Source organism: Podarcis muralis, chromosome 2 (assembly GCF_964188315.1).
Source record: "Podarcis muralis chromosome 2, rPodMur119.hap1.1, whole genome shotgun sequence".
NCBI lineage: Eukaryota > Metazoa > Chordata > Lepidosauria > Squamata > Lacertidae > Podarcis > Podarcis muralis.
Genome location: NC_135656.1, coordinates 55,764,070 through 55,895,823, shown reverse-complemented (window position 1 = coordinate 55,895,823; position 131,754 = coordinate 55,764,070). Strand labels below are relative to the sequence as shown.

At 42.5% G+C, this 131,754-nt stretch overlaps 2 protein-coding genes and 2 long non-coding RNA genes across 5 annotated transcripts; 2 read left to right on the top strand and 2 right to left on the bottom strand.

The window, feature by feature from the left end:
- Positions 1-11,609: 11,609 nt before the first annotated feature.
- Positions 11,610-15,634, bottom strand: LOC114591254 (uncharacterized). The gene is made up of 2 exons (XR_003705223.2): positions 13,139-15,634; positions 11,610-11,937 (listed from the first exon to the last, which is right to left on the bottom strand). It is a non-coding gene; the product is annotated as an uncharacterized LOC114591254 (long non-coding RNA).
- A 513-nt stretch (positions 15,635-16,147) lies between these two features.
- Positions 16,148-76,006, top strand: SLC22A4 (solute carrier family 22 member 4). The gene is made up of 10 exons (XM_077924515.1): positions 16,148-16,814; positions 41,661-41,764; positions 44,117-44,271; positions 49,872-50,043; positions 57,334-57,460; positions 58,758-58,855; positions 60,540-60,754; positions 61,876-62,058; positions 62,917-63,052; positions 71,776-76,006. Exons 1-10 carry the CDS (start codon positions 16,422-16,424, stop codon positions 71,858-71,860), a joined length of 1,668 nt encoding a protein of 555 aa, XP_077780641.1. The 5' UTR covers positions 16,148-16,421; the 3' UTR covers positions 71,861-76,006.
- A 6,944-nt stretch (positions 76,007-82,950) lies between these two features.
- LOC114591250 (organic cation/carnitine transporter 2) lies at positions 82,951-108,891 on the top strand. Of its 2 annotated transcripts, none has more exons than XM_028717988.2 (10): positions 82,951-84,026; positions 94,987-95,090; positions 97,136-97,290; positions 98,923-99,094; positions 99,971-100,145; positions 102,555-102,655; positions 104,384-104,598; positions 105,951-106,133; positions 106,413-106,548; positions 107,564-108,891. In XM_028717988.2, exons 1-10 carry the CDS (start codon positions 83,634-83,636, stop codon positions 107,649-107,651), a joined length of 1,722 nt encoding a protein of 573 aa, XP_028573821.2. In that variant the 5' UTR covers positions 82,951-83,633; the 3' UTR covers positions 107,652-108,891. The 2 variants fall into 2 exon arrangements, with proteins under 2 accessions (XP_028573821.2, XP_028573822.2); XM_028717989.2 differs by having other exon boundaries at positions 82,968-84,026; positions 100,019-100,145.
- Positions 108,158-111,157, bottom strand: LOC144326969 (uncharacterized). Its single transcript, XR_013391911.1, has 2 exons — positions 109,629-111,157; positions 108,158-109,258 (listed from the first exon to the last, which is right to left on the bottom strand). It is a non-coding gene; the product is annotated as an uncharacterized LOC144326969 (long non-coding RNA).
- Between the last annotated feature and the right edge of the window lie 20,597 nt (positions 111,158-131,754).

Below are 131,754 nucleotides of genomic sequence, written 5' to 3'. Positions count from 1 at the left end.
GACAGGAGTGCCTGGCGTGCTCTGGTCCACGGGGTCACGAAGAGTCGGACACGACTAATTAACAACAAACTCTAAAAAATAGGGGATGGCCCACCATCCCCTTACTAGTCAGGGCATGATGACTAGTTCCTGCTCCAGCAGCATCACATGTCACAATTTTGAAGTTACACCCTTCACTGAAAACTGGATGCTTGGCAGGAGATAGGGTTGATAAACAACAAAGGCCTTTGCTTCCTTACTTTTTTTGGCCTGGATATAAATCAGTTCTATGCAGATCCCCCCCTCTGCAGGCTCAGCCTTGGTGTTAGGGTCACAACATAGGGCAAGCACTGGGTGATGGGAGTACTGTGGCTTCAGCGATATCAGGGGGTCATGCCTTTTGTGCAATTATATTCCAGTCAGCACTCCAAAAGGCTTGCTGAGCAAAGAATTCTATTTTCTCAGCAGAAACATATAGCTGTTTGCTGGGGAAATGAGATATTCCTAGAACAAAAATTCTGCCATGAATGGAAGATGTTTTGATCCTGTGCAATAAATGGACTTTTGTTGCTGGGCCAAGTGGTGGGAGCGTTCTGCGTTTCAGTTTCAGTCTCACATGAAATAGGTTTCCTAAAATCAGATGTTTGCGGTTTTCAAATTACTCCCTCAACAGTGAAAGCCTATGCATACGTACTCCGAAGTAAGTCCCACTGTATTCAATAGAGCTTACTTCCAGGATCATGGGTTTGTGATTGCAGCCTAAAGTGAACATTTCAATTAAGAGAGTCTTAGCCTGGGGCAAATAAAGTTACGGAGGTATACTTTTAGTCATGATCCAAGGAACAAACTATGTCCTGTGTTCTATAGTCCTGTGTGTGTAATTTTCTACTGACTTTTTAAAGAAGAGGCTATGATTGAGGGGTGGCATGAAGAGATAGTGGAATACCAAATGGGTTTCATGGCTGTGCAGGAATTTGAACCTGGGTTTCCTCAGGTCTACAGGCCAAACTAGATGTTACACAAGAGATAAGCTGAACAGGCTCCTGATTTTTTGTTTTAAATGTGAAGCAGTCATGGGAGTATATCAGTTGGACTGGAGGAAGGGCTGGAAACTTGCAAACCTCCAGATCAGACCAGCCCAACTTTTCATACCAAGTGGGCTGCAAGAGTCTTTCAACATGGAACCCGCAGGCTGCACACTATGTTATTACATTGGGGGTGGGGAGTGAGGTCAAAAATTCACACACACACACACCAGCCCTCACACTGCCTTCCAAAATCCAGCTAAGTGAGGTGCTGGGCTTTGGGAATGAGGCACAAGGCTCTGGCTCTAAAGCCCTCCCACCACCTCCCTAAAGCTGGGAATGTGCTAACTAGGAGGATGGAGGACTCCAGGTCCCTGTCAAAGCCTTCACGCTCCAAAGCCCAGTGCCTCACTTATCCAGCTTGGAAAGGCAGCGCCAACAGCCACCAAAAAGGTCCTTGAGGGCTACATGTGGCCCTCAGACCATGTATTGGACTACCCTGCTCCAGATGTTGCTGGACTACAGTTCCCATCATCCCTCACCACTGACTATGCTGGTTGTGGCTTATGGGAGTTGTAGCCCAGGGCTAGCCCAGGACATCTCGCCACTTTTGGATTTGTTATGCTGGCCAGGGAGTTTTAGTCCAACAAAATCTGGAGGGCACCACATTGGCAAAACCTGCTATAGGTTTCGGTATGAATTGCTTCCTGCAGTAGTTGGCGTATTCACACAATCAGCAATAGTACAGTTACAGTAATTGCTTCAAATAAGCTGGACCAGCTCAGTTAGCACAGAGCAGGAACAGGCGAGACCCAGGAAAGAACTGGGATTTGCAAGCTGGCAATACATCCGTACCAAGCAGAAAAAAGATATGAGCCCCAACAGTCTATGAGGCAGTGAGGTCTAGAGCAGGGTGAGGAGCCTGTGGCCCTCCAGATGTTGCTGAATTCCACCTCCCATCAGCCCCAAGCAGCATAGCAGGTGTTCAGGGATAATGGAAGTTGTAGTCTAATAACATATATGGGGGCCACAGGTTCCCCATCCTTGTTCTCTAGAGCAGGGGTGGTTGTTATCTTTTTTTAGGGAGGAGTAAAGCACCGTTTTTGGGGGGTGCAGGGCTAAAATGTTGAGCTTCTTTGGGGGGAGCCAGTGATCTACCAGTGATCTACCAAAGACTTCCAGTAATCTACCGGTAGATCATGATCTACCTGTTGGATGTGCCTGCTCTAAAGCATCTAGCAGGACAAACAGATTTCTTGTTCTGTTGGGGCTGTTTCTTCCTACTTTATGCTCACACTGTAATGCAGGGGAAACAGTCAGCTGTTAATTTTTTTTTTAAAGTAACTCAGATAAATATTGTTACACGAGAACTTTTTGGTGGTCTGCTTGAGAGTGTATTTGTTATGCTGACAAGCCTGCTTTTTTCTGTAGATCTAGTGGGGACTGGGCGCCCTCTGGTGGTTCTCCATTGCTTGATACCTACACGGCTTTTACTCATCAGCAAGTTGCAACACAAGCGTATTCTGTGTTAATTGTATTGCCGTCTTTTCCCCTTGGTGCAAAAAATGAATCACTATAATAAACGAATGCTTTGCTATGGGGGGGGGGGGAGTGCGTGCACATATTTCTTATTGGTTGGAAAGCCAAGTTTAGGAGACACGTCAGTTGTTAGGTAAGCTGCAAGTAGAGAGGCCCCCAGGTCTAGATGATAGTCAGAGGCATATCAATACTCAACCTGTAAATTTATAAACTAAAATATAACAACACACCATAAGCCTCCAATAACCTCCTTCCATAGGAAACCCAATCAGGGTAAGTGTTCTACCTCTGGAACTTCTATGATTCTATCATTCTGTTTCTTCCCAAAGTAGGTCATGCAGAGTTGCAAGGTCTGTTCTGTTTGCACAATCTGCTGTTGTATACGGAGGATATCAGCATAGGCATATGAACATGTACACCAGTGGTGTGTGGTGATTTTTTTTCATAGGGGAACAGTTAGGGTGAAGGGCATGCGGGGGTCGTTGACGTAATCCATGTGACATCCTAACGTTGTGCACGTGAGCATCACACCTCCCTCCCTAAGCTGGACAGAAGCTTCCCAGGCTTTGTGAAGGAGGTGCCAGGGCTCTGACAGAATGCTGGAATTCTCCTGCCTCCTTCCAGGAGGGCTTTGTGAAGATGGCGGGACAGATCTTGGACCCATCTAAGCCTTGCCCTTCCCTCCCTAAGCCAGGCAGAAGCTTCCTGGGCTTTGGGAAGGAGGCACCAGGGGAACATTTAGGGGACTAGCCTAGTCCCCTTAGTCCAATGACCGCACACCCCTGACATACACACATATTGTGAGTGAACCAACTCTCAGATAAACTCCTTCATGTAGCACTCTTAGTATGAGTACTATGTGAAGCACAGCTTTCTGCTTGGGTGTACCATCTGATATACCTTGCTGGACTTCTCTGAACAAGTTGTTGTGCTTCTCCAACTTATGGTCTCAGGATGAAATAGGGTGGCCAGGAGAACAGTAGGGCAGGGCTTTGGCCTCTTTAACTGTTGTACAAAAGAAGGAATTTCATCAACTGCTGAAATTTCTTCTCCTATACAGCGATCAGAGGTGTAGGTGCCCTGCCCTCCTTTTCCATCTGGGCTCCTTGGCATGAAACCAACAGATTTGTGAATTCCAGGACACTCCTATAATTCAACAGGACCATAGTGATAATCACTTTTGCAAGATTTAATATGGATAATCTCTGCCTACATCAATCAGTATTGCACACTAAAATATCAGTTTATGTTGGCTGAAATGAATGGCCCACACTGTTAAAAAAAAATTGTCATTAAACACAGCTTTTGGTTTACACCAGTGGAGGGGAACCTCCAGGTGTGTCCCAATCAGCCCCAACCTTCCATCAGCCCCAACAACCAGGGAAGGTGGGAGCTGCAGTCTAGCAACATTGCCCACCTCTGAATTACAGGTACAATTTTGATTCATCTATAGAATATCTCCATAAATATACAGTGGTATCTTGGGTTAAGAACTTAATTCGTTCCGGAGGTCTGTTCTTAACCTGAAGCACCACTTTAGCTAATGGGGCCTCCTGCTGCTGCCCCACCGCCGGAGCACGATTTCTGTTCTCATCCTGAAGCAAAGTTCTTAACCCGAGGTAGTATTTCTGGGTTAGCGGAGTCTGTAACCTGAAGCGTATGTAACCTGAAGCGTATGTAACCCGAGGTACCACTGTACCTAAGCCCCATTGCTGCACGCCCTGACCTTCCTCGAAGAAGCCATAAGCAGAACATAGAAACAAATAAATGGAACATTTATAAAATATTAATCTTCTAGAAACTAATAATGAGTTGAGGGAGTGGAGGACCTAATGGATCTGTCCCAGATGATACTGTCTTTGGCCTCCTGAGCTCTCCCCATTTCTGAGTTTCACTCAGAAGCTCTGCCTTCAGGATCTGTGATTCAACAATCTGTGATTCAACAATCCAAGTTTTTCTGACTTAATTTATTTAAATAGGCAAATGACAACTCCGTTCCCTAGAGTGAGAGTATATTTAGAAAGGCAAACATTACACTAGCAATTTCCACTCATCCAAGGATCAGATTTTCCACTAGTGAATGAGGAATTTATAAGAGTAGGCCTCCCTTTTAATGTCAATAAAAACTGTAAGCAAGGAAGGCCCCTGGACATTTGTGAAGCTGACAGGAGAACTTGCATTTGGGCTTCCCTCCAGTTTTTCCTGGGTATACAGCTCGCTCTAGCTTGCTCCAAAGATAAAGGGCCCCAGGTGGGATATTTAGAAATCTCTTAGGACAGTGTAATCCTATAGAAGGTAAAAGGTTAAAAAAAATCCCATATATGCCTACTCAGACATAACCTCTATTTGTTCCAGGAAGTAGAATCTAAATATTGATGTCAGTAAATAGATTTTCTGGGAATAGGAGTATTACTGTCGGTTTGCCTTAAGGTAATTCCTGCCCAGACTTGGGCTTGACAAAGGAAAAACGAATCAAGGAGAAATTGTTTGGAGAAGGGAAGTGGAGGACGCATGATTCCATGCTTAAACTCTTTCATTATTCACACTTTCCTTGATGTAGGCCCCACTGAATCCAATGGCTCTGGCTTCTACTAGGGTGTTCATAGGACTGAATAGTTAATCAGCAAACATTTTCATTCATTGATAGCATATGCATATCTATAAGTCTGTGAAGCTTCTGTACCAGAAACAGTCTATATTTTTCCCTGAGATTTTTTTTCAATAAATGCCATTTTAGAAGTCATCTGTCTTCTCTTGAAAATGAACTCACAGTGGAGAACTTTGCATAGATAAAACACAAGTTAAATACTGGCCCCTGCCAGTCATGTATGGTTGCTCAATATACTCTAAGTGTCCATGTTTACCAGGAATGACCCTTATTTTCCATTCTTCGTAAATCCACTTTCTTGGTAAACCCCAGCCCCATTTTTGCCTTTTGGGAATGCCAAGTTAATTTTTGTTTTCGGTGACATTTCCCAGTGCTGACATCCTGGAGGGTTCAGCTCCTTTCCCCAGAGTCCCTAAAACTTTGCCTGGAGGTTGGATGCCTCACATTTGCAGTACACATATAAATGCAAGCATATGAAATAGTGTGGAGCCACTCTGAAGCAGCTGATCTCCCTCTTAACATATGCCACTGAAGGCCATATGGTTGAAACATGTTTGGCAACGTAGTGTTGTTTTATTGACATCAGGTTATATTCTCTACTATCTATCAGTCTACCTTGTATATAATCACAGTTATTTCAAATGATACATGCGTGGCACTATATTGAGTAAAATTTGTGGAGAGTGAATTCCAACCAGCACTCAATGCCCCTTTCTCATTCTCATCTATGTGCAATCACATTCGCACTCCTTGGCAAGACACCACCTCTACCTCCCCTCACCATATACACATACCCTAAGTTGAATCCTGGGTAAAACTCACAAATTGCAAGAGCTCGTTTAGAAGTACAAGCAGCCAAGCTAAGGTTCTGTGGCCATCTGCCAAGAATGCTATAGCTGCATCTTGCATTCAAGATCTTGAATAGAACAGGGCGTTGAAGTAGATGACCTCTGATATGCTTTTTAAACTCTTAAAATCCTATGGTATATATAGGGGAAGGGTGAACATGGCTCAGGCAAGATATTTTTGCAACATTTTCTGAAGGAGAACCTTCCAGGGTCAATGGTAGAAAACTGTTAGTATGGCAGCTCCATTACCAATTAACATCCTGAGAGTAAGAAAGAAACAACACGCCAGAAGAATCCATAGCACCACCTTAATAAACCATGTCCCTTCATGCTACTCCCTCCAGCAGAAAACATATTTGCATAGTGTGAGCATATGTTGCAAGTGAAGATTAAAAAACTGCTGCTTGTTCTTTTGGTTACGGCTTTTCCCACACAGCGCTGCAAGCAATAAATACATTCCCAAAAGGAGATGTAAAGCCTTGGGTGGAGGCAGGTGGTCTACTGTTACAAAACTAGGATTCCACCATGATTCATCTCTTGTGAAAGTGTCCTTTATGTATAGAGCTGCCTTAGGACTTGGCTATAAAGTTGGAATATTTCCTTGAGAAAAAGCCTTAGATGGAAAAGGCTACTACACTGCACATCCTGTAAATACAGCAAAGGGACAGCGACCCAGACTGTGACTCTCTATACCCTGACTGATTCAAGGAGGATAGGCTTTCTTAAACTCCTCCAGGATTCTTTATGCAGCTTTGCAAGGAATCTGAGATGCTAGGCTTTACTTCTTAGAAAAGATCCCTGTATTTATTGCACAGGTATGTGTGAGAGTTGTGAATTATGAGATTGCAACATGTTCTTAATTGGGGAGAAAAGCCATCTGTTTGGGCCTCTTCAACAGCTGATTCTTCTTCTGCAAACAAATGAAGCACATGTTTTAGGAGTGACAAAGGACTGTAATCCAGAAAGGGAAGGACGAATCCCCTAGATGAACTACACCCCCTTTTTCATAAGTACATCATCCTGTTTGCTGGAAGGGGAAAAAACCAGAGGGGAGTCGATATAAACCTTGCTCTGAGCTTTAACAGGCCCTACCTGCTTTTTCAGACATTGAATCATGTAGTCAGGCACAAAGGTTTGCCACAATTAACTTGAGCTATGCTTCTCGGTACATTTTAAGATGCATGCATTCATAGGTGCCAACTTCCTGGGGCTGTGGGTGCCCAAGCACCCATAAAATTCCCCTGAAGTGGCTAGGCACCCACAAATTTTAGTGCCAGGGCCTGCATGCTGCTGGGCACCCACAGCCCTGGGCACCCACAATCACGAGGCCAAGCTGGCACTCATGCATGTTTTCCTATGGTCTTGTATAATGGTCTTGTGTATGTTCTTCCTTTATAAGGGACCTTTTAATGCATCCAATGAACCTTCTAAGGATAAATTCTGTATCCTTTCTTCATAAACTGCCTTTACATTTCTACAGTCTTGTTCCTCAGTGTAATATGAATCCACCGTGATTAATGCCAGTGACAATGAAGGTTTTAGCTTAGATAAGCAACAGGCAATGTTAGCTTCATCACAAAGCTTGGTATGTCAACACTGCCAGAGAAAATGGGTCAGGGATGCATGTCAAAGCCCGGAATGCCTAAGCTCTTCAGAACTACAAGGAACAAAATCCAGCCAGGCCCTTGTGAATGTGACCTCAGTCCAGAAGAACACCCCAAGATCAACACATACCCAATCACTGGTGCTAGAGGACTAACATCTCTCTGACCATGTGCTGCAGTAAGAATATGAAAGAAGGCTTGAGCAGCTGATTGCCAGATGGATGGAGAGAAAACAGTACAAAACCTAGGCAGAAAACAGCATCTTTGGGGCAAGAATTTTGCATCCACTTGGAGTATGGTGCATCTGGTGCCACAGCCCTGCTCCTTACTCCTCGCAGGTAGAAAACCAATCTTGATATCCCTGCAGTGTGTGAATAAGAGCTCTTTTGATTTTCTGAACTGTATTCAGTAAACATGCTGTTCTGAACTCCCAGCCCACCCCTCCACAGAAGAAAGGCAATGTGGCAGAATAGTGGTTAGAGTGTCAGACTAGTACCTAGGAAAGACCAGGGTTCAAAACCCCATGAAGCTCACTGGATGACCTTGGGCCTGTCACTGCCTCACAGCCTAACCTACCACAAAGGGTTGTTGTGGGGGTTAACTGATGAGAGGGAGAGCCACGTACGCCGCCCTGACCTCCTTGGTGAAAAAGGTGGGATGTAAATGCAACAACAACATTTTAGCCGTTTGTTTAAGGCTGGACTTTACACTCACTAGGGGTAGCCTTCCTCCCAGCTCTCACCACCATCTCTTCTTCTCTCAGTTCATTCCCATAAGGGAGGTAAAGGTTGTTATTCTTCCTTCAACTCTTAATATTCATTTACTGTTTTGATAGTCAGCCTCTCTCCATCAAATGCCCCTTTGTGCCCTCCAGCAGCAGGCTTCAGGCAGGTTGTGGGGCGAGGTAAGTAGACATGTTTAGTCCCATTGGTGCTAGTCTCTCCAACAAGCATCCCTTCATATGTTTCGCCCTAACATGCAACCACAAACAGAGATCTCACATCTTCAACCCAGTCCCATGCCAGTATTTACCTGCAGGGAGGCGAGGGCAGATAACTCAGCAGGCTCTGCAATCCCCAGCTCTTCACCCCCATCACATCCTCAACACAATGTAGGAGCCTGAATAGAAGTCTCCACGGGGAAGTGTTTATCAGGCATAACAACAAACTGAACCAGGTCCCATTTCATGATATGAGCTTCATTCTGATAGGCTGCTGGATAACAATTATTTTGCTTGTTTATTACATTTATACCCTGCCTAGAGCCAGGGAGACCCATTCAGCCATGATGCTCAGTAGGTGACCATTTTGAGTCACCATCTTTCAGCCTAGTTTACCCAATAGGTTTAATTTTAAGGCAAAACATGGAGAAAAGGGTGAGTTTTTTTAATAATAAAAAATACCCAAGACAGAACTCTTTCATGCACTTAGGCCTTTAATTTTTTTACCCACAGCTCTCAGACTTAGGAATGCTCAGCTAATCCTCCTCCCCCCTGAACCGGCTTATAGGCTCAGAATATTTTAATGCCAAAGTACATACCTAATTCCACATACATAATTAGCTTTCTCCTGAAAATCCTGATTAAATGATTTGCCCACAAATTCTACAAATTCTGATTTGCACTAATCAGCATTGATGACAGGCTCATTCCTCTTTGAAATGTCAGCAAATAATATGGAATCAATCTGTATTCTGCCTGTTCTTTGAAAATGGCTTAATTGAAAGAACAAAGCCATTGGAAGCCATACATAGAAGTATTATAGTATTTCATTATATTCATATTAAAGATTTAAGACATTAAATATTTAAGAGTCAATAATTGTCAATGTTCTTCTAATCTAAAGCACTTTGTTTTGATGCACTGCTCGCAATAATGGAACATGGGTAATAAATAATTTCAGGAATATACCGGTATTCCTAATCTAGAGATTAGGTTCACCTGTCTAGTATCCTGTTTCTGACAGTGGCCAGCCAAATGCTTTCAAGGACATGAAGAAATAAAAAAATCACTTTTCCTCAGATGTGTGCCAGCATATGACCAAAAACAAAACATCTGCCATTGGAGAGGATGAGAGTTATATTCACCTTATGTTTACCCATAGTCACATTGAAATTAATTGACCTATGTTAGTTATGGCAATTTCAATGGGTCTACCCTGAGTAAAAGTTGGTTGAATACAATCCATACATTTTAAGCTTTTGCAGCACTGACCTGGAGGCTTCTCAAGTATAGTTTGATCATGATATGCTGTTGGCTATCTCAAGGGAGTGGAAAGTTACATTTTCAGCTCTTCGTGATGTGGCCGATCTACTACATGGGGGGAAAGATAACATCTTTGATGGCTACTACTAGAACTGGCAAAGCTGATTTTAAAAGGCCTTTCTATACCTTCATGGAGGATAAGGCTATCAATGGCTACTAGCTACGATGACTATGCTCTGCCTTTGCAGTTGGAGGCAGTAATGCATCTCAATACTAGTTGCTGGAAGCCATAGGAGGGGAGGTTGCTAGTGCGCTTGGGTCCTGCTTGCTAGTTTTCCACAGGCAAATGGCTGGCCACTGTGAGATGAGGATGTGGACGAGATGGGCCAGTGGCCTATTCCTGCAGGATCTTCTTGCAGTGTTTTGTTCTTACCTGTTTCATTTTGTACATCAGAAAAATCATTTTTGCACACTCACAAAACGATCAGGCAAGGGGCAAGCCAGGCTCAGTCAACTTATGAGTCAATCTCCTTCTCATTGCTCCGGTGATGGTATTCTCCATTATTTTGTACCAGTTTTTGTATTTAAAACTGCTTTAATTTTCCCATTGTTGTTCTATTAGCAACTGATCAAGTCTTATAATCTATTATCAGGCATTGATATTCTGTCTAGACCTGTTGAGGTGTGGGGCATCGCCTCCACTTGGCCTTTTCTTTGCTCCTCTTGAATTGCAGCCAGGTGGGTCTGGCCCATGGGCGTAGTCAAGGGGGGAGAGGGAGGGGCAGCTTTCCCCAAAAAATCAATAAAAATAAATGGCTAACTGAGGTTTTGCCTCCCCTAAGGAAAAGCCTTTCCCCCCATGGTCTGGCCTTACATTACCTTTTCACCTCCTCCATACCATCCCTTTTATCTCAAGTCACATTCAATCTGCTGTCAATTTTTCTTTCACAGCAAAGTATTTTATCTTTACAAGTTGTTTACAGGTTATTTAAGGGCAACAGTGATTTACATTAAAGGAAATCAGTTTAGCTGACTAGAAAGAGACACAGCCTGTGCTGAGGTTAGGAACTGCATCCTACTTGTACATATTTTTCTGTTGCCAACAGTGTACCTTGATTAACATTTGTTAGTCGCACCAAGGGCAACATAAACATTGCTTTGGTTATGTCAACGCGTGGAAACAAGTCATGCAGTTGCTGTGTACTCATTGCACTTTTAAAACACATCTGAAACACACACGTGAATTCTGGGTGCTGTAGTTTGTTAAGGGTTGCTGGGAATTATAATTCTGTGAGGGGTAAAGTGCAGGGCTCTTGGGGGAAAGAATGTGCTTCAATTGTGCTTTAAAGGTATAGTGATTAGGCAGCACAATATGAAAGGCTTTGGTTCCTGTTCTAAATAACTTGGGAGGTCTCCCTATTGATCATGTTTATGTCTGCTTCTTCATGGGCACTTTTTTCCAGGTTTGACCCAGCACTCCTTCCTGGAAATGGGAATGTCTACATGTCTAGATTTGCTTTTTTAAAAAAGACATTAGTGCTAAACATATTTGTGCATGATATGCAATTAGCTCCTTTACAGTTTTTAAGTGTACACTTAAGATCTTTTATGCGTAAAGTGCCCTTAGGATAACTTTGTTCACATGAAGGGAGTCTCCTTTTGAAAAGGGTGGAGTGCTGCTGTTGAAACCTGCACTGATATAGAAAAAATAGGGGTGGTTGGCTTTTGCTGCCCAATTCCCCAAGGGACTGAGTCTCCGAAGTCCATGATCAGTGAGAGATGAATGGATGGATCGAGGCAGGATAAAGTGAAAGCAAGACAGATCTTTATTTTTCTGTTGCAACAGAGTTCCCTCCACTCCTTGCAAGGAGGCAAGAGAGACCCAGAAACAAGAAGAAACGTTCACTTTTAAAGGTTTGCATTTTGTCGTAGAGAAGAAGCACATCCCCTCTACAAACATTCAGAAATTATATCACACACAAGGTGAGGTTACTGTGGCTCAGACAGGCCAAGCTGTGATATTCCTGAGGATTTAGCAAGTTTTACATAGTTCCAGACACAGTTTACACAAAACATTAGCATTTGATAAGATGATCAGGATGCCGGTCAGACATCCCTCAATGCAGAGCATCTGGGAAAATAATGACAATTAATACAAAGGAGGTTCATAGATAGAGGAGAGGATTGCTGTCTACCTACCTGTTTGCAGGCAAGGGGGATTTAGGAGGCAGAGGAAATATTTAGAGTCTTCAGGAGATCCAAGATGGCTTTTGGATTGCTCTCCTGTACAATTTTAGACGTGTGGTTTATATACTTATGTATGTGTATTTTTGTTGTGCAATTATCAACATTTATTCTATATCTGAGACCTTAGAATTCCTATAACACACCTTATACTCTCTCTCTCTAGAATCATTCTACTTTCATTGAATACAGTCATACCTCAGGTTGAAGTAGCTACAGGTTGAGTGTTTTCAGGTTGCGCTCCGCAGCAACCCGGAAGTAACAGAATGTTATTTCTGGGTTTCGCCACTCGCGCATGCAGACGCTCAAAATGACGCCACACACATGCGAAGAAGCAGTGAATCATGACCCACGCAAACATGGGTTGTGTTCGCTTCAGAATGCGAACGAGGCTCCGGAACGGATCCCGTTTGCATCCAGAGGTACCACAGTAAATATATACAGTATGTACACAGAAAGGCAAGCTGTCTAGTAGAGCTTAAAATCTTTGGTCTTCATTTGTAAGCAGACTGCTGTCCTGAGGATTTTGTCCTCTCTTTGTAATTAAGTGAAGTCACTCATCTAAGACCATCTGCCAAATCCAGCTGTTCAGAAACAGCAGAATGCATATTACATGCAAATGCACGTAACAGTATATTTCTTGGAGAAAGGCCATAGCCCACTAAGGTACTTATGTAGACCTACTGGCCTCCATTTTCATAATTAAAGCAAGGTCTGGAAAACCTTGCTTAAATTCACTTTTTTGTAAGTGAAAATGGAAGGCCAGTGAGTCTACACAAGTACCTTAGTGTACTATGACCTTTCTCCAAGAAATATACTGTTATGTGTTTAAACAAGTTGTGTTCAACTTCTTGTATATGCTACCCGTAGAAATTATAGGATATTGTATAGAGTGCATTAACTTGCTTGACATGTTACAATCTCAAAAGTGTGGTTCCTGTTAACATTTGCACCTCCTCCCTGCTTGCTGGAATCCTGGCCGTCCTTACAAGTGAGGCAGCAAAAGCTTCTGTCTGCTTGAACCCTCATCTCTCCTTCTGCTCTTGGCAAGCACACACACAACAGGACTTCTGAAGACCATTACATACCCACTCATTAACAAGAGCAGTTTCTTGCCAGAGGAAAGAAAGAATTGCTGGCCTGGCCTTTAAAGAAAGAAAGAAAAATCTTGTTATCTTTAGTTCAGAGAGTTCCATTCCTTCTCTATTACACAGCATTTCCAGCAAAGGTTACAGGGGCTGGGACAGCAATAACCCTATCTCCCAACGCAAGCCTATAATTGCTTGATGTAAGTCAGCTGATAGGTGAAAGACCCAGGAAAAGGCAGATAAAAGTTAAAGGTAATGGGAGAAATTCAGCATCACCGTCTTCTAATCATTTGGCGCAAGCAGTTCTGTTTGCCAAGAGGAACAACCTCCTCTCTCCTCCCCTGCATGCTGTGCTGAGGGTTCTCCTGACTCTCCCAGGTGAATTTGGGGAAATGCGTGGACAGGAGGAGGAGAAGAAAAGCCCTGTTGCATTAGCAGGAGCCCTTGGACTGACCTCTGCTAAAATGCAGAGTTAGCTGAATCTAGGCCAAAGTCTTATTTTTATTAAAACAACTGTATTTTTAAACAAAGGTGTAGAGTGAGGTCTTAAATTTTAATAATAATAAATATACTCAATAGTAAGAATATTTCATGGCTGCCTGACCCATTTTATCTGGTATATAGCCAGTGGGATTGCTCAGTTATTAAGAGCATGAGACTCATAATTTCAAGGTCATGGGTTCGAGCCCCACATTGGGCAAAAAGATTCCTGCATTGCAGGGGGTTGGACTTTGGCACGAAGTAACATAAAAACTACAAGATTAAGGGAGGAACAACTGGGAATACAAGACCCAGTGTGGTATTCGGAAATAATCTATTTTGGTGACATGATTCAAGAGCAATGTGGCTTAAATGGGGAGGCAGTTTAATATGGGCAGAGATTATTCCTGTGCCATAAAGATAAAAAACAGCACCTTAAATTAAGTCTGAAAACCAGAGCAGATGTTATAATTCTCTCTCTTTTTTTTAGGAGAGTTATAATTGTGACCTTCCGGCTTCACTTAATATTATGGTGGTGGCAGTCTGAACCCATTTAATTTTCTTAACTGTCTTCCTAAACATCCCCAGATGTATTGCAATAATGCAACCTGGAAGTGACTAGAACAGGAGAATGAATGAAGTTAGGCCAGGCTTTTCACAAAAAGGGAACCAACTGGAACTAGCAAAGACGGCACTCCACTACTGCATGATCACTCAGGAGCATGGCTGGTTCCAGAATCACCTTCAAACGGCAAACCTGATTCTAAGGTTATGCTCTTCTAAACCAAATGTCTTTCTTTGAGATAATTACTTTACCTGTGATGTCTTGCTTTAAGATAATCATCTTGGTGCTTGGGAGAATAATATGTCATACATTTGTGCCCCAGGCAAACATGTGTGCAGAAGGACAGCACACTTTATAATGTCATAGCCTACCATAACACTTCAGTCTTGGGATCCATTTATCGCTGTGAGGTCCCAGCATTGTATCGGAATTATGGGCATCAAAAGCAGTCAGTGCAAAGAAAAGCTATAGTGCTTGCTTGATGATAAATAAAAAGGAAAACATTAATACATTATTCTTAGCCTTTACATGAAAGTGCTGGGGAAGGCAGATCTAGCTGTATACTCTTGGAGGGGACTGATTCCAGTGAACTGTTCACAAATTCCCAATGTATTTGCATCTTCAGGCTGTCTTCTGTAACTTGTTTAAATATTTGTTTGTGCACTCTTGCTCATTAGTTCACAAGTAGGCAGAGAAGTTAAAGAAAGTTCTCATTCTTTTATTCTGTTGGTCTATATGTGAAAAGACTCCTTTATCTTAGGCCTCTTTAACCAGGCCTTGGGCTGATTGACATCCAAGGCCCTTTTAAAATGTGATGTGGAAGAGAGGATTTTTGGGTTTTCTTTGTTTCTGTTTTTCTTATGTATTTTGTGTTTTTTATATTATAATTTTTATGTTGTGAACCATCCTGAGATCTGTGGGTATAGGCGGTATACAAATTTAAATAATAATAATAGTATCATCTTAGGCAAGCCAGCCACCACCAGTGTTTTCAGATTCCATGTTGTGCTCTCCATGAGTCCAGAAATAACTACCGATATAGTATCTGTCATAAACTCAGGGAAACCCCAAGCTAGCGAGCCCCACCTGGTCTGTTGGTCCTTGCCTGCCTTCCATCAGAACTGACAGCTGTAAATTCTTGAATCCTGAGGTCAGGGGTATTACATTTCATTTCACCACTTGAGGCAAAACAGGAAGTGCCACCCTGCTCTGCCACACCACCACCCATGGGACACTCACCACCACTGTGCCACCTGCCAGTGGCACTGGTAGCTGCACCATACCCTCCAACATTTCTCTGATGAAAATAGGGAAGTCCCATTCTATCATGCTAATTTTACTAAGGATAAGGATACCACATTTCATAGTACAGTGGTACCTCCGGTTGCGAATGGGATCCGTTCCGGAGGTCTGGCCACGTCCCAAGGAATCCGCAACTGGAGGTGCTGCTTCTGTGCATGCGCACGATTTAGCACTTCTGCGCATGTGCGTGGGGCGGAACCTGGAAAAATACTTCCAGGTTTGCCGCATTCACATCCTGAAGTTTACGTTACCAGAGCGATACGTAAGCGGAGGTACGACTGTATGTGAATGTGGTGAAGTGGTTAGAGTGTTGAACTAGGAGCTGGAAGACCAGGGTTCAAATCCTGATTTAACCATGAAGCTTTTTGAAAATGAACATTAGATTAGCATCTTTAGAGCGACACCCCTTTCAAGGAAGTGTTTTAAAGTTCTTTGCACGGTGCTTGGCCACCTTTCTCTTAATAAATTCCTCACAGAAGTTATTTTTGCTTCTGGAAACAGCGCGACCGGCAGCCCACTGGGCAGCGAAAACCAGGGCCTTAGTTCTCGTGCTGCGCTCTCTGCCTCAGTCCATCCCACGCGCCCCTGGGTGGCAGCCTCCTCCAGATTGCTTTTCCCGCCCAAAGGCCCGGGCGCCGCGAGGCAGGCGGAACGCCTTGGGGCGGGCTCGTCGCCGGCGCCTCCCTCCAGCAGCGGGAACCCGCTCGCAGCCCCAGCGAAGGTTATCTCGGTCAGGACCGGTTAGCGCCGGTCGCCCAGGCGAAGGGGGTGTGCGCGGGAAAGGCGGAGTCCGCCGGGGGAAGACCCCACCTCCGGAGAGATGACAGAGCCAGTCAAGAGAGCGCAGCGCGGCTGCCGCTGCCTCATACCCACTCGGCGGTGTGCGCTCCGCTGCTGCGTCTCCCTCAGCCTCCCGCCGCCGCCGCCGCCGCCGCCATGCGAGATTACGACGACATCATCGCCTTCCTGGGCGAGTGGGGCCCCTTCCAGCGCCTCATCTTCTTCCTGCTCAGCGCCAGCATCATCCCCAACGGCTTCAACGGCATGTCCGCCGTCTTCTTGGCCGGCACCCCCGAGCACCGGTGCCGGGTGCCGGCCAGCGCCAACCTGAGCCGCGAGTGGCTCAACGCCAGCATCCCGCTGGAGGAGCGCGGCGGGCGGCAGGTCCCGCAGCGCTGCCGCCGCTACAGCCTGGAGGCCCTGGCCAACTTCTCCGCCCGCAACCTGGTGCCCGGGCGGGACGTCAACCTCAGCCAGGTGGAGCAGGAGAAGTGCCTGGACGGCTGGGAGTACAGCCGAGAGCCCTACCTCTCCACCATCGTCAGCGAGGTAGGGAGGGGCGGCGGGCAGGCGCCGCAGCAGCTGCTCCGGGAGGCTGATTATTATGACTGGGCTGTGGCGCGCGTGTGTGTTTGTGTGCGGAAGCGTCAGCTGTGGGTGGAAGGGAGAATGAACGGCGTGTGTTGCCGGCGTGAGGGAAAGGAGGCGCGCGTGTCTGGAGCCTCGGAGTCAGAAAATGGAGGAGCGGGTCGGGGCTCAGGAGGGGCCTGGTCGGCTGCAGCACGCGCAGAAGATGCGCTCCGGGGCCGACGCGCCGCCGAGCTCCCCTTCGTAAGAGCGGAGGCCGGCTCCGGCTCCGGCGCCTGTCCTGGGGGCACGTGTCGCCCGCGCGGTTGTATTCGTTTCTGCTGCCGCCTGGCTCCCCGGAGGAAGGGTTGCATATAGGCTGCGCGGGGTCTTCTTCGCATGCTTTCCTGCTTCTCTGGCATTGTCTCGTGCATCGCGCGGCACCTCGGTCCGTTTGCCTCTCTGAAGTCGTGGCACAAGCCTCTGCTCCTCGCCCTTCCATGCGTAGGGACAATGCTGCTTTGTTCGTGATCTCTTGGGTGTATGAGGAAGGGACCGAGAAAGGCCCTCAGGCAACGTGCATGCATACATTGGGGCCCACGTAACAGATCCCGTTCAATGCATTTAGCTTCGTATGGCTAAGATTCAGCAGTACCATAAGGGACCAGTTTACCCATCCAACCCAGGAAACATTTAGGGCCCCTACTCTTATAGCCGCTTGATGCCACGTCGCTATACGTCACCATTAGACCACTGACTGTTGAACGTGTGGACTGGCTCCATTGCAAAGTGTTGTATGTGCTGTGTGTAGGTGGATGGTTTGGTTCACACGTGTAAATAAACTGAATGCACCCATAACATTTTGTGTTAATGGATTCTGCTCTCAAGGGAATCATATTAGAGAGAGAAAAATCTGACAGCAAAACACAACACCAGAGTGAGGCTCTAAGTTATCTGATGGATCAGGCTCTTCTGGGTAAGAGAGCCATGATGCTGGGAAAGATTTGTTGTTTTGTACCCTTCTCCCTGCCTGTTGTTCTCCAGCTGTCACTCCCTTCCCAAGCTTCTTCTTACCATATGGAGGAAAACATATAGGCACCCTTATGATCAGCAACCAGACTACTGCATAAGTACCTCCCATTGCCATCTGTATCCTGGACTGGTAGGCTACTGTAAATAAATAAAAAACACAGCTAATGCTAGCATGCTAATTATGTCAGGTCAGATTAGATCAACTCCTTAGAGTTCTGTTGAACTGTGTAAGTGTGGGCACTGGTGTGGAATAACATCAATGTGGTAGCTAAGGGTGTGTCATATAAAGGGTGTTGTCATAATACAATTTTAAAAACATGTTATTTCACCTCCTTAAGGGGAAGAAGAAAGGAGCACAGTCCAAAACAAATTAGATTACCGTAACTAATCTAGGATAAATCTGGTGGTAATAATTACCCAATCTCTACAACTAATCTAGAGATCACATCAGATTTCTCTTTTTTCATTTTTTTTAAAAAAAATCTTTTATTTCATTGGAATAGACTGTTTTGTAGATGAGAGTTGAAACTCTGACTCATTTCTGAAACATTCATGCTTAATATTTGGAGGGTTATGGATTAGGTTAACCCAACACGTACCTTTTGTATATACTCGAGTGGTAACAATAACAGTCCAATCCTATACCTGCTGACTCAAAAGTAAGCCCCATTGAGCTCAATGGAATTTACTCCCAGTAAACTGGTCAGGCCACTGTTCAGACTTGCTTGTTTGGGAACTGCTACATTGCCTCATGTTATGGATGCTATCCGGGAGACTGCTTGAAAGACTTATCAATTTAAACTCTATCCTTTCTGTAGTTTAGACATACTGTTTAGACATTTAAATAAAGACTTGACTATTCTTAACTGACTCTTGTTGGTCCTGAAAATGGGGTCAGTGAAACGGAACATATAGTTATGAATAAGACGCACAAGCCCATTATTTTTATTGTGATCTTCCGAAATATCTGAAAAAGCACCACATCTTACCAGTAGTCAGTGAACTGCAGTTTTAAGTTGATGTGGGGTCTTTCAACAAGGTTGACTGTGCATTAAGTCACTGGATGCTATAATGTTTCCTAAGACCAGTTGCTGGAGGCCACAGAGGAGAGAGTGCTCCTGTGCTCATATCCTGCTTGCGGGTTTCTCACAGGTTTCTGGGTGGCCACTGTGAAAACAGAATGTTGGACTAGATGGGCCATTGGCTTGCTCTTGCTCTTATTATGTGTGCGGTTGTTTCCCAGTCTTAAATACTTCCTGAAAGTCTTCACTTTGCAGAAAGACAGAGAGAGCATTTCCTAGCCACTCACAAAATAGTTATTCTCCTAGCATTTGTTTCTGTTGTGGTTGCTCTGTTGAATAGAGTTGTACAGGGACACCTACAATGATAAGCAACAATATTGTCCCTTCTTCCCTGCCCTAGCAGCATTTTGGAAACCTTGTGTTGAGGTGTATGTTGTGGTTGTTGTTATTAAAAAATGTTTAGATGCCTCTTTTCAGTTTAAAACTGTATACTGAAGACAATCAGCTCTACACTGCCACATCTGAAATCAATTGAGACGATGCAAGTTCTGTACCAACATGGCTCGAGTCAGTGATGGGCTGGATGAGGGCCAGTAATCTGAAGCTGAATCTTGTTAAGATGGAAGCTTTATGGATAAGCGGTTCCTAAGTTTGAGAAATTCGCAGGTTGCCTATTCTTGATAGGTTTGCACTCTTCCTTGGGAGTACTCTTAAATCCATCATTGTCAGTGCTTTTTCCGGCACATATACTATCTACACCTGTTCCTTGACAGGGATAGCTTGGTCTTAGTGATGGAGGCTTTGGTAACCTCTACACGGTACTATTGGAATGCGCTCAATGTGAGGCTACATTTGGGGTGGTTTGGAAATTTCAGCTAATGTAGAATGCTGTGGTCCACATTAGCGTATTGCACAGATGCTAAAAGCTCTACACTGGCTTCCGGTACATTTACAAAGTTCAAGATATTAGTGTATAAAGTTCTAATGGCCTATAATGCATTATACACCTACCAGAGCACTACCGTCATGTGGCTGAATCATCCTAACTGTCCCACAGCTAACTCATATTCATTCAGTTTCTGTGCAAACCAAGGTTTTTCACATTATGGCACCAGTAATTTGGAACACTGTTATAAATAACATACAAATAAGGTGTTAAAACCAATAAAACCCAAAAAGCAAGGCAGAGCTGGTAGGCCTGGGCAAATAAAAAGGTATGGAAGAAATCCCTTAAATAAGTAAATGAAATGTTTTCATTTACAGTGTAGCCACATGCACTGGCTGCTTAAGTGTTATGCACACTTTTAAAGGTGCGCCTTATCAGAGGCATAGCTAGGGGGCAGTGGGCACTTGGGCCTGCAGTGAACCCGAGCCACATGTCTCCTGGGAGTGACGTGGTGGCTTGGGTCTCTGCAGGCTCCACGCTGTCTGAAAGGGCAGTGTGCGGTTTGCACCTGCCTGCTGCCTCCTAAGGATGCCACTCTACAGCTGAGGGGGAGGCAGCAGGCAGACTGCATGCAAGCTCCACGTTGTGCGAAACTACTGTAAACTACAATGTGTTTCAGTGATGATGGTTTATACCTTAGCCTGGGGCTTCCGTGCTCCCTCTCCATCCTTCTTTCATGTACTCTGATTCCACCCCCCCACCCCCCCGCTGACGTCCTGGTTTGCTGTAAGCATAGCTTCCCCCACTGCATCCAGTCCAGGTGAAGCATGTTTTTTCTGCAGACCATAGTTGGAAACCATAGGCCACATTTCTGTGTGCTCCTAAAGGACTATAGCATTAAAATATATATGTGAACATGTGGAACAGATGCTCTTCCCTCCCTGTTTTCTTCCCTAGCCACAATTCTTTTTGCCACCATTTTAGCTACATTTACCCTAGTCTAGAGATAATAGCTGTCTAGGCTTACCGGTCGGGCCATCTGTTGTCCATTGTCAATTTTGACAGAAATTAGCATGATACAAATCTTTTCATCTGCATTGTTTCAACATTTGATGGTACTTGGGGACTAGGTTCTTGGAAATGGGGGCAAAACTACTTCATTGTACTGCTTTCCCCACATATACTTTGTCCAGCTTCTACTTTGATTTAAAGGTCTTTGTTAATTGTAAAAATAATAATAATAATGAGTAATTAGAAATGAAGCTAAGGAAGGGCACCCTGTTGAAAGGACTTAGTACTTAGCCAATGTACGTATTCGGGGCTGTTTTAAATCAAATTGGCCTTATTTCTACAATTTCCGTAAGTGAGATCTGCATATTTTTCTCCGTGTGTTTTGAGTTTCTAGGCTAAATTGAACACAAAATACTTGGCTTAGTTGGGAATGAGTGGTCCTGTGTGCTTCCCCAATCCCGATCTCCTAGCTTCTTCCCCGTGCAAGCCAGCTTCTGTACTTTGATTCTGGTCTCTTTAAAGTAGTTCCCCATTATTATGCCTAAAACAGAAAACTACGGTAGTTTAATTTCACGTTTTCTATCAGACAGGATCAGGAGCCACAATCAAACTGTGGTTTCAGATCCTGACGAATCAACCAACATTGAAGTACAATTCAGGTTATGATTTAATGGAATAGTAGATCAGATTCAGTCTGGTGCATGGATACGTGCTGGACGTCTAAGGAAAAAGAGGATACCTTTTACTATATGTGGTGGTTATGTCAGATCGTGAAAGCTTTTTGGGAAATGTATAATGAACTGGGGGAAATGTCTAAGGCATCTTTTATTTTAAAAAGCTTTACTTTTGGGAATAATAGGTCAAGCGATACCCAAATGTCAGGAAAAAAAGTTTATTATGTATGCAACAATGCCTTATGATGATTTACGCGCAGAAATGGAAAGAATCTGGTGTATGGGGGTAGAGCAAAGGTAGCACAGTGGACCTGACACATGTTCCTGGCACACAAAAACTATGGTTTGTTAAGCCAGGAACATTATGTCAGAAACATCTCTTGATCTTGTTAGCTTTTTCAGCCTGCTTCCTTGATTTTATCCCTTTGTTTCATTTTTACTTTCCCACAGGTTTCCAAAGATTGGTACCAGCTTTTTATTTTGTCAGGATTTGCCCTGAAGGCAGGCTTGTTGAGTTTTAGGCTCATGGACATTTGCTTCTTAGGCTAATACAGGTGCTCTATTGTGCTTGAACTATATGATATTTCAGTTCATTGCAAGACTTGGTTTATTATCAATTCACCATGAGTTACAATTTATTTCTATAACTGTATTTGCCTATATATTGACTGTCTTTGTGTTCAGTGGTTACAAACAACAGAGCAAGGTATTTATGTCAACAATGTTCTGTTCTCACCCCACTATTTTGATTACTGGTGAAGGCTCAGGAATGTTCACAATTATTATTGCACAAGAAAGTATTAACCTGTTTCAGAATGTTGTTGTTCCTTCTGAACATGAGAAAGCTTGCAGGAATTTGCACCACTTCCTGTTCCCTTTATGGTTATTATTCCTACAGTTGAAGACCCACTGATATTTCTTTGACTTTGGTCCTGCAAACTACCTATATAGTACATTTGCCTCCTCCGTTAGCTGGACCAATTTTTTTAATTCACAGGTGGCATTGTTGAGCCAGTCAGTCCCCTAGCTAGGATAAAGCTCAGGGGCTTCAGCAGGTGTGGGCAACCCTTGGCCCTCCAGATGTCACTGAACTACAACTCCCATCAGTCTTAGCAAGCATGCCCAATGTCTAGGAATGATGTGAGCTGTAATTCAGCAACTTCCGAAAGGCCAGACATTCCGCACACTTGGGCTAGGAGATGCAGCAAGCAGGGTGATATTGAAAGGAGATGGGGGCTGTGAGAAAGCAGCCTTTCCACAAAGTGTGTATTGTGAATGTGGCAGGAACAACATGATTGCTTTCCTTATATGTGATGGAGGGCTGGGTAATTGTGAAGTGAAAAGCTGGAAAGAGCAGAACCATGCCACAAATGCTACTTCGGAAGTATGGTATCTATTGTGTGGTTTACTGTGAACATTTCCAAACTGGTGTTGGTTATGGGAAAATATGACTTCTTTTTCCTTTGGGGAGTAGTAAAATCTCTGACGTTTTGAGATTTTAAAAAGTTACATTCTTGGCCCGCAGTTACAGAAGATTTGTAAACGCAGAGAGAAGAGCAGAAATGCACAATCACAGGGGTTAGACTGGAGAAAATAAAGTTCTCTCCTTTACTTCTGTTTTTCCTTTGAGATAGAAGAACCGAAAGCATATTACAGGAAATTAACTCATATTGGCCAGCACTGTGCACATTATGAGGTAGAAATCAGAAGAAAGTGTGAAAATCCTGTCTAGCCTATGATTTAAAAGTTGTTGCAGGATCATTTGGTTTTCAGGAGCAAACTAGATAGATGCAAATTATATAGATTAAATTCATCTATGCATTTAATGCATAGGCTCTTAAAAATGCAGGTTGCATTAGTTGAGAAGGGTTGATAATGAACTGTATCAGGACAGGCATGGAGAAGAATTCAAACACTTTCCTCCCCTGCAGTGTCCTGAGGAGAACCCCTTTTCTCAGACTACCATAATATCTGCTGTGGGGAGGGATTTCCCAGTGACTCAATGCATGGCCAGAAGGAGCCAGAATGGAAAACTGCAATTTATAGTGAGCCCGGAGATATAAAATATCTAGATTTTTTTTTTAAAAAAACAAAAGCTAACTTAAACCCAACTTTTATTTATATCCCACTCCATCTTATTAAATTATTCAGCATTGAAAATAATTCCAGCATTATTCATGTTTATTTACCGGTTAGTGTCTGAAAGATCCATAGCTTCCTATTCAGAACTTTCACTTGGAGTTTCACAGCTTCAAAAAATAAAAGACACTTGAATCAAAATAATACTTTCAGTTCTTTCATGTCTTAGTTTGTTCCTTAATTAAATGTGGGCATCAATATTCATTTGATGAGACAAATGAAATCTGAGACAAATGAGAGCTCAAAGGATTCATTGTTCAAGGCCTTGCCACCATGTTACAGGAGCAATATGCTTGTGCAGACACCCAGATTATAAACATCTAAACATGGCACTGTATTCTTCAATATGTAAAAGTGCTTAGGGTAATGGCCGTAGGGAAGCACACACCCCCCCCCCCCCCGGTATCTAGGTGAGCGTGCATACATTGCACTAACAAATTTAAGCTGGGCCAACAAACAGCTGTTTCCCATTCATGTCTCTCCCTTCCTTTGCACTTCAGTAGTATTTCTTTTCTCTAGTTTGGTTTCATCTATAAGGCAGCAATTTCACGTTCTGGTCATCTTTAGTTTGTACACCAATATGATCTGGGTTTATTGTTGCTGTCTTTTTTTAATGCAGTGGCCGGACATTGCTCTGATTATTTTTAATACAACCTAACTGAAATGATTTCATTAATATGATTCCATGTCATTTTTATGGGTGATGACAGTTGCTGTTGAAAATAAATAAATGCCACAGTCTCTTGTAATGGAGAGCAGAAACACTAAAGCTGTGGTTCTCTGTCTTTGCTTCACTAAGTCTTCTATTTTTATTTTTATTTATTAGATTTATATGTGTTTCTATGCTTTCTTATAAAGTCTGTGGCCAACACTCTGGTAACCTCTAGGTTGGATTACTTCAATGCATCATGCGAGGGGCTGCCTCTGAAGGTGGTTCAGAAACTTCAGCTGGTGCAAAATTTGATGGCCAGAACAAGATTTGAGCTGATCCTGGCCAGACTGCGCTGGCTGCCAGTTAGTTTTCAGGCCCAATTCAAAGTGCTGGTGTTGACGTCTAAAGCCTTACATGGCTCAGGACCTCAATACCTTAGAGACTGGCTCTCCATGTTTGAACTGACCAGGACCCTGCACTTCTCATCTCAAGCCCTTCTCTATGTTTCCCCTACCCAAGAAGTTCGGAGGGTGACTACATGAGAACAGGCATTTTCTGTGGTGGCTCCCTGTCTGTGGTATGGTCTCAGAGAGGGTTGCCTAGCGCCATCATTATATGTCTTTAGGTACTCAGGTATTTGGCCATTAAATAATCTATGACAGGCATCCCCAACCTTTGGCCCTCCAGATGTTTCGGACTACAGTTCCCATCATCCCTGACCATTGGTCCTGTTAGCTAGGGAATATGAGAGTTGTAGGCCAAAACATTTAAAGGGCTGCAGGTTGGGGATGCCTGATCTATGACCTGTTAAATGTGTGTGGGAGCGACAGTTATTATGATTATTTTATTATGTCATTGTTATGATCCATAAATTATGTTCTTAATAGTGTACACCATCCTGTGATCTTTGAATAAAGCGTGGTTTAGAAATCAAATAAACAAAAATGCCAGACTGCTATGTTGATTTTGCCAAAACAAAATTTTCCATAGAAGGCGGGGGCGAGGGACATTTGCCATTGTTTCAGTATGTTCCAGACTGCAAAGTATGTTTTGGAAAAGGGCTGGATGTTATGGGAAGTAGTCCTAATCCACTTTAAGTCATGGGATCTGTGACACTTACTTTAATAGAATTAGGATAACAGCTAGTTTTCTTTTTGGGGGAAAACCTAAATATGTTTCATAAGACTTCAAACACACAGCTTTCCCATGGAAAAAAAGTCAGCCTGATATCAATTTAATAATGCAGTCTAAGCATATAAAACAGTACATTTTTGTTGCCTCTCCCTTTTTAAGCTTGTTCCTGCAGTATTTGAATTACTTGTGTAGCCTTACCCACACCAGCATGCTGTGTCTGATGCAGGCTTGTGCTTCTTTACTACCGAATCTCCATACCAGATGGCAAATACATTTCAAAAGTGAGGGAAATTTTGAAAGCTGAGTGTGATATAACATTACATAGCATTTCATTTTTAAAAAGTTTATTTATTTATTTATAATTTTAGATTATAACCAAAAAGAAAACATTTCAACAATAACTCTTAACATTTTAAGCCTCAACTTCCCTCCCCCTTCCTGTGGTTCCTTAAAGTTGTTTTCATCTTTCCCTGCATATCCTAAATTATCTTGTCTTATTCTTTTTATTCCTCTATTATTATATATGTTTTGAAAACTGCAGGTTTTTACAATAATCCGGCTAACGTCTTAATCCGTTTACAGCTTGTATTTCAATAAACCATTTCCTATCCTTAATAAAGAGTTTGTTATCTTGATTTCTAATTCTTCCGGTAAGTTTTGCCATTTCTGCATATTCCATTGATTTCTGTAACCATTCTTCTCTTGTCAGAACTTCTTCTTTCCATTTTTGGACAAATAACATTCTTGCAGCTGTAGTTCTACACATAAATAAGTTTCTATACTGCTTAGGTAGCTCTGACCCCATTATTCCCAAAAGAAAAGCTTCTGGGTTGGTTTTTTTTACAAATATTATCTTAAAAATACTTTTTCAATTCATTATACAGTTGTACCTTGGAAGTCAAACAGAATCCATTCTGGAAATATTCCAAATTGTTCAAAAACCAAATCGCAGATTCTGATTGGCTGCAGGAAGCTCCTCCAGCCAATCAGAAGCCACGGAAGCCCTGTCGGACATTCGGGTTCCAAAAGACTGTAGAGACCAATATGGGAGAGGCATGTTTTACTTCAGGTGAGGCAAATGAATACATCTGGGGTTTTGCTATTATAGGTGCATCACAGCTTTTCTTCTCTGTGATCCTCCCAGTTCTTATTCCTCCTATGGTCACTGCTGTGGATACACGACCTGTGTCTCCAGGCACTATAGTGGTGCCCCGCAAGACGAATGCCTCGCAAGACGAAAAACTTGCTAGACGAAAGGGTTTTCCGTTTTTTGAGTCGTTCCGTAAGACGAATTTCCCTATGGGCTTGCTTCGCAAGACGAAATGTCTTGCGAGTTCTTGCGAGTTTGTTTCCTTTTTCTTAAAGCCGCTAAGCCGTTAATAGCCGTTAATAGCCGCTAAGCCGCTAATAGCCGTGCTTCGCAAGACGAAAAAAACGCAAGACGAAGAGACTCACGGAACGGATTAATTTCGTCTTGCAAGGCACCACTGTACAATAATCTGCAATGGATTCTCATACAGCGGCGTTAATGTTGCCAGCCTTCATGTCATGATTGCAGACATCTTTGTAATGCAGAGATGGTCTGCCATAACAGCAGCCATAACAGATGGCCACCTTCTTTTCATAGACCCAAATAAATATGTGCTAGTTAGATACTTAGAACTGCTTCAGGACCACTGGGTTGAGTGGTTTTAGAAGCTCCATGCCAGCTGTTTTAATAAGGCAAAGACCAACAAGGCATTGGCAGTATCTGAAGCCATGTGTATTAATTCACTTGACTAAAAAGGGAAGGCATGTTTGGGAATCCCAAGATGTGAACCAAGCTGGAACTCCGTCTGGCAGAAGCAGCCCATGTCATCAAGGATAGTAATGTAGGTTTATTCCGTAATGGACTAGTTGAGCATTTTTCCATGGAAAGCAGTGGTATGTAAACTACTTTCACCATGCTCTTTAAAAAAAAAAGACAATCATTTAAAAAAGTATTGCGCTGGTATTTCTGACTGTTGTGTGCTGTGTATTTACAAGAGATTTACAGCCGGGTGCATTTCAGCTCAGAGGTTCTGTTGAGTTCATTGAAACTTACTTTGTATGTAGGTGTATGCACATGCAAGAGAGAGAGGGACCATGCCCAGGACCAGGTTGTGTATATTGGTTCCTGAAGATGGCCCACCTCAGATGCTCCAGCCAAACCACGGTTTTAGCTATTGGGTATGTGCTGTGGACTTGTATGTCTGTGGCATTTATTATTTCCCTCCTGTACTTCTTGGTTTGAGATACAGTAACTATAAGTACAGTCTTTGACTGAACTGTCATAGACTATTGTCTTGAGGTACATTCTTTTTCCTTCGTTCTGTCTCTGAACATGTGCTTGTGAAAGGCGGGGGTGGTTCTTGTTTGATCCTTAGGTTGGGAGTGTATGGTTAGAATTATCACAAGTATGCGCCCTACCCCTGCTGGGTAGAGAACTACATAAAATATTTTTTTTATTTTTGATTGCCAAGAGATTTCCTAATAATAACTCTGTTTGATTGCCAAATGATTTCCTAATAATAAATCTAAATAAAGTTCCAGCACAAACTGCTGTTTCTGTGTATAATCCACTCTGCATAATCCACTGATGTGATTTTAATGCCAGCTTTTGTTTTGGTAAACACATGTAGTAATGATGAATAATTTCCTTTTGCCATGACAACCAATAGCTATTTTGAGTTCCACATGCTTGGTATTATGGTTGCTTTCATAATTCTAGAGCCATTCTTTTTGGCAAGGCATTGTCATCTTAGGTTTTATAAAAGCAGTGAATATAAAACTGCTGTGGCCTTTTGATAGGATTTTGAATGAAGAAAATTTGTTTTTCACTTTTGTGTATTCAGGGTTTTCTAAGGAATATGTAAATATTGGATCCTATCTTTGTGAAACTTTGCAAGGCTGTGGCCTGTGGCACCCTGGAGCAAAGAGGTATGTTAATTAGTAACTTCAGATTGGGTAATAGGCTACTAAAGTCTTTTCTATGCCACAAGAAAAGTGTATTACTAGAGAAATTTCTCACATTAGAGAGATTATATGTTCTAATTATTCTCAGAACTAGTGCTCATGGCACAACTTTCTGTTGCAGCTTGCAACCACATATAATCTCATATTAATAGCTAGAGTATATCCTTTATTCATATAGGCAGTGTTCCTCTGCATGGGCATAAGAGAACTCTCCCTCTCAACCTCGCCTTCCTGGACATGCATAAGGCCCCATATGCAAACTGTATGTCACAGCACTCTGGAAATGAGGAGGCTTGTGAGTACTGCCTTAATCCCGTCCAGTGCTCCCATTCTGCTCAGTAAAACTATGTCAGCAGCATCCATTTGAGGATTCTGAATGGTGTAGAAGTGCTGACTTGGAATATTTATTTTAAATATCTGTACCCTGCTAGTTAGCTAAAGGCTCTCAGTAATAAGATAGCCTCTACCCTCAGGCTTGGAATCTAAAGTGACGAATGAAAAGGAAAAAAATACATCTCACAGATGCCAAGCAGATTGAGGATTTAGGTGTAATGAACATGCCAGCATACTGAACATCCTGAAAACAGCATATCTTTTTGGTATCTGAGAATTATTCTTCCTTTTTGCTCATTATTTTTGAATACTTTCTGGTTTTAGTGTGTGTGTGTTTTCTTAGTCTGAAATACACGATAAAGAAGGAAAAGGTTTTGTGACTGAGGAAGAAAACAAATGAGCTTGGGTGCTAGTTCTTAGCTGCATACTTCTTGTAAGTTCTCACTGCCATTGTTCATTTGGCTGATGGATGGAACTAGGTTTGTCTTCCCTTTGCTATGATGTTCTTTCTGGGAGGCAGGGACAACAGCTTCTCATTGACCCTTGGTTCCCTGGTCAATGATTGAGGCACAGCACCCTGCCCTGTGGTCTCAGAATAACTCACACATGCAGCTCTCCTATTCCTAGTAATATCCCATTGTATGGTTCACAGGCAATGACGAGAGAGTGCAATGAAGAGAGAGTAATTTCCCATTGTATGGTTCACGGGCAATGAAGAGAGAGTGCAAACGGGGGTCCAGTGCAGGGAAGAATCCTATCCATAGTGGATAGTTATGAAGTTGAGGGATTGATAATTGCAAAAAGCCAAGTATGGGATTCCAGTCCCTACTTGCACACTAGTAAATTGTTTTATGTCAAATTTCCGGAGACTTTGCCCTGTGATAATGTTTAATGAAATGACAGAAACTCATTGCCTAGTTAATGACTAACATAGCGCTTCCTTTGTTTTCATACTGATGTATTGGTGCAGCCCTCATACTCAAGTGTTGTTAACCTTGTGTTTGGTAGTAAACCCAAACATAAGAGCTCATAAGAGCTTGCATGTTAGAATACATCCCTTCCAAACCAGCATGTCTTATTTTCTGCATGCAGCCTTAGTGACACCAACTCTCAAATTGTAGATTATTACATTTCTGTCAAGTAACTAATTGCAGTCTATGGTGAACTAAGATCATACTGGCAACAGTTCAACTTAGCTGTTAAAATTCTAAACGGATATGACCACAGGTCTTTATATAAGAATAAATAGTAGCAAAGAAAAAGTGTGTGCTATACACTGTCCTGTGAAATGTTAGAACAGGTCTCTCAGCTCTATCTGTTCCTTCCTTGGTTATCAGTGCTATGCACTTTGGTTCATAGAACATGAAGCTTCTCCTATGCAACTATGCAAAATTCCGAAGATTATATATTAAAGGTAGGGGGGTGTTGGCAGAACACTCTCCCCACCCCTATTCTTCTTCTGTTTCTGTCATCTCCACTGTCTCTCTTCTTACCCTGAGAGAAGACAGAGGCTGGTACAATACTGACTGTTACTGCTACCGAGCCTACTTAAATGGGAAAAGACCATTGGGTAAAGGAGATATCTATCCAGGCAGATAATCAGGCTCTAGGAGGTTGGGGAGGAAATAATTGGCTCTCTTACCTGCTCTGGTCACTGTCTAGGGCAGGGGTCAGCAACCTAAGGCCCATGGGCTGGAAGCGGCCCGCGGAGGTCGTTTGACCAGCCCACGAGGCGCCCCGAACCGAGTCACCTGCTTGTGCGCTGCGCTAAACCAGCACGGCATGAGGACTCACTTCTGTGGCGCTGGAAATTGCGTCTGCGCATGCGCAAACACTGGAAATCGCAGGCATGCGCGTGCGATCCGACCCACGGAGGGATCTCTGCGGGACTGATCCAGCTCAGGCAAGATAAACCTTGCCAACCCCTGGTCTAGGGAGTAACTAGAAGGGTTGGAATTGAGCAGCAAGGTTTTTTTAAAAAAAAACCAAACAACTGTTTTCTAGAGAAAATCTTTAAAGATAATTATTTAATTTTAATTAATTATGCCATTTATAGGCTGCTTCATTTTCTGGGTGATTGAAAGCAGCTTTAAAAGCAGTAAAAAATTAAAACCCACATCACAATAAAATACAGTAAAATGCATCAAATAAAGCATGTGCGTTATAGAAACTTAACTTGTGGTAACTACAGAAGTCTATAATGGTAGATAGGCCTCCTGTTTTTACCATACTAATCCAAACTGGATTGCATAAGGCTTATATGTGTCATTTTCATAACGTGTCACACCCACCGGTTTAAAAAAAATAACAATAGTCATTTGAAAACTGTGTGTGTAAATATTTACCATTCCTTTTAATGGGTAGCACTGTAAATTGTTGTCTTACTCGGAGACATTCCTTAAAGACCATAGGCAGGAACACACAGACACTTGAATTGTTCATGGGGTTTAGACACACAAACAGGCACTGGAATGTTCTTTTAAAAATGAAATCTGTTCCCTTTGAGCACTGTATTGGCCCGAATATAAGCCACACCCAAACATAAGCTGCTCTATTCCTCGCTTCTCCTGGCTGCATACTGGGGGGGGGGGGGGCGAGCCGCACTGCGTTGCCGGTGCCCTTTCCTCTTCCTCTCTCCCTTCCTGGCCTTGGGGGAGAGGACAGAATACTACGTCCAGGGCGGGCGCTGCGTTGCCGCAGTCCTGGCGCTGTTTGCCCCACGCTCCTGTCTGCATACCACAGGGTTGCGAATATAAGCCGCACTTTAACTTTTCATGGTCGGAATTTGGGGGGAAAGGGAGGCTTATATTCAGGCCAATGCAGTATTGCTCTTCTCCCCACCACACACACACACAGAGAGAGAGAGAGAGAGAGAGAGCTTTCCTACAAAGTCTGTTGCCTGCTTTGAAACGCTCCTGCATTTCTTAGTGGAGATGATAAACCGCTTTTATTTTATTTTAAGAGGCAGTTGATTGGTTTTCTTCATTTCAAGTTCCCAAAAGGAAATATTTTTCATGAGCTAATAAATTACCGTATTTTTCGCACCATAGGACGCACTTTTTCCCTCCTAAAAAGCAAGGGAAAATGTGTGTGCGTCCTATGGAGCGAATGCAAGGGGAGGCAGGTGGGGAAAGCCCTCAAGAGCCGCACACAAGCTTCGTGCGCTCTTGCGGGCTTTTCTCCAGGAGGGAGAAGGGACTGACTGGCCGCAGCAGTCCCTTCTCCCTCCTGGGGGAAAAGCCCCCAAGAGCGGCGCCCTCTTTAAAGGCTGTGCGGCTCCTGCAGGCTTTTCTACGAGGTGGGGGAATCCCCCCACCTCCCAGAAAAGCCAGGAGAAGCCGCACAGCCCCTTTAAAGAGCGTGCGGCTTCTGCGGGAGGTGGGGGAAGCTGCAGCAGATTCCCTCCTCCCGGGCTCCCTTTGAAGCGGCAATGTGGGAGGGGAGCAGCTTACACTCGTGTAAACAGCTCCTCTCCCACTTTCCTCCTTCAAAGCAACTACGGAGGTGGGAAGGAAGGGGACCATGGATCCTCCGCTGCTCGAGGCTGCAGCGGATTCCTCCTCCGTAATTGCTTTGAAGCAGGAAAGTGGGAGGGGGCAGTTTACACTCGTGTAAGCAGCTCCTCTCCCACTTTCCTGCTTCAAAGCAACCACGGAGGAGGGAAGGAAGGGGACCATGGATCCTCCGCTGCTCGAGGCTTCAGCGGATTCCCTCCTCCGTGATTGCTTTGAAGCGGCAATGTGGGAGGGGAGCAGCTTACACTCGTGTAAACAGCTCCTCTCCCACTTTCCTCCTTCAAAGCAAGTACGGAGGAGGGAAGGAAGGGGACCATGGATCCTCCGCTGCTCGAGGCTTCAGCGGATTCCCTCCTCCGTTATTGCTTTGAAGCAGCAATGTGGGAGGGGAGCAGCTTACACTCGTGTAAGCAGCTCCTCTCCCACTTTCCTCCTTCAAAGCAACCACGGAGGAGGGAAGGAAGGGGACCATGGATCCTCCGCTGCTCACGGCTGCAGCGGATTCCTCCTCCTTGATTGCTGGGAGCTTCTCTGGGCAGGAATTCCCTCAGCTTAAGTGGGGTGGGGGAAGTGTGGCAGGGGGGTAGCTACCTAGACACTGAAGCCACATGTCTCTCAGATGAAAATTGGGAGTGGGCATTGTGTGAAGTGGCTGTGGATCTCCTGCCGCAGAACTGTAGGACTGTATAGAGTTGGGAGGGCCACCCAAGGGTCATCTAGCCCAGCCCCCTCACAATGTAGGAATCACAGCTAAAGAACGCCAGGCAGATGGTCCCCCAACCGCTGCTTAAAAGCCTCCAGTGGTGGAGACCCCAAACACCTTCCGAGGTCATAGAATTGCAGGGTTGGAAGGGAACCCCAGGAGTCATCTAGTCCAGCCCCGGTGGACAGCGGGCACAATCCATCCCGTTGCGCAAGACTAAAGATGCTGCGCAAGGCTAAAGAAGAAGCCAAGGCAGTGAGCGGGATGGATTGCGCTTGCTGCCTTGTCTTCTTCTTTAGCTATAATATTTTTTCCTTGATTTCCCCCTCTAAAAACTTGGTGCGTCCTGTGGTTCGGTGCGTCCAATAGAGCGAAAAATACGGTATTCATACCAAGGCTCTAGGAGTCACAATGTGAGAATAATGGGGCTGGATTCTCATTCCGCCCTTCCTGCTGGCACGAGTGTTTTGCTACTCTTTAATTGTGCCAAGTTAATGTAGCGCACTGGGTGCAAGTATTTCCTAGCTGATGCTGCACACCCTGATCCCAATCTTCCAGCCATCTGGTGAGACAAAATGTATTGTGATGCGAGAAGCGCTTGCAAAACCAGGAAATCTTTACCAGATTTTTCCATAATAAATGGCTTCCCAGCTGCACAAATAAATATCCACAGTACAAAAGAGATATGTACAAAGTTGCAATGTAAAATTCTGTGGTGTTTCTGCTTCAGCCCCTCATCTTGGCAGCAATGAAGGGATAGTACTGGGGTAGTCAACTTCTTGATTACTTGGGAGACAATTCATTCACCCAAGTCTATAAGACATGGTAGTAGAATGCAAGAGGGACTGTATAATTTGCCTTTAAGTGCAAAGGACATAGAGTGGGAAATACCAGACTAGCTGTCCGGGGTTTGGAAATATGTTAATTGTGTCTGGTGAAGGAAATGTCTTACCTAACCTGAGGCCAATGCAGTACTTCCCAGAACTCTTGGGCTTTTGGGGACCAGATATGACGCACGTGCAAGTATTCTGCGCAAGAGGCAATTTGGCTTGATTTTAAACATAAAAGTAATGGGGGGGGGGAACAGAGGTGGTGAAGATAGCAAATTTAGCTGCGTCATATCAGGGCTATGGGGAACTCTAGGGAGAAATTTATAGAGGCAAACTAGGTCATAGCTCTTGTCACCCTTATTGGACTGTTGTTCCACAGCAGAAGTGAACAGATAATACTGGGCTGCCCATTGTTAAAGTTCCTTTTAAAGTTGTGTTGGAAGTGTGGTTTTACAAGAGACAAGTCAAAATCTCAAAATTCAGCAAACTGTAAATTAGTCAGGAGTCAGGACTAACTACTGTATTGGCTAAATTTCTGAACTGCAAAACAATTCACATTCCATTTGTCTTTGTTATGTGCTGATGACCTTTGGCTTAATTTTACTTTTAAAATAAAGGAACAAGATAAGATGGTTTTGTTTAAAGATGCTGCACATTTTAGCCTGTATAGGTAAAGGTAAAGGTACCCCTGCCCGTACGGGCCAGTCTTGACAGACTCTGGGGTTGTGCGCCCATCTCACTTAAGAGGCCAGGGGCCAGCGCTGTCCGGAGACACTTCCGGGTCACGTGGCCAGCGTGACAAGCTGCATCTGGCGAGCCAGCACAGCACACGGAACGCCGTTTACCTTCCCGCCAGTAAGCGGTCCCTATTTATCTACTTGCACCCGGGGGTGCTTTCGAACTGCTAGGTTGGCAGGCGCTGGGACCGAGCAACGGGAGCGCACCCCGCCGCGGGGATTCGAACCGCCGACCTTTCGATCGGCAAGCCCTAGGCGCTGAGGCTTTTACCCACAGCGCCACCCGCGTCCCAAAGCCTGTATACTTTAAGTTAATTTTCCATACCAGCTTATAGCATCTAAGAAGTATAATGGATTTTAATTTTTATTTAATTGTGGTATGTAAAATGCAAGCCTAAGGCAAGCATTTGAAAAGCGGACTGTTTTTTGTTTGTGATATACCAGACGTCAGGGACTGGCGAGTGTGCAGGGGGCTGGAGTCTGACTCAGGAGAGCAGGACAGTGGTTTGTAGGGACCTGTTCCAGCCAGGAGGCAAGAGTCAGAGGCAAGAGACGCTTCAGAGCTTTAGCCTTATTATTGTGTCTACAAAAAAGCAAAAACTGTAAAATAATCACATTGTATTTTATATTGTGGAAAGCAATGTGTGGCCTTCATTTTCAGAACATGCAGTTTACGGATGGCTGTGTGGAGTGGGCTTCAACAGGAAACACAGTTACAACACTTGGTTATCTCTGTTTTGTCAGGCTGCACCTTTTTATCTACCTTAGTCATGCCTAGCATGTGTCTTTCAGCACTGTAGCATTTAACTTTTACTGACTATATTGCTATAGAGCTGCGGTCAAAGCGTTGAGCCAGGAGAACTGTGCCTTACTTGTAATCTGACATTGCCCAACCTGTGTGGGCAGTTAAGTGACCTTTCTTTGTGGTTTTAAAGCATGAGCTTGCTTCAGATACTTCACTTGATAATCCTTCTGACCCGCTTTCGAAATTATATGCCACCTTCAATTACTTTGTTAACTGTTGTTTGCTTGAAGCTTTCTCTGCTCTGAATAGAATAGTTAAAATGGCCAAGAAGCATACTCTTCGTTTTAAACGTCTGTAGCTGTTTAATGTCCTTTATTTTCAGATACGTATTTCAAAAAAAATCTCAAAACATTTTACAACCTATCTTAAAGCATGAAATAGAACATTACAAAATATTAAAATAACTAGACTGTCATATACACTGTTTTTAGCGGGGCAGACGACTTAAATATAAACATTCAAGATAAAAACTGAATACAAAAATACAATAAAATTCCACATATACAGCATCATTTGCAATTAAACAAAATAACTAAAATAGAAGTTGCACCACATTCTCCCACACACCTGGAACTATAACCTCTCCCAAAGACGTCCTTTACAACCTTTCATTTACAAGCCTCATTCTCAAGCATTCCCACCATAATGTAAATTACATTATGCTTTCTAAATATGAAGGAGAGAAGGAACTTCTTTTGAAAAATTATGAGAAACAGTGCTGCAGGCTCCCCCACGCCCAGTTTAGGCAATGGTAGGCATCTCTTCCAGCCACCTGGCTAATTTTCAAAATTCCAATATTGCATGATAAGGGACATTCTCAAAGCCAAGAAATCTTGAGTAGAAAGCTAGTGTTCAGTTAGAAAAATTCTATTTCTTCACTAGGTTGGGGCACGCCTATTAAATTACGTAAAAGGGGAGAGAAAACACATGGGAATGGCAAGTTTTAGGAAATTCCAAAGGAGCATGGTAAATAAATGCAAACAAGTAACATCTGCCTCTGTGCTGTGACTCAGGGGGGAGGATGGCGGTTCAAGCGCTGCTTCAAGGAAATGTCACTCTGCATAGTTGCAGTTTGTGCCCCACAAAAATCTGAGCAAAGCGTATTGGTGTTGGCCTGCTGGAATCACTTTTTGCTGAAGAAAAATGTTTTTTTACTAAAGTACTGAGGAAGCAAAGAGAACCTAGGAAGAACGCTGCTGGATCTGGCCAGAGGCTGCTGGATCAGGCCAGAGGCCCATAGTGTACCATCCTGTTCTCACAGTGACCAACAGTTGCCTATGAGAAGCCCACAAGCTGGACCTAAGCGCAGCAGCACTGTCCCCACTTGTGATTCCCAGAATCAGTCAAGCACTGGGGCCAGAATCCAACCTTCCTCCTGAGGCCAGCTGCCATGTCATCATAGCACTGCTGCCTCTCAATCTGCAAAGGCTTTTATTAGTCTTATAAAAGCACACTTCACACCCACTCCAGTTTAGATACGGCTTTAAATATGTATAGAGTTGGAGCTGATCAGTTCTAGGGGTCTGCCCAGTCATGTTATGGATACCATTTTCAGCGTGTTCACCCTGAGGATGTGAACCAATCTACTTAAAGAACAGAGACATGTACATGCAGGATCATGACACTGGTGATGGTTCAGCTTCAGGTATTTTCCCATTAAAAGTACAGTTGTACCTACCTAAAGCGTAGTTTTCCACTTGGAATGGGAAAACCGAGTATTTGGAATGCTTTACGGTCTTACTCAGACCTAGCTTCCACCTTGGGCTCTATATTGGGGAAACATGGGGTATAAGACAAACAGATGGGATTCTATCCAACTAAGTTATATTCAGAGTAAACCCACTGAAATTAATGGACCTAGTATGTGTAGAACTAACATTGGATAAAATCTATAGTTTTGGTGCAGAAACTACATTTTTTATATATATATATATAAATTTTTATTGGTTTTCCAAACACATAATAAAAGCAAACAATAAACAAAACAAAACATACAAACATATAAACATGTATAATTTCATAATCTTATTTTCATGCACCTTGCTTCGCGGACTTCCCCATACCTCCCCTTTTCTGCATCCTTGTTTTTACCTTTCTTCAGCAACCCTCCAACTAATTATTTAATTCCCTTTCATTACATTCTTATTTCCTTAACTTATTGTTTACAGTTGCAATTCTCTAGGTGCAGAAACTACATAGGTTACCCTGGTGCGTGCCTGTTTCTGGCAGATGGATGAGGGGAGGTGCAAACCTTTTGATTCTGCTGGACCTCTCAGGGCACTGGAAAGCAACAAGGCCCCTCTGCACCCCCATGAATAGTCATCCCCAGACTTAAACAGAGAAAGCTTGTGTATGTAGAACCTGAAATACGATACAAAATGTACAGGCACTATTCTCCTTTTGGAGGAAAAACTTTACTGCTTCCCCCTTTAGTGTTTTATTTTCCCTCACCCCAGAAGAAATCCTGTGAATACCCTTGTATCAGTAGCTTTTGATACCATCAGCCATAGTATCCTTCCGGGATACCTTCTGAAGTTGGATTTGAGGCCATTGTTTTGCAGCTTTTCTGCCTTTTCCTGGGATGTTGATCTCATAGGATGGTGTTGGTTAGAACTGCTGTTCCACTCTGTGGCCATTGACTTGTAAGGAACCACAGGTTTTCATCTTTTCCCCAGTCTTGTTTTAATCTTGTTTTGATTATTTTTTGTGACGTACTTTATATTTTGAAGGCTTTTTAAAATACTTTGCAAAGGAAAAAGTGGACTAAAAACAAAAACTTAACTGGCAAATGCATGCTCCTCAGCCTGAGTTTGTTTAAGGAATAGCAGTTGCCTAACGGGACACGGGTGGCGCTGTGGTCTAAACCACAGAGCCTAGGGCTTGCCGATCAGAAGGTCGGCGGTTCGAATCCCTGTGACGGGGTGAGCTCCCGTTGCTCAGTCCCAGCTCCTGCCAACCTATCAGTTTGAAAGCACGTCAAAGTGCAAGTAGATAAATAAGTACAGCTCCAGCGGGAAGGTAAACAGTGTTTCTGTGCGCTGCTCTGGTTTCGCCAGAAGCGGCTTAGTCATGCTGGCCACATGACCCGGAAAAACTATCTACAGACAAACGTCGGCTCCCTCGGCCAGTAAAGCGAGATGAGCACCGCAACCCCAGAGTCGTTTGCGACTGGACTTAACTGTCAGGGGTCTTTTACCTTTACATTTAACACTTGGTACCATATCATACCCCCCCCCCCACCAAAATGCCCCAACATGCCTCTTCCTCTTAGCACAAATTGAAACAGAATACTTTATAGTTAACACTTTTATGCTTGTACAACATCACTGTAAAAGCTAGTGGGTGAGATAATATCTTCTTTTCCTTCTTTTTTTGCTATGATTTCCCTCTCGTTCCAAAAGCTGGGTATCTTAAAGAGTAAAGGGACCCCTGACCATTAGGTAATTTATATTTATATATATAATATTTATAAATATAAATAAAGTCTGATAATGTTTCTGGACTGGATTTCCTTTCAGTCATAGTCTCTCTCTCTCTCTCTCTCTCTCTCTGCTCATCTCTTTCTCTTCTGCTTCTCTTCTTCCAGTAATCGTTGCTCGATGAGTTGGAAATAGATGAAAGATCTAAATAGTTTACAGTAGAAATGAGAGGTTAATTTACGCTCTGTTGAAAGTGATTTGACTTCTGGTTTGTTTGCCAATTGTCTGCATGTTGCAGAGCATGAGTTTTGTAATCCAAGCTCTGTGGGAGCAGAGCTGTCTGTCGGCATTTCTCAGCTTTCAACTGAAGAATATTTGACCTACATTTGCAGAGTATTGATTTTATCTTCAGCAAATGCCTGTTATTAACTCTGTACACAGAGACAAATGCATTGAAATAAAGTGTTCATTTCTTTCAGATATACAGCCGTACCTTGGAAGTTAAACGGATTCCATTCTGGAAGTCCGTTCAACTTCCAAAACGTTTGGAAACCAAAGCGCAGCTGCTTCTTCTTCTTCTTCTTCTTCTTCTTCTTCTTCTTCTTCTTCTTCTTCTTCTTCTTCTTCTTCCATCCTAGCCATTTATTATTATTATTATTATTATTATTATTATTATTAATTTTACATCCATACACAATCTTAGGTACATGTACAGCCTTAAATAATTATACCATTAAATATTGATTTAAACTTGTATTTGTACATGCTCCTTTCTTATAATTTCTGACTAAACAAAAATAAACAAAAGTAAAAAATCCAATAAACTAAATTGTATGAAAACAGACTTCCTGTCATTTCCCGATGTAAGTTACATTTACGACATTGATTGTACTTGTACTTCTTACCTTACTCTTACTATAGTTTCTAGTACTTTCTTATAACATATCGTACCATTTTTCCTTGCTTAGTAGTATTTACCGTAATTTACACAAGGGTCATTCAAATGCTGCCATAGATGTTATGTCGTTGTTATATTTTTGTAGGTATTTCTTGAACATATCCCATTTTTGCGTGAATGATTGTTTTGTATTTCCCCTTAATCTATCTGTCAGTTGAGCCAATTCTGCATATTAAACTTATTCTGCCATTCCATTACTGTTGGTACTTTCCCCCCTTTCCAGTTCGATGCAATTAACAATTGAGCAGCGGCTGTTGCATATAAAAAGATATCTCTTATATTTTTTGGGATATCACTGCCTAAAATTCCAAGTAGAAATGCTTCTGGCTTCTTTGCAAATGTTAATTTAAAGATCTTTTTCATCTCATCATAGATGAGGTTCCAGAACTCTTTAATTTTTCGGCATGTCCACCACATATGGTACATATCTCCTTTGGTTTCCCCACACCGCCAACATTTGTCTGAAATATTTTTATACATTTTGGAGAGTTTTGATGGTGTAAGGTACCACCTGAACTGCAGGAAGCACAGCTTCTGATTCGCTGCAGGAACTTCCTGCATCAAATTGGAAGCCCTGTCAGATGTTCGGCTTCCAAAAATAGTTCACAAACCGGAACAGTCACTTCCCGGTTTGCGGCGTTCGGGAGCTAAACCATTTGAGAACTAAGCTGTTCAAAAACCAAGGTACGACTGTACAGTATAGGGGTTAGTAATAAAAGTATTTCAGATTTGTAAACAAAAAAGATCTGTATTTCAGTGAATTTGCTTGTGTGTTGAGAGTTCATAGGCTAGCATAAGATTACATTGCAAAGCACAACATCAGATGATAGCACAATGCTATACATGTTTACACAAAAGTCAGTCTTATTAACTTCAGTGGGGCTTATTCCTGGGTGATTATGTCTATATAGGATTGATTTGTTTGCTCCAGGTTGTTGCAGTGTACCATGACTAAGAAGAAGATGAGTTCCCAATTTTTGAAATACCGGCTTAGGAGCTAGATAAATTTGTTCCAGAGCTTGCTTCTCCTCCTATCTCAGGGTTAGCTTCTGAACATCTTCAAAATCATTTCTTTACAGCCATATAAGCTAGTGAATCTCTCCCCAATTTGGGATAATAAATGGAACAGTTCATATCATAACTGCCCTTATGCAATACTGTGTACATGTATGGTCAAACCTTTTTCAAAAGTGGCACTGTAGAACTGGAAAAGGTGCAATCAAAATTTAGCAGAGAGCTGGAGCACTATTAGGTAAAGCTAAAGCATTTGGGGCTTTTTAGTTTAGAAAAATACATCTAAATGCTAGGGGTTTATAACAACAAAGCAGAACTTGTGGTCTTCCAGATGTTGTTGGACTACACCTCCCATCACCCCAACCACAAGTTATGGCTAAAGACAGTGACATCCGGAAAGCCACTTGTTCCCCAACTCTGGTTTATAAAATTATGCATGGTATAAAGAGGATGGATACAGATAAGTGTTATTATAGAACCCCCAGTTTTATTTTCAGTTCCATTGCTAATACAGGTGCTCCCCCACTTACACAGGGGCTACGTTCCAGGCCCCTGCATGCACAAATGAAATCACATAAAGTGGTGTGCACGGGGAGGAGGGGAGGAGACTCACACGGGCTGCAGCCCGGCTGGTCCCAAATCTGCCTGCTTGCCTGCCTGCCTGCGGAGAGCCAGAAGGGCCAAGAAGGGCACCCAGCAGAACTGGTGTCAGGATGGGGGTGCAAACACAACAGAGGTGTGTGTGGGTGTGAGAGAGAGAGAGAGGGAGAGGGAGGCTGTACACTCTAGCATGGGGTTTGGCTTTTTCTCAGCAGGAGCACATTCAGCTGATATTTTTACTGAGCGCTTCCCCACTACCCTAAGTTTTCTTTCTTGCTTAGTCACTGCTAATCCATATAGTTAGTGACCAATTTAAGCTAAGTTTATGCCTTAATGACATGGGATTTGCTTTGTTGTGTTTCTCTTGCAGTGGAATCTGGTGTGTGACGATGACTGGAAAACCCCCTTAACTACATCATTGTTCTTTGTGGGTGTGCTGCTTGGATCCTTTGTATCAGGACAGCTCTCAGACAGGTAAAGTACACAGTCAGCTGGCTGCCCTAGGATTTTCGCCCTGCACCTTTGAGGGAGCAGGATCATGTTTGGCGTTTTCAATTCCAGCTGTGAACCAAAATTAGACCTACGCAGCAGGCTTCAAATAGTGTGCCATGCTCAGTGTGAATTTCCCCTTTACTTTCTAGACTCTTTTAGGCATGCCTCAGTAAAAAAAGAAAGACACATACTTCCTTGACTGCTACATCTTATTTATTTATTTAATAAAATTTATACACCACTTGATTGTAAAAAACCTCAAAGCGCTTTACAAGTCTTACACATGCATATGAGGAAGAGACGGAGACTGCCAGTGTACCATGCTGTATATGGGTATTCATTCTTGCCTACAAAAAGTAAATAATAGTAATAATATTATGCAACCTGTTTATGCCAGTACTTTCAGATTAATTTTCACTTCCGTAAAAGGACACTGTGAGTATGAGTGTAACACAGGAAAAGGAAATAAAAATACACCCGAGCCAGGATGAAGATAAAAGAAAAAGGATTGTGGTAAACCATTGCTGCAAGGTTTTCACAATCAGTGTTACAATTTGGGCAGCAAAATGCTATTGTTATTTCTGTGATTGTAAGTTGTTTTCAACTCCTCAAATATTCTGTTTTAATTGTTGTAACCTGCGCTGGGATCTTAGAAAGAAGGGCAAGTAATTAATTATTGTGAATTCTAATATTCTGGACATGTTGCCTTGAGAGGCTGTGATCTTGAGGACATAAGTAAAAGGAAGTGTGTGCTGAACCCTTGTTTTACTGGACTTTTTTTGTTTGCTTAATCTCTCCCCCCCCCCCCAATACTGTTCCCTGGTGGGTTCCAGAGGCACATTTACAAGGGCAAATAATGCATCTGGAACTTCAGAGAAACTCCACAGAGGCTATTTCATTTAAAAACAAAGTTAGTACAATACATGTATTTGCATGTAGTTTGCTCCTTGTGTTGCTGGACAAAGGCAATCTTTGCTTTCTGTCATTTCTATTAAAACCCCCAACAAATTCATGCATGGCATAAATATGTCACCATGTTCTAATCAATAATGCAAAATTCATCCTGTGCTTGCCACTGGATGTTCCATGGCTGTAGATTTTCATCTCTCATCAGGAGATAATGATAACAACATGCTGCCACCATGTGTTCATCTGCTAAGAAAGGCAAATCCAGATTATTTAACTTCATCAATTGTAAAATTATTGTGACATCAGCTGATACTTAAAATACTTGTTATCTGGTTATATCTTGCTTCTCTTTACTAAGCATCACTCCGATTAGACAGAATACAGAAAACCCCAGAATTTTTTCCAACAATATTTACATAATTTCAATGGTTTAAAGCAAAGGTACCTGTAGCTGTGCTGCCTCTTGGTGTGATGTGCCTAATGAGTTAATTGCCATTTTAATTTGCAATTAGAGAATGCACAGGACAAATTGGTGGTAGTCAAGCTTTATTAATTTGAGTTCAAAGAATAGTCTACATCATCATCATCATCATCATTATTACAAGCTGACCCCATGGGTTTTGTACTCCCCCCCCCCCCCAAAAAAAAAGATTCTGCTAAATCCCTGCTTTTTATAACATCTTGCCTGATGCAGAGTTCTGGAGAACTCAAAAGCTTGCCACATTTTTGTGAGTTGTTGGTTACTCCTTGGCATCCTTCCAGGGGGGGCACACCCATGGTGGGCAGGACCAGAAGCAAAAGTGGGCAACATGTAAATTTTACCTTTGCATATAATAGTAGAGTTTTTACAACTCGCATACCCTACTCTATCTTGTAGGGTTTCCCAAATTTGGACCTCTAGCTGTTTTTGGACTACAATTCCCAACATCTTTGACCACTGGTCCTGCTAGCTAGGGATGGTGGGAGTTGTAGTCCAACTCCCTGGAGGGGAGGGCCAAGTTTGGGAAACCTTTCTATAAAGCAGGACCATTGAAGGGTGTGGCTGGGGAAGGTGTGTGGCCTGGGTTGAGTCCCCATGGCCAGACAAAGGAGCCCAGGGAATTCCATTTGACTCTATGGCCCATCTCTGTACTAGGGTACTGTTTTCATTTTTGAAAAGTGGGGCTCATCAAATGTCACAAGTCTGTGTTCTAGTGAAAAATAATGAACAGGTCGTGCAATGTTGGGTGAATATTGCCAATATCTAAACTTTCAAAAGGCAAACTCAACGTTCCAGCCCCTCTCTGCAGGAGAAATGTCTGCTCCTTGAGTCTTAAGTTAAATCAACCTGCTAGGTTTCTTTGCTTTCTCTAGAACGCGGCAATAACAATATTGTGGATTCATTTACGGTCTTGCTTGTTTGTTTTTTGTTCTTTTCCTCAAAAGGTTTGGCAGAAAGTCTATTCTATTTGCAACTATGGCTGTGCAGACAGGTTTCAGCTTCCTGCAGATCTTCTCAACCAGCTGGGAAATGTTCACAGTTCTTTTTGTTCTAGTTGGCATGGGACAGATTTCAAACTACGTTGTGGCCTTCATATTAGGTAAGACTATTTCCACTCCATTGAAATGTCCTATTAGCATGGTAGTTTGAGTATGCATACTAATTTCACTTAGTAAGAAATGATTCTATGTAACTGATAGTTCTGTGCCTAAGAGTGTAAACTTCTTTTAGAAACATTTCGCAAAATTGATATAGATAAATTTGCCATAATCTATTCTGCTCTGTAGGTCAGGAATTTAGGTCTGGTTCTCAGGGCCAAACTAGATGAGATGATGAAGATATTTCTTTCTTTGGCCAATTGCAATTTCAGCAATGGCATGGAAATTATTTTTAGATATTTAAGTTTCCCAGTAATTTGGTGAGAAATGAGCAGAGAACAATTCAAAAACTCTTCCATCCCCCAAAATGTGGATGAACAATGAGTTGAATGGGCATTTCAAAAATGTTACATTCCTATGGAGACTAGAGTGGTATGCATCTGCAAAATTTGTCAAAAATTGTATTTTTTAAAAAAAATCTGATTATCTCATCAGATAATCTCATCAGATAATTATCTCATTCAGATTATTTTAGGTGTTCCACGCTGCTGGTATTATTATTATTATTTGATTTATTTGTGTCATGCCATCACTGTATACAATGATTCACAGGGTAAAATAAGTAAACAAAAATAGCTTATGCTCCAAAATCCTTTATAATCTATAATCTAAATGGTGGTTGGAAGAAAAGGGGGCACAAAGGAGGTAACCCTCAAGTAAATGGTTTACTTAGTAGAGGCAACCTCCATATAGTGCCATTTGAAAGTGGCTACCACATTAGCGGGAAGGTAAACGGTGTTTCCGTGTGCGGCTCTGGCTCGCCAGATGCAGCTTGTCACGCTGGCCACGTGACCCGGAAGTGTCTCCGGACAGCGCTGGCCCCCGGCCTCTTGAGTGAGATGGGCGCACAACCCTAGAGTCTGGCAAGACTGGCCCAAACGGGCAGGGGTACCTTTACCTTTACCTTTACCACACCAGAGCTGTTTACATATAGGTGCTTGTCTTTCCCATTTCAAACATTACTAAGTTTCTGTAAATTTGATTATACTGTAGTTTCATTGACACTTATTTAAACTTCTCCTGTATTATTATAGTTTTTATTAGGATGGGATATTTTAATCTTTCCCCACCCCCCAGAAAATGTTCAGCTTTGTTTTGAGGTGCTTGAAGCCTCTTGTGATGGATATAGGGTCAGAATGTTATTGTATCATGCATTTTAACATGTAGAAAGCGACTCTTTCCATTTTAAAAATTACGTTTCTATTTGTTGAGGCAAAATTGTGTTTCCTTGAACTGCCATGCATTATTTTTCTTGTACTGGACCAAGCTGGGCCAAAGGCAGCCGGGGTTAGCAGGGTTTCTCAGGCAGGACAGTGATGCATTCCTGGTGTCCCAACGCCAAGCATTGCTGCTGCTGACCAAGAAGAGGAAGAGGGAGGTGCAGGATGCTCAGCACCATGTGGGCACTGTGCCACACCATGCAGAGCTCCCAGCGCCTTGCCCCTCCCCCCTTGGTAAGTGGCAGTAATGCTTTGTGTTGGGAAGTCAGGTGTGCACCCCACCCCCGCCTGCACCATCCTGTCGACCACAGCTGACAGAATGGGAATGCTGAACTGCATTGCCATGCTTTGTTTTTATAAAATGGAAAATTTTATACCTGTGGGTTGGGTTTTTTAAAAAAATTAAACCCACTTTGTCCATGCCTCATGTCTTTGTGCATTTAAGTAAAATATGCTTAAGATGTCTCTCATTTTCATTGTCTCTCAAGCAGCGTAGACTGAATAACAATGCAATTCTGTTAACCGACATATTCCGTACTCGTACAGATTTTCCTTCCTCATTTGGTACCCTTTGCTGGAGAAATCTCAAAGGCTGTAGCCACAAATCCCAAACACTGAAGCAGGATTATACAGGGGACAGGAGTGGGGGAATAGGCAGGGAGTCATGCAGTTGTGGAAAGTTACATCCACTAACTACTGGAATCACTTCATTTGGACATGCTTTGAGTTCACACATGCTCATTTCAATAAACTGGAGCAATGATTTTCTCTTTTGGAGGAACTGTTGAATTTTTTGTACTATGGGGCACTTTTTTCAATCTAATAATCATACTGCACAGTTTGATTTATTTTCAAAACCTTTCCTAGGCTCATGTACCCTCTGTGCCTTAACACTGTGTTCACACACAAGCAAGCAACTTCACTTGTATATGTATGTAATTGTTTTTTAAAAGGCACTTCTTTTGTTGCCCTACTAATCCTTTATCAGGCTATTGAGTACCAACACCTCACCCCCCCCCCCCAAATCACTGCCCAAAATTGTTTGAAGCACATCATGTTTTTGCCCCAGGTTTCTATTATGTGTTGTCATCTCCATGGGTTTGATCCCCAGCATGAATCCCAAGTTTGTGTGAGTGTGTCATTCCTTAGTGTTCAGAGGAAGACAGAGAATTCCACCCTGTTTTACCTTGGTCAAACATACCCACATTATCAGGCTGGCTCATAAACTTTAGTACTACAATTTCTTTATCACCCCTCCATGTTGGCAAAACTGTATTGCCACATATTAATTTTCTAAGCATCATCTGACTTCCAAGAATGGTTAGATTTATAACCTTTAATGACACTTTAAACAAAGTTTCATAAGGAGAATTAATATAAATTTCCTCTTGGAAATAAAAAGAGAGCATTCTTAAGGCAAGATGTTCTCTTTTCCTACTGCAATAGCAGTACTGAGGGCCAGGAAATAAAGTGTACTAATACTTTCTCCTTCACCCTGGTGGTATATAAAGGAATATTGCCACACTATCTTAATTAAGAAGGTGGTCAAAAAGAGCACCCATAACCCTTGTGTGCACATTCCTTCCACAACAAATGTTGTACTGACTGCACTGTTCTTTCAAGCAATTTTCAAGAATTATTCAAGTTGCCAGAGTCTACTTGAAAATGACCTGATGTATATTTCTGGTAGCACAGCTCTTGAAAACCTTTTTGAGCATGCTCCAACTAAGACAGAACAAATTCCCGAAAGTATCTTCCTCTTTTTATTTTCTGCAGGGGCATTCAGCAATGAAGCAATATAATTTATGAAACGATTCCACACAATTCCAGCATTACAAACTTGTGTTTTTAAAATGTGTTTAAGGAGGCCACAAGTGCAGGAAATGAAGAGAAAAGGGAGAACTCAAATATGTACAGAAATCAAACAAATACATTTACTAGCTAAGAATCACGTAATATATTTTATAGAATGATTTGTATGCAACTTTGGAGCCTCTTTTCTTAATTCATTCCAGAACATACAAAGTTGTTTCATAATGTGTAAGGCATACTGCAAAATAGGGGGTAGGAGTGGGTGGGTGGATGAAAGAGAGATAGAGACCCGCCCCACCTCCCAAAAAATCCATCTGAACCTTCCACTTGATTTTGCTGAATTCAGTCTTCTTCATAATAAGAAATTGTGAACTGAAATGCAGGATTCAATGACAAAAACTCAGGTACCCATTGTTGAGAATCTTGTCACCAGTAAACATACTTGATTATTTCATTTTCCATAAACTGCTTCAGAGAAAAGTTCTTCACAGAACTGAAGAAAAAATAAAATTTGCTGCACCAGTTGGTTCATCACTCAAATCTTACAAGATTTCTGACTGGGTTTACACAATGGCCTTCTTTCAGTCATGGGGTGGCCTATTGTGATGAGATACCTATGAAACGGGAATTTAAAGGTTAAACAATAATTAGATTCCCTAGGTTTGGCCGTCTTGATTTTTGAACTTGCTGGATGCTAAACTGGAAAAGGGCCTAATACAAAATAGTAATGTGACTTCATCTTAGAGAAGGAAATGCATAATGGTACAGTTTTATGAGTATCAATGGCAATTGTACTGTAAGAGATGATGTAGCATAGTGGCTAAGTGTGTGAAGTCCCTAATTCAAATCTTGCCTCAGCTGCAAACTCACTAGGGAGTTTTACACAATAGTATTTTCCCAGTCCCCAATATGGGAATAATAGTAATATGCACTTTCATTACAATAATAATATGGACCTTCCTTCCTTTGCTTGTTGAGGGAATTACTGAGATAATCCCTCAGGTGCCTTGTGCTTGGTTTCCCTCTTTTGATGCAGCTGCTAGGACTGCACTTAGAAAACCCAGTTTTAAATGTGTGATTGTTCCGATCAACTGTTCAAGAGGAGAGAGAATTGTGGAGGGGGCTGCCCTTAGTTACCTGCCCTGCTTCCCCTCTCCACAGATGGACACATTTCTGCCTGCATTGGGGGCACTAAGAACTCCACGGCCCTAACAGTTTCATGAATGTATACTTGGAGTGATGATAATGATGATGAATTTATTCATATCCCATCTTTTCCCCTGGTTTAGGCCAATGTATGTGAAGGACTTGGAATATTTTAAAGGACTACCTAAATGATATGTGTATTTTTAATGACACTGAAGGTTCACCAAAGAAATAATTCATTAGCCCCCATAGTCTTCACAGAATCACTGGCACCAGGAAGTTTCACCCTTCTTCAAAGCTTTCTGTTACAGATGGTTACTGGGGAATGTGGCAGGTGTTTTTATTATTCTTCAGAGTGAACCAAAGTAGTACTTAAATCTCATTATAAATTTGGCTATTATAGCCCTTATTTTCTATTTTTAAAATTAGGATTATTTTTCTTATTTAAAGCATTTAAAAGCATTTTTTAACATTTGCCCCAACCCCAGAGTTTGTTCCAGTGAGCCTGGGCTCTTCAGCACTCACAACAGGGCAGTGTCCCTCTGGCCTCCCAGAAGTCTCTGAAATTCAACAGGATGAGTCTGGCTGGCCCTGCCCCCAAGGCCAGGTGGAAAGGGCCTTGCAGGGAGCGGTCTTCAGCACTCACAGCAAGGCAAACATCTAGTCATTTTTGTTAGAATACTAGTTGTTGGGTTGAGATAGGATCAATTGGGGACTCTGCTTGTATGACAGGGCTATCCTGACATCCTGACTCCCCACCAAAAAAGCCATCTGGGTCCCTGCAAAATCTTCTCCTGGAGGTCAGCAGCCCCTCTGGAGCCGAATGGGCTGGGCTACAATGCACTGCTGTAGGCTGCGAAAATTGGAGGAATATGGGAGGGCTGCTTTTCTCAAGCAGAATTGCTTTTTCGCTTGCACAAGACATCTCTGGATCTAAGCTATGGTTACAAATGGAATGACTCTTATTTTCGTGCTCTACTTGTGAGTGTCTAGAGAGATATGATTTGCTGGTGTTGGGAACATAATAATGGATTATCTGAACCTTGGTCAAACCTAGCAAAGGCAATTCTGATATTTTTTAATAGAGGTTGAAACAGATTCTTAATAATGTTATAGCTGTGTTTGATAATCCCCTCCCATTTCTTCCCCCTCCCCCAGCATTATATCCTATCTTACACATTAAACCATAGTTACAAGCATAGCTTAATTTTGGGCCATACTTCTCTTGAAATGTTCTAGGACAAATGGCTCCATTTTAAAGACTGTATTCATTTTTCAAAATGCAATAGAATATTTCGAGTAACTTTTTTTAAAAGAGGGGGGAGAGAGTTAAGATGCTAACCCACACTCCTTGTTTTGAACAGGCACAGAAATTCTTGGCAAATCAGTTCGTATTATATTCTCTACATTAGGAGTTTGCATATTTTTTGCAATTGGCTACATGTTGCTGCCACTATTTGCTTACTTCATCAGAGAATGGCGGATGCTGCTACTGGCTCTTACTGTACCTGGGGTTTGCTGCGTTCCACTGTGGTGGTGAGTCTTAATGTTTGAAAGGCGTTCAGCTTCAGAAATGTGTCATCTGTAGCTGATAGCCTTCAACTTGCATTGTTATATAACCAGCTGGAGGATTTTAACAGCCTTTGGTTGCTGTGGATATATTCCCCACCCCTGGCATTTTGGTTGCAGAGAACAGAATTGTCTTCAATGCCGAACATGTTCTTTACAGATAAATTATCTTTCTTTTTAGAGCCTGACTGACTCTGGTAGCTTGGTTGAGTGCATCCTGTGCCGGCTCTTCAATGCAATTTTGAAATTATTTCTCGCCTTTCTTATTCTTTTTCCTCCAGCTTTTTTTATTGCCTTTTTTGAATCTGACTAGATGAGCACTCTTGTACAACCTTTCCCTTTCTCTAATTTTCTTCCATGCCCATTTTCTTCATAGTTACAACTAAAAATTTTCCTGAAATATCTATTATAAATTACATAAAATAGACAATTCACCTTGTTCCTCCAATAGTAGTCATAGAAAAGTAGTGGTTAAATCTATGTATACCTCATCTTCCGGATCACATTATATAATTTCACTTGGATACCTTCTGTATGTACAGTGGTACCTCGGTTTTCGAGCATATTGGAAGCCAAACGTTTTGGTTTTCGAACGTGCCTCCAAAGTCAAACAACTTCTGCTGCATTTTTTTCAATTTCTTCCATTGACTTTGCCGACCACCCTTTGCACCTCAGTTGTTGAACATTTCGGAAGAGGAACTGTCTTCCAGAACGGATTACGTTCGACAACCAAGGTACCACTGTATTTGATATATGTAGCCTATTTACTTGTTTGCAACTCTGACATATCTAGGCATAGTGAGGGATTGGGGAAGGCATTGCAAGTTTATCTTTGGGGGGGGGGGGAAATAGCTCCCTAAAAACCATCGAATGATCAAATGATTCTTAACACGGATGCTGAATCTAACTCAACTGCTAAAACCAGAAAAATATTGAAAACACATATGTACCTGTCTTGGACTGGGTGTGTATGTTTTGCTTGGTATTCGCTCCTGCATTACTGCTCAGTTTGGGATGTGATGTTAAGTTTATTCCAGCATCACCATTTGTAGCAGCTTAATGCTATGGCTGGGATGCGGGTGGCGCTGTGGGTTAAACCTCAGCGCCTAGGACTTGCCGATCGCATGGTCGGTGGTTTGAATCCCCGCGGCGGGGTGTGCTCCCGTTGCTCGGTCCCAGCGCCTGCCAACCTAGCAGTTCGAAAGCACCCCAGGGTGCAAGTAGATAAATAGGGACCGCTTACTAGCGGGAAGGTAAACAGCGTTTCCGTGTGCAGCTCTGGCTCGCCAGAGCAGCTTCGTCACGCTGGCCACGTGACCTGGAAGTGTCTGCGGACAGCGCTGGCTCCCGGCCTATAGAGTGAGATGAGCGCACAACCCCCGAGTCTGTCAAGACGTCAGGGGTACCTTTACCTTTACCTTTTTAATGCTATAGCTATTTTCACTAGTAGGGTATTCAGATGGTGAAGTAGAAGAGCCACACTCCATCTGCCCCTGTCTGCCTTGGTGCCCATGGATTTCCCCTGACAGAATTTTTTTCTCCAGTAGCTAGCAATATGTTGGCACTAAATATTTCAGTAATAATAGTTTTTTATTCATTCTATAGTTGGTGTCTGCTCCAAATAACATGAACAGGAATATGGGCCTTTTTATTCCCCAGCCCCACCCCACCCTCCAGCTAATATTTTTTTCATCTAACAGAAAAAGCTGTTAAATTGATTCTAAAATGTGGTGTACAGCTCAAATGTTCTTGAGGGACATGTCACATTTAATTTAATGTATTTATGCTAACTCATTTATCCCTTGTTCTCTCAGTACCCCATAGTTCGCACACACACTCTTCCCTGCTTCCTTCACCACCGCGGGGCTCTCTGAATTCCCCCACCCTCTTCTACTCCATAGCTAACACTCCTTTCCCCCCACTACCTCAAGCCTTTCTGCACTCCCAGCTCTGTTTCTTTATTTTTCTTGCATTAGGCCTTTTGTTTTGTTTACACACACACTTTTGAATACCATTATCTGCTTTCCTTCTGTTCCCCAAGTTCTGGGCGACAGAACATAAGGCATTCACTCTCCTAGAAATTGCACAGTGGTAATTCAAATGGTGGCTAGTTACAACAGGCTAGAAGAACTAGTACAGATTCTAACATGTAGACCTATTGATAACGGTATTTGACCATCTCTGCACCCACTTTTGATGTGCTTGAGCGAGGTGGGAACAGCTGCAAACAAGGGGTATTTTTAATTTTCTGAGAAGGATACAGTCAACCTTTTAGATTTGTTGACTTGAAATAATGATTTGGCAGTGGCCTTAAAATTTCACTATTGTGAACACATCAGTTTCAGATGCTCTTAATATACAGGAGCTGTGAATTTTTAAAAGGGTTTTAAGAATCTGCTACCCTGTTAAGCAATTTTGCTTCATTACATTTTAGTCTACAGGGAATGTGTATGGTGTCTTTTCCTCACCCATACTCCATTCCTCCCAACCTCAGACGACTTGTTTGAGTTCTACATAGGTGTCCTCCATCTTTAATCTTGTCCACCAAAGCCCTCTCCCTAAGTTTCTGGTGGCTGATGTTTGATGTGTGTTTTTGCTAGGGAGAAACTTCTAAAATGAATCCCCCACTTTAGCTGCTGAAACAAAAACGTGGTTCAACCTTGGTCCCAGCTGCTTCCTCTCTGCTAATCAGTTTGCAAGTTTGCTGAAGGGTAAAACTGAAGGGTAAAGGGTAACAGAGATTAGAAATGTGCCTTGGGGTTGACCTGACTCCCTGAAATGTCCCTACTTTTTAGCCTTGGTTCCACAAAAATAAAATAGCAGATAGTTTTAATCAGAATCCTGCTAGCTACCATATGTATTGTTTCCTATGGTGGTTGCACTAGAGAGTTTTCCCTTTAGTTACTTCTTGTGTCTTCATATAGTTCTTCCTTCCACTTTTAATTTTCCTGCTTTTTATTCCTGCAAATCTTGAGTTGTTGAGCTCATAGCTAGCCAGTGTCCATATGATTCAGCAGCTACAAAGTAAGAGACCACATTTTATAATGGGCCACATTTTTGAAAAGACTGTCACAGGTATCTGTAGCAAACTCCCCAAAAGAGGTACTCTCCTTTTCCAGTTCTGCTGGCCAAATAACATAAGATTGAAGGAGATGGGTTGCAGCAATCTGAGATCCAAGTGGAATCTCTCTTTTCCAGTTTGCCTGATACACTTTAGATGTGAAGCTAGTTTCTTGGAAGATGGGTATTTATTGAAGCAGCTTTAGGGGTCCCAGAATGGAAAGTAATCTTGGAAGGTAATTATTAGACAGTATGTAGGGTGTAGGAAGCAGACTTTGGCTTGAGTGGCCATGTTATTATGCTCAGGAAACAAAATTCACTCTCTCCTCCCCCCCCCCCCCTTTTGGAGGAGGGTTAATTTTGTGTTTTCCATGCATTCTTCCCTCATGTTCACTACAACTCTTGGATTTTCATGCATTTCAGCCTTGGCCATTTCAACACTTGCTAATTCCCCTGTGTGTGTACACAAAACTACCCCTCTTAAGTGCTCTTGGATATTTCTCTTTTGGCTTTCAGTTGCAGTCATTTCCTTTACACTTTTTTTTTCAAATCAATACAAATTTAAACAAATTCTCAGTGAATTCGCTTCTGGCTGGTTATGTGGTTTCAGTATGAAAAGAGATTATATATATACATATATATATATATTTAGAGTTATTTTGTCCATGACTTGATGAAGTAGCATACAAGAGAGTGGGGACCTATTATGCTTAGCTTGACGCTTAGATAAGATCTGTGATGTGAAGTGAGTTATGCCAAACAGACTACTTCTCAACTTATTTTCATGTATAGATCTGAACTTGTAGAATCCTCTCTCAGTGAACAGCCTCTATTTTAATATTAAGGTGATAAAGAGAATGTGGTTTGATGTTTTTTATAGGTTTAAGCAAATTAATTCACTTTGTTACAGAAATGCCTTACTACTGCCTTTTTTATTATTTTTCTCTTTTGTAATAAACAAAAACATCCCTGCAGGCAAGCACCTGCATGTATAGGGTTTTGAGCTCTGTGGACTGGACGTTATAGGAAATAGGGAGCTTCAGACCTCTTGTGTCTCCATCCAGCCCTTTTGCTCTGAATGTCTGTATGTATTAGTCACCCCATAACATACATTCTCTGGGCAACATTTTAATTTATATTGTATTGTATTGTATTTTCTTTATTCTTTGTAAACTGCTTTGAGACCCATATGAGGGGCAAAGTGGTGTATAATTTAAAATAAATACATAAATAATAAACGTACAATAACTTAAGTTTAAAATAAAATACAACACTAAATATACTAAAGCTCATGTTCCTCAAAAGTTTGCAAGGAGCTGGATGGGAATAAGGGTCATGCACATAGACCTCCCATTTCCTGTCGGAGCTTGGTTCTCCTTCTGTGCACATACGGTGGGGTTTGGATAGAGGAACCTGTGCATTATACCATCAGGATTCCTGAACAAGAAAGTATTGCGCTCATGAAATAAAGCTGTTGTGAAATTCTTTCCTCTCCCCCCTTGGTTGCTTGCGGAAAATCAGTCCTATTTTATATTGGTTAAATTACAGTGCAGACCAGTTTGTTTGCAGCAGAAATCTAAATACTTGTTTGCTACAGTGTGACATATTTGTGTCTGGAAATAAGCTCCATTGAGCTCAGTCGGGCATGCTTCTAGTAAATATGGCCTGGATACTATGCTTAGTATTACTGTGTTTTGAATTTACTATGTTTAGCATTTAACAGTTGCTCTTAATTAAAACTAATGTTTTTATCTTACTTTGGGGACATTTTGGTTGAAAAGTGGCATTTATGCATTTTTTAAAAGTACGTGGGAAAGATGGTTCTTTTCAAATTCCCATTGGAAATGTATCTATAAGATGATACCGTACAAAAGCCCCTGACATGAGATCAGATCAAAGTGCACTTGTGAGAAACTATATATTTTTCTTTTATGGTCATGAGTGGCCACCTCATTCTTTATCAAGCCTTCTAGAGATGGCAGATGTGCCCTAACTCAGTGATGGAACACTTGCCATGCATGCAGAAGGTCTGAAGTTCCTAGGCAGGGATAGGAATGTCCCCTAGCTGATATTGTGAAGAGCTATTGCGAGTCAGCATGGATAATTACTGAGCTGGATGAACCAATGGACTGACTTGGTATAAGGCAGCTTCCCATGTTCCTTTTCACAGATTTAGAAAAAGCTTATGCAGTGTCTACCAGTAGTATTTGTCCTTAACATTCCAGTCCCATAAATGCCTTGGGTGTTAACCCTATATAAAGTTCCTAAGCTTTGCAAGTATTTACAACTGTTACCTGGCCAATTAATGGCCCATAGAATATCATGTAAGGGGAAAGCCTTGCTTTGGTACACACACACACACACACACACACACACACACACACACACTGTGTGGCACCACCCTACCGCATAAGGAAGGGGGAGCAAGAGAACCGGTGGCTGTGTAGGGTTCAGATCAGTTCTTTGCCAGAATAGAGGAATGGGCCGTTATTTTGTGCCAACTTATGATGACTTCTGTGAACAGAGGAATCCTAGTGAAGGAACAAGTAGTGTTTTGGGGTATTATCTATGAACAAATCAGCAAAATAGAAAACAAATCCATAATGATCCACAGGGATAAAAACATCTTTCTGTTGTCAAAATCTTAGAAAGTCCAAATGTGAAATCCTAATATTTGGTTTGCACATTCTATATATTTCATCTCTGTTATAAAGGAATTGACATTTACATTAATATCTGAGTATTTGGAGAGGGGGGGGGAAACAGCAGTTTCTTATCATTCAAAACTTTCTACAGATACTAGAATATCTAATTTCTGAAGTGTTTTTCTGTAAAGAGGGACCATTTCCCCTGTGAAAGAAAGCAATGCCACAACTTATGAGAATGATATTTCAACCTAAATGAATAGTAATGTACTTGCCTTAATCACACGCACAGTTCCTGGCTAACTTCATTTGGATTCTGCTTGAGAAGCAGCCATGCCCACAAGATGGCACTACTAACATTTCCTCATTTTGCTAAATTCCTGCTGCAATTCAGTTTTGCAGGTTTTTGTGCCACTGCAAAGAATGCCCTCAAAATGTCAAAGCAAGCTCTTCCTCCAAATTGTAAATGAGCATTGATGTGTACACACGCCATGCCCAAAGCATTTTTTTGAACTATGATTCATTTTTTTAAAACGTATGTAAGCAAGAAAAAAGCACTCACGAAGCCTGCTTCTACATTACATCTGTACAGTTGCCATATTACTAATGTTGAATCAGGACCAACATCGCACTACAGATATATTTCCAATAATCCCTGCTGTAAGTGGGGTTTGCAGTCTGCGCCAATCCCAGCTAGGTTTGCCGTCAGCCCCTTTTGGAAGGTATCCTCAGTTGCAGCTCAGCCTAACTTCGAGCCAGGCTGCAAAGGAAGGAAGAATTTGGAATGCCCTTAAGAGTGCACTCCCAAGTCTTTTCTTTGAAGTTGAGTCACCTGATGTCACAACCTGAACTGTTTGACAGGTGTGCCTCCCCACTCACCTGCCAAAGTGACCCGCAGGAGATTGGGGAGTTGAAGTTCTGCCTGCTGGATGGATCCTGTTCTCCACCATTGGTATACAACCTTAGTAATGGTTGTTGTACATTAAAGCTGCTGTTTAAACACGCTTTCAGTTTTACTGAAATGTAGTATTATTAATATTGAGGCAAATGTGCTTTAGAACCAGACTATTTGGCTTTTCCTTTTACATGGGTCACTGGTTTGATCCCCATATGGGACAACTGCATATTCCTGGATTGCAGGGGATTGGACTAGATGATGCTCAGGGACCCTTCCAACTCTACAGTTTGACGATACTCTTCTAAAGCATTGATCTGCTCCATACCATTGCTGAAACAGATCTGATTGTTTTTATTTAGCATTACATTAAACAAGGAATACCTTGAATATTTACCTTTTTATGATTTGTGACATATAAAACATAGCCATGAGGTAAGAAGAGTCTGGCTCACCTCACCCTCATGCACCTTTTTGATATGAAATACAGACCTTATTCCCTGCATAACACGCATAAAACACACATAGCCTGCTCAATCATATCTACAGCTGGTGCTCAAACTCCAACTAAGGAAGTAATTGGCTTACAAAGTTCCTTTGAACCAGCAAGTTCATAGTTTTAAAAATATCAGCTTGATTATTTGACGCTTGTTTCAGGCTCATTCCTGAGTCTCCCCGGTGGTTGATCTCTCAAGGAAGATTTGAAGAAGCTGAAATTATTATTCGAAAGGCTGCCAAAATAAATGGTGTTCCAGCCCCAGCAATACTTATAGATCCTGTGGAGGTAAATATTTCCATGTGCTTGACTACTTTGTGATCCTTCTTTGTAACTGTTTCAAACGAGTTTTGTGGTTACAATAAGCCAGTAGAGTAAACAAGCCACAGCTGGAACATTTGTCATACTAATAAGTAGTAAATATGTGCCACTGGCAGTTGATGGCTCATGCAGTCCTTACATTTATTATTACTTTCAGGGCCAGCCCACCCATGAGGCAAGGTGAGGCAATCACCGCCAGACATCAGGATCCACAGGGGCAGCAGATCCTGATGTCTTTCTTTCTTCCCTGCCTTGTTCCCTCACCCCTTCTTCCCTGGCAGAGAGGGGGGCACTATTTTAGGGTCTTCCTCACCTGTCAAAATGTCTTGGGCCAGCTCTGATTACTTTAGCAGCAAGAACTCTCTTAATTTGCTGAAAGATAGGTGTGTCTTGTTTGCCTGTTCTTTGTGGCAAGATCTTTGGATGCTTTCAACAAAGAAGCAAAAATAAGGATCTCAGTTTGGTGGGCAAATCATTAGTATTTTCACTGAGATAAAATGGTGTTTAGCATTAGATTATTATTTTTTAATTGGCAACCTGTGACTTTCTAACCTGTTGCTAATGTGTTAGTAAAATAACTCACTTAAATTCCCTTAGTCTCTGAGCAGTGTTGTAGAAACATGTGCAAGGGCCAACTGGTTGCTCTAGTCTGCTATGGGCAAAGGAAAACAGGTCACCTGATTCCATGTGGCATCAAGTGATTGACAGGTGGGCCGTCCTGCCAGCCTATCAGAGTTGGCCCATGAAGGCTAGTGATAAGGACCTGACCCACTGGCTGGACCCAGTTCCCCACTCCTAATTGAGTTGAACTCATCTAGCTTTCTACTGTAAGGTAGCTTTCTAACCTGTAACCCTCATCTGCACCTTACGTTGAATTCTGAACTTGGTTCCACCAATGGCTTTACTATTGCTAAAAGAAAAAGGCAGAGCTGGACAATTCTAGCCTTGTGTTCATTTTACACATAAAATAGGTAGCTACATACTGCAGTGAACAACAGAATACATTTGATAACAGGAGCACTACAAAAGGGGAAGAAATCAGACTCAGAAATGTAATGGTGTCTCAGAACTTCCCTTAGACATATGATAGTGGATTACCTGTATCTAACAACTGATTTCCAGCTAACTTGAATCCTATTTCATGACTTCAGTTTTTTTGCACCACCGCCCTGATCACAATTGTTTCCCATTTTGGGTACTGAGGGCTTTTAAGCTTGTTTTGTTTTTGGGAATCATTTTCACTTTCTTTCCCCCCACTCCTAAGATACAAGATATGAAGGCCAAGCAGCAGCAAGGATTACTTCTGGACTTGTTCAGAACCCGAAATATTGCAACTATCACTGTCTTTTCTCTTCTCTTGTGGTAAGTGTGTGAATGTTTCTAAAGCACATAAGGATCAAGGGAATATGGACACTGCAAACCATGTATGAACTGAGTTGTTCAAATTCCCACCTAAGTGTTTAAATAGCAGGTTCAAATTCAACATACATTATTTTGTGAGTTGTCCAGCAGTCTACTGCAATTGTGGGAATATTTAGTTTCTGCATGTTTCTAGCCTCTGCGATATTAAATGGATTCCTTATGAAATTGAGGACAGTGATGGGGCTACTCCCTTAATGCATGCAGAAGTGGCCCAGTAACAACAATTATGTCTGGCAATGTTCAATAAAAGAAAAACAGTCAAGGAAAATAGTCTTTTTAAAAACCAAAACAAACCTAATAATTGCCCACTAAAATTCTTCATCCTGGCAGGTCAAATACCTATCAGAATAAAAATGTCTTCACTAAAAAGCAAACAGCTGAGACAAACGAAGAAATCAAATGGGCCTCCCAGGTCAGGGAATTCCAAAATAGCTGCTTCCTTGTTCTTTGCACTAAAACTACTAAACATTCTTGAACGAGATGGAAACAAGAGGAAAAAATGCACCCACTTGAGGTACAGTAAGTCCACAACTTACACAGGGTTTACGTTCTGAGGATCGTGCCTAAAGCCAAAATCACATATAGTAGAAACCCACTGGGTTCAATGGCAGGTGGGATTGTCAAAATAATTTCCCCTGCCTCCTTTCTGCCCACCCCCTTCTTTTTGGCATGCATGTAAAGCTGAATGCAGACAAGTTAAATGTTGTGGGCTTAGTATACTTAGCTTACTAAATGGCCATTAGGAAATCCAGACCATTTTGAAGATTCAGAGCTGTTACTAATGAAAGCACTTCTTACAAAGAGCTGTAACAAATGCTGGCACTGCATGGATATGGGTAACTGAGTCAGATAATGAGTATCTATTAGACCACATTTCATCTTCAGAGTAAAGTCCCCTCAGTTACATAGCAGCTGCAGAACAGCCACACACAAAAAAAAAATCTCCCTGCTCATGAAAATCTCATATAGTGCAACTCAGGCCTAGGGAATCTTTGACCTGCCACATGTTGTTGGATTACAGTTCCCATCATCCCTGACCATTGGCCCTGCTGGTGGGGGCTGATGCACTTGGAATCCAACAACAGATTCTCCACTCCTGGCTTGAGACCTTGGGTAACAGAAACCTGATAAGGTTCCTACCTTCCTACATATGTCAGGATTAAAAGCTAGAAAATTTCTTTCCATGGCTGGGCCTAGTATAGAGGCTCTTATTTAAAACCTCTTATTTCAAACAAGAAAATAAAATCAAAGCTATCAAATGTCCAATGTGTCTTAGCTATACCTTTTGGAGGGGCAAAATTCTGTAAATGTTGTTACTACTTGCCTCTGACTGAGAGTAGTGCTCAGTCACCTTTGGTCTGATTGGTAAGGCAAGTGTTATGCTTGTCTTTTGGGATGAAAGCATTTTATTTTATTTATTTTTAAAATGTGTAGAGCACTCTGTATCTGAAAATGGATTTCAGGGCAGTATACAAAAAAGTTTAAAACCACAAATACATTCTAAAACAAAGTGTTGCTACATGGAATGGTAGCGTAGAAAATAACTAGCTATTGTTGTATTGGCTAATACTTTGAACATCAAGGCACATTATTATTATTATTATTTCTCCCTTTCCTATTCCAGGATGTTTACATCTATTGGCTACTTTGGCTTGTCACTCAACACCCCCAATCTACATGGAGATGCCTACCTCAATTGTTTCCTGTCAGCAGTAATTGAGGTTCCAGCCTATGTGATTGCTTGGCTTCTGCTCCGAACCTTACCTCGGCGTTATTCAATAGCTGGCACCCTTTTCTTGGGTGGAGGAGTTATTCTGTTCATTCAACTGGTACCTCCAAGTATGAACGCCCACCAATGCTATAGATGCGTTGATATTTGACCGTACTGTGCAAGGCAGGGGTGGAGAACATTTTTCATTTCAATGGCCACATTTCTTTCTGGGCAACCTTCTGAGCAACAGATGGCAGTGTTTAGGCTGAGGCAAAAGTGTGAAGCATAAACTATATATATTGGGCTACATGCAATGCTCTATCCTCCATCTGGGCAAGCAAGAGGCATTAACAAAGTTCAAGGACATATTCCAGGCAGACAAAAACACTTAAGGGTGTGCAGCTGGGCCAGTGAAGGCTGTGGTCAGGGAAGTGTCCTGAGAGCCACACATAAAGGCATGGAGGGCCATATTTGGCTCCTGGGCCTAGGGTTCCCCACCCCTGGTGTAAAGACTGCTAGAGGATTGGGTATTGGAAAAGACCAACTTGAGCTAAGTATCCTTGAGTTTTGTTTAGCTCCATTATCCTAGTCGCTTATCCATGTTGCAAGTTAGATTATGGACTTGCTTCCTCTGTACTTTAGGACGTATCATCATGCATTTATTCTAACAGGGATTTGAAGCATGAAAGCTTCACTTCCTAGTCCTATCTATGTGCATAAATGAAAGCTATGTAGCTCAGAGGTTGACTGGACCAGGTCCTTGCCTTCTTAGTGCCTTCCTTTACTTGCACCCATGCAGAAAACGACAAGTCTCTCTGGTTGGTAGTGATGGTGCAGCCTTCAGATGTTTTGAACCACAGCTACCATCAGCCTTGTCTAACTCTGGCAAAGGTTAACATCATGGATGAAGGCACAGCTCTTAATGGCCCTGCCTATATAACAAATGTGCAATGTTAAATAGTTAAGAAACTTATTTGGTGCATTTAATGCTATTATGGTTAATTAGATTTTCTACATTTAGCTATTGGAACTAGTATACCTGCAGCTTAGTCTTAGACCTGTTGTGTAAATCAAGTATTTACAGGTACCACTAACCAACAAGGCATATATGCTGACATGCTGCAGTGCTCTTCGCAACATTTAAAACAGTTTGTAGGATAAGTAAGAATAGTTGGGATAAAAGGAGGATTTCTAGAAAGGTGGTGAATAACAATAGAGGTCTTATGACTCTGTTTCTGTTCCTCTGCAGACCTCAACCTCCTGTCTGTTATCTTGGTGATGTTGGGAAAATTTGGCATCACGTCTGCCTTCTCTATGCTTTATGTTTACACCGCAGAGCTCTATCCAACCATAGTAAGAAACATGGCCGTAGGTGCCACCTCCATGTCATCCCGTGTGGGCAGCATCATTGCTCCTTACTTTGTTTACCTTGGTAAGAAGTGTCCTATCATTTTAAGAATCTTGCAGTTCACTTTTCTGTCATCTCTAGGTAGCTGTTGCATAAGTTCAATTCTGACTGCCTTATCCGTGAGTCACTCCTTGCTTCAAAACACTTACCCTCAAACTTCCAACATGCAGTAGTGTAATTATTATTTATTATGCATTTGAGCTACGTTTTTAAAACAACCTTAACTTCCCAGTTCCCATCTAATTTAGGATTGTGAAACTGAATGGCCTTAAACTAGGGATGGATAATCTGACAGCTTTGTTTTCACTTGGTTTTTATTTTTTTTAATGACCTTAAATTCAGTTTGTAACATTTTCACATCAGTTTGCTTTTTTTTTTTAGTTCTCATGAAAATTCATCAGCATTTTAGTTCACATTTCTCCTAATATACATTTTGCAAGCAATTTCCCCTCATATAGTGCAATTTTTGATTATGCTTTTACCAATGTATATATTTTTATGCAAACTGAGTATGTATATATTTGTGTTCACTTTTGGTTTTTTTTGGTTGGAGAACTGCAAAATTCAGAGAAGTATGAATTTTGAAGGATAACCACATTTCGGTTTGCATATTGTTTCAGGAAGTCCAAATTGGCTAATTTCATGCTAAAATATGAAATTCTCCCCACCCACCCCCGCCATATCTTGAAATATTCACTGTATTTTAACCTAGCCTACCTCATAAGAACATTGTTGAGGATGAAATGGATAAACCCATGCATGCTGCCTTGGTGTCCTTAGAGGAAGGACAGTATGCAAATATGATAAAGTAATAATCACTTCAGTTCTTCTGTAACTATATTGGAATATAATCTAAACTTTGGAACTTCTGTCTCTCACCAGGTGCCTATGATAGATTTCTACCTTATATCGTCATGGGCAGTCTGACTGTGCTGATAGGGATTCTCACCCTTTTCCTCCCAGAGAGTTATGGGAATCCTCTGCCAGAGACGTTTGAAGAGATGCTGCGAGTTAAAGGGTAAACACATTTCACTAAAATAAAGCTCCCCCTTGCATTGTATTTTTGCAGTCATGGAGTATAATGAACTTTTGGCCTGGAGGCAGAATGTCAAATCTACTTGGATACTATGCAAGCTTCAACAGGATGCTAGGAGCTAAACCAAACCATAAAGGAAAATAAGTTTGTTTCTTTAAAGTTCTTATATACTACTAGGTACTTTGCCCCTGCTTGCTCTGCTAACCAATCCCAAATGAACACTCCAGAATAATAGAATTGTAGAATTGGAAGGGACCCCAAGGGTCATCTAGTCCAACCCTCAGCAGTGCAGGACTCTCAGCTAAAGCATCCATGACAGATGGCCATCCAACCTCTGCTTATAAACCTCCAAGGAATGAGGGAGACCGTTCCACTGTCGAACAGCTCTCAATGTCATAATTTTTTTTCTGATGTTTAGAGCATCTACTTCCCACCCCAGTCAACTACTAAGCTTGCTTTTCACCATCCTAATTCTATTTCTGAAGCCACTTCTCTCTTTTATTCTGCATCTCCGCTTTTTACCCCATGACCCTACTGCATTCTTCCCCTCCTTTTGTGGAACGCCCCCCTTGAACACGACCCCACCCATGGTAACCTCTGGCATCTTCCTCCTCCCAAGCATTTAAACTGCAAAGCATCCATCTTACTTTCTCCCCAGTTATGAAGCCACCATTGCCTCCTTTCACCAGAGGTACTGCCCCCTCCCCTAGCACCCCATACACCCCAATCATGACAATAATACTACTATTAAGATAAACCAGTGTTACTGTTAGGGAATACAATGTTCAGATTGACATTATGTATTAGAAATCACCCCAGAATTGGCCCTACTAAACATCTTCCAAGACCATAACGCCCATTTACATCACAAAGAACTCATAACCCACCTGCTTTCAGCAGCCAGAAACATCATAATTCATGGAACTTTGAAGTGTCAGGCATAGCCCTATTGGCTTTAGCCCAAACGTAGCAGAGTTTTCCTGCACAACGAAGAAGCTAGTTGCGGCAGTAATGACTAGTCAGCTAGACTCAGAATAACTATTTACAGGATTTATTAAAAGGAAAAAATAAAACCAGCAGAGTTTCTGCATACAAAACAAAGCAAAAATAAATCCTCTCTTTCTCTCTCTCAAAACCATACACAGCACTTCTACTCCTAACAACACCTCACTTCAAACTGAGCTAGCAATCCCTTGATAACAGAGTTGAGTGCTGGTCGTTAACCAATCAGAGTGAGTAGTTTCTAGGTCAGGCAGACCTGGGCTTTCTGCCAAGAGTAAATTGACACCAGCTTGAGTTAATTGTGAGAAGCTAGAATCTGCAAGTTTCCCACGAGAACCAATTAACAGAAACTGAACACCCCCTCACAGATTCTGCTGAACAATTAACATCAAATACACCTATGTAGGAGATTATTTTTCCAGCAAACCTAAACCCTTGCACATTCGCTTGTTCTTTATCTTTGCCAATGGTTTAGTTAACACATCTGCTACATTTTCTTCACTTGATACATAAGTACAGGTGATTATATTGTCTTGTACACAGCAACGTACATTTTGGTATTTTACAGAGATATGTTTGGAACGCGATTTGAAACCCTCTGTTTTACTTAAGGTTATACAAGCTTGATTATCAATGTAAACTTGTACTGGTTCTCCACAATTTACATTTAAATCTGCTAACAAATGCTTGAAATAAATCACCTCGTTGCACAATTCACTCAATGCGGCGTACTCTGATTCCGTTGATGACACACTTACAACGTCTTGCTTGCGTGACCGCCAGCTGATTAAAGCTCCACCGACCATTATGACTAGTCCTGTGACAGATTTTCTATCCGGCAAATTTCCCCAGTCACTATCACAGAAGCAACTCAACATTTCATCCTCTGAAGAATTTAATTGTAACATATAGCCAATTGTCTGTTTGAGATATCTCAGAACTTGTTTTACCCCTTTCCAGGCATTTAGTGTGGGTTTTGAGACCAATCTACTTAATATGCCTACTGCATAGCTAATATCAGGTCTGGACCACTGTGCTATATACAATAAACTTCCAATTACAGAATGATATACATCAGGATGTTCAAATTCAGGACCCTCATCTACATGAAGTGTTTTTATGAAACCTGGATCCATAGGCACCACTGCCCCTTTGCAATCCTGCATCCTGTATGTAGTCAGTAGTTGTTTAACTTTGTTCTGCTGACTAATTAAGCAGCTGCCATCTTGGGCCCAGCACACTTCCAACCCTAGATATGTCCTAACCGGGCCTAAGTCTTTCACTTTGAACTTACTGGACAATTGCTTGGCAAACCTTTTAGTTTGTTTATCTGTTTTGCAGGCATACAAAACATCATCTACATAAATCAGACAAAACTCTTGATCACTGCCTGTACCACGTACATAAACACAATTGTCAGCTGTACTCTGCTTGAAACCAAATGACACTAAGGCCTCATGGAAACATTTGTTCCAAGATCTTGCAGCCTGTTTGAGACCATATAGAGCTTTGTTTAATTTTAACACTCTATTGGAACCTGTCTCATAACCAGGCGGTTCAGCTAGATACAGGTCTTCTGATATTGATGCATGTAAATATGCAGTCTGAATGTCAAAATGGTTTAACAGGAGTTTTCTCTTTGCTCCAAGCGTTAAAATCAGCCTTACACTGTCCCCCTTAGCAGTAGGGGAAAAAGTCTCGTCATAATCTTTTCCAGGCCTCTGAGAGTATCCTTGAGCCACTAAACGAGCTTTGTATTTGTACTCTCCTGTCACCAGAGGTTTAAGTTTGTACACCCACCTGCAGCCTACAATCTTTGCCCCCTCAGGCGCTGCTACTGGTGTAAAAACCTTGTGCTCATTCAGAGAGGACATCTCTTCCTCCATTGCCTGTTTCCAGAGCTCTGCCTCCTCTTTTGGTAACTTTAACACCTCCTGAAAACTCTTGGGTTCTGCAATCACACTAAACACATTTGCAGTATCTGGAGAAAAACGAACCGGAGGCACACCTTTGTTTTGTCTTTTAGATCTTCTGGGAGAAAATTTTTCTTCTGACCCACTTTCCTCCTCAGAACTACGACCTCTCTTTTGTTGCTTAGCAACTGGTCTTTGGCTAACTCCACTTTCTTGAGAGCTCTTATCTGAACTTTCCTCCCCCTCAGACTCTGACTCCCTGTGTTTACCTTCAGAGTCATGAAGCTCCTGGGAAGGTTCAAACCAAACCTCAGTATTGGCATGTAGTCTCTCCCAGCCACTATGTTCACAAAAACTGGCATTCCTGGAGATCACAATGCCATTTGTCCCTTCAGCAAAACGGAAACCTTTTCCCAGCTCCTGGTAACCCACAAACACTAACTGTTTGGTCTTAGGATCTCCCTTCTTCCTCATTTGTTTCGGAATTAATACCCAGGCTTTTGATCCAAACACATGCAAATGGTCAATTTTGGGTTTTTTCTGAAACAATTTAAAGTACGGGGTTGTACCTATTGTTTGATGAAAGAGCCTGTTTTGGAGATAACACGCGGTGAGCATGCTCTCCCCCCAATAAGACATGGGCAAATCAGCATCGTCAAGCATGGCAAACATCATATCTTGTAAAGATCTGTTTTTTCGCTCTGCAACGCCATTCTCCTCTGGGGAAAAAACGTTCGTTTTTCTATGCCCAATGCCACGCTTTTGTAACCAATCTTTAAAGGCATTTGACATAAATTCGCCACCTCTGTCCGTCTGAATCCTTTTGAGTTTAATGGACAGAAATCTTTCCACAGATGCCACCCAGCCTTTAAACTTAGTGAACACGTCACCCTTATTCTTCATGGGGAAAAACCCAAGAGTAACGCGTGGCGTCATCCACAATTGTTAGTGAAAAGCGCGATCCACCCCTGCTTACAGCAAATGGACCAATTACGTCCATGTGAACCAGCTGTAGCGGTGACTCACTAACTCTGTCACTTCTGGGGTAAGAGACTCTGTGGGTTTTGACCTTTTTACAAACATTACAATCAAGGTACTTGTTACAACTCTTTAAATTACCCCCATCAGCCAATTCAGACATTTTTAGTACACTTTTCCAGCAAGCATGCCCCATTTTCCTATGCAATAAGTGCACACAGTTGTCATGTATAGCTTTGTTATTCACTGCAGGCTGAGATTTACTGACTACTGCTGCAACTTGAGAACCTGCTTTAAGCCAAAACAAGCCTCCCTCTGACTTAGCAGTGCCTAAAATCGCACCAGCCTTCTTAATAATGCAACTGTCTCCTTCAAAATACACTTTAAACCCAGCTTTTAGCAAACAATCTACAGACATCAGATTGCTCCTTAATGACGGCACACAAAGTACATTTTGCAGGCATTCACGAAGACAAGGAACAAAAACTGCACCCCCCGAAATCACTTCGGAAGTACTTCCGTCTGCTAGAGCCACCTGGCTGCGCTGTGCTGAGTTCTTGGAAACAAACAATTCATCTGAATTCACGATGTGGCGAGATGCTCCCGAATCGACCACCCAGACCGCTTGTTTCTCATCAGCAATCTTGACCTCGCCGGTCACCAGCTAAGCCGACTGTTTTCGTTTGAAGAATTTCTTTTTTCGCTGCTGCTGCTGCTGATCTCGTCTCTGCTCCTGCACCGGCAACTGAGACTTGACCAACTCCGGACATTGTCGTTTTAGATGCGCTGAGGACCCACATTGGAAACAACGCCTAACAGCAAACGCTGACTCCTCACCGGTACGCTGCTCTTGCTTCACCTCTGGCACGGCATGAGAACTCCTTCCAAACCGCCCACCTGTAGAAGCCTCTGCAGCCAACGACCTTTCTTGCCTCTTCTGCCATTCTTCAATCAAACGCCCAGTAACGTAACTGACTGATAAATCATGCTCCTGCATGCCTTCTAGAGACAAAACTAAATTATCCCAGCTTTCCGGGAGAGAACTCAAAATAATAGCCACCTTCTCCTGCTGGTCTAACGCACAGTCTCTTTCCTGTAGCGCAGCAAACTTTAACTGTAAACTGTGTAGGTGTTCCTGCATTGTAACCCCAGGCTGTAACATTGCCTTGTACAATGCCTTGCGAATGAACAGCTTGGAAACCGCTGTCTCACGCACATGGAGTTCTTTAAGTGCTTGCCACACACCTCTAGCTGTCTTGATTCCCCTCACATACGGCAACTGGGAATCTTCCAGCCCCAAGACAATTGTGGCCCTTGCTCTTTGGTCTTTATCGAGGTCTTCATCATCAGGCTTCGCAGGAAACTTACTCACCACTTGCCAGAGACGATCCCTCTGCAGCACTGCCTGCATGCGTTCCGACCACAGCAAGTAATTGGAGTCATTCAGACGCTCAAAAGCCATCTGACCTAGTTGTGAGGCCATCTTGAGAGCGATGTCCCTGGAACCCGGAACCAGCTACTCACGACCACCGAGAGAGAAAACAGGAACCACAGCACCCAGCACTCACACGCTGCAGCTGTTGTCCTTGTGTCCGCTGCGTCACCAGCTCACCACGGTCAGGAACCAGCCAGGAACAACAACCTCTGGAACTACTGGAACCAATGCCGTTGATGCTGACACCACCGCAACTCAGGCTGGCAGCACAATGCCCATAACCTCATGGAACTTTGAAGTGTCAGGCATAGCCCTATTGGCTTTAGCCCAAACGTAGCAGAGTTTTCCTGCACAACGAAGAAGCTAGTTGCGGCAGTAATGACTAGTCAGCTAGACTCAGAATAACTATTTACAGGATTTATTAAAAGGAAAAAATAAAACCAGCAGAGTTTCTGCATACAAAACAAAGCAAAAATAAATCCTCTCTTTCTCTCTCTCAAAACCATACACAGCACTTCTACTCCTAACAACACCTCACTTCAAACTGAGCTAGCAATCCCTTGATAACAGAGTTGAGTGCTGGTCGTTAACCAATCAGAGTGAGTAGTTTCTAGGTCAGGCAGACCTGGGCTTTCTGCCAAGAGTAAATTGACACCAGCTTGAGTTAATTGTGAGAAGCTAGAATCTGCAAGTTTCCCACGAGAACCAATTAACAGAAACTGAACAATAATCAGACACTGGAGAGACCTGTCAGGAGTAAGCATGGACCAATGGTACCAAATAGTATGGGAAACATCCCTACTAGAAAAATTACCGTATTTTTCGCTCTATAACACGCACCTGACCATAACACGCACATAGTTTTTAGAGGAGGAAAACAAGAAAAAAATATTCTAAACAAAACAGTGGATGTATGATTTTTGTGGTTCATGCTGTGGCCACAGACATGTGATCTGACGGTGAGTTTGGGGTAGCCCAATGCAAAAATCCTGAGGATCCATGTGGGTCCATGCTTTGTAACCACGTTTTTGCACCACTGCGGCCCCATGAAACAGTGGGTGTGTGTGTGTGTTTTGTGCAGGCTGTAGCCATGGACATGCTATGTGATCTGATGGTGAATTTGGGGTGACCCAGTGCAAAAATCCTGAGGATCCATGTGGATCCGTGCTTTGTAACCACGTTTTAAGTGGGGAGGGAAGGAAAAGCACTCAAGGGACAAGCAGCACGCGTGGGGTGTGTGGAGAAGGATGCTGCTAATAATGCAGGAGAGGCTCCTCTCCGGCTTTGCTCCTTTAGAACAAGCAGGCTCTGCGTCTCTCCTTCCTCCCCAGCAAGGAAACCACGATAGTAACCACTCTGAGACAAATCAAGAAAAATTGCGACCAACACTCTCCCCCAACAAGCGCAGTGAGGTCAAAACACACACACACACACACACACAGAGAGAGAACTGGCCTTAAAGTCGCAGGGCGCTGGGGGAGTGAATGGGAAGCAAGAGAAGGAGAACGATCCCTCACACACACACAGACACACAGAGTGTCAATTCTAAAGTCGCAGGGGCTCTGAGAGAGCCCAGGGGCGCAGGGAGAGTGAACAGGAAGCAAGGGGAGAAGGAGCCCTCACACACAGAGAGAGACACAGAGTGTCAATTCTAAAGTCGCAGGGAGAGTGAACGGGAAGCAAGGGAAGAAGGAGCCCTTACACACACACAGACACACAGAGTGTGGATTCTAAAGTCGCAGGGAGAGTGAACGGGAAGCAAGAGGAGAAGGAGCCCTCATACACACAGAGAGACACAGAGTGTGGATTCTAAAGTCGCAGGGAGAGTGAAGGGGAAGCAAGAGGAGAAGGAGTCCTTACACACACACAGACACACAGAGTGTGGATTCTAAAGTCGCAGGGAGAGTGAACGGGAAGCAAGGGGAGAAGGAGTCCTTACACACACAGAGAGACACAGAGTGTGGATTCTAAAGTCGCAGGGAGAGTGAACGGGAAGCAAGGGGAGAAGGAGTCCTTACACACAGAGAGAGACACAGAGTGTCAATTCTAAAGTCGCAGGGAGAGTGAACGGGAAGCAAGGGGAGAAGGAGTCCTTACACATACAGAGAGACACAGAGTGTGGATTCTAAAGTCGCAGGGGGAGTGAAGGGGAAGCAGGAGGAGGAGAACGATAGCTCAAGCACACACACACAGCCCCTACAGTGGCTAATCCAAAATCGGACAGCAAAAAACTGCAGGCAGGGACAGAGAGCAGGGGTTGTTTTAAAGCAGCCAACTCCCGCTCTGCTTCTCTCCCTCCTCCCCGGCTCTGCTAGCTTACAGGAGCCGCTTACACCCGCTTTGCTGTTTCAAAGCGAGCCACGGGCTGCTCACGACTGCAGGATATTCCCCCGCCATCTGTAGGCATTCGCTCCATAACACGCACAGACATTTCCCCTTACTTTCTAGGAGGAAAAATCTGCGTGTTATGGAGCGAAATTTACGGTAACCAATAAACTGAAACTGACACAGAGACAAATAGAAGAAGATGCCTTCACCCCGGTATGGCTCCCCTTTATCACATACACAGCCTAACAAGACAACAACAAAAATCCACCAACAGCATACAAATCAATATGGCTAACCTGATCCAAAACACTCACCCACCCCACTCACACATGAAAACAAAGTTCACCACAGCCAATCACAAATGAACAACCACACCCTAGGCCAACCCCAACCTCTCTCACCACCAAAGGAAAAAAAGCAAATAGCAGAGAACCTGCACAAATGACACTGACACAAAACCCCACACATACATTAAGTAAAATAGAAACACCGCCACGCGACCCCACGCCCACTTGGCTTTCCCCCCTCCACCTCTTTCCCCCTTTTCTTCCTAATGTAACACTAATGTCTCAACAAATGAAACTGATCTGTAAAAATGTTACTTGGAAAAGAAAAAGAGAGAGACGTGGCTCATACTTTTGTAAACCAATAATTTTTTTAATAAAAATACATTTTAATCTCAAAAAAAAAAAAGAAAAGGTTGTACATAATGCTTTCTCATTGTGGATGCTGAAAAACAAAAGGATGTATCTGAGTGAGGACATTGTCTTAAATGCTCTCTTTCAGTAAGTGTCAGTTCTAAAATGACCCCAGTGCTCTTGCAGCTTGAGCCTCTGCATGCTTCCTCAGAAGTAAATCCAACTCAGTTCAATAGATCTTGCTTCCCACTAAGTGTGTTTAGGATTGCCTTAATTGGATTACAGATGCTCTTTGCTGAAATATGGATGCTTGGACAAAATTGTATTGTAGGAGAGTTCCTGTGGGGAAAATATAAACCAGTGCTTTGCTGTTTCTGTTTCTAACGTATGTAATCTCCTGTTTATTTTCAGATTCAGAAATAGAAAACACACCTACAAAATAGGGAGTTCAAAGCAGAGTGAACTGAACTCCAGGACTATGAGAACATCGTTGTGATCATATATCTTTGCCTTTTACTGAAATGAACAACCAGGACTTGTTAAATTGCAACTATGAAGATAAATGAAAAAATTATTTACCATACTAGGCAGCAGTTGTCCTAATAATCTCATGTTTCAGAACACTGGTGTACCAAATGTGTGGGATTTTATGCTAACTCATTGTCAGCATGTATAAAGCTCCTCCATCTTTTTTTTCCTTTCTTTTTTTGTGCCTTGGTTTTGGGGTTTGTTTTGTGAAGCCTTGAGCACTTTTTTTCATCTCCTTGGGATTTATGTAGTACTGTATGTACATTTTAAGAGCAGGCCATCAATGATGGTTGGACAAAGTAGAGGTAATTACTGTAGAATCTTCAGTTGTACTTGATGGCACATCAAGCTGCCCCGAATCCCATATTTCACTTTCAAAAGGCCCTTAAATAGCTGGATAGATTGTTTTAAGGAAATAAATGGTACTGAAATTAATGGAGCTGTTACCAGAAAGTACTTTGAGAACCAAGCTTCATTTTCTTACACTAACTGGAAAATCTTGAAAAGGAACAGAATTTTAGTAGACAACACTTTATCCCCAATAAATCATAGATGTAAAATTTTAAAGCCATTTTTGAAAATAGATGCATTCTCTTTAGAGTCTATGTCATTGTCAGGAGGTTTGTACAGAAAGCAGTACTGTATATCAAAGTACTTGCAAGTTTTATTCACTTCAATGAAGCCCAGGCCCGGCAGTGTTTCTGGAGACTGGGCCTTGCAAAAAAATTTGACAGTGCAACCGTGGCTGCAAACCTATATACATTTGTTTGAGAGCAAGGCCAATTGACCCATTGGACTTATTTCAGAATAGATATATATAGGCTTCAGCTGAAAGCTTGCAAGTTGCATTTCCTATTGTTATGCCAAACACTCTTATTCCTCCTAAGTACCTAGCAAATAAAAGTTAGTTCAATATAATTGCTAAATTAAATTTTCTGTAGCAGATAAAATTATTGGAACTGGATACAAACCAACATTTAGAGAGAGACACTGGTTTTTCTGGGACCAGTACTACTGAAAACCAGATCTTAGGTTGCACTTGTGCCATTCTGCCACAGAAATCCATTGTGAAGCTGGAATCTTCTAATTTTTTATATTATGCACACTGTAAATTTCTATATTTAGGACAAAGTAGAAGAAGTATTTAAGTAAGGGAAGACTTCGTTACCTAAAACACGTTTTGTTGTTTCCTTAAGAGATTTTGAGCACATTTTCTGCTGAGAAATGAATATTGGTGAGAGAGTTAACAAGTCAGGTATTGATTGACATTGAGATTTGTGCCAAGTAAAGTTCATGTATAGATGGCAATTACCCACTTAACAGTGAAATTATCTGCTTGGAATATATATTAGATAATCTCCTGGTTTGTTGCCTCAGAATGAACAATTTCCTAGTGCAGATTTTGAGGACCTAGTCATATATACTAGCAGCCCTTTTGGGGGAAGACCATGGTGTGTCTGCTTCCATGCTGCAACTTCCACAAAATACAGTCCAGCTGAACTTAGAAGGATCAAAGACTGAAGTAGAGGGACTTTCCTTGTCTATTTTTAAAGCCTAAACTTACCAATGCACCAGAACTCCACAGTATATCGTCACTATGTTTTAAATATGGTTAGAACCTGCTGCATGACATCACATCTAATCCATAATGGCAGGGAATGTGGCAAGGTGATCCTGTTTTGCAGGTTCTTGGCACCCAGTTCTCTAAAGCAGTGTTTCCCAACCTTGTGCCTCCAGCTGTTTTTGAACTACAACTCCCATCATCCCTGACTAGCAAGACCAGTGGCAAGGGATGATGGGAATTGTAGTCCAAAAACAGCTGGAGGCACAAGGTTGGGAAACACTGCTCTAAAGGACTATAAAGATCTGGTGCTCCACATTCTATATGGGTGATCACTGCCCTTCTTTAAACAGCAGGGGAGCAGCTGGCTATGCCAGAGTACTTAAATGGAAACACCTTTCTGATTTTGCAAGTGGCCTAACAAATGTTATTAATGTTGCAAGCCCAATATTTCACCATTGCAAAATTAGCCAGTTTTTTTCAGAAACAATTTTATTTGCCATATGAAAGCCTATACCATTGATACACCATTGTGCCAAAACAAGGTACTCCTTTATTTTCTGTGCATTATGTATGTGTATTTTTCTTGGGGGGGGGGGGGTTGCCACAAAAAATATCCCTAGCCCCATGTGTAGCATGGCTTGGTTGTCTTGGTTGCTGGTAAGGTGGCCAGTTTCTGAGCCAGAGACTGTAGTCCTTGCTTTTATATGTAAATATTTGGCAACATTGTTTCATGGTCTTGCTCTGCAGCAGAAATTCCAAACGCAGTCTTTCTGATTAGGTTTTTTTATATATATATGGAGCTCTTGATCCTAATAGATTTCTCAGCACACTCTTAACATCTGCAAAGGATAAAATTGTTTACATGCAGTTTGGCAATATGTACCATGGCATCTTTTTATGTATATATTTTATACAAAAATAATGGATTCTTATTCTGTTTTACACTGTTGTAACTGTCACTATTTCTAACATATACACTTTAATATCTCTCTCTATATATTGTGGTATTTTTGTGGAAGACTTTGTTTTGCCAGTGTTTCTGTAACAATTTAAAGTTCTCTCAATTTTTAATTGGGCAAATTCCAATGTAGCTCCTTAGGCAGTGCTTTTAAAAAATCTTTTGGAATCTTAAAACATGAAGCTGCACTTTCTAGAGGATTGTGATGTGATATAAAATAAAGGCCTTTTCAAAGGGACCAGTTCTGTAAAGATTCCCCCAATATTGCTTGATTTGACTAAAAGTTCTTGGGGTATATTTGCCTTTTAAAGTATGGGTGATGGTTTCATAGATAATGAGATCAGTTATGTTACCAAAAGCTGTGACTGTCAGGGTCTGCTTGCTGCCAAGCAACACGGCTACTGGTCTGGAGAGATTTTATTTAGTAACTACATACAGTATGTGGTTGAAGAAACCCACCGTAACATTTCTATGTGCTTTGCTATAAAAACTGTAGGGGCTTGGGGACTGGAATGAATTTTTATACTAAGTCTTTACAGTATTGATCCTAGAAAGAGTTGCTTTTACACGGAAAATGTACATTCTCTGCCAAATGATGATTCCTCTCAGGGATTTGCCAGGTGGTATCTGCGGTAGTCCAAAGATTGTGAAAGAAAGAAGGATCAAGATGGAGAGACTTCTGTTGTTGGCACCTTATTTTTCTTTTCTTTTTTTTCTTACTGTAAATCTTCCAGAAGGTTCTAGCAAAAGCTTTAATTTACTTTTGTGGGACTATTCTATCTTTTTATTACAGGGCTGTACAACTTTGACCCACTTGGCAAAACACAGCCAACCAGCAGCTTAATCTGCCTGTTTTTGCTGCCTGCCTGGGATGGCGCAAACTATAAAGATAACAGGCTCCTAGTAGGCTGTGTATGGCTCTGCGGTCACAGATTTAAGTTGTGCAGGCCTGTTCAGCTGCAATCTTTGTAAAGTGCCTGCTGGTCAGGTTGGGCCCAGGATAGTTCTTTATTAGAAGGGAGAAATGTTTGATCAAAGTATTTCTACTAACCTGAGTGGAAGCCTCCCTTTTCTAAGACCTCACCTAGCTGCTATCTGAGATGCCCCTCTCCTTTCCATGTTATATCTGAATAATGTATACACTGTTGAGATCTACAAATGTTTTGTGTGTGATTTTTAAAATATGCTATGCATCACCATGTAGCAGTTGCCTCTTTATTTTTCCATATTGGCAGGAAAAAAAGAAATACAATTGCACTGACCAGTTTCCTCTAGGTATTAAAAAAAATTCTCTTTCTAAGATATGGTTGCAAGACCAAAAAAACACACAAAAAAACGCTGTGTAAATACTCAGATATTGTGTTAAGTAAGTGGGACAATGAGAGAAACAAACCAGTACAAATGTCCTCACCTGAAAATGGAAGAACTGGTATGAATTTGCACTGAATGATATAGATAGACCTGACAGTATGAAGCATTATTCTAACTGGTTCTAGTAAAGGCACTACAGTTACTGTTCCACCATGTTCTCAACCTTTGTTGCATGTTCTTTGGTATAATAAATAAATAATAAAGCCACAAAATAAAGCTACTGTGATTACCAGAGAATTTGCTTTTTTGGTCTGAAGGTGGGGGAGAGAAGTAATGAGCATCTTGGAAATCTCTAGTCACTTTTTCCACCATTAGAATTTTTGATTCCCACAATTAACTTGCAGAATTGGAAGAATTAGTGCATGTGTCTGTTAGTACATCAGATTGGTATTCCAGAATCCAGCAGCAGCCATTGCATCCACAAATTCCAGAGGATTAGCCATGTCGTTCTGTTGCATGATATGATGAAACAGAGAATCACAGCACTATAAAATTGGAAGTAGCTTAAAGACCATCTAGTCAACAAATGCCTGTGATTCTTATTTCTAGACTGAAATAGGGTTACAGCCTTAAAGTAAATTTTATTTATACATTTAATATTGCAAATCTGTACTCTTCTATCTGAGTATCACTACAATATGTACTCCAGTATGCAACAAATGTGATTGCTTTTTGCCAGGTACAACCAAACAATTGCATCTATTTTCACAGTGAATCTTAGTAAAATCTGTCCATTTCCACACACTCCAAAACTTCAATTAGCCACTTCTTGAACCTTGGTTGTTAAAGCTGCAAGCTTTTACTAACACTATGCAATACAGTCTTGCCTGCTAACAAAAAGTTAATAAGCCTAAAAACATTCATACTGTTCTCATCTTAAGTCCAGTTATTGGTTACAAACTTGTTGCTAACTCATCTATGTTAAACTTGAGTGTAATAACCCATGCCTAACGACATCCCATCAGATGTCAAAGCGATAAACAACTACCTGACATTCAGAAGACATCTGAAGGCAGCCCTGTTCAGGGAAGTTTTTAATATGTGACATTTTTGTGTATTTTTCATCTTTGTTGGAAGCCGCCCAGAGTGGCTGGGGAAACCCAGCCAGATGGGCGGGGTACAAATAAATTATTATTATTATTATTATTATTATTATTATTATTATTATTAGGAGTATCATTGTACTCTCCCTGATGTCAATGACAGCATGCCAAGTTGGGAGTAATTTCTATTGATTAATTGCCAAATCCAATTCTAAATTGAGCAGAGGGCCGTTCACCCATCACTGCTTAAAAGTTTGTATTGTGGTAACTCAGGTTTTCTGTAGCTGCCTGCCACAAAACTTAAGTTTTTTAAAGTGGTAATAAAATCTTATGAAAATAAATACTTTGTTTGCACCGTTTTCCAGCCATTCAGAAATCCAGGTTAACAGGATTAACATATACCCTAGCTTAATTAATCAGCTTCACCATATGGTTGGAGGCTACAGTTGCTGTCCTCACTTGTAAGCAAGCAGCTGCCTTTCCCATAGCTCTGAGTGGTTGGCGAGCAACTTGGGTTTATACACTAGAAAAAATATTTTTTATTAGATAACTAATATATTAAATAGACACACAAATAACACTATATAAAATATTCCTTCATTGTTTATCCAAAGCAAATATTAGAAAGAAATATTTGCCACGCCTGAGAAATTAAGACCCAGTTGCTTTATTGAACAAAAGCGCAATGAAATGGCCTTTTTTCTAGGAGTACTCTCATCAGTGCTGTTGAGCAATTTTTATTGTGAGCTTGGATGTGGCAAGATAAAAACAATGTGTGCAGACTTCATTGTCGACGCACAGAAAAGAATAGAGAAGATAAACTGTATTGCTGTCTAGTGAAATCAAGCTATTCAGTCTTTGAAGATATTCCTGACCTTGTTTAGTTGTGCAGCCTTCACTGGTAAAGGCCTAATGTTGTATAGTCTGAGTTTCTGTTTTGAAAAGCTGTGGAATTTTTCCGTTGGATTAAAGCATATCTATATCAGAGCTATCTTGTGCTTTGTGAAATATGTATACAATGAGGAGCTTTTCATGGGACCCAGTAAAAAGGTATGTCTTCCTCATAATTGTTTTTGCATCATTTCAGCCTTCATCAGCAGTCACAGCATTTTATTATGGCTGAGTCTGAAATTCTAAATAACCTTTTAACCCTTATGCAGGCATCTTGTCCTGTCCATTTTTGCAGGAACTGGAAATCAAAACAGCTCCAGCTGGGGGCGAGAGAGGTTTTCTAATTCATGTTGCATTTTCTGAACAACTCTAGACCATACCCCAGTTTAGATGACACATATTATGGCTTAGTTCAGCACAGCAGCAAAATGACCGGGAAGGAGTAAAGCAGGCACAGTCTTCTGGAATCCACATATATATGTGCACGATGTGTAAACCAGGAGTGTCAAATACAGCATCGGTGCTCAAAAAGTAAGGCCCAAGCTAGGCATGATTCTCACACAGCAGTCCTATGCATTTCTTCTCAGAAGTAAACCCCGCTGAGTTCAATAGGGCTTACTTCCAAAAGTGTACACAGAATTGTAACTGTTTAACCCCCTTTCTATTTTTTGTTATTAATTTTAACTAAAACCATCCATGTTACTGTTTTAGCAGAGGACTAATAGGATTCTCCTTAATCCCTGTTCCAACTGTTTTTTCCTCACTCAGAATTGCCTCCCAGCTGCTTTTTGCCTCGCAAGGAAAAATAGGTGGGTACCACGATTTCCCCCCTGCATGTGGACATGCAACATAGGGGAGATATCGGCAGAAAAACAAGGGGAAGTGTTCTAATTCACTGGAAAAGTGGAGTGTGAGGCAGTGAACGTTAGATGTAGCTTGGACCAAAGTCCAAGAAGCCAGCATATATATTTTTTCAACTGAACCCTCAATACATTATCTTTCACCTGCTATTTTAAAGGCCAAAGAACAACAACAAAAATCCTAGTAAAATCAATGTAAATTGATTTTTTTAATGTAATCATTCTTTTTTTCTGTTGAAATGGGTGGTGCATACTAAAGGTAACAGGTTTTTCTGCCCTGAGGACTGTACTACATGCTGATGATTATGTATTCAAGCACTAAGCTGTGTGGCTTTACCTTTCACCTAGTAACTAAGAGAAACAGATTGGAATTTTTACAGCCAGACATGCAAAAGGTATTTTTTGGACAAATGTTTAGTGGAAGCATCACTCTATTCTAATAAAATAAAGTATTATTTTGAGAACGAAACCATTATTTTAGGTAGCCGTTTGTACCTTGGCCCCAAAAATATTTAGATTCTCTGCCAACAAATTGGTCAAGACTCACTAGGTCTTAAATGTGATGCAATGCACTCTAGGTGATGATTGCAGGCAGCAACACTCGCAGCTCCATTGTCTCCAGAGGTCTTGCAACATTGCCTTTAGGCTCATATCATACTTTTTGGCTATTAAAGCAATCAAAACAAAATGTTAGCAATGCACTGCTGAAGTAATTATCTGCAAAATAATTTATCCTTGTTTGACTTAGATATAGGTGGAACCAATAACAGACCAGGAGACAGCACCCTGCACTTTAGGCTTGATCATTCAAAGCTTTTTTAAGGTCCCTGGCCACAAGAAATCTCTGAAATAAATTATTCCCTATATGATTATGAAACTGTAGAACTAATGTATCTTTTCTGCTTAGACTTTGGTTTGGTTTTGTGGGAATGGGCACATTTGTGCCCAATCCCAGCTAAATTAAAATCTAGGATTATTCCATTGATTTCTATGGGAAACTCTCACTTCTGCCCCTGGGTACGTTTAAAAATAACTTTGTTGTGAACCAGGAAATATGGCCAGACAATGAGACAGTTCTCTGCACACTTTTTATATAGAATCATCTCCCATCCACACCTTTCTAACTATTCCATTCCTTTTCCGCTCGTGCCTGATTTTCTGTTGCTCCCTTGCCTCCCCACAGTCACTCAGCATTCTATACCTACTAAGCACGCTCAGTCCTCATTGGGCTATTTTTCTTCTCCCCACCCCCCAAAATAAGGTTCCTCCAAATCTGCCAATATATCCCCATTTTAGCTGTGTAAGCGCAAGGACCCTGAAGGCTGGAAGTAGAATATATCACGAAGACAGCCTAGCAAAGAGTTCTCAATGAAAGGGCATACTTGCATTCTGCAAATACATGGAAGAGAGGGGTGGCAGAGGCAGGAGAATTAATCAGGAAGTGAACCAGAGGAAGTGGACAGAGACATTTTTTCTCCCTCACAAAAAAAGAGAACCAACTCCCTCACAAAAAACTCAGAACCAACCTTAAACCTGGTTCGCAATAGATTCAGGATGCTCAGGATATAATTAAATGTGTGGAGCTGGCTACCACAAGCTGTGATGGGGATCACTTGGTAAGATTGCTTTGAAGGGGACTGAGAAATCTTACAGCTCATTACAGCTGTATGGAACCCCTAGCTACAAAGGCAGTATACTCCTGAAGAGCAACTGCTGAGGAGGAGCAGCAGCAGTGACTTGCCTTCATGCCCTACTTCTGGCCTTCCTAGAGGCAATTAACTGCTATGGAAAGCAAGATGGATAGAGTAGATGGACCTTTTGGGTCTGATCCAGCGGGCCTTCTCTTGGGCTCAGCTAAAGAAGAATGTAGTATAAGCAGAAGGATGCTACTCATCAGCAAATTCACAATTAAGGCGAACAAGATGTTTCCATTTTCCATAATATACATCTGCGCAGAAAAGCATACATGTACCAGGGGCATCAGTATAACTGAAACCGTTCTTGGGAGCAGGTTACCACAACCCACTGAGCTTTGACCTAGATTTATATGTTTAGGATTACTAACTCCCCCTACTTTTAACTTTCTCGTAAAATCTTGCCCTTGTGCTCTTTTTTTATCTAAATCGTTTTATCCAAATGCTTGATTATCATAGCCACATGCAGTGCCTTTGATTTTGAAGCAATGTTGATCGGGAACTCAGCCAGAACCCAAACACCCGCAGATTTGGTTGCATCATGGAAAAAAGAGGTCACGTGTCTCACGATGTGAGAGCACTTCAAAAAGAAAGGAAAATGTGAATATTAGTCATGGATTTGTTTCAAAAACAAATGCTGGAACCTAGAGAGATGTGAACATGGGGGGGGGGGCACAGTAAGAGCTCAGAACATCTGTGGCACCAGGCACCACAGTGTATATTATGTTGAAATCTCATGTCATTTTGATAGTTTGAAAGAATGTCCTAGTGCTGAAACATGGTCACATTAAAAAATCCCTATATTGCTAAAATCCCAGCACAGTGATTTTAAAGAAATGAAAATCTGAAGCTGACAAGTGCATATACAGAGCTACAGGCTGCTTATACAATGAGTGGGGAGTTGCAGACCCAAAGTCTGAATGAAGCCCTCAGGCACTCCTAAGGTCACCCTGTCCTGTTCCAAACCCTCCTTATGTGCTTTAGTCTCGCTGGAATGTGTCATTGAAACCTGATAATGCCTCTTGCTTGCCTGGATAGAAGATAGAGAAGTGTGTATTTGTGTAGAAACTTGACTGTTGTGTAGCTGGAATACAGCCTACTGTACAAAGGCAAGTCACAAATATTACTCCACCCACTTTGACCTCTGGTCCTGCCCACTTTTGCTTTTGGCCACACCTGCCACTGGCATGCAGTCTCCGGAAGGTTGCATACTAGGAAATGTGGCCTAAATAAGGTTTCCAGTCCCTGTTTATATGACATTTGTGTAAAGCAAAGCAGCCGGCTACTTACATGAATGTGCATCTATGTCCCAAGAAAATTGGATTCTTGGCCAATTATCAAATGATGACATCACTTTTGTATATTATTCTGTGCCAAATTAAAGCTACTGCCATGTTGGATATTTACTGCAAGATAAAGACTACAATCCCATTCCCAGCACACACACTTACTAGTGAGGAAGCACCATTGAACACAGTAGGATTTACTTCAGAGCTAAACCTGCAAAAAAAATTGTGTTGAGTGACAAAAATGTTTTCAGTACAATACTTACTTACATACATTATCTGTTAAATTGCCAACAGGCCATATTTCTCCCCCTTCATTCTCCCCTGACCAAGCCTTTCATCTTCTCCTTGAAAAACCTGATGAGTTCTTCTTTGAAATCAAATTGCACAAAAAGAAGGTTTCAAATGACAGGACTAATTACTTCAGAGATGGAAGGCCTGCCTTTTATTTTACTTTCTCAAGTACTGAACTACTGGTTTTTCCAGAAGTGAAACAAAATACTTTTCTGTATGATTTCATCCATCCCCTTTGTATCCCTTTATCCAAGCAGCAGAGTAGTATACAGATAGCTCAGTTTATCTTCACAATACCCTTATGAGAAAGATGAAGTTGAGAGAAAGTAACTTGCCGAAAACTTTGCTGGCTGAGTAATAGATATCTGATTTATTTATTTATTTATTTATTTAATAGTTTTCTATCCTGCCTTTTAGGAGAATATCATCACAAAGCATTAAACATGATACACAAACTAAACAACAATCAATAAACAATATATAAATACACCTTAAACATTTAAAACACTCAAAATTTTTAAAATACCAACATAAAAAAAATAGCAAAAACAACATGAATATAACGAAGTATAAAGAACCCCACCACTGCTGCCACCCAGTTAAAATGAATCCATGAAAGCAACAACAAAGATGTTTCGGAGGCTGGTCAAAAAATTATGCAGATGGTACTCTATGGGACCACCTTCTGCAAGTGTGGGGCTATAGCAGAAAAGGTCCTGCCCCGAGTTGCCCTGCCCAACACTACCCAGGCCACACTATGAAAAATAGTGCCAAACATACTCCCCTTCCACCAAACCCCTTTTTAGCCTTTGCAGAATTTGCTCATGAAACCCATTTTTGTTTATGAAAATGAATCCATGTTGGATGCACACTCTATAGACCCAGGAAACTGGGGGCACATGTCCACTGTCCTGTGTGAGAGCGAAAACCCAGTCAAAGGTATTGATCCAGGGCTAGTCTCTGCTGACAGTCAGGATCCAGGGCGACCTCCTAAATAATAATAATTATTATTATTATTAGCCACCCATCTGATCGGATTGCGGCTTCCAACCCTTATAAAACCACGGCAAAACATCAAACATTAAAAACTTGTGTCGCTAATTATCTGCTTAATAATAATAATAATTTATTATTTATACCCCGCCCATCTGGCTGGGCTTCCCCAGACACTCTGGGCGGCTTCCAGAAAAATATTAAAATACTGTAATACATCAAACATTTAAAACTTGTGTGGCTAATTATCTGTGGAAGCTGCTCTCGTCTAGGGTGTTTGAGGAGTTGCACTGGCATTACATTCCGGGCCTGTGCGGCCGACGTAGAGCTCGACGTCAGCATTTCTCCCGGCCGGCTGCGAGGCAATGCACATATTGCCCAGACTATGCTGCGGCCGCCGAACCCCGGAGCCAGCTTCTTCGTCGAGGAGGCCGCTTGCATTACAAGTGACGGGAAATGCCGAAAGCAAAAAGAGACCCTGTAGGGAGGCTGGCCGCTGCCTCACGCGCGGGGACGCCGCGGCCTCCGCCTTGGCTCTGGGCCCAGCGCGACTCTAGGCCTTTGTGTACAAACCACACCCACCCGCTCCCCGTGCGAAGAAGCACTTGCTGCTGCCGGCAGCCGCACTTTACCTCATAGCGGCGGCGGCAGCGGCTCGCCTGTTCCCCGCCCAGGCCGAGCGAGGCTGCGGCCACATGTCGTAGCAGAAGGCGGCTCTTCGGCCCTCGCTTGTCCGTTGCCGGCCGGCCAGGGCGCGCTCGCTTTGCCCCCCTCCCGCCCGCCCGCTATGTACGACTACGACCAGGGCACCGCCTTCCTGGGCGAGTGGGGCCCCTTCCAGCGCCTCGTCTTCTTCCTGCTCAGCGCCAGCATCATCCCCAACGGCTTCAACGGGCTCTCGGCCGTCTTCCTCATCGACACCCCCGAGCACCGGTGCCGGGTGCCGGCCAGCGCCAACCTGAGCCGCGAGTGGCTCAACGCCAGCATCCCGCTGGAGGAGCGCGGCAGGCGGCAGGTCCCGTCGCGCTGCCGCCGCTACAGCCTGGAGGCCCTGGCCAACTTCTCCGCCCGCAACCTGGTGCCCGGGCGGGACGTCAACCTCAGCCAGGTGGAGCAGGAGAAGTGCCTGGACGGCTGGGAGTACAGCCGAGAGCCCTACCTCTCCACCATCGTCAGCGAGGTAGGGAGGCTGCTCGCGAGGTGGCCTCTTCTGGACATGGAGAGGAGAGCGCGTGGCTGCGACTTGAGCGGCGCTCGATCAGCCCTGAAGTTCACGGGGTGACCTTGGGCCAGTGGCCGGATCACCCCGTGAACTTTCCTAGCCCCACCTCGCAGGGTCGCTTTAGAAACCTTGGACGCCTCTCGGGGCTCCTCAGAGAAAGGGATCGGAGGGCAGAAACCCAAGAGACCTAAGGAGAGCGATGCTTTGAGAAGCCTCAGTTCGTTGTGTCATTCCATGCCTGCTCTGTTGCCAACTTGACATGTCTTTGGCATTTTCCCTGCTGTGATCGTTTCTTTAAAAAATTAACCTGCCAGGCACTTCTTGGTGCACTTGCAAGATCTCTCTTCTTCTTCTTCTAAAACTCAGGTATCCATAAAATTCCGAGATCGCCCTGGCCCATTTGTGATGGGGGGGTGCCCTTTCTTCAGCTCCCCTCTCTCTTCTCTAGGTCACCACCCCTTCTAAAGTGAGCAAATAAGTCCAAACTTGCTATCTATTCCTATGGTGCCAAACATGACCAGTGGCTCCTTAGCTTCTCATGTTCATGACAGATACTTCTTGGTTTTTCCCCCGGGGATGCAGGAGGAAGGAGGAATAGCCTGAGTGACTTCTGCCACACAGGAAACGGAATGAGAAGTTGGTAATGTCCAGGCTCGTTGTTACAGAAAGCTTTAACACAATAACATAAACAGAGTCCTGCTGGACCAGGCCAAAAGCCCATTTATTTCGGTCTTCTGTTCTTACAGTGGCCAACTAGATGCTCTTCTGGGAAGCCTACAGGCAGGACATGAGCACAACAGCACTTCCCTCAGTTTCCCTTTCATTCCTATGTTGACTCTCCCTGCCATAGGGTCCTGTGACTTTTATGGAGAAGTAACTTTTAGAGGAAGAAAAGAAAACCATCAGATCAAAATTGGAATAATGGCAATATTATATCCCAGTAAGCACATTATTCTTAGTTGACAGTGATTCTAACTGGCTTACTTTAAAGTTACTTTAAAGTAAGCTAGATCATATATTTGCATGTAGAATGCTTTCTTCTCTCTCTCTCCCCCTGGCAAACAGAAATGAGTGCAATTTGAATTACTCCAGTCAAGATTTTGTAATTGTTGTCTAGTAGCTTGTAGCACAGTGTGCACAGATGGAACTGCTGACAAATTGCTACAGATTTATGGCAGAAGAACTTAATAGTAGTATGATTTATGAAGTCACATAACAAAGGTCAATGTTCCAAACATTCCCTGGCATGTGATAGGAATTGAATGGCCACTCATTTTAGGGTTCATTTGGGTGCTGCAGTTGGGTTTAGAGTTATTAGTAGATTATCAGGGGTTGGACTGTGACCCTCTTGGCCCCTACCATTCTGTGATTTTACCTACCTACTCATTTATTTGTATATCCAAGAAAAGCATGGAAAATATAGTGCAGTATTGTTCAATAGCAATGAACACGTCCACACATACAATTGTTCTATTACTTGCTAAATTACTGCAGGTAATAGCTTCCTTCAGTACAATACAGAGAAAATTTGCATGCTCCCTTACTTCTTTTTGGAAAATTGCAGAAGGAGCAGAGACAGTGGAACTGGCATGTTATTTTCCCATACTTAGAAACACGGGAAGCTGCCTTATAACAAGTTAAACCATTGGTCCATCTAGCTTCCTGTGGTCAATACTCACTGGCAGGCTTGCAGCACCTCTGTTGGATTTCAGACTGGGGAGATTTGCAGCTCTATCTTGAGATGCTGGGGATTAAATCTGGAACCTTCTACATGCAAAGCAGTTGCTCTACTACTGAGCTACATTATGTGCATTTCATATATCTATTTTGTTTTTATTTTTAAGAAATTATTTAGCTCTTTAATTATATAATAGTTGTAAAGGTAAAGGGACCCCTGACCATTAGGTCCAGTCGTGACCGACTGGGGTTGCGGCGCTCATCTCGCTTTATTGGCCGAAGGAGCCGGCGTACAGCTTCTGGGTCATGTGGCCAGCATGACTAAGCCACTTCTGGCGAACCAGAGCAGTGCACAGAAACGCCGTTTACCTTCCCGCCAGAGCGGTATCTATTTATCTACTTGCACTTTGACGTGCTTTTGAACTGGCAGGAGCAGGGACCGAGCAACGGAAGCTCACCCCGTCGCGGGGATTCGAACCGCCGACCTTCTGATCGGCAAGTCCTAGGCACTGTGGTTTAACCCACAGCACCACCCGCGTCCCATATAATAGTTGTAGTTAACCTTTAAATGGGTTGAAATGGTTAAAAGAAAATTGAGGAACATGCCTTTCCCATAGCTTTGAAGTAGTTTAAGTTCTTATGTGCTTTGGGTTTAATCGTCTCAGATTAAAACAAATGTGTTCTGGCACATCACTCTTATGCCTATTTACTTGAAAGTAAGCATCACTAGTTACAGTGGAACTTACCTCAAAGTATTATGTTAAGATTGGATAGTGTTATAAGTTTCTGTAAACAAACTTTTCCACGTATAGATGTGTAGCATTTTCTGAGTCAGTACTTTTACATACATAGTAACTTAGTAAAATATTTTACTAACATATGCTGAAAGTTTGCATAGTCCATAGCACTGCTTGAGAGTATCAGATCTACACACTCTAGAAACTGCTCTTGATTGACCCTGTATGCAAAACTTGTTTTGCACAATCACAGGAGTTGGAATGGACCAAAGGTCTGTTTCGTTCAAAACCCTGCTTCAAGGCAAAATTGTTCCCTCTTCCTCCCACCTCCATCCTACCTACGTAATTCTGACTGCAGTGTCCACAACCAGGGAACAAGTGCTCTTCAGGAAGGAGAAATATATTTCAGTTCAGACCATTAATACTAGCCTTAGCTGATAGAGGTTCAGGGCCCATGGGCGTAGCTGGGGGGGGTAGGGGGCAACCCCCCCATCAAGTAAACCAATGCAAATACTTAACTACTTAACAAACTGAGGTTCTGCCTCCCCTAACATAAATCCTGACTATTTCCATATCAGGTCCCCTTGTTTGGTGGTGACTACTAGTCATTACAAAGTGCAAGTAGATAAATAGGTGCCGCTCCAGTGGGAAGGTAAACAGCATTTCCATGCACTGCTCTGCTTTCGCCAGTCATGCTGGCCCCATGACCTGGAAGCTGTCTGCGGACAAAGGCCGGCTCCCTTGGCGTATAGAGCGAGATAAGCGCCGCAACCCCAGAATCGTCCGCTACTGGACCTAACGGTCAGGGGTACCTTTACCTTTACTAGTCATTACTGTACGGCTATGCTCTGCCTCCATAGTCAGAGGCAGTAATGCTTATGAATGTCAGGTGCTGGATACCCCCAGAAGGGAGAGTGTCCTTGTGCTCAAATCCGGCTTGCGGGTTTCCCACAGGCATCTGGTTCAGCAATGTGAGAACAGGATGTTGAACTGAATGGGCCATTGGCCTGACCAAGCAGCTCTTCTGAGAGGGGAGAGCAGTGGATCAGTGCTGATGCAGCTGATGCCACCACTGACCAGCCAATCACCACCTCCAGCCCGGCCCCTATGAGTCTAGGGGTGCTGCTGTCACATTGTTGTTGCAGCATAGTGGCAGAAACACTCCTAAAGCGTTTCATGTGCCTCAGTCTGAAGAGGGGTCCTTTCTAAGAGTGAACCATTGTGGACAAAGTGGCCTGGAGAGCACCTGTTTGCAGTGCCACAGTTCGCTACTGGGAAACATCAAACTGTATTTGTGACTGCAAAGTGACATCAGTCCAGGCACTTTGTGGGACTACCTTGCTCATGGAGGAAGGAACCCATCTTCCTTAGAGCAAGACATAGGTGAGATTGCCCCAGAGGGCCTTTAGCAGCATCCACATAGCAACAGGAAGAGCATATTGTGGCAGTGGCTGCAGAAGAGGTTGGTGCATGGAGACGGGTTGATGTCAGCTGGTCTGTCTTGTTTAAAGATGCATAACGTCTTGCATACTGTTAAATTCAGGTTACACAATTAAAAATGGATCTGATGCTTGTGCACAACAAACCAGCTTTTATTCAGGAGTCAGGACCAGGACTTTATTCAATAAGGAAAGTGATAGGAAACGGCACTGGATATTGTAGGACAACAACTGCTTGGCACGGCGTCCAGGCAAACAAATTGTGTTGTATGCTCAATAAACAGACAACATCATAATGACCTTTCCACAAACTTTATTGAACATTAGGTCATCTGAAAGCAACCTTTGTATTCAGAAAGGATCACATACTCAAAAAGCTTGAAAATTGCAGTCTTCCAGGTCCCCTGGTACCAGCAAATGTATCCAGTGCTCACACTGAACACAGTAAGACCTCAAATTCCATGGCTAGAATCTGGCTCAGAAGTTATTATGTTTGCTAGCTAATCCTTCTTGCAATTCACTGTAGGAGACCATGTCAGTGCAAGAGCCAAGGAGGCAGTTCATACTAGGGATAGTTCAGTGCAATGAAATACAAACCAGGCAGTTCTGATCCAAAGGCTATTTGACTATTCACTTACTAAAATAATTCATAGTTTTGGGAGGGTTATATTAAAAAAACACCTCTTAACCAGGTATGCAGTGTTCATACTTTTATATTATTTTTGTTATTTTCTTAATTCCAGCATTATATTTGCTATGCTTCCATAATCTGTGGCCTTTTTCAGATCCAGGGCCCCACTGTTAACTGCAATCTGCAACATGAAGCCCACATTTACCTTTTTAAAAATATACATGGCCACCTTCCTGCTTTTCTTTCTGAGGGCATGAAGTGCGCTTTATGCTTGTCCCATATAGTTCATAACATTGTGGACGACAGATGAATGGGTTGTGTGTCCATGGAATAATGAATGCCATCTTACAAGAGGGAGTAGCATCGGAGCCTCAAAAGATACTGTAAGACTACTCATGAAGAAACCTTAGGATTTGGATTTTAGGATTTTAACGCCTATTGGCTTGTCACGTGTGGAATGCTCTTCCCAGGGACTCTTACGCTCCTTTGCATCTGACCACCTAGAGTGACTTAAAGAAATGTTTTAGTAATATTTACAGGGTTTGTGGTAAAATATAAATAGTACAATTCAATCCAATAATCCCTCTTGTATGTCCATGCAAGACGGAAGATTCTGAAATTACATATGTACACACAGACATTAATGCAATATTGGGAGGGGGTTTTTGCCCCACTTTCACGACCTGAAATCTACAAAGGTGAGCTAGGCAAAATATGTATATGCCCAGCACCAATTTAAGGAATTTAGCCTTCCCTTATCAGAATACTTCTAGAGTTCAGTCCTAAACACATTTACTAAGCCCCATTGAACACAATGGAACTAACCTTTGAATAAATATTCGTGGGATTAAGCTGTTGCACTGTGTAGTCTCCTATATTACATTCCTTTAGTAATGTTTTGGAAATATGAACTCTGCTTATCTCATAAATGAGACAAGCAGATATAAATATTTTACAGTTTGCCATATTCCATAGGATCTTAGTTTGGACCCTGGAGTTTCATCAAATAGGACAAAGCCTAATATGAATGGCACACAATCTTAAGTAATTAGTACAAAGGGATTGGGGAAATGGTGCATTATATGCCCATGGACTGAGTTCAGCATAGTGTATAAAGATAACATAAAAGCATCTAGGAAACACAGTTCCCTTTAACCTACTTACATTTCTTCCTTCCTGTAAAGCCATGCCCCACCCTACATACAAGTCTCTACCCATAAGTAATATATGCTCTTTGCCCTAGTTTTCAGAACTTCCATATACCTACTCCTATCCTCACCTTAAATGACACTTATAAAAGAAACAAAAAAAATTGCATAGCCAAAGATGTGGAGCAACTAAACACTTTATAAAGGTGTTGTGTTTATGTTGTATGGAGCAGTTGCATAAGTGGCCTTTCACCTACTTTCCCACTCTCAATTTTAAATGTGCTTAACTCTCTAATCTCTTGGCTCAGTCCTATCTTGCCTTACCTTGCCATTTAGTCAGGGTGACCTTTGCCTGAGATTCAGCCTTACAAGAAATTTTTCGAAGGGGTGGGGAGTGTTCACGTTTGTGAAGAATGAGTCCCATTATCTGCATCCATCAAAGTCCTCTGTGTTTAAAGGTCACTGAGGATACCAGCATTGGATTTCTATGACAGGAAAGGAACCCTCCCTGTGTCAGATCTTAGCCCTTATATGTGCCAAAGTTACACACGTGGAGAGTTCAGATGTCATGATAAGCCAGGCCTTCATGGTTCCCTTCCCCTTTCCTCTTCCTGTGTAACCATAAAGAAGAGCTCAGAACTTTGGCTTCCATCTTTGATTGAACACAGTTTAGTGTTTCATCTGAACCATAAACGCTTGTTAATTTTAACTATGTTTTGTTGAAACAAGCCTGCTTCATAAGCAATGGTTTGAAGTTGACCTGTTTATTTTATTTTATTTTTAAAAAAAGGTTTTCTAAAAAATAGTAAAGGTCTTTCTTAAAAATGAAAGGAGGAAATCTGCTGTGTTTCTGTTATAGCATTTCCTAATGTACAAATGTTCTATAAAGTGAGACTGCTATCCTGTGGACAGTTACATTGGAGTAATTATAGTTGAATTCAGTGTGACCTATTTCTCTTAGTAAGTAAAGATGCATAGGATAAGGATCCCAACCCAGTTCCTGCTGGTTGGTTGTCCTGCTGCTGGGTTAACACCAGGCTATTATGTCTTTCTCCCTCCTGATGTAACACATGCACAGTCTACAAAGAATCTCCACTTCTGTCATGCATCCTATACACAATTAGGTATATCTGAGACCATTGGAATCAGTGGGTTTAGGCATGCCAAATTCTGATTGGGATCAGACTGTAAAAGTGTCTGCCACTGTCACAGAAAGTGTCATTTGGACCCAGGGGATTCAGGCTCACCAGGCTGAAAAAAATACTCTTTGTTGAAGGTTTCCACTGCGTAATGTACCCCAGGAACTTGCTTTCTCACCTTCTTTTTCAGTGGCTTTAAACAGCCAAAATAGCATATGATAAACGTTGGTAAGAGTGGGTCACATTTTACAATGCAATATTTCCTCCACACAGATGTAAAAATCTAATAACCTGGTAGTTCGATAGTGACTACTACCGTATGTATGACTCAGTGCTGTATTCACCTTGCAAATATCCACAGTGAATGTTGGCAGTGACCATTTTGACGATTGACCCTAGTTACTTATCTGTACCTAGGACTGTCAGTAAACAGATTTTAAAATTGGGTGTGTGTGTAGAAACACGTTATGATAACAGGGTGAAATAAAAATGAATATATCAACACCATGATCCTCAGAAATGAATTCCACTGAGTTTAGTGAGACTTACTTCCTTGGTTGAAAGCTCAGATTTGAAAACATTCCCTATTAGGTGTAGAATGAAATCATTTGTATGTCCCTGAAAATAGACATCACATACTTCAGTGATGATATTCAAGATAACCATGTTTATGTCATCAGGGTGGAATTGAATATTCGGAGGCCATTCTTGATACTATGTTTATAAGAGCTGCACTATGGAAACGTTTGTTAATATCAAGGCCACATTCTGCTATGCCGGGCCTGCAAGTTTTGTAACCTGAGAAATAGGTCTCCTTCAGGAGATGCCCTACACATCAGACCAGTGCTGTGCCACAGTGCTTCTGTAACTTTCCAGTCCAAGGCAAAAGTGATGCAGCCCATTCTGTTAATTTATAGAATGAGAAATTTTTGACCATAGCCCCTGTGGAAAACCTGTTTGTGTAATGCAATCCGTGGAGTTGCAAGATGCCCATAGTTAATACACCCAATAGCTTGGCTACTGTGGTCTTGGCACTGGTGACCCCTTGACTGGAGTGCTACATTGTGCTCTGTGTGGGGCTTCCCTTGGGTTTAACCTGGAAGCTGCAGCTAGGTTGTTGACTGGGGACAACATCATCTAACCCTTAATAACTTGGGACAAGTTCACCTACAAGATTGCCTTACCCCATATGTGCCCACTTGACCACTTCGATTGGGGGAATTGGCACTACCACAGGTGCCGCATAATAACCATTCTGCATTTGTAAGAACTCAGTCATTTAGTTTGACAGCATCTAGACTTTGGAACTCCCTGCCTATTGATCTCAAGCATGTGTGACTTCACTGTATTCTTGTTTAGGCAAGCCTACACAGATGCTTAGAAATGCTGGTGTGAATTTTAATCTGTTTTCATATTTTAACTTTTTGTATGTTTTAATATATTGTATATTTTTCTTGATTTTATTGTTTTGTGATCTGCCTTGAGCGTGTTTTGTTGTTTTTAACAATCAAGCAGCATACAAATTTTGTGAAATAAATAAATAAAATAGATAAAAATAACACCCCTGTTGAGGGAACTGCTCTGACTGCTGGTATGCCACTGGGTGTAGTTCAGTATTTTGTTTGTAGCATTTAAAGCCCTAAACAATTTGGGACCAGGTTACCTAAGTAACCACCTCACTCTATATATCCCTGTCTGGCAAGTGTGTTCTTTAGATGGGGCACTGCTAAGAGTACTGCATGCCCAGGAGCTGTGCTTGTTCTAGAAAGAGGTATTTTAGTGTTGCAGCTCCAGCCCCCTGGAATCAGTTACCAGCCAATATTTGATTGGCACTCAGTGTCATGAAGTTTAGGCACCTATTAAATGCATTTTTGTTTAAGAAGGCTTTCCCTGAGATGTGACTCAATCATTTCTTAAATATAAATTGTACACTTGTATTAATGGTTTTGCTGTTTTTAGAGTTTGTAGCCCTGTTTAGGGAAGTTTTTAATGTTTGATTCTATTTTTAATACTCTGTTGGGAGCCGCCCAGAGTGGCTGGGGAAACCCAGCCAGATGGGCAGGATATAAAGAAATTATTATTATTATTATTATTATTATTATTATTATTATTATTTACGGTAATTGATTTTAGAATTTGTATTGTTGTGTTTTGTTTTTATCTCGTTGAACCCCATTTTGATGGCCTTCTACTATCCCACATTGTCAGTCTACGTTATGAAATTTGTCTTTCATCTTAAGTGGAGTGCCCTGAGATACGTAATTAAGAGGACACCACATGGTGAATGACTTTCTGTGTCACACCTTGCAGATAAAGCATTATCATCATGCGCAACACAGACCTTTCTAATCCTCTCTGACAATGTTTTATGCACTATCTGGCCTGATATAATAGTAGTAGCTCTTGTGATTGTTAGGATTTGACATGCCTTTGGCAACTTTGAGTGGATTTCATCATCTGAATTATCTCGGTGGCAGGGAATAGACTAGTATGTGAAGGTCAGGTAAAAGTAGTCAGGTATATATTTTTCTACTGCTAATGATGTTACATGCTCAGTATAAGAAATGGCATTACATTTAGCATTATGTGAGACCTGCAGCCTAGCTCTGTGAACTTCAATAACCTTGCCGAAAAGGTATCGGAGAATGAAAATAGCTCTTGCCTGAGTTGATTTGCTATATTCAGTTCTGAATCTGTCCCAAGTAATGCTACTAGGCTACACTGCAATTCTAACTGCTGTTGAGCTAAATACATGCTAAGCTTACACGGAAACAGCACAGTCTCACCTGTGCAAACACAACTTTGGGTGGCATTTAACGCTGATTCCCCTCCAATTTCAGGGCAGATGTCTTACTGATGCAGATTGGAAGGCCTTTGCACGCGGCAAAGTCAATATAGATAAGGTGTAAAAAAGCAATTCGAAGCTGTAACAAAAGTATGTTCTGTGGGCTACAATTCAAGAAGCACTTCTATGTGCCTCGGGAAAAATCCAGTGTTCATTTTCTACCAGAGAGTTGCAACTTGGTGAGCAGGGGGTGAAAACTCAACCATAATTTGCACCTCCTAAAGCAGAGGTGTATATTCTGTGGCTCTCCAGATATTGTTGGGACTCCAGCTTCCTTCATCTCTGACCATTCACCATATTGTCTAGGAGGGCTGCAGGTTGGTCACCCTTGCCCTAAAGTGTTAAGCATTGGTCTCAGACTCTGCTGTTCTGACAGTCTGTTTTCAACTGTTCTTAGGAAAATGTGCACATTACTAAAAAAAACAACAACATACTCACTGGCTCGGATCCTAACAACTCTTACATGAATATAACAGAGTTTTTGTTCACAGAACAGGGCTTTCACACCTCTCACCTTCCCTCTGCATTCCCTGAAAATCTGCTCCTAGGGATTGGGGAAACCCTTGAAAATAATGTGTGATACTGTGGTGCAGTGTGAGTTGGCAGCAGTTGACCTCCCCTTTTCATGAATGGAGGAACAACTTAGGATCCAAGGCATTGCGCTTGCTTGTGTATCTAGGAATATATTGTCAACAATGCAACATTCAAATTTAAACAAAAAATTCCTTTAAATTCCACTCATTTTTAACTGAATCACCCTATGCTAAGAATTTAGCTCTGTAGTTCAGCATCTGTAGAGCCTTGTTCCTTGATGGTTTAACCTAAGGCATGGGTAGGCAACCTAAGGCCTGGGAGCCGGAGCTGGTCCAGTTGCTTTCTAAATCCGGCCCATGGACAGTCCGGGAAGCAGCGTGTTTTTACATGAGTAGAATGTGTGTTTTTATTTAAAATGCATCTCTGGGTTATTTGTGGGGCATAGGAATTCGTTCTTTTTTTCTTCCCCCCCCCCAAATATAATCCGGCCCCCCACAAGGTCTGAGGGACAGTGGACCTGGCCCCCTGCTGAAGACGTTTGCTGACCCCTGACCTAAGGCCTCAACAGACAGACCAAACAGGCATTTGGTGTAAGAGATTTTAGATTCAATCAGCATTGAATTCTGATTTACACATAAAGGTACTTCTTAAATTTAAAAAGTCCATTCTAGTAGTAATCTGGTAGGTTACTGTTTGGTTATTGTAGAAAATGGGCCATATATATTACATGCATGCCAAAAATATTAAAACTCTATCTCTCTCTTACAGTGGGATCTTGTGTGTGAAAACGACTGGAAAGCACCTCTAACTACCTCTTTGTTCTTTGTGGGCGTACTGATTGGCTCCTTCGTATCTGGACAACTCTCAGACAGGTAAAGTGTACAGTAGTACCTCGGGTTACATACGCTTCAGGTTACATACGCTTCAGGTTACAGACTCCGCTAACCCAGAAATAGTGCTTCAGGTTAAGAACTTTGCTTTAGGATGAGAACAGAAATTGTGCTCCGGCAGTGCGGCAGCAGCAGGAGGCCCCATTAGCTAAAGTGGTGCTTCAGGTTAAGAACAGTTTCATGTTAAGTTCGGACCTCCGGAACGAATTAAGTACTTAACCCGAGGTACCACTGTATATATTAATGGTTTTATGTTTTTTTTTAGACACAACCTTTTAAAATGCAGTTAGAGCTAAGTTTCTGCATTGCAGTGGATTTATTTTTCAACTGTAATGAATTAGCTGGTTTCTAAATAGGTAACACCAAAATACTTGGTTCTTCTTGCCATAATTGCCCGATCTGTGATGGACTTTGAGAGCGCAACATGCTTCCCATAACTTTTTTCGTTTCAGTTAAGCATGAGGTATTTCAACAAATTTTGTATTTACAGTAGTATATCAAACAATAATTTGAGTGATGCCATCTTTCCACCCTTGAGCAATCTTAAATAATCAAAATAGCCATCAATTTAAGCTGCCAGCACAACAGAAACTACTATCTTTGATATTTTCCTTTATCGTTCAGATATGCTTTTCACAACTATGAATGATGCCATTTTGACATTATGAAATAAGTAAAACAAAATTTCATTGTGATGTGTTCTATGGCCAACCTTTGGCTTAACTTACCTGCTTAGATATCTCTGTGTATGTATGGTATGTATGTAATGCAGTAGCTCTGATGAAAATGAAACTGGATGTTATGTACTGAATATATTTAGGATACAATTGTACTTTTCATGCCTGAACCTCAGTTTAAATTCTACACCTTTTTTTCAAGGGGCCAGGCAGGACATAAAACACAGCATAAAGTGATATTCCCCTTGAACAATAAAATGTAATAATGCAACTTAGTATCTGCATAGACAACACAATTTTCTGTTTGGAGTACATACGGTGCAACTGTCACTCCCATTTTTCATCCCAATCCAGTTCACTCTCACAACCTGTTAAAAATCACTTGATAACAAGATACATCATAAAAGAACTACTCAAGAACAGCAACAATGTAAAAACATCATATCCTTATTCTGTTTGAGTTGTCCATCGTGTTTAAAAAGCAGGGCAAATTTGGCTAAAAATAAAATGTTTCCCTTTGGAGATAAATGTTTACTGAAAATGTAAGAATTTATCCATAACCTTTAAAGCAGTAATTTGAAACACCTGCATATGTTTAAATAATCACAGAAAACACATCAAAATAGCCATGCTTTGTTTAAAAATAAAAGCAAGAAGTCATAATTCATATCACAACTGAAATGCAAAGTAAACATTGAATACATTGGGCAGATGACAATTATTGGATTTTTACTCTAGTGCCAGCCTACCTTACAAGTGGCTTCTTTATCGTGGCACAAGCCACAGTGTTTCTCAAACTTGGATCCCCAGTACAGCAGTTTAAAGTAATAGGAACAAAAGTTTGAATCCAGAAAAACTTCCTCTGTTTCCAACCCACAGAAAAGTTTTGGTTCTCTTTAAGAACATAAGAAGAACCCTGATGGATCAGGCCAAAGGCCAACCTAGTCTAGCAATCTCTTCTAACAGTGGTCAACCTGGTGTCTATGTGTAGCCCACTGAGTGGACCTGAGTACAACATCATTCTCCCCACTCCCAGTAACTGGTATTGAAGGGCATACTATCTCCAGTAGGGGAAAGGGTCCCCATCAACCTACGGTTCCCATCAGCCCCAGCTAATGTGGCCAGTAGTCAAAGATTATGGGACTTGCATTTCAGCAACATCTGGAAGGCACCAGTTTGGGTACTCCTGATGTAGAGAGAAAACAAGGCTAAGGGAGATGTGATCAAGAGGACCCCCATTAAAGTTAATAGATATTAATCCCCACAAATATACACCCCAGACCCTAGATTTCTACTATTTTAATGTTTCATGAACTAACATGACTTTTATTTATCTTTGTCCCATGGTAGGTTTGGAAGGAAAAATGTGCTGTTTGTCACAATGGGAGTCCAGACTGGCTTTAGCTTCCTCCAGATCTTGTCAACAACCTGGGAGATGTTTTCCATCTTGTTTCTCATAGTTGGAATAGGGCAGATCTCTAATTATGTGGCAGCATTTGTACTTGGTAAGTAACAGTCTTTAAGCAGAGTATGAATTCTCAGTATTGTTGCCAACTTTCTCAATGGGTGATGTTATGTTTGGGCTCTTCCTCCTCCCACAATACATTCCTCCCTCTCCCAGTGCATGCTAAGCCATTATAAAGATTGGGCAAGCTGTACACCAGGGGTCGGCAAACTACGGTTCCTGGGCCAGATCAAGCCCACCTGGGTTCTAAATCCAGCCCGTGCCGCAAAGCTGATACTCCCGGTGATGGCAACAGGAGGAAGAGGCTGACCAGCGGCGGCTCTGCCACTCAGACACTGCGCCTGGTTTACCTCTGCGGCGTTTGATTGGCAGAGATGTCCCCATTCCGTGGCATTTGATTGGTAGAGCTGCCACTGCTCAGCCTCTTCCTCCCGTCACTGTCGCCACCCTGGTGCTCCTGTGGGCCAGAGAGTGGAGCGGACAAGCTCGCTCTGCCTACCCACGCGAAGCAGAAGCAGCAGCCGTGGTGGCAGCCCCTGGAAAGGTAAGTGCAGCGGCTGGGGCTGGGGGGTGGGGAGGAGGACTACTTGTCCCCCTTGCCTCTTCTTCTAGCTACCCCCCCCCCCCCCGTGCTGCTACTCCGGCCCACCACAAGGTCTGATGGACAGTGGACCAGCCTGCTGTACATGTTTCCCCATCCAGCTCATTCTCTTCACTCCGTGTAAGACACTCAAGCTCTGAGTTACCAAACTGAAATGGCAACGAGTCTGCGGTGGAAGATGTTAGGGTGTGCAGACCTTCCAGTCTTCGTAATAGCCCAACATACACATTGAACAGATAGAGAAGACAGGGTTTTATTAAACCTATAGCAGTCTTCCCATAAGCTAATTGTGCGTTTTGTCCTGTGGCGTCAGTCTTTCATGCTGTAGAATTGAATGGGATTTAAGCAGCGTAAGGGTCAAATTAAGTATTACGTTATAAAGGTATGACTGCATCCCCAGTGCCTTTTTATTTTTTACTGGAAAGATGTCAATGAGGCATTCACACATCTATTTCTTTCTAACTGAATGAATATACTAGCTTGAAGTACTGGCAAAGATTATTATTATTATTATTATTATTATTATTATTATTATTAGTACCCTGCCCATCTGGCTGGGTTTCCCCAGCCACTCTGGGCGGCTTCCAGCAAAGATAAAAAATAAACTAAAATGTCACATATTAAAAACTTCCCTGAACAGATGTCTTCTGAATGTCAGGTAGTTGTTTATCGCTTTGACATCTGATGGGAGGGCGTTTAGAGTGATTAGAGTGTGAGTTCTTTGCTAACAATTCATTTGGTCTTGCATCCAGTGGCCATTAGAGAGTTAATAAGTATCTTATGTGAAGGCTAGACTGTCTCTTTGAACTGTATTTCAATATATTACATCCTCTTAACCCAGAATATTATGTACTATCATATACCGCAAAATGCTTGATCACGAGGAACTCACTCATCACTATCAATCTAAATACTCTTCTTTATGCAGGATCAGGGACAGAAGTAGAGGCATATCTTAAATCTAAGGAAGATGCACTGGGCTTTTTAAAATGTTTCCCAAACACATTTGGGTAAAACAAGAGGGCTTTTTAAAAGTTAAAAGGCTAATCAACACTCCCTTGTTTTGAACAGGCACAGAAATACTTGGCAAATCAGTCCGTATTATCTACTGCACATTAGGCGTTTGCATATTTTATGCGTTTGGCTACATGCTGCTGCCACTGTGCGCTTACTTCATCAGAGACTGGCGGATGCTGCTAGTGGCTCTCACTGTACCTGGCCTGCTGTACGTTCCACTGTGGTGGTAAGTGTATTTTAAATAAAATGTTCACATTTTGGAAGCTAGCTAGTGCTAGCTAATGCCTTTACTGGGGGCACCCTCAGTTGATTTAATTTTTTCCAAATTACATACATACATCATTTTATTCGTATACTGTATGTCCTTTCCATAGTTCAAACTGTGCTGAGGCAGCTTACAACATGATAAAATGCACAGTTCCGACATAACAGAAGTAGTGGGAAATAATGAATAAAACATAAAAAATATACAACCAAACTGAACAATTTCCACAGAAATCGTAAGATCTGAAATAAAGATACAAAAAATTAATATCAATAGCAGCAACAATCTCCCCAGCAAAACTCCCAGTCCAAGTGTCTGTTCAACAGCTGGAGTCAGTCTGGGCCCCATGCTCCCAGGTAAGGTGGAAGGAGAAACAGGATGCAATGTGAAACCAAAGAGTTAAAACCAAAGGTGCATGTTGTCATACAGTTTAGTCTTTAACTTCTTTTAATTCATCACATTTCAGATCCTAAGAATTTTAATTTCTGTTTTTTCTCCAAGAACCCTAAGAGTTGTTTTTGGGAGACTTGCTGAAATGTGTTATTGCCACTCGTAGAAACGACTTCACTAACATGTATAATACACACACACACTTTTATGTTGCTAGGTTATTTAATGTATAGTCACATGTTAGAATTAGCAGGGTTGTTGCTTCCTGTAACCTCTGCCAAAAGCCCATTCATATGCATAGAATAAATTGCTCCTTTTCATATAGCTTAATGACCCTAATCTTGCTCTGTTTATACACTGGCTCTTCAACATTGTATTTCTATGCAAGGAGGACAGAGGATAGCATTGAAGTTAAAGTCTTTTTGACCATGGTGGTTTGGGATGTAGGCTTAACAACCCTGGCTGTTCTGTTGAAGTTACGTTGAAACATCACAGGTTCATTCCAGAATCACCTCGATGGCTGCTGTCCCAAGGCAAGATTAAAGAAGCAGAAGACATCATTCGGAAAGCTGCAGAAATGAACCATGTTGCTGCTCCAGATGTAATATTTGACCTCATTGAGGTAGACCTGCCCATGTGTGGCATCTGTTTACATTTTCTTCCCAGTGTCTGGATATGGCAGTGCCCATTAAAATGTTCTGCTTGATGAGATGAAATCTAGCTCTCCAGTAATGAACCTATCTATATGCAATCATTTTCAACCTGTTTAATGTTATATGAAGAGCATTTTATACTGTGGGTTGAATCCAACTAAGTTTGACTTAAGAGTGGACCCATTTAAATTAATGGACCTCCATTAATAATGTCTTAGTAACTGTCTACTCTGAGTAGGGTTAATATTGGATGCAATCCTATAACTAATGATTTGGCAACATCCTGAATTTGTTTCTCAACTCCTTTAAAATGCAGCACTCTACTTATTCTTTATGTTAGGCTGGCATATATGTTAAGCTAGGACCTTTTTAGATTATCTGTTTATAGTACAACAGGTTTTTTTTGTATTTATCTTCCCTGTTTCAGGGATATTGCATTTTTTCAACAACATACAACTCACAGTAATTGTTACACATCACAGTGGACTTTTCTCCCCTGTAACCCACCCTGCTTGAGATTCCTCAGGATGCCAGGAGATTCTTGCTTCAGAACAGATCTGGTAGGCCCTTGGTTCTCAGAACTCAGGAGCCAGCTTCATCCTTTCTATCGGCTTCTCCTCTCTTCCTGTGCCTAGGTACCCCCCCATCCTTCTCCTAGCCTTCTCCCTGTACATAATTAACACAAAAATTACTAGCGCTCCTTCCCTCAATACCACCCTCCTGTGTCCACCCCACCAACATTCCTTTTAACTGTTAGGAAATGAGGCTGCCACCCTCCCGCTTAGCCAGTCACCATTCTTAGCATCTACAGCATTGAGGTAGAGGCAACCACCCTCTTCCTTGCCTATTAGCCATGAACTGTGGCTCTATAATAAGTACCAAGCACCATGGGACATTTTCTGCAGCCACCTCTTCTTCTGTTCTCTTCCTCAATTTCTGTCGCCCTCAGACTCGCACTTCCCTCTCAGGATTTCTGGTTCATTTCTACATGCTGAGAGAGGAGATGTGTTCTTCAGCCAGACCTTGTTTATTGCTGCAGAAACTTCCTGCAAGGACTCACCAGTGCCTCCTCACAATCCTGTTCTGCAAAAATGTAAATTCTTCCCAGTGAAGAGTCCATTATGTTTTGATGTCCTGAGTGAAATGAAGCTGTTCTTAGTTACTGCCCATAACATCAGCAGTTGTACCATGTCCATGTTACGCTGGGACTCAAATACCACTAATCATTTCTTCGGACTCTTCTGGGGTGAATCTGATAGGGAGTTCTTCATACTTTACTGTGAGACGGTTTTGGATCTTTTGAGTGCCCTCTTTGCTGCTCTCGTTCTGGAGCATACAACCTCCAGCCTTTTATTTGCAGGGAGTGGCTCAGAGGAGCTACCCACACAAGGCAACAAAGCTTTCACATCCATTCCATGTGCACATGATGTCATGCTGTTAGCTTTTATTGAAATTGCTGGATTGTTTTACACAGTAATTTGCAGTTAGGGTCATGGTTTGAACTTCTCATTAGAGGAATCCCCCAGACAAATAATTGGCAGTTCATCTTCCAACCCAAACATGGCAAGTGGTTTTTAATAAGGCAGCTGACATGTGCCTGAAAACTCACACTGACCCTCCTGCTGGCTCCTGCCTGTGAATACTCTGGATTTTTGGCATAGTACATGAGATGTCATCTAATTGATTTATTTTTGGATCAAAAAGAAATGTCAGCAAAAATCTAAAGCTTCAGGATAACAGTACAAGAGAACAAGGCAACAGTGTTCTTTAAAAAAAAATACGCACCCATGACTTTACATTAAAATAGAATTAAGTTGAAATTGTAATTGCTATATTTAGTTTTACTAAATATATATTTACAACTGAAGGCAGCCCTGTTCAGGGAAGTTTTTAGTATGTGATGTTGTGTTGTGTTTTTACTATTTTTTGTTGGGAGCCCAGAGTGGCTCAAGCAACCCAGTCAGATGGGCAGCATATAAATAAAAAATATTATAATATTATTATTATTACTTTACATAGTCCCTTTGGAGTCACATGATTGGGTTAACATTAAGTGCAGTTGAGTATTTTCATTGAAACTATATCATCATTTGCTAAGTTCATTTTTTTCTCCCCATTTCCCTCCAAAATTTGGATTTCTATGATGCAGTATAATAACAGCATATTGATATTAGTTGTATTCGGAAACAATTAGCAGTGGCCACTTCTGCACTGAATCATCACCCATATATATATATATTTAAACAACAGCACTTAATAGCAAAGGTTCCTTATTTACCTTGAACATGCAACTGAAATTTCCTGCTGAATGAAATGCCACTTAATTTTAGAGAAAGAAAACAGGTTTTCATGTGTGCATCTGTAATTTTTGTCTATAGCTACAAGATGTGAATTCCCAAGACCAGCGGTCATACAGCATTCTGGACCTAGTGAGGACCCAGAATATCCGATCGATCACTATCATGTGTGTGATTTTATGGTAAGCAGTTGATGAACAGACACAAAGCTTTCCTCTCCTTAAAGGTAAAGGTACCCCTGCCCGTACGGGCCAGTCTTGACAGACTCTGGGGTTGTGCGCCCATCTCACTTAAGAGGCCGGGGGCCAGCGCTGTCCGAAGACACTTCCGGGTCACGTGGCCAGCGTGACATTGCTGCATCTGGCGAGCCAGCGCAGCACACGGAACGGCGTTTACCTTCCCGCTGGTAAGCGGTCCCTATTTATCTACTTGCACCCGAAGGTGCTTTTGAACTGCTAGGTTGGCAGGCACTGGGACCGAACGACGGGAGCGCACCCCGCCGCAGGGATTCGAACCGCCGACCTTTCGATCGGCAAGTCCTAGGCGCTGAGGCTTTAACCCACAGCGCCACCCAAGTCCCTTCCTCTCCTTATGAGACAGCTAATTCAGAGCAGCTTCCCCCAAGCTGGTGCCCTCCAAATGTCTTGGGGACTGCAACTCCAATCATCCCTGACTACTGGCCATGCTTCCTGGAGCTGATGGGAGTTGTGGTCCAAAACATTTTGAGGAAACCAGGTTGATTCACAGTAGCTGAGACTGCGGCCGTAATCACACACCTATAAACACCCAGGAGCCACATTGCATAACATTATTTCCGTATAAATGTGTGTGTGTGGCATTTCACATAGCAGCATATTGAAATGTCTCTGCTCCAGTCTAAATCCCAAACTCTTCTCTATTATTCCAGCTAGCATTTGCTTTGAGAATATCTATCAAAGATTCACTCACCTTGGTTTTTTGTGTGTTTACTGCAGCAGAGAAATCCTGCTGTTTTGGAGTTGGACGCTATGCTGTCCTAACTAGCTTCACATAATTTGTCTGCTGTTGTTTTACTTCCAATGGCAAGTTTAAATTCACATCCACATTAAAAATATATATATTCATATATAAAACTAAGATGTCAGGGGGACATTTATGGGCTCCACCTCCTTGATTTGCATTTTGAATATATAAGGAGATTTGTACATGAGGGAGCATTCAGAGACTGTGTTCCCCACCTGCAATCAAAAGTGGTGCAGTCTGGTAACATGTGAAGCTGCAGATCCTGTGTGCGAGGTCTAAGAATCCCTTTAGTTCAGGTACCTTAAGAGAGGTCAGTGGTGGAACTGGTATGTGTACCCATGCTCTTCACAACACAACTAAAGTAACATTTGAAATGAGCAAACTGCCAGGAGGTCTAATTAATGCAATTCTTATGCCTGATCAGATTACTACAGATCCAGACCTCTGTTGGGTGTCCCCTTCTCATGCCACTTAGAGTGTGGAGAGGAGAGGAAGGACATGTTCCCTCCACGCTGTGAATGAGCCATTACCCTAGCAAGGTGTCTGAGCCCCTGGGATTAATGCAGTTGGGACTGGACAGTAATGTGAACGCCAACAAATGGAGACAATGCATTTCTTTCTACTTGGGAACACTTGCTATCATGTGTAAATGTATGTGCGTTTCTTTTTAAAATCTGTTGATTTTATCATTATTTTGATGATTTCATTATGTTTTTAAAGCCAGTTTTATTTTATTAATGAACATTTGATACCATTTTATGCAAACCGCTCAGAGATTTATTTCTTTTTTATTAGGCAGTGTATAAATCTTGCTAAATAAAACAAAACATAATTTTCAAAGCCTAGTCCAATGCAGCACTTATTCTGAGGCCCCCGAATATTTATTACAATATAGCTCTGTCTTTCAGGATGGTCATTTCCATTGGCTACTTTGGCCTCTCTCTGGACACCCCTAACCTGCACGGAGACATCTATCTCAATTGCTTCCTTTCGGCAATCATCGAAGTCCCAGCTTACACCATCTCTTGGCTGCTCCTCCATTATCTTCCCCGGCGGTATTCAATGGCAGGAGTCTTGTTCTTAGGAGGATGTGTCCTTCTCTTCATTCAGTTGGTACCTGCATGTAAGAACATTTTACTTGATGTGAACTTTCCCCTTACTTTTGTAGATATAATCCACAAGGTCAAGCAGGTTGAACTGTGGGCATTACAGGTAGAATAGTGAGCGGGTGACTGTACTTGTCCATTAGTGCACAGTTTAAAATAGAAGCCTATTCTGCTTCTGTTCATTATATCTGAAGACCAATATAAGACAGAAAGGGAGCTTACAGTGCTGAGAATATGCTGTCAGATTTGGGGGTTTTATGTTTGATTCTGTATTTAAACTGTTTTTACACTTATTTCTTGTCAGTCTCCCAGGGACCATTATAACATGGCATGGCATACAAAGTTTGTACATAAATAAATGAGCTCTCTCATTTGTTCCTATTATACCAGCAACTGAACACTAATCTGACAATCTTTTTATTTGGGGTGGGGTTGTTCTATCAGCCACTTCACATTGTGATATCAGCTTTTGAAAAGAACAATATATTGGATATTCTTTTTGAAGTGCCGTGTGATTCATAGTCTAGGTTTTGATTTTGGCTTTTTGTTGCAACAGACTAACATGACTAGTCTTTGTGAATCTATTTATTTATTACCGTACTTTTCGTCCCATAGGACGCACCGACCCATAGGATGCACCTAGTTTTTTTGGGGGGAAATAAAGGGGGGGAAATTCCTTTATTTCCCCCCCAAAACCAGGTCGGGGAATCCAAACCAGGTCAGGGAACATCGGGATGGTGGTGCTCCACCTCCCCGCTGTCCCCCGAGCTTGTGGGGCTGCCCAATGTCAGCCCGAAGTGCAGGGCACTCTGCTTCAGCGATCCCCGCACTCCGTGCAGCAGGCTGCTATCCGCAGCCTAGGGAGCCCTGCGGGAACTCCCACGGGCTCCCCAGGCTTGCTGATAGCTTCCTGAAGCCTGGAGAGCAAGAGGGGTCGGTGCGCACTGACCCCTCTCGCTCTCCAAGCTTCAGCGAAAGCCTGCATTCGCCCCATAGGACGCACACAGATTTCCCCTTCATTTTTGGAGGGGGGAAAAGTATGTCCTATAGGGCGAAAAATACGGTACATATATGGACCACTTTTTCCTCCAAGGAGCTCAAGGTGGTGTACATGGTTCTCCAACCCAACCCAACCCAACCCAGTTTTGTCTTCACAACAAGTCTGTGAGGTAGGTTAGGCTGAGACAAAGTGCCTGGCACAAGGTCACCCAGTGAGCTTCTCGGCTAAGTCGGGATTCGAACCCTGGTTTCTCAAGTCGTAGTCTGACACTCTATCCATTACAACAGGCAGGTTTAAAAGAAGTAAGATAAAGTGAATGGCAGAAGGCAGATAAACTTCAGTGACACATAGCTTGATTCTCATTTGTAGACCTCACTGTGTTCTCCATTACGCTGGTGATGATTGGAAAGTTTGGGATCACAGCCTCGTTCTCAATGGTTTATGTCTACACTGCTGAGCTCTACCCAACGGTTGTGAGGAACATGGGAGTTGGTGCCAGTTCAATGGCCTCCAGATTTGGCAGCATCCTCTCGCCTTACTTTGTATATCTTGGTAAGTTCCCAGCTATCTTATTTTCTGCCAGGCAAAATACCACTACTCTCCCTTTTAGTGCTACAAGCCACTCAGTTCAGTATTATTGCAGGGTACAATGAATAGTACGGGCAAAGTTGATGTACCATTAACAGATCTTTGTGTTGAGAGGCTCCAGATAAGCTTCCAAGCAACCTTAGAAGTCCTCAGAACACAGTTTGCAAAGAACTGGTCTGTGCAAAACATCGTGACAATAACTACTTATTACTTCCCTCCCCCCCCCCCTGTGCTTCCTACCAGGTGCTTATGATAGATTTCTTCCCTACATTCTAATGGGAAGCTTGACAGTGCTAGCAGGAATTGTCACCCTGTTTCTTCCGGAAAGTTACGGCATGCCTCTCCCAGATACCATTGAACAGATGCTAAGAGTTAAAGGGTAAGGAGAAACCATTTCATCCATTATTTAAACAAACAGGGATTGCAGCCAGTATCATTGTGGATCATGCTGTAAAAATGTTGGGAATCAAATTATAGAAGAGATTAGGACAGTATAGAAGAGATTATAGAAGGGATTAGAGCAGTATACAGTGGTACCTCGGGTTAAGTACTTAATTTGTTCCGGAGGTCCGTTCTTAATCTGAAACTGTTCTTAACCTGAAGCACCACTTTAGCCTCCTGCTGCTGCCGCGCCGCCAGAGCACGATTTCTGTTCTCATCCTGAAGCAAAGTTCTTAACCTGAAGCACTATTTCTGGGTTAGTGGAGTCTGTAATCTGAAGCGTATGTAACCTGAAGGTACCACTGTATACAGAGCAGTCAGTAGTGTTGCTTGGAGATCTGAAAAAGAGGTTTCAACAAGATATAATGAAAACAAGAAAAACAGATGGCTTAATTCCTGAGAAACACTGGGGTGGTATGCCAGCTAGATAAATATTAATTACTTGTCTCTATTGTAGCTTCTTAGATACAAACCAAACACTCTAATTTTAAAAATACGCTCAAGCCAACCAATTTATTATGAAGGAGAAGCAGGCGATTGGATCCCTCTCTGGGTCAGAGCCCCTCTCCAGTTTCCCAATGGAAATTCACCCCCACCCCTGATGCTATTTGCCTCCAGAGATGCAATTGGCAGTAGCAATTTAGGGGGTAAATATCGCCATGGCAGGGCGCAGGGCAATTTTCAGAAAGAAGCTGTTGTCAGAATCTAATCTGGATTGGTGCTCCATATGAAGTGGCCAGCTGAAGCGTACTTTTTACAAATTAAAGGTCTGATTAATATACTATGTTCTTTGGGCCGTGGGGCTAACCAAAGCCAAAGTTTGGTTTTACATGTAGATGACAGATCTGCCTATTGAATGAGACATTTCCTTGAATGTAAATGTGAAATGTATGACAGCATCATGCAAGTTTTTGCTTTAACTGTTTCCTGTTTTTCTTTCTATTTATTTACAGAATTAATTACAGAAACACATCTAAAAGCAAAAAGACATTAAAGGATGATGAAGAAAATTCAGTGATTATAAAAGGCACGACTTTCTGATCAATCTGCATACCCTGTTATGAACTAAATAGTACCTAGACATATCCTTCAATTTACTTCCAGAAAGGACTAATGGAAACACTTTTTCTATAATCAACTTATTTATTAAACGCACATTCATTTTTGTGAATGTAGATACTGTATATCCCACTGTGGGATCTCTGCCAGTAATTGTACGGGTTACAAGGAACAATATCCGAAAAGGTAGGGGCAGGGAAAGCCTGTTTCCCATTAGGACTGTTGGCAAATGTCCTTTTTGTAAGATTAAAACATGCTTGAAGTTCTAGATAGATGGACTGACTTTACTATTCGGTTCATTCAGTGCACAATGGCAAAAGGTGAAACATGTTACTGAATTTAAATATTGTTAAGTGTCGTCACCCAGCTTGGGATGCTGCTTCTGTTCAGAAAACCTGAAGCTTGAAATTATGTGGATGCTAAATACTAGACAGATGATTTTATGCACTGCTTATGCTGGTTTTTAAAAATCAACATCTGTTTTAGAAATGGAGAGGTGGTTTTCATGTGCAAAACATTGGCAGTCTAGTTTTGCTTGCAAGCCTACTTATTTCAGATGTACCGGTAGTTTTAAATATTAACCACTAGATGCAGTTGTTTACATCTGAGAGTGATGCCTTATTTAGGCTTATAATTAATTTTTAAGGATTACATTGCATTTGTAATGCATCTCTTTCAATGTTCCATTAGTCAATTTTTCTATAATTTGCCTCTAATTCTGAAAGGCACTGGAAACTAATACATATCTGTATTTCCAAATAATTTGGTCTTTTCCTATCTCTGCCTGAAATGTCTTCAGTTACATACTAGGTATGTAATAAAGTTACTTTATAATACAGAGCTTGCTCTAAATGTACCAGTCAGGTGCCTTCAGCTTGCTTAAAGACATAACTGTTGCCTTTTGGGAACAAAGTGCATTATTTTAAATGAGTATCATGAACGATAAAAACAAGTCTCATATGTGAGCAATTGTGTCAAGTCTACCAAGAAACACTACCCATTACTGGGGAAGGAGTTACCTTGATTAGGTTTGTTACTTTACATTATGACACAATTTAAAAAGTATGATACAAATATGGTGCATTTTAAATAGTTTGATATAAAGTCACATGATATTGTATTATTGTTTTAATAATTTGTTAGCTGCCTCGGAGGTTTTTAATGACAGAAAGGTGATACATATATATCTTAATATAAATAAAATGTGATTTTTATAACCAGAGTTGCTAGGCAGCACTTACTTCTGTTAACACAGCTGTTTGCAGACATTCCAGAAATTGTGATATTATGTGAAAGTTATCCTATGAATGTAAAATTCTTCCCAGTTCTTACCAACTGCTGCTCACTCCAGTTTTGACTGATGCCTACTGTAGGGCTGTCCATGTGATGGTAACATATACAGGGCCAGTAAACCATTTTTGGTACCTTTTGGGTATAAGTATCCAAAATAAATGGTGAGGGAGACTGTAAATTTCCCAGCACTCAAGTTTCTGATTTTCTTAAAACTGGCATTCTTATCCCAGAGAGAGCAGCTACCTACCATACTTATTTTATTGTGGAGATAGGAATTGCACCAGTGTTAACGTTACCTACGGGACGCGGGTGGCGCTGTGGGTTAAAGCCTCAGCGCCTAGGACTTGCCGATCGAAAGGTCGGCGGTTCGAATCCCCGCGGCGGGGTGCGCTCCCGTTGCTCGGTCCCAGCGCCTGCCAACCTAGCAGTTCGAAAGCACCCCCGGGTGCAAGTAGATAAATAGGGACCGCTTACCAGCGGGAAGGTAAACGGCGTTCCGTGTGCTGCGCTGGCTCACCAGATGCAGCTTGTCACGCTGGCCACATGACCCGGAAGTTTCTGCGGACAGCGCTGGCCCCCGGCCTATAGAGTGAGATGGGCGCACAACCCTAGAGTCTGTCAAGACTGGCCCGTATGGGCAGGGGTACCTTTACCTTTTAACGTTACCTACAGAATGGTACCCAGAAGGTCACTGCAAGTCCTTCACTTGTGGAGGATGGGGCAATGGCAAGTGATATAGGATGTTGTTTGTGGAGCTCCTCAGCCTGCAGAAACAATCTGGCCTTCACCTGGAACCTTTTCAGGCCCACCTTCAGCAAAAACCCAGGATTCCAGACTAGTCAAGCTGGCCAGCATCCTCTGGAGTACTTAACGTTTCAAACTTGTTAGAGTATTAAAACAGAGGTATAGCCTGCCAGCTCTTTATAAGGACAAACAACAATACCCACAACTCAGAAAGCCTCAAAAGAGGCACAAATGGAGACTCCTGAATATAGTGCTGATGACATGACTCTCAAAGAAAAAAATAATGGAATGGATGGCTGAGATATTGGACAAAACCTGGCAGAATTGAGGACCTACACTGAGGACCTACATATTTGGCAAGTGTATCATTCATGCCACAAAATGACTTCTTGCAGATTCCTGAGCTGTAGCAGGCAAGTTAAGATTTCCGGGGAAAGTGAACTTGGTGCAAGTAGAGACTTCATATAGCGGGCATTGGATTCCATTCCTAGACACAAACTGTGTTCTTTGCTGTACAGTGTGGCAGCCAAGCCACAGCTAAGCAACGATGCGAGAGGGAGGCTAGGAACTGTCCTCCATGACACGGGTAGAGGAAGGGAAGTGGGGATGCCCTCCCAGCAAAGCTCTTCCATTGCCATCACATGAGCCCAAGGCAGTTCTATTCTGTCCATGGTATTTCTTCTAGTCCTTGTAAGATGTTATCTCCCCCCCACCCAATTGTTGCTGTTATCTGTCATTCCTTGGGCAGAGCTGATACTGCATTGTTCCAGAAATTTCTCCATCGCTCTGTCCCATGCTTTGTTGTTTTGCACCAAGAACTTTTAACAACAGCTGCAAAAGTCACTCTGTCCCACTAAATAAACTGTTTTCACCATTTTTCCTCTCAGCCTGGGAAGAAGAGTGGTCCGTCAAACTGCACATGACTCAATAAAGAACCTTATCAGTTCCTTGACAGCTCACAGATTCTTTTCATCCTTCCTTCCAGCTGAAGATATACAACCAGTTATCTTCAGTTCACTTCATAGATAATAAAGGATGGGGAAGAGTCAGCTCTAAGTTTCCATCATAAACCTTTTGCAAAATAGAGCTTCCCTCCATTTTTTTCATTTTTTTTTTACTCTCACAGTTCCATTTGATGTTATATTCCAAATTTATAATCCCATTTCTTCCATCCTTACTTGTACAAATATCATTTGAACCAACGTTCCAAGGACGGTTGCCGAATCATAAATGTAGAGAAGAAAACTTTAAATAAAGAAACCATAGGATCCCATCTCCCCCTACACACATCTTTTGCACCAAATGAAGTCTTATCTCAAATTCAAACCTTAAAATCTTCTAGCACACACCTGTACTTCAGTCCAATTAAGCTCTAATTATCAGGAGAGGCTCTGCTTCTTAATGGCGGCGTTGGAGGGTTTTCAGCAGGCGAAGTGCTTTATCATTCAGCGCCTCCCTGCCCCCCCCCCTGCATTCCATGCCGGAGTGAGAGTCAGGTACCAAGACAAACTGCGATTGAAGCCCGTTCCCCCCCCCCTTCCCTGGGGGGAATTTGCATGGATAATTATCCTCAATCATCCTTGTTTTTCCTTCGCCTTTGATCTCCCGCTGTCGTGGGGGCTGGCTCCATTAAGACAGAGAGGAACCGGAAATGTATCCCTCACCAACTTCCAACCAAAAAAAATTCCTTCCAGTAGCACCTTAAAGACCAACTAAGTTAGTTCTTGGTATGAGCTTTCGTGTGCATGCACACTTCTTCAGATACCATGCACACGAAAGCTCATACCAAGAACTAACTTAGTTGGTCTTTAAGGTGCTACTGGAAGGAATTTTTTTTGTTTTGACTATGGCAGACCAACACGGCTACCCATCTGTAACGGCAACTTCCAACCCTTTTTACCAGCAGATGTTGTTGCACAAGTCTCATCTTCATACCAGGTTAAAAAAAACAACTTGTTGAATGTCTACTTCAGTTTCTAATGAATTTCTGCAACTATGAAAGGCACAGGACACCTTCAAAGAAAAAGATTGGCAAGCCAAGATTGAGCTACGAGGAAGTATACTCATTTTGTCAACACCAGATCCCATAAAGCCTATTGTGTATTTATTATCAGCCAGGAAGGGGAAGAGCCCTTGTATCAAATCAGGCCATTGATCCATGTACCTTAACTTTACTATGATGGCAGTGGCTTTCCATGATTTCAGGCAGGAGCCTTTAGGCCTACTGAACCTTACATAGCCGGAAAGGAACTCTTTATAAGCCAGAGACCCAAATGGTGAAATCAAATTATTACATGCAGTCGGTGGCTTTTGTATCAGACTTCGATATCCATCTGATTTCTGGTCATTGCATTTTTCTGTCTATGTTTTGCATCTCAGTCTCTACACATTTCTTAAATACAGTGGTACCTCAGGTTACATATGCTTCAGGTTACATACACTTCAGGTTACAGGCTCCGCTAACCCAGAAATAGTGCTTCAGGTTAAGAACTTTACCTCAGGATGAGAACAGAAATTGTGCTCCGGCGGCGCGGCGGCGGCAGGAGGCCCCATTAGCTAAAGTGGTGCTTCAGGATAAGAACAGTTTCAGGTTAAGTACGGACCTCCGGAACGAATTAAGTACTTAACCTGAGGTACCACTGTATATCTTTTCTTCTAACCCTTTATGGTGCAGTTCTGTGAACACTGTATTTTCTTCCTAATCCTTTTTTATTCATTTGCTTTTCCCCTGTTTGCAGTTTCGAGGTGGGTTCTGGGTGGAGGAGAACACAAGGACGGGAGAAAAGTGTTGAATTGGGCCAAAGGCTAGCATTTTCTTGCCGACAAAAGTCAGATAGATGTCTCTTGAGAAGCCCACAAGCACAGCATGGCCTGCCCACATCATTTTCTCCCACACATTAGGTATTCAGAGATATAGTGCCTCTGGAATTGGAGGCTTCACTCAACAGCAATGTCTAATGCCACTGACAACACTTTGCAGATGCTCAGGAATTATAATCTTTATTATAATTTTCCACCACCCATTTTCCATCATGGGTGACTGCAGGGGAAAGCGCAAGAGGAGGCACATGCCCCCTCTGAAATTCTAAATGCTGTTGTCTTTATTCCATTTTGTACATTGCCTTGAGATATGTATGTGGAAGGTGACTGATAATCATCATCTTAAATTCAGTTTCCACATTTCCAAAGCAACTTGCCATTAAAAAAAAAAAAACCCTCATGAAAATTTGTCAGCATTTTAAGACAAATGTATCCTAATAAGCAAATTTTTGTATGCAATTTTGACGAGTGTACGCATTTTTGCAAGCAATTTCCCCTAATGCATTTTTGTACATGTTGAAGAACTGAATTGCAAAATTCGGAGAAGCGCAAAACTCCAATCAGAAATGTGTTTCTGTTCAAGCACTGGTTTGAGAAGCAGGTATTTTCCCATTCAAGTGCAAACAAATGTAAATTTAATAAACAAAGAACACCAAGAATTATGTTTGTGAACATGGCAATCTCGTTTGCCCATGGCGGAGCATGAGTGATAAAAATAAGTTTTGAAACTAGCCTTGACTTGAGGTATACACTTTTGCTTTCTCAAACTACTCTTTTCCTCCATTATCCCAGCCTCCTTTTCTCTCTCTCTTTCATTTGACGTTAAGGTCTGAAGCAGGGCAGAAAGAAAAGTGAAAGCGATAGTAATATGCTTTATGTTTGAACGGCAACCTGAGGTTTGACTGCATTTGTTATGGAAGATGGAAGCATAACAGAGAATGGGCCTTTGAATCATCTAGAAATTGCCCAAACCTGTAAGTTCAGCCAGGATTGCAGTTGCCAGCTGTTCCTGTTTATCCCCCACCCCTGCCTGACCAGCTAAAGGATATTTGAAGACTGTTGGGGGGAAAGAAACAGTGCCTATATATTGTGTGGTACTATGGTTGCAAAAGGACACAAGCATTATTCTGGAGCTGGAAACCATCTTGAAAAGCTCTGAACCAGAAGAAGCTCTAAAAAGGTAAGTTTTGTTTTTTGTTTTCTCCAGAAATGGGGAAGGGGGGAAGAGCAGGCAAGCTTGAAAGCCTGACACACACACACACACACACCCCAACTTGCTATAGTTGGAGGCCTGTCCTTGAGACAAAATAATTTTGTGATGCTTAGAAGCTAGCTCATTGTTTTCTGACGTTCAGGTGATTCTAACCACAATGTGATGGTCCTTTTCCTCTTTGGTTTCTTTCTTCCTGTAATCTAATTGCATGGTGTACAAGAGTATATAGCAGCCAGAAAGCCTTTGTCACTGTCTTTCTGTTTTACTTTGAGAGTATGTAAATCATTTTCTGACCTGATAGTTACTTTCTAGCCTTTGGAGCCAAGTTAGTTTTTTTTCAAAGTGTGTTCATTTGCTCTGTCTGAACACTGTGTGTGTGTGTGTGTGTGTGTGTGTGTGTGTGTGTGTGCATCAAGTGTAAGACAGAGGAGAGGCTCATCCATACTGTTGTATAATGTGGAGAGTAAACTTCCTGTATTTCCATTAATTCCCAGTTGTCCATTTTACATTCTCCTCCAGCCTTCCAACACTATTTCCTCCATCAATCTTGATATTCTCTCTCCTTTTTGGAGTATCCTTAATATGAGAAAATCCAGATGGAGAGATTTTATCATCTGTAGCTTTTATATTTTATTTAACATTCAAGCATGCAGCGTTCTTGGCCTTTGTAAAGTGATCTGAGGAGCTTGTCCGATCAAGCACCTCAGGTATTTGCTTCTTTGCCTACGTGGCTTGCAACTGGAGCGAGGCATTTGCTTCAGATTCTGAATGGTGGCTGGAGCAGTGCCTAATGTTCAGGAATAAATCTTCTCTGTAGGCTGCAGACCCGTGTGTGCAAGGCTAAGCCCACTGGGATGAAAGCAGAAGGGAGAACTGTCAAAACGGTACCAAAAATTAGAAGGCTGGTGGGGAAGGGGTTAAGCAGCCCTCTTCTCTCCACCCACCTCTCCGCTTTTCTATATAAATATTTAGAACTGTTCCCTAGAGATGCTGCTTTGCTTTCCTCAAACCGGCTGCCAGGGCTTTGTTTCCCTATCTGACATTGTATGTTAAAGGTTCTGCTTTGCTCCGTGACCTCTCTCTTGAAGCAAATAAATATTGCTTGAGTCTAAAGAGAAAGCCCAGGCAGTCTGCAAACAAGTGAAAGTGGCAGTGGGCACAGTGGCAAGATTACTGGCTCTTTCTAGGGAAATGTCTGGAGTGTGAAGATTTGCTATGTTTTGCTTGAGGATGGATTTGGGATTCTCCCTCTCTTCATGTCATAAGTGTAGCTCTGCTGGCTGGAGTATAGTGTGTGATGTTAATTTGCCTGTTGTGCTGCACACTAGCACAGCGCAGGGTGTTTTGCATTGTGCAGAAAATGTCCGAATAAATCACGATGCCAGCATTCTTTTCTAATTGAAATTACAGTGCTGAGAACTGTGCTGTGTGTTGTATAAAATTACTACTGTACTGTGTTCTTTCAACTCAAAACACAAGGTGTCAGACATCACAGAGCCCTTCATCTGTTTCCAACAAGCTTTATGATTAGATGTATTTTAGGGGTAGGTTATTTGTTATCAATTTTAGCATTGTGTTGTTTTTTTCCATTTGCAAGGAAACCTTCAGTCCAGAGTAGGTTTCTCAAGCCTGAGTACAGTGGTATACCTCGGGTTACAGAGGCTTCAGATTACAGACGCTTCAGGTTACAGACTCTGCTTACCCAAAAATAGTACCTCGGGTAAAGAACTTTGCTTCAGGATGAGAACAGAAATCATGCTGCCACAGTGCAGCAGCAGGAGGAGGCCCCATTAGCTAAAGTGGTACCTCAGGTTAAGAACAGTTTCAGGTTAAGAACAGACCTCCGGAATGAATTAAGTTCTTAACCTGAGGTACCACTGTAATGGCTTCATTCTCCATTGGCAATAACGTTTCCAACAGTCTGCTCATCAGTAAACAGTAGCAAAACATAACAGCTTTAAGTAGTTAGAAAACAATTATTCTCCCTAACATAAACCAATTCTCTAACACACATTATCCAGTGTTTTTGTGCAATACGCTGTGAAACATGTAACAGTCTAGGAGTGAAGCCCTTACTTCTTTCGTTATCTAACTCTTTTGAGAATGGAGCATCACATTTGCTTTTTATCAGCACTCTTCTGTTTACTAGAACTAGAGAAAAATACTGGGATTATTTATTTTCTTTTTCTGGCATTCCAAATGGCTTTAGATGAGGTGCAGCCAACATGAGGCTCTCAAAATATCTTGGACTACAGCACCCATCATTCCTGACCATTTCCCATGCCGGCTGGGGCTGATGGGAGTTGTGGATCATTTCCAGACAACCTCCTTCTTGAACATGCATCCCGATTTATTTGCACAAAGTTCGCAGGGTGATGGAACACTGGCTGTTTAATGAGCATTCAGTCTGATTTGTTTCCAGGGTGGTTATATGCTGTTGCACCAAGAAAATCTTATCCCACACTTCATTTTCCTGGCACTTTCCTTATTGCAAAAAGTCTGTTTTGAATTTGCTGGTATGCGATTGAATCCCACCCTGGTCTGAAAGTGCCTATAGTCCAAAACTATGTTGACTGCCCCTGCTTTCAACCCATTAGCTCAACTCAGTCATCACACTACACCACGGTTTGTGATAACTATAATGGTTTGAGTTTGAGACCCACTACGGTGTGAGGACTGGTTTGAGCATCAGACTAGGACCAGGCTTCAAATCCACACTCAGCAATGAAGCTCACTGGGTGACCTTAGGCCAGCCACTTTTTCTTAGCCATACCTCCCTCATAGGGTTGTTGTGGGGATTAAACGAGAAGGGGGAGACTTGTATATGCCACCTTGAACTCCTTGGAGGAATAAACAAAGAAATAAACATACAACAGGCAAACTGTGGTGTGTGAGTAGGTGTAATGATAAACATGCTTGTCTGCTTGCACTGGGTACCTGAAATCTGCAACGGCACTGCAGTCACCCAGCTTTCTGGGCTTTGTGAAGAACTGCCCACTATCCGCTTTTCATGGAGTGAAATGATAAGACCTCTGCATTCTGTATACAAAAGGAAAAAGTGTAGCTATACTGCACACCAAAGAAACTTCAAGTGAGCTTTAAATCGAAGAGTGTGTGGGTTGTACTTAGCACAGGCCCTCCGACTGTTGTTAAGCCATCATTCCCATCCTCCCCAAACACTGGCTGTGTTGGCTGGATCTGATCAGATCCACAGGATTCCTCACCCCTGACTTAGCATGATGCTTATTCTGCGCTCAGCAGATGGGCATTCTTCTGTGGGCATGCACTGTGGAACAGGGGCACAGTTTTGCCTCACCTAAAAAATGTTGTTTAGCTGAAGTGGCTAATCAGAGGCAGCTGCTGTATTCTCCAAGGGTTTCATAACAGTCCGTCCTTAGTGTAATCTAAAGTAAACAGGAAGGATCCTCTTGTTGCATTGTCATGCTGGCGGAGGCCACAGCCTGGAGAGGCTGAAGGCTGCTGCACACAAACACGCATTTCCTCCACAGATACTGTCGCCTCCATGTAGCAATAATGCTTTATATATATAGGTAAAGGTACCCCTGCCCTCGGGCCAGTCTTGACAGACTCTAGGGTTGTGCGCCCATCTCACTCAAGAGGCTGGGGGCCAGCGCTGTCTGGAGACACTTCCGGGTCACGTGGCCAGCATGACAGCGCTGCTCTGGCGAGCCAGAGCCGCACACGGAAACGCTGTTTACCTTCCCGCTAGTAAGCGGTCCCTATTTATCTACTTGCACCCAGAGGTGCTTTCGAACTGCTAGGTTGGCAGGCGCTGGGACCGAGCAGCGGGAGCGCACCCCGCCGCGGGGATTCGAACCGCCGACCTTTCGATCAGCAAGCCCTAGGCGCTGAGGCTTTTACCCACAGCACCACCCACGTCCCGCTTTATATATACCATCATGTGTTTGGTTCTGTGGGTTAGCAGGCACAGCAGGGAGAACGGATGGCTTTTCTGTGATAGTACGGCAAAAGAAGAGCGAGGCACATGGTGGTCTATGGGGCAGTTCTCCCACATGGTGAGGAACTTGGTATCAAAATGCATATGGTGAAAAACAGGCCTAACTAGCAAATTGGCAGAAGAACCAGGCAGGAGTTACATAACCTTTCTGATTAAGAAAAGGTGCTTTAGTGGGTGGTCCGGCGAAATCATTCTGCAGATAACAGGCAGCACATAACACAGCCCACAAAAACATAGACCAGTGTGGGTTCAGAGGAGAAGCCCAGTCTGCATAGGGTGGGCCTAAGGCTGGAGGACTTGGAGGTGGAGAAAAGATGCTTTGAAATGACATGTTCTCCCCTCCCCTATTCTGAAGGTAAAGGAAATTGTGGGGCTGGGGGAGAGGGGTTGCTAGATGTTGTGGTTAGACTTCTTCCAGAGAGGTGGAATAAAGACCTCTTAATGGCATTTTGGTGTCTTAAAAATATATATATCCACCAGGCATGCCTCCCTGGAGAGAGCATTCCACAGGCCAATGTGAAGGCCTGTTCTCTCATTAATAGTTTTGCTTTACTGACCCTGTGAATTTTGTTGCAATAGAGCAGTAGACCAACACAGGAACCTGGCTTTTAGCTATTCGCTTGTAATGTATTTGAACCAGCAGGTGGCAGCATCCAACCACAATTTGTATGTAGTTTGTGCATGTGTGTCAAACGTCTTCTGAATTACGGGTTATTTGAGTGAAACAACCCATAATCCCTTGTTTGGAAATAATGCCAGGGGTCAATGTTTGCTGCATGTGGAGGACCAAAGCAAACATTCATGATACTCTATTATTAAACACTGCTTACCTGTAATATGTGAATGAGGCCAGTGGGTGGTGCATGTATGTAACTGAACACAGCATGTCATGCTTCTGGACTGCATTCCATGAGAGCTTATGGCCTAGTAAATCTGTTAGTCTTCAAGATGGCGCAAGACTCATTTTTTTATTTTCCTTCAGTGTCTTGTTCTCAGAGTGATGAACCAGGACCTGGGTGCAAGAGTGCTCTCCCCTCTTGGGGTTTCCAGCAATTGGTATTGAGAAGCATTACTGCCTCCAACCAAGGAGACAGAGCTTAGCCATCATGTCTAGTAGCCACCGATAGCCTTATCCTCCATGAATTTGTCTAATCCAAATTGGTGGCCTTCACTGCCTCCTGTGGAAGCAACTGTGGAGTTCATACGGAGCTCCTGGTCGTCTCACGGACTATTGACCCGTACACCACTAATCCACTGCCACCAACCAGGTCTTCCCTGGTAAAATCACTTCAGTCTCAGTCAAGTTCTCAATTAATAAAGAAGAGTTTATTTTATTTCAGACACAAAATTTTACAGCATTCCAAACGTTGTTGCTCTTTACTTTCTTAGTCTTATTTCCCTCTATCTCTTCTACCTCCCCACACTCAAGAACCCACTGCCCTAACTGTCTCTCTATTACCAACTGCCTTTCCCAACCAGCCAACCCACTAAAACCAACCAACAACTCCCAACCAACTCCTCCCAGAACTGGTTTTATAGTCCCACTGACTCCACCCCTCCCCCGGGTCCTGTCTGTGCAACCTATTTAACTATTTCCCCTCCAGCACTCTCTCATATATGTTAACGTCACAGCAACTTCTGCCGCTTATGTGCTGTGTGAAGAAGTCCTTTATTTTAGAGTTTGTAAGGGACCCTGAGGGTCATCTAGTCCGAGCCCCTGCAATGCAGGAATTTTTTTTTGCCCAATCTGGGGCTTGAACCTGCGACCCCGAGATCCTCATGCTCTGCCAAATGAGCTGTCCCAGGTGACTTCCAGTCTCTTAGGTATCCTGGTCCTGAATTGTTTAGAGTTTGAAATGTCAGTAACGAAAGCTTGAATGTTGTTTGATGGCTGGTGCAGATCTTTCAGCCCTGGTGTAATATGTGCAAAGCTGGGTGTTCCACTGAGCACCCTCAAAGCGACATTTTATACTAACATCACCTTCTAAACCAACAGGAGCACCCAGGAGCGCCCTGAGTGTGGATCACTGTGGAAATACTATATTGAGTTGTAGCACCAAAACCAAATTCCTAGGATCAGAATGTGCTCGGCCTCAGAGGCACCTTGTTCCTTCATTCTCACTATGTATCCCCACTTGGTAGATCTTGCACTTTAAAAAATAACAAGAAGACTCCGCAAGCCTGAAATCTTCCCACCTTTGCTATGAAGGGAGAGGCACAGAAGAAAGGAACTTCCTGTGTGATTTGCACCTTCATCTGCTCATTTTGGTGATATGAGACAGACGTCTGTAAAGTTTTTTTTTTTATTTCTTAAAATGTCCCTTAAACATATAGTAGTGTGCAATTTCTTTCCTGCACACACCCCCACCTATCTTTTGTGCTGAACACAATACTTGGGGAAGCCTGAATTTCTCAACAACTTGTCATTTCTCTCCTTCTGCAAAATCTCCCAGGATGGTAGCATTTCCTATTTATAGGCTTCTTTGAACTAAATATGTTGAAATATCCAGTAAGTGTTACATTTGAACAGCACTACTTTTGTGGAGAGGGGTTATAATAAAAACCAAAAACAACATCAGTGATTCATGGAGGGTCACGAAAGCTCTACAATGTGACCTATATTAGGAATATTCTACAGGCATTGGAAATCAGCAGTAGATAATAAATTGGTCTTAAAGTACTTTATTTTAAAACACGACAGGCTTGGATTGCAAGAGAGTGGTAGGCTCATGGTGACCCAGTGGGTTTCAGGGCTGAGTGGGGATTTGAACCCAGAACTCGTACATCCAAGTCTGTTGCTGTTTTCACTGCAGCTCACTCACTCTTCCTTTGTGGTGTAGTACAGTGGTACCTCGGGTTAAGAACTTAATTCGTTCTGGAGGTCCGTTCTTAACCTGAAACTGTTCTTAACCTGAGGTACCACTTTAGCTAATGGGGCCTCCTGCTGCCGCCACCACGCGATTTCTGTTCTCATCCTGAAGCAAAGTTCTTAACCTGAGGTACTATTTCTGGGTTAGCAGAGTCTGTAACTTGAAGCATCTGTAACCCGAGGTACCACTGTACTTTGTGTTGTACTGGGACCTGGGCAACCAGAGTTCAAATTCAAGGAAGCTCACTGGGTGACTGTTATGGTTGTTATGAGGGTAAGATTTAGATCCACTAATGCTGCTTTGCGCTGGGGGGGGGTGTAGATATAATATATAAAGTGAAGCAGGTTACTACTTAGACACATCCGAGTCTTCCTTAAAGAACTATAGTCCCCTTGCCCTGCCTTCAATGTCCTTCCCTGTTTCCTATCCCCAGGATGTCCACACCATGTAAGACACAGCTAACAAAATTAACCACTGAGCTGTAGTTCAGTGGATAGAGCACTTGCATTGCATGCAAAGATTTCCAGGATCAGTCCCCAGGCAAGGCTTGGCAAGAGCACTGCTGCCAGCCAGTTTAAACAGTGCTGAACTAGATGAGCCCAATGGTCTGTGTCAGGGCCGCCTCAGGTCCCAGCTCAAAAGAGACCAACGCCAAGTCCACTTTATTTACAAAAGTCTTTATTGAAGCACATTGTGTGTTCCACAGCCGAGGCGTGCAGCCCCACGTCTGTTACGCTTAGACCGCTGAAGTCCCCTCTGAATCAGTCCCGCCTCTACACCAGTTTAAGAGGCTTGTGCTGGACCACCTCTTCCTGTCCTTCCTTTTCCGCAGGGTCTTTCTGCCCCCCTGGGTTCCTCCCCTCCTGGATTCCCCTGACGCTGAGTCCCCAGACGCCTGCTCCCCCCTCCTCCATGCTTTGGGACCAGGCTCCTCCTCCGGGGTCTCCGCATTTCCGCGCGCCTCCACATTTGAACTTGGCGCGCGTTCGCTACCTCTGACCTTCCTCTTGACAGTTACACTACTCTCTGTACTACTTTCCGCCCCTTCCGGCAGGACGTCTTGCCCCGATCTCCTTCCCCCCTCTGCTTCCTGCTCTGCTTCGTCTGTCACACTGGGAACTCCACCCTCTTCACTCCGTTCCGGCGGGGAAGCCGGCCCCGATCTCCAACTCCCACTCGGGGTTCCCCTGCTGCTCCCCTGCTCCTGACGAGTCCCCCCTGTGACTCCCCTAGGCCTGACCAGGGGCGCCCCCTTTTGGGAATCCTCCGATTCACTTGAAAGACTCATGGAAACCCTCAAGTCATTGTCATCCTCCTCCTCCTCGTTCTGGGATTCTTCCCCCTCACTCTCAGTCTCCTCCCTCATCTGTGCCTCTCTCCCTGAACCCCTCACAGTCTGGCTATAAGATATGGTGTAGAATGCACCTTCATGTGCTCAACCAACAATCAAGAGTGGACTTTTCCTGGTTTAAAATCTTGACCCTGTTACAGGAGGGCCATTCTCTGTTTGCCTGGGTAGGCAGGCATGAGCAGGAGTCACCTAGGTGTCTTCTATATTACTCCTTTGATGCCCTAAAAACTGTGCTGAGTTTGTCTTTGTTTATTTATATGTCCTTCTCTGGTCTGCACTGCACACTGGTCCCTGATTAAGCAAATGGGCATAATGGATTCCCCCCTTCCTATGAATCTTGTGACAGTGGGTGCTTCCCATCTGACACCAGTCCAGTGGGTGACAGAATTGCCCCAAACCTGACAAGGGGAGCCCTGGTTGAGATGTGTATACTTGCCCCACCCCCCAGAAAGTCTATAGTAAATGTTGTACAATGTGCGACACCAGCTGTGTGGAGAAATCACCACTATAAAAGCCAAGGCTAACTCTTTCTGCCTTCCTTAAACAGCTGCTGTGGTGTAGAGAGCCAGCATGGAGCAGTGGTAAGCATGTCAGACTGGGACCCGAGAGACCAGGGTTCAAATCCCCACTTGGCCATGTAGCTCATTGGGTGACTTTGGGCCAGTCACTCGTTCTCAGCCTAACCTGCCTCACAGGGTTGTTGTTTTGGAGGGACTTGAATAAGGAGGGGGAGAAACATGTAAGAAGAAAAAGGTGGACTGTAAATGCAATAAATCAGGCATGTCCAAATTCAGGCCTGGGGGCCTAATCCGGCCTGCCGGTTGGGTTAATTCGGCCTCTGCAACAGTTAATTTCAATCCTAAAAGAAGCTCAACAACTTTAATCCTAAAAAAAGCTGAACAACTCTGAGGTAAAATCCTTAAAAAACAACTTCGGTCGACCCTCACGCATGTTCACTTCATCAAATCTAACCCTCTTTGGAAAAAAGTTTGAACACCCCTACATGAATAAGCTATTTCACTCTTCACGAAGCGCCTTTTCAATAGCTCTGATAATTCAGCGACTTGAAGCTCTCAGCTCCTATGTTAATCATAGTTTGCTGTCCTCAAGAATAACTTCTCCACCCTTTCCTATAAGCTGGAGATTATTTATCAGAAGGGAACCAAAGCTGCCATGGGTGCTATTTATCGCTTCATACAGGAGGGTTCCTGGCTACAGATGAGGATTCTTTCATTTTTATTCATTAATATATGGTTAAGTATAGCAGGGGTCTTCTGGCCTTTAGCCCTTAGGCATTGTTGGTGTGAGTAAATTTGCTTATGCCAACATAGGTCAAATTCCAAACCTCTTGCTACAAATGGGACCAGGCAGTATCTTCTCTATGTCTTCATGGGTGGCATAAGGTCAATTAACTGGAAAGATGCAAAACCTGCCTTGCCACTTGCTACGGGAAGAGGCAATATACCTTCTGCTTTATATGCCAGCCTTATCAGAGTGGACCTTCTTATCGGCACGAAAGCCTTTGCTCTGCTGCTTTGCGTGTTGTCTCGTTTTCCTTAAGACTGGCAAGCTTTATTATGACTGATTGTGTACACACTTGGAATGCCTGCTTGTTTCTGCACGCAGGTGAGGCTGAAAACAAGGCACCATTTCCCCCTTTGTGAGTTTGCAGATATTTGATTGTGACTAGTTTTGGGCCTTTGCCTAGGAGTCATCCATGCGGAGCTGACTGACCCAGGTCAAAAGCAGACGTTCTTCTCAGGGCAGTAGTAGAGCTAAATATAGTGTTTACTCAGCTGGTTGGACACATACGAAACAGGAAGGCAAGCAAATGGGCAGGAACTTGATAGAAACATATACTAATTTTGTGTGGTGTGGAGAATTTAGAATTTGGGGCTACCTGGTGAGGCTGAATTGGAAAATTCAGGTCGGAGAAATTAAAGCACTTCTTTGCACAGCACATAAGAGAACTGTGGAACTCACTCCCACAGGACATAGTGATGGGCACCAAATTGGATGGCTTTGAAAGAAAGCTGCTTATGCGAGCTGCACATGTGTAAGGTAGCTCTGTTTAAAACAGTCAGAAGGTTCAGAAGACAGACATTAAGAGAGAAAGAAGATTCTTGAACCTTACCTGTGAAGCTGGAAAGAGAGAGGAGGAAAACAGTGCAATTTGTAGTCAGAGTAGTGTGATGAGATGGAATTTGATAATTCAGAGTAGGGCTTTCAGTGTGGTTGCCCCCGTTTTGTGAAACAGGATTTCTGTTGAAATATGGCAGGCGCTCACCATTTGCACTTTCCATAAACAATTGAATAATTTTTTGTTCTGACAAGCTCCCCCAGCTGAATGAATAGGTTACTTGCCCTCACTTTGTACTGCACTTTTTTTATTATGTTTTGAACGTCACCCTGAGACACATGTGCGGAAGGTGAAATAATAATGATAGAGATGGTGTAGAAGAGGACATTTCAACTTTTTATTAACATTCCTACTAAATGTTCAGTCTTCTACACAACTGTTAATGGCTCACGAATGTTGTACCACACCCTTTTATATGTGATTGGTCACTATACATGAGACAGGATTTTCTGCCTGGTTTGGTGGCATCCCACAATTACTGTACTTTTCCATGTATAAGACGAGGTTTTTTTTTACTGTAATATAATTATCAAAATTGGGGGTCATCTTATACACGGAAAGTGCAGATGGGGGATTGGCGATTGGTTGCAGCCGTGAGCAGGAGCTTGTCAGCGGTGATGGTGTGTGTGATTGGTGGCTGCAGCAAGGGCTGCTTTTGATTGGGCATGTGATTGCCAGCTGCTGGTAGCGAGTGGGCAAATGCTTGTCTGATTCAGCAATGCATGATTATCAGCATCTCCCCCCCCCCCTCCAACTTCGGGCAATCCTCCCCCAAAAAAGCTCAACAACTCTGGGCCATTTCCCCCCATTTTCTTTCATTGGAGTCCCCCAAAATAGGGGGGTGTTATACACAGGGGCATGTTATACCCGGAAAAATATGGTAACCCACATATTTCCAAACAGAACCTAAAATGTCAAGCATTTATTAAAGCGGCAATTAGTCCATTTGCATGGCACCTATTAGCTTGCATGGAACTCACAAACACACCAATGATGTGAGATGTCCCTGATATTTGCAGCTTTGTTGTTGTTGTTGTTTGTTGTTTAGTCGTTTAGTCGTGTCCGACTCTTCGTGACCCCATGGACCAGAGCACGCCAGGCACTCCTGTCTTCCACTGCCTCCCGCAGTTTGGTCAAACTCATGTTGGTAGCTTCGAGAACACTATCCAACCATCTCGTCCTCTGTCGTCCCCTTCTCCTTGTGCCCTCCATCTTTCCCAGCATCAGTGTCTTCTCCAGGGAGTCTTCTCTTCTCATGAGGGGGCCAAAATATTGGAGTCTCAGCTTCAGGATCTGTCCTTCCAGTGAGCACTCAGGGCTGATTTCCTTAAGAATGGATAGGTTTGATCTTCTTGCAGTCCATGGGACTCTCAAGAGTCTCCTCCAACACCATAATTCAAAAGCATCAATTCTTCGGCGATCAGCCTTCTTTATGGTCCAGCTCTCACTTCCGTACATCACTACTGGGAAAACCATAGCTTCAACTATACGGACCTTTGTTGGCAAGGTGATGTCTCTGCTTTTTAAGATGCTATCTAGGTTTGTCATTGCTTTTCTCCCAAGAAGCAGGCGTCTTTTAATTTTGTGACTGCTGTCACCATCTGCAGTGATCATGGAGACCAAGAAAGTAAAATCTCTCACTGCCTCCATTTCTTCCCCTTCTATTTGCCAGGAGGTGATGGGACCAGTGGCCATGATCTTCATTTTTTTGATGTTGAGGTTCAAACCATATTTTGCGCTCTCCTCTTTCACCCTCATTAAAAGGTTCTTTAATTCCTCCTCACTTTCTGCCATCAATGTTGTGTCATCTGCATATCTGAGGTTGTTGATATTTCTTCCAGCATCATATAAACCTTAGGGTGCTATCATATCCCTTTGATATGCATTCCATCCATATGCATGGCAGTTGCTGTACCATTCCCTACCTTCCAGCTAACATTTTCTATCACAATTAAGCTTGTCAGGCCTTGTTTAATAGCACCAAACCTGTTTTTATGTGTAGAGTAAAACGTATGTATCCTAAGTTAGGAATTCAAAAGGAAGAGGGCTTGATTGTTTTGACAATAGCATCCATTTGGTAGCTATTAAGGCTGGCAAATGCGTCATGTTATATGTGGCACCCGCTAATCTGGGAGTCGGGAACCTGTGTCACCCTCCTGGTGTTGCAAAACAACAACTCCCATAATCCTGGATCAAAGGCCATGCTGGCTTGAGCTGATGGGAATTGTAGTCCAAAAACATGGGCACAACTATGACTCTAGTCCATATACGTGCAAAAATGCAGCAGGCATTTTGCACCTGAACCTCCTGAAATTTGAACCCTGGCTATTTAGGGATGGCAAGCAATAAAGTAAAACAATTAGCTCTGTGGCACGTTAAAAAGAGGAAATGTATTGTGGCATCAGCACTTTCATCAATTTGTTGCTATGAATGGTAATAGTTCTGTTAAGAAACATCTCTGATACTGTGGAATGGACTTTCATTTGCAAGTTAATGATTCCCCATACGCAATCAAGATAAAACAGAGACAGTCCCAGGTAAGGTGGTTGACTGCCACATTATCCTCCTTTACTACTGAAAAGCGTTAAGTTCATTCACCCATGTTGGAAAAAGAATTAGAATATACACTGTGAGAAGTTGGGAAGTGGGTCTGATCTGAGAGCATCTCCTCTCTGAGGCAGACATAGGTACCGTACAGACATTATAGCACTCCCTTAACTTTTCCATACATCTTTGCTGTAGATGTAATTGCTGGGAACACTCATGTCACTTGAAAGTAGTTGGGAAAGTGGTCTCAGTTGAAACAGAAACACTTACTATGTCTAATTGAATAGCCACTGAAGAGTATTTTCTTGCTGCTGAATAACTGCCCAATTTTGCATCTCTGTGAAAATAAATTGTGGGTTGATTTTAAATTTTGAGTTGCTATTATAGTTGTTGAATTTGCTGAATGTCTTCAATATGTATCTCTAGGTTAAATACTGTATTGGCTGGGGTTGTAAACTGATTCTTTTGGGGTGGAGAAAGAATTGTGCATAGGGAAGACTGAAGAGGCCACTTTTGATTTTTCGGTTTCTCTTTCTTCCAGTCTCAAGTTCAGTTTTCCAGATCCATTTACTTTTTTTTTTTAAATGTCCTATGAAAATTAGGTAGCATTCTACTGCAAATTTCTCCTAACATACACATTTTTGCAAAGCAGCTATACCTGGCACTATACATTTTTATGTTATTTCTAGTAATATGTGGGGGGTTTTTAATGCACACTTTACCTTAGTATATGCATTTCGTAGACATTACTTAGAGGGATAATTACAGTGCAAGATTTGGGCAATTGCAAATTTCCAAGGACGCCTGTGAATAAGTTTGCGTATTATTTCAGAAAGTGGAATGTAGGAATCTTTGCCTTCCACTGTGAACAGAATCAAATTCCTCTCTAGTCCCTAGTGTGCACCAGACGGGCAGATGTAGCAGCCCTGTACTGAATGAGGACACCTTTTAGGGCACAGAATTATGCTGAAGATCCATTGGCATGGTGGTGGAAGGATTTGGTGTTGAAACACCACCACCAAAAAAAATGTCATAAAGTACACATCGTGTATCCTCTGATGCAGTGGATTAGTATGTCTGGCTGTTAGCCAGAAGGTTGGTGGTTCGAGCCCACCCAGGGATAGCTGTAGGGAGGATTCCTGCATTGCAGGGGGTTGGACTAGATGACCCCTGGGGTCCCTTCCAACTCTCCAGTTCTATGAGTCTACAATTCTATATGCCTGATGGAAGAGCCACTCCATCAGCAAGGATATGTTGCCAGAACAGCTAAAATGGGACAGAACTGTGGGCAGGGTGCATTTGTTTTTCATTAAATGTACACACACCAACCAGAGGAGCATGTCTCTTTCAACAGCCTCATTCACCCAAACACAATCCTTACTTTTGATTGAAGGTTTGCTTGCTGTGGTTATTTGGTACTCTCCCAGAGCTGGGATTGACCAATCGATTGGTATTTTCCCAGGGTAGACTTATTTCTTGCTGCATGCAAAGTAAACTATATGGTGCAATATTATGGTGGAAAAACCATCTGAACAGAACTCCACTGACTCATGTGGAGCAGGCCTCATGCTCTTCGCATTCATGCAGGGGGATTTTGACATCTAGCTTTGTATTTTGATTCTGGCCATGTGGAAGAGCTCAACATCTTCGGGGATGGTTGCTCCAGACAAACCATGATAACCTCTGTTTGTCTTCCTAAATGTGTTATGGCTTCTGTAGCCACATGTTGTGTAGCTATAGAAGTAAAAGGCTTCTTTAATTAAGGAAACATTCCCGTATCCTTGTCCAAATAGCCGATTCTTGTTTCATAACTACTCACTCCTGTGCTTACGGCGAAAATAAAGCAGTAACAGCAGTTGCATTTGTTTTGCCCCTTAAATTATATTGCTTAAACAAATTGTAATTTTAAAAAAATAACCCTTCAGTTAAGGGAAAGATGTCACAAAGGCTGCACTTGCATTTCACGGTGTTTCAGCTCCACAGTTTATAACCCCAGTTGCACGTCCATGTATATACCAGCAAACTAAGTATAACATCTCATGAATCCAATAAAATAGGACCTAGACCACAAAAACATTTGCCAGCACAATCCTAGAGTGTTTATGTAGAAGAAAGTACCACTGAATTCAGTGAGACTTACTCCCAGCGAAGTGGATACATATTGAAGCAGAGGAGTCCTGTGAAGGCCAGGGAGTCTCTCATGGAGGAAATGCCACTTCATAAGAGACCTTTTTTTATCTCTTTACTTGTGGGCTGCATTGTTGAAACTTTTGGAAGCTGCCTTACTTTGCTGTGCAAAAACACCACAAACCCCTCTTACTGTGTTTGTGAGAGCTTTGTGAGCTTTAATATAGACTCTGCAGGGAAGAAGACAAAGATGAAGAAGAAGCCTTTTAAGAACATAAGACTTGCGTTGGGCCAAGAGGTGATGGGGTGGCTTCTCCCCACTTTTATACTTAGTCTTCTTTTTGTTACAAATTTCCCTTCCCTTATTTTCCCTGTGTCTTTTATTTAGGGTGACACAGATTCTGCGTTTGTGTGTGTCAGGAGGAGACCGCTAAGCCTTGTGGAATAACTCACTGAGTTTTAAGCATTTCCCTGGAGCTAATGTGAGGTGTATTCTGTTACTTAGATGACAACTTAACTGATTTTTAAATGATCTTATTTACAAGTAGTAGGGGGCATGCCAAATGATAAAAGAGAAGGCAGACCTCACCTTAGTTAAAAGTTAAAAGCAATGGGTTACTATCACAAGCAGATGGATATGGGAAGAAGAAGAAGAAGAAATAAATGAATGTGAGCTTTGCAACTGACTCATTGCTGAGTTTTGAACCTGTGTTTCTCAGCACATATTGCTGTCTAACTGTGGCCACAAGGAGTGATGTAAGCCAGCTTGAGTTGTGAGCTGGCAGTTTGCCTCTGAAAGCAAATCACGTGATTTTGAGGAAAGCTCAGCAGCCTGCTGGGTGTGCTTGTTTGTTTTGCACTAAAGCGGGGGAGGGAAACCCGGTTAGTATACAGTAGATGCAACAATCTTCTATCTTTCATTTGGTTTTTTGTGTTTCCAGGGTGCAGAGTGTGTAGGTTAAATGGAAATCATGTCCCACAAAGAACCTATGATGTTCACTTTGGACAATTAAAACTGCAAACACGCTTACTAAGCAGTAAACAACATATAACTCAGTGGGACTTACTCCTGGGTAACCTAGCTTAGAACTGCAACTGAGCTAACAATATACAGTGGTACCTCAGGTTACATACGCTTCAGGTTACAGACTCCACTAACCCAGAAATAGTGCTTCGGGTTAAGAACTTTGCTTCAGGATGAGAACAGAAATCGTGCTCCGGCGGCGCGGCAGCAGCGGGAGGCCCCATTAGCTAAAGTGGTGCTTCAGGTTAAGAACAGTTTCAGGTTAAGAACGGACCTCCGGAACGAATTAAGTACTTAACCTGAGGTACCACTGTATTGTTTCAAAAGTCAGGTACTTGGCCCTCTCTCTGCCAAGTGGCAGCAAGAGCCCATTGGGACACAGGCAAACACACAGCGTCTGTGTCCCTTTGGAGAATACAGTCATACCTTGGGTTACAGACGCTTCAGGTTGCGGGGTTTTTTTGGGTTATGGAACCGCCGAAACCTGCAAGTACCGGAACGGGTTACTTCCGGGTTTTGGGTTCGCACATGCGTAGAACACCATATTGCACTTTGCGCATGTGCAGAACCACCGAATCGAAGCCTGCAGATGTGCAGATGTGCCGCTGCGGGTTGCGAACGCTGCAGGTTGTGAACACTGCAGGTTGCGAACATTCATCCCGCATGGATCACGTTCGCAACCCGAGAGTCCACTGTAGAAGACATATGGCTTATTCACCTATTTACACCTTCAGTCTGCATGGAGGGAGTCCAGATCTTACACCATGGCCCATGGCACTGGTGGCAATCTTCTCTCTGTCCTTCTTCCTCCTTCTTCCCAGGAATCCCTGCTTCAAAACTCCCTTTTCCTGTCTGCTCAAACATATACCCCATCACCATGGTAACAGCTCTCACACACCCCAGGCTAAAGGATTCCTCTCCTCAGTGGCCCATCATTGTTCCCTTAATGGCTCTAGTTTGGCCAGGCTGGTTTACATAAGCCAGCCCAGAAATTTCCTGAATTCCCCGTCTGGCACAGTTCTGCACTTTAATCCATATCCCAATTAATCAGAACCCTGGCATTTATTAATTTCTAGGGTTTGCCATATCTATAACAATATCAACATCAAATGCAGTCCTTTCCCCCATGTGACTTAATGATGAGAAATAATCCAATGACTGACTGTAGTCCACCATGGTGAATTCTCTGCTTTAAAAAATGCAGGTTGTTGGGTGTTATTTTGGGAACACATCACGGATGCAACGCTGCACACGGTATTTCAAATTTTGTCACACATTGACAGCACTTACACATGGAATAGAAGGGAACCCACAAGGGAGGGGGGAGGTTGTAGACCCCATGTTTTCGGAAGGAGGGTTCCTGTGTTAGCATCCTATGAGCTGTAATAAAAATTTTAAGGTCTTACATATATAATAAATGTTCATAAATGTACCAAGCAAACACGTACATAAATATATAAACCACATGTCTGAAGCAGCACAGGAAGACAGTCCTGAAACCATTTTGACTCCTAAACTGACCAAATGTTTCTCTGAAAGGAGGGAGGGGGTGAGGGAACCTTCCCAATTGTCTCAGGAAGTGGGTAATCACCATCTCAAAGGAATGGCCAGACTACCAGAAAAGGCAATCAGATAAGGCATTATCAGATAACCTGGCAGACAGGAAAAACAACAACATTCAAATTTCTGTTGTAGACCACCTTTTCTGTGATGTAGGTGTGTTTGTGAGGGGTGGTCTTGGGCTACACCCCTTCTGTGATTTATGTATGATATATGGAGGGGTGGTCTTGAGCTCCAGGGCAGGGAATTTCAAAATGTCTATATAAGGGCAAGCACACATGGTTTGGGGTCCTCCTCCTCTCTCCTGTGTGTGGGGGGAGACTCTGTTGCAACAGTTTAATAAAGATCAGGCTTACTAGCTGCTTTGCTTCTCAATATTCTCTGGTTGGCCTCTGTTATTTTCTCTTACCGATGGAG

Bases quoted from the DNA above. Each gene is read 5' to 3' on its own strand.
- LOC114591250 (XM_028717988.2), top strand. From the start codon at position 83,634: ATGTACGACTACGACCAGGGCACCGCCTTCCTGGGCGAGTGGGGCCCC. The intron at 99,095-99,970 runs GTAAGTGTATTT...TTTGGGATGTAG, and splicing joins CTGTACGTTCCACTGTGGTG to GCTTAACAACCCTGGCTGTT. The intron at 100,146-102,554 runs GTAGACCTGCCC...TTTTGTCTATAG, and splicing joins TAATATTTGACCTCATTGAG to CTACAAGATGTGAATTCCCA.
- SLC22A4 (XM_077924515.1), top strand. From the start codon at position 16,422: ATGCGAGATTACGACGACATCATCGCCTTCCTGGGCGAGTGGGGCCCC. The intron at 16,815-41,660 runs GTAGGGAGGGGC...TTTCTCTTGCAG, and splicing joins TCTCCACCATCGTCAGCGAG to TGGAATCTGGTGTGTGACGA. The intron at 44,272-49,871 runs GTAAGACTATTT...TGTTTTGAACAG, and splicing joins CGTTGTGGCCTTCATATTAG to GCACAGAAATTCTTGGCAAA.